Source organism: Odocoileus virginianus, chromosome 24, assembly GCF_023699985.2.
Source record: "Odocoileus virginianus isolate 20LAN1187 ecotype Illinois chromosome 24, Ovbor_1.2, whole genome shotgun sequence".
NCBI classification, from domain to species: Eukaryota; Metazoa; Chordata; class Mammalia; order Artiodactyla; family Cervidae; genus Odocoileus; species Odocoileus virginianus.
In genome coordinates, this window is record NC_069697.1 from 7,036,725 (window position 1) to 7,180,903 (window position 144,179).

At 38.5% G+C, this 144,179-nt stretch overlaps 1 long non-coding RNA gene across 1 annotated transcript; it reads left to right on the forward strand.

Annotated features, from left to right (window-relative positions):
* Positions 1–10,774: 10,774 nt before the first annotated feature.
* LOC110137281 (uncharacterized) lies at positions 10,775–118,507 on the forward strand. Its single transcript, XR_002313890.2, has 2 exons — positions 10,775–11,001; positions 118,277–118,507. It is a non-coding gene; the product is annotated as an uncharacterized lncRNA (long non-coding RNA).
* Positions 118,508–144,179: the final 25,672 nt, after the last annotated feature.

A 144,179-nucleotide genomic window follows, 5' to 3' on the forward strand; every position in this document is an offset into this window, starting at 1 on the left:
GAATGTTGAGTTTCAAGCCAGCTTTTTCATTCTCCTTTTTACCCGTATCAAGAGGCTCTTGAGTTCCTCTTCATTTTCTGCCATTAGAGTGGTATCACCTGTATTTCTGAGGTGGTTGATCTTTTCCCAGCAATCTTGAATACAGCTCGTGATTCATCCAGCCCAGCTTTTCACATGATGTACTCTGTGTATAAGTTAAATAAGCAGGGTGACAATATACAGCCTTGTCACACCCCTTTCCCAATTTGGAACCAGTCTGCTGTTCCATGTCTAGTTCTAACTGTTGCTTCTTGACCTGCATACAGGTTCTCAGGAGACAGGTAAGGTGGTCTCTTTAAAATTTTCTACAGCTTTTTGTGATCCACACAGTCAAACATTTATTGTAGTCAATGAAGCAGAAGTAGATGCTTTTCTGGAATTTGCTTGCTTTCTATATGATAAAATGAATGTTGGCAGATGGTTCTGGGAAAACTGGATAGCTACATGCAAAAGAACCAAACTGGACTAGTTTCTTATGCCATATGCAAAAATAAACTCAAATTGAATTAAGGACTTAAATGTAAGACCTGAAACCACAGAAAAGTGAAAGTGTAAGTGTCCAACTCTTTGCGACCCTATGGATTATAGCCCACCAGGCTCCTCTGTCCATGGAATTCTCCAGGCTAGAATACTGGAGTGGGTTGCCATTCCTTTCTCCAGGGAATCTTCCCAACCCAGGGATGAAACCTGGGTCTCCCACACTGCAGGCAGACTCTTTACTGCTGAGCCACCAGGGAAGAATTCTTGAAGAAAACCTGGGCAATCCTCTTTGACATTGCTCTCAGCAATATTTTTTTTTTGCTCTGTCTCCTCAGGCAAGGGAAAAACAAAAAAACAAAAATAAGCAAATGGGACTATATCAAATTTAAAAAAGCTTTTTCATAGTGAAGGGAACCATCAACAAAACAAAAAGTTCACCTTCTGAATGGGAGAAGATATTTGCAAATGACATATCCAATAAGAAAATATTAAAAATACACAAACAACATATAACTCAAAATCAGAGAAACAAAAACTTGCTTATTCCTTCAACTTCAAAATATCCTCTTCTTGTGGTTGGTTTCTTGCTATCAAAATTTGCTAAAAGCAATAAAAATTACAGTTTCTTTGTCAGCCACTCTCAAAACCATGGAAAAACCTATGTGAAGAATTTTGACTCAGTGTTTAGTTTATATTTCTTTTCAGGTAGAATTTTCCCACAAACAAGCAACCATTCCTCCTAAATTCCATCTATGAGGACAGTTTCTTCCAGTTTCTAAAACCTGATCTTAACTTACACAATAAAAATGTCAGTTTTGCGTTATCTGAGATAAGTGCATAAAAAAAGATGATCTGTTTATTTAATACTTTGATTTATATGATTCAGATTTCCTGAATATTTTATTCCCCCTTTGGGAGCCTTTGGGTTTGGAAAAGTAGTTCTAAACTTCTATTCAGTAGTTCAGTTCAGTTCAGTTCGGTCGCTCAGTCATGTCCGACTCTTTGCGACCCCATGGACTGCAGCACGCCAGGCATCCCTGTTCATCACCAACTCCCGGAGTTTACTCAAACTCATGTCCATCGAGTCAGTGATGCCATCCAACCATCTCATCCTCTGTTGTGACCTTCTCCTCCCGCCCCCAATCCTTCCCAGCATCAGAGTCTTTTCCAATGAGTCAACTCTTCACATGAGGTGGCCAAAGTATTGGAGTTTCAGCTTCAACATCAGTCCTCCCAATGAACACCCAGGACTGATCTCCTTTAGGATGGACTGGTTGGATCTCCTTGCAGTCCAAGGGACTCTCAAGAGTCTTCTCCAACACCACAGTTCAAAAGCATCAACTCTTTGGCACTCAGCTTTCTTCACAGTGCAACTGTCACATCCATACATGACCACTGGAAAATCTGTAGCCTTGACTAGACAGACCTTTGTTGGCAAAGTAATGTCTCTGCTTTTTAATATGCTGTCTAGGTTGGTCTTAACTTTCCTTCCAAGGAGTAAGCATCTTTACTGCGATTTCATGGCTGCAATCACCATCTGCAGTGATTTTGGAGCCCCAAAAAATAAAGTCTGACACTGTTTCCACTGTTTCCCCATCTATTTCCCATGAAGTGATGGGACCGCATGCCATGATCTTAGTTTTCTGAATGTTGAGCTTTAAGTCAGCTTTTTCACTCCCCTCTTTCACTTTCATCAAGAGGCTTTTTAGTTCCTCCTCACTTTCTGCCATAAGGGTGGTGTCATCTGCATATCTGAGGTTATTGATATTTCTCCCAGTAATCTTGATTCCAGCTTGTGCTTCTTCCAGCCCAGTGTTTCTCATGATGTACTCTGCATATAAGTTAAATAAGCAGGGAAACAATATACAGCCTTGACATACTCCTTTTCTTATTTGGAACTAGTCTGTTGTTCCATGTCCAGTTCTAACTATTGCTTCCAGACCTGCATATAGGTTTATCAAGAGGCAGGTCTATTCAGTAGAGACTTCTACAAATTCTCATCTGTTGTGTTTAGATTGTGAAAAGTGAAGCCTGCATCACTCTTTATATAAATGAACAGATTCTCTTACTGACATTGTACAATACATCACCAAAGATTATTGACTATATCTATGCCAGGGACTGGGAAAGGGGGGAGTGTAAATAAAATTAGGGAAGTCATAACTCTGGACTCCCAACCTCAGGACTCTGAACAGTGAATTCTTTCATCTCTGTGTTGAAAAGAGTCATGATATATTGAGGGGGAAATAGATGTGTGGTCTGAATTGCCAACTCCTCATCCAGGGAGTGACATGCATTTTGCAATTTTGACTTGGTCCAAAAGGTCAATGTTTTGTGGCTGACTTCTCCATTCATTATGTGTGCTTTAAATGGGAACCAGCAATCATTATGTGGCTTTGACCAGAGCCATGTAATTATCATATTAGAATGACATTACTAACATTTTATTGGCTACTGGAGCTGTGAATAGGAAGACACTGAGGTCCAGCACAAGCTCATTGGCAGAATGTTAAACTCCATCAGTGGTATCTGCCATCGGCAAAAACGTCCCACATTTGCCCTCTGTTGAAGTTGCCAACTGGCACTCTACATTCTGGAAAGTTGCACAAACCAGGCTTCTCTGGCTGATTTATAAGAGAAATCCTTAAGAATGAAGATACTAGTGAGAATTTTTATTTTAGGAAGAAAACAAGAGGCAATTTGCTGTGGTAAGAGAAGACTCTAACCTAGGTCTTTTTAATCTGTGACTTGAACAAGTTATTATAATTATCTGTATTATTATTTCTTCACTGGTAAATGGGGATTGTCCTTGTCTTTCCTCCAAAGGTTGTTAAAGGGCATTTTCCAAGGTTTTACTCTGAATGAAGTACTTTGCTATACATTGTATCCAGTTGAAAGTGAATAAACTGAGTCAAGTCCTAAAAGATAAATTCTAGTGGATAATCTAGTTCTAATGGATTAAAAGTTTAGTGATATAGTGGGTTTTACTGACATAGCAAGGGTGGCAAATGGTCTTTTACCATTAGGCCTGATGTGTTACTCCTTGAGGCTTGTGGTGAAAGTTACATTAATATCATCTCAGTAAACCTGGTGGCTTAGATGGTAAAGAATCTGCCTGCAATACAGGAGACCTGGGTTCAGTCCTTGGGTTGGGAAGATGCCCTGGAGGAGGAAATGGCAACCCACTCCAGTATTCTTGCCTGGAAAACCCCATGGACAGAGGAGCCTGGTGGGCTACAGTCCATGGGGTCACGAGCAGTCAGACAAGACTGGATGACTAACACTTTCACTTTCACAATAATGGGCGCACTGGTTCTAGATCTCAGTTATTAAGGATTCTTGAAGAAATGGTCAAATCTAGAACTTAGTCAGTAAACATATAAGATGAGCCTGGAGCATCTTTAATTTCAGATGCAGTACTACCACAAATACAGTGTATGGTAGAGGAGACAACTGAAGAACTCCAAGCAGCCAGGGCTGGAACAATTCAATCAGCCCGTTCTGGATTTTCATCCAAACCATATATCAATATGTATGAGCTCATACTTATGTAAATAAATGAATAAATAAGTAAATGGGGAATAGACAAATCTCTCACATAGGAAAATCTGAATAATCTCTGCAGAGAACGTGTCCTGAAAGACGTGGAGTGTAACTCCCCATTCCCTAAGTGTGAGCTGTACGCAGGGACTTCATCCCAAAGAGCTGGTGTGGAAAGAGGGGGAAAGAGTCATTCTATCGTAGAGAAGCCTGAGAACCAGCACCTCGGCTAGGTGATCAGGACTAACACCAACAGCGACCTACTGATAGTATACACCCTTGCTGAACTCTGATGACAACGGTCTTTTTAAAAAGATTACCTCTCTGGTCTTTCTCCCCCAAGCCCATAGCCAACATCAGACAAATCTCAATGGAAGCAAGTTTTATGAAAAAATCTGGCAGTACTCTTCAAAATTACCAAGGCCATCAAAAATAAGGAAAGTCCGAGAAACTGTGACAATCAGGAAGAGGTTAAGGAGACATCTTAACTACATAAAATGTGCGTCCTGGATGGAAGCCTGAAGTTACAAGAGGCCATTTGGGAACAACTAAGGAAATCCGAGTAAAGTGGAGACTTTAGTTATTGAGAAGCTATCATTATTTATTCATTAATTATAAGAAGTGTATCATACTAGTGTTCCTGAATGGGGAACTGAGGTATATGAAAATGCTTTGTACCTACCATCTTTGCAATTTTTCTGTCATCCAAAACTATCATAAAATTAAAATTTATTTTAAAATCATATTAATAGGAATATATCTCCCCATGGGGATATAACAGAGTTCTTCACAATAAAATGAGAAAACCAATGAAAGCCAGGAGTAAAGTCAACAATTCTCATCCCTAAAAGCTAGACCAGAATTCAGTCACTACGTTCTCCCTTCCTCTTATAGAACAAAGCAAGATTGAGAAACAAATGCCTGTTTCTATCTTCACATATCATTTGCTGGGGGATTTTTGCAGAAGCTAAGGCCTATTGCTGGTGATTTGTTACATAAGTGAATACTGAAACATCTCTGGTCAATATCATTTGGGTAACAAAAGATATACATCTCTGGTCAATAAGTGGTCAATAAGAGATGCAGAAATTATGTGTGGATATTTGTCTAGCAAATTGAAATAGAAAATTTTAAGGTGATAGCAAGTAGGACCTGATTAATTTTCTATAGAAATGTATCATAACACCTAAGGACAAGATGAGGGTTAGAGAGATCTTTTGAAAGTAAAGGGCAGAGACAGAATAATCAACACACCCAAATGACACTCCAGGATTAAGGAGGGAGTGAGGCAGTGGGGTCTAGCTCAGGGTGTGGAGTAATATCCTACACCCTTCCTCTTGCTAAACCTCCACAGCTTAGGTAAATTGCTTACATCCTTGAGTTAAAAAATGCATAAAACTTCATTGGAGTCCTGTGTGTGTCCAGTCAGGTAGCAGTGACACTTGAAGTGATGAACTTGCCCACCAAAAACTGTTTACATAATGGACATCATGGGCTGCTGGTGCTCCTGACTTGCCTCTGTTCAAGGTGATGCAACTTAAGGTGTTGCAAGTTTGATTGCTCATCTTCCAAGGATGCTTAGGGACACTGTGGGTCAGAAAACAACTTCTCAGACAATTTCCTCTCAGAAGAAAACAAACAAACAAACAAACAGGAACGCTTAAATAATACTTTGTCCTTTATTAATAGTTCAGTTAGGTCCTTGGTTATTTAAATGGCATCACATACTCATCACCTTGATGGTAAAAGTGAGCTGAATAGAAAGAAAGTGGGGCATACCCACAACACTTCTCCATCCCCAAGGACACAGAAACTCTTGGAGGTGCAAGCAGTCACCCTCAAAGTGGCATGGGGCTGAGTCAGCTCTCCTGCCCAGCAGCCAGGCAGCAGGACTTGGCTTGTACATGGCAGCTGGGAAGGAAATATAGACGTTCAAGTTTTACATAATGTGTTGAGTTTCCTCTCTCACTCAGAAACCTAGGTGCCCCTTTTGTCCCTTTTTTGTTTGACTCTTTTAGTTGGCAAAGAAAAGGGATACATAAAGGAGGCTTATTATACGAATATGCAGGAGGAAATAGCAGCTAGAACTTGTGAAAGGCAGCAATTGCCTTTAAAGTATGCCTTACGGAGACTGATTTGACATTTGGAAGCTGGAAGATTGTTCAGAGGAACTCACTGATTCCTCAGAAACAGGCATTATTTTTCAAAGTATACTAGTGCTCTATGATTTGGGTGACTTTCTTCTGTTCTCCCTATCTCTCTGCCTCTTATATTTTGGGGTCTATGATTACTTTTTCACTCTTCATCACACTAGCCTATGTTTTTCATAGAATCTGTTTTCTCAAGGTTTTTGAAACCATTATCTGAGTCTCTCTGCATGCCTTAGAGTTACAGGAGAATCTGGCTCATTTGGAAATTCACCTTCTAGTTCAAGGAATGCCCACTGGGCTTTTTGTCACAGTAGACCGGTGACCATTTTATACTTTGGTAAAGTCAAGGGGCATAGACAACATGCTTGTTGAAAGCTGGACAGTGAGCACTAGCTGTTCAATATAATTCAGCTGAAGAAATCCCAGATTGATTTGTGCCCCTCAGAGAATACTTAAATATGCTCAGTGCATCAGAAAATGAAGGAGCCTGTTAGGTGCAGTCAACTTTGGTAAAGAGGACAGCACCACTGTCCATGGTCCTGGATGCCACTGTTCCAGGCAGAAGGCAGCAGTGGACATGGATATTTTCCTTAGGATAGCCTGTGCACATAGCAGGCACTTGGGTTCTTTTTTCTTTCTTTCTTCTTCCATTCCTTCCCAGACTAGAAATAATTCAAGAATGCAATAATGAAATGTTTATAAAGTTTACTAAGAATAAGGACCAAACTGTGCTTAGAACAGAATTTTGTGGTACATGTAAAAGGAAGCTTCAGTTCAGTTCAGTTCACTCACTCATTCATGTCTGACTCTTTGTGACCCCATGGACTGCAGCATGCCAGGCTTCCCCATCCATCACCACCTCCCAGAGCTTACTCAAACCCATGTCCATCGAGTTGGTGATGCCATCCAATCATCTCATCCTCTGTTGTCCCCTTCTCCTCCTGCCCCCAATCCCTCCCAGCATCAGGGTCTTTTCAAATGAGTCAACTCTTCACATGAGGTGGCCAAGGTACTGGAATTTCAGTTTCAGCATCACTCCTTCCAATGAACACCCAGGACTGATCTCCTTTAGGAGGGACTGGTTGGATCTCCTTGCTGTCCAAGGAACTCTCAAGAATCTTCTCCAATACCACAGTTCAAAAGCATCAATTCTTCTACGCTCAGCTTTCTTTTAGTCCAACTTGAGAGACTATAGTCCATCTATACATGACTAATGGAAAAGCCATAGCTTTGACTAGACGGAACTTTGTTGGCAAAATGACCACATATACCATGGAAATAAAAGTTACCAGCCTCAGGAACCTCTTGACTAGTGAGGCTAGTATGGCTGGGAAGAGGCACCCAGTGAGAGGCAAGTGGTTTTCTCCTTTCTTCTTTATTTGGATTTCTTTTCTCTATAGTCAAGTTGCATTCCTTTCATTCACATTCTTTTTTTGGCACTAGCAGCTTATCAGTGGTCTCCCTCACCTCTGAGATAGTTTCCCTGCAAATTGTTAGAGATTCTAAACAGAGCACTGTGGTTTATTTCTATCATTTAATTTCAATAATTAGTATATTACTTTTTTATAATTGCAATTTAAAAATTTTATGTCCTTCTTTGAATAAGAGTTTGATTGCCCCTGTTTGCATATGTGACTAATACTGTTTGGTCTGCACTGAGAGAATTTTTCTTAATGTTTTAATTAAAAGCCATGCAAATAATTTTCATCTACTATTATATATAATAAATATTGGTATTAGATTAAACTGTGTTGTACAAACATGCCTTCAAAAGAAGTTCCCTGTAATAGAGATTGGTTTCTTGCAGAATTTATATCAATGAATACAATAGTCAAATCTAAAATTGAAAAAACTCACAAAAAGTTGAAAGTTGTAGTTTCTGACCAAATCTGTCTAAATTATACTTTGTAAAATAATGCATAAAATTTAAAGACAAATGAGAAATTATAACATTTTATAGACATATATCTTCTAAAAATACTAAGTAAAAATAAGTAAGAGCAAGATACAGAAAAAAATATTCTGTAGATATTCAAGGTATTTTGGACTACTTTTTCTTATTTTTCATAGGTAAAACTCTAATGCCAAGAATATAATTTCATGTTTTTGTAATGTAAAAAAGTTATACTTATAAATTATGCCTTATAATGATCTTACTATGGAGACATGAATCTCTTCTTTTTGTTTCTCTTTATATTCTATTTCACCACCGCTCAAAGATAATAAAGACCCCAGGCACTGCAGTACTTACTAACCTGTTTCTTTTAAGTGTGGAATTGGTAACAGTTCCAATTCCAGTTTGAGATGAATATACATACACATATTTACATATACATATAAAATCCAGCAAGTGTTTCACATATGAGTTTACTGGTGATTGTTAACTGAAAGTTGATAATAATTGCTTTCACTGTTATTGTTAAAGTTGAGCACTTGGAGCCCTATTAGCAATCTCATATCGAACATAAGGGTATTTTTCAAAGTCTTGATGGATGTGTTTCATGTTTTAGCTAGACAGAATACTTAAATGCAGATAATTTAAATGGATGAGCCATCTGAATACTTTCCTTTCTAAAACTAAATTCATTCTAAAGCTCTTTTGACTAGTATCTTTTTAATCTCTGACAGCTAATAGTTACTTTGTATCCTCAAGCACTTAACCAAGGGTAGAAACCATTCTAGGCTTAACTTCACACAAGTTCTGGTTTAGGAAATTGCTGCCAACTTGGACCAATTCCCTCTTGGTGGTTACATTTTCTGTTCTCAGTGGACCAGCCTAGTTCGAGTCTTTACAGCCTTTTTCCTTGGAGTTTCAGTAGCCTTTCTTGTCTGAACTGTGCACACAGTCTTACTCTGGCTGCCAAATTAATGTTGTTCAAAACACATTTTCTGATCTTGTCAATTTCATATAAATGAAATTAAAATGACTACTAAACAGTAGTCATTTAATTAATGTAGTCATTTAATTGAATTCAATGACTACTTAATGGTTTAAAAGATATTATAAGTATTTCCTAAGTTCAGGAATTGGGCTGAGCCCTGCTAATACAAAGATGAATAAAACAGCATTCTTGCCTATAGATATTTACAGATTTCTAGGGAACAAATATATATATTATTTACTAAGTAGAATTTAATAGAAATTAAATGCATAAATTTATAGCCTTATTGACATGTCAGTATGCATATTTAAACACATATGTGTTACAGAATCATACAGATAGGTCTCGGATATGTCAGTTCAGTCAGTTCAGTCACTCAGTTGTGTCCGACTCTTTGTGACCCCAAGGACTGCAGCATGCCAGGCCTCCCTGTCCATCACCAGCTCCTGGGTTTACTCAAACTCATGTCCATTGAGTTGGTGAGGCCATCCAACTATCTCATCCTTTGTCATCCCCTTCTCCTCCCACCTTCAATCTTTCCCAGCATCAGGGCCTTTTCAAATGAGTCAGTTCTTTGAAGCAGGTGGCCAAAGTATTGGAGTCTAAGCTTCAACATCAGTCTTTCCAATGAAAATTCAGGACTGATTTCCTTTAGGTTGGACTGGTTGGATCTCCTTGCAATTCAAGGGACTCTCAAGAGTCTTCTCCAACACCACAGCTCAAAAGCGTAGATTCTTCAGTGCTCAGCTTTCTTTATAGTCCAATGGAAAACCATAGTCTTGACTAGACGGACCTTTGTTGGCAAAGAAATGTCTCTGCTTTTTAATAAGCTGTCTAGTTTGGTCATAACTTTTCTTCCAAGAGGCAAGCATCTTTTAACTTCATGGCTGCAATCACCATCTGCAGTGATTTTGGAGCCCCCCCAAAATAAAATCTGTCACTATTTCCTCTGTCTCCTCATCTATTTTCCATGAAGTGATGGCACCTGATACCACGATCTTAGTTTTCTGAATGTTGACCTTTAAGCCAACTTTTTCACTCTCCTCTTTCACTTTAATCAAGAGGCTCTTTAGTTCTTCTTCACTTTCCACCATAGGATATGTAATGTGGGTATAAACATAAGTCCACTGATTCTAGTATGCAAAAAATAACATTGCATTTTATAGAAAAATTCAACTTCCAATCTGAGCCTTTATACTACTCACATGACAGAGATACAGTGCGTTTGGACCAGATCCCTCCTCACTAGGCAACCCTGGATAAATCCTGGAAGTTAATGTACATCTCTGCCATTGACTCTATGTGTGTCCCCAGAATTTCTATATTGAAACTTAAATCCCAGTGTGATATTTGGAGGTGGTGTCTCTGGGATGTGATTGAGACATGAGGACTGAGCTCTCATGAGTAGAATTAGTGCTTTTATAAAAGAGACTCGGGGGAGGCACTTGGGAATCATGATTGCCAGACAGGTTCTAAGACCCTTAACGACGGCGGGGCCATAAGGGGTCTGAGGATAACAGCCGTTCAAAGCTCCCTACAGGCGGAAGCGTAGAGCACGCCCTCTTGCAGGCCAGGTGGGCCTGCTCTCAGGGCGCAGTCGGGGTGCAGACTGCGCATGTGCTGCGGCTGACGGCGTCCAGGTGCTCTGAGTCCGGCCAGCTTCCGGTCGGCGTAGGAAGAGGGTCGGCCACCGGCGGGAGAGCCAGGTGGGCTCTGTAAGCCACACTTGGCTGCCAGGGTCCGTATGTCTTTTAAAAAGAGAGAGAGAAAGATTCCAAGAGAGCTCCCATGTACCTTCCACTATGTGAGGCCACGCTGAGAAGACGGCCAGTTGTTGAACCAGGAACCTGCTCTCTCCAGACACTGAATCTGCTTATTCCTTCTTCTTGGACTTCTCGGCCTTCGGAAATGTGAGGAAATCTTTTCTTTCTTTCTTTCCTTTTTTGCTTACTGGTCGCCCAGTTTATGACGTTTTTGTTACAGCAGCCGAGGTACTAAGACAGCCCCAGTGAAGGGAAGGTGTATGGCCTTGCATGTTGCCTGAGGGTGCAGGCAGTCACTGAGGTGACCTCTATCCTGTCTGGTCCACTCACGTCTCTGATAAAACATGCTTTGTTCGCATCTGCTTGGCCATTTCAAGTGTGGTTCCGCCTTCCTCCATTTTCTGTTTGTTACTTCAAGTTCTGGAACTTCTTCAAACTGTCTTTTTTAAGTGTTTTGTTTATGTTTCTTAACCCCCTAGTGAAGTGAAGTGAAGTCGCTCAGTCGTGTCCGACTCTTTGCGATCCCTTCGACTGTAGCCTACCAGGCTCCTCCCTCCATGGGATTCTCCAGGCAAGAATACTGGAGTGGGGTGCCATGCTTTCCTCCAGGGGTCTTCCCAATCCAGGGATAGGGCCAGAACTCATGCTATTTGTTTGGGGCTAATATTCTAGACAGTATTTAAAAAACGTTTTTCAGAAAACCATAATCTGATATGGAAATCTAGCATTTCACTTTAAGATCAGTATCCACTCTGGTATATTATAATAGACTTGCCAGTTAAGTATGAGCAGAACTCTTAAGATTTTGATGTTCTATGTTGCTGTCTAATCACCTATCTAAAATAGATAATGATGGTAATTGATAATTCTTTTACTTGTTGAGTGTTTATTTTGTTGAGATTATAAGTGAAATTTTTAATATGAATTATCTTACTCAGTCCTCCATAGCCATAATACGATATGCATGCTCAGTCGTGTCCAACTCTTTGCGACCCTGTGAACTGTAGCTCTCCAGGTTCCTCTGTCCGTGGCATTTCCCAGGCAAAAATACTAGAGTGGGCTGTCATTCCCTTCTCCATGGAATCTTCCTGACCAAGGGATCAAACCTGTGTCTCTTGCATTAGCAGGCAGATTCTTCACCACTGCACCACTGGGGGAGCCCTATAATATGATATACTAGATTTTAATGCATCACTTTTGTAAATGAAAAGTTAAACCTTAGAAAGGTATAAAATTTATCCAGAATTACACAGTGAATTGAGTCTTACCTGAGACTCCGGCACATATGTCAAGTTTTGGGGGGACAGAGTACAGACAATGGAAAGGAGTATTATAAATTAAGCCCTGTGTTGTATGTTTTCTTTATCCCCAAACTGGCATAATAGTGGTATGTATCTCATAGAGTTTTGCATATTGAGAATAAATAATGTACCTAAAGCATTTAACATGTTTACTACACCTACAAAAAGCAATAAATGCTCTTCTCTCCATGGGATTTCCCAGGCAAGAATACTGGAGTGGGTAGCCATTCCCTTCTCCAGGCGATCTGTCCAACTCAGGGATCAAACCTGGGTCTCCTGGTTAAAAGCAGTTGCTTTACCATCTGAGCCACCAGGCAATCCCCAACAAATGCTAATTGTTATTATTAAAATTTTCATGAAATGAGTTAGAGGTAACTGTATTTGGAATAATAGATGTATAAAGGTTTTATTTAAGTATAAGTAATGTGGTGTAAACCGCACTGAGACATTGCAAGTGGCATCTTACCAGTGGCTAGCTATGAGACAGACTGCGGTGCCACTGATGGGAATATCCGTTGACTGTCTATCTATTTTTGAATAACTTTTGTTATCTCTTTGTTTTCTTCATATTCTCTGTAATCCTCCTTACCACCTCCCTCTCATGTCTTTCTCCATACTTCTTCAAATGGTCCAGCAATTTTCCTTTATGTTTTTCTATGTCATTTACCTGTCAGGCTGTTAACAATTGGCTATAATATTGCACTTAGGAGCCTGCCTGGGAGTTGTTTTCCTCATATAGGTCCTTAGGGAATGACCTCTCCCACCAAAATGTTAATTGAGCAATACCATATATAACAGGCTAAGATGAAAATATGTAGGAACACTCTCCTGCATTCAAAATCGTGAGAATTCAGGGTGAAAATTTTAATTTACTTGTGGGGAAATTGTTTTTCACTGTGGAGTCACTTTCTCAAAATTGTATTTATGTAAAGATATGTTTCATAATGACAATGACATGTTTTGCTAATATATATATTTTATGATGTCACTCCCTGAGAGCGGGCTCCAGCTCTTGTCCTTGTGTTCCCAATGCCTGGAAGAGAGCACACAGTAGGTGCTTAAAAGTGCTGAAAGAATAGGGACGTAATTAACCATAACTCGTTGTTACATAAGTATAATTATAGTAATAATTATGGTGTGTGAACCTGTACTCCTTTTTTGGACAGTATACCCATTGACAATGTTTCAGCTCAGGTCTCATTGATTCTGGGAGACGTATGTACAGAAACACATACACACTGCACAAACATGGCCCAAATCTAATTTAATCAATAATTTAAATATTTGCTTCACTGTGGAAGCCTAACGTTGATGATGATATGCACAGATCTGTGTGATTTTCTAAAGAAGCCCAATTATGCTTTTCAGAACTGTTTTTCCCCCTAAAAATGTCCTAGGGATAAAGCCTTAGTGGACTTTTTTTTCTGTTTGCAGGCATGTTTTAACCGGCCTACTTGAAATACTGTTATGAAACTTAGGGAATCCATGGTTATTATCTGTGAATTTCATGTTTATATTTTTGGTTATAGCAGACAGACTTTAAAATTTGACTTATAAAGAAAGACTTCTGAATACCAGATGATTAATATTTTTTACAAAAACAAGGATCAAATCGAGAAGCAAAGGAATTCATTACCCTTAGTAAAATAAAATGACTAATGTGCAAATATGGGAAAGGTCATTGTATTTGATGCTTGCATTATGCATAAAAAGATGAGACTTCTTTTGAAGTGTTTATTATAGTGATTTGCCATGGGACTGAGTTATAAAATCAGTGCATGTAATTAAAATGCAAACTGTCTGAGTCCTGTGGTAACACACTAGTGGCTTAATACAACCTAGGACACACACACTTGGTTATTTGTTACCATACTTTTTGTTTAAGGAATTAGCCATCTATGGACAAGATGCGTAACCTCATAATAAAACAGAGACAGTTGACATCTCAATATGATTTGACTTTCTCCTGTCTAGTGAAAGATCATTTCATGGGCTTTATCATGGGAGTGTTAAACTAGAAATTTTTTGAAGGGAGCAGAGAGTGGTGACCTGATGATTTTAGTCAGAACATATGAATTCACATTATGGCTTGCTTCCTTTTCCTTTTGATAAGACTAAGCCAATATCAGCCTCCTTCAGCCAGTGATTCTCCATCTTTAGGGAGGACTGGGAAAGCAGTATCCACTCTCCTATCACCAAATAATTTTTTTAAAAATATAAAATTACATAAAATGCTACTTAAGCTTCAAAAGTAATAATTTTCTATATTGCAAAGGATTGATAGGAGTGAGACATTCTTAATGACCACAGTGAGCCGGGGATGGATCTTAGGATACTTGCTGACTTCTATGTGGCTTTTGCACAATCTCTCACAGTTGGGAAAGATGTTTGTACAACTATGCCTTTAGTTTCAGTTCTTCTTCTAGCACGTTCATAATTTTTTTATGTCACTTTTTGAGGACCAGGTTTCCCAAGCATTTTACAATTTAGCTTTTATGCATCTATGCAAGAGATTTATGTGTACTATTTTTGAATGTTTTTAAAGGAACTGTTTGGAATAGTTTTATTCTTTCTATTGATTATTTTTTTGGCTCAGTTAATAGGTTGCCACATTACTTAGTGAGTCTAAAATTGAATATCCTGTTTGTATATCTGAAGCAGATAATGGGTAACTATTGTCATTTTGAGGCTGGTAGTGTTCACTTGAAAGTAAAAATTACATTGATTCTCTGACTTGAGTAAAAATACTTTCTACAGAAAACGTTCATGACACTTTGTTCTAGACTTAAAAAAAAACTCTGTAACTGTCATATCTAAGACATATGCTGTCTTTGTTAAAGTTCCACCAAAAAAAATGAGTTTATAGTTGTACTAAAGGCAGTTATCTTCAAATATTATGTTTAGTCATTTAAATAATTTCTATAATTGAGAATATGTGGATTGGTTTTAGCTAATGACATAGTTTTCTAAATATTTTAGTGAAGAAAAAAAACCTCTCCATGCAGTTCAGATATAACTAGATTATTTAATGAACTACCTGGAGAAAATGGATTCAGCAGCCTTGGGTTACCAGCTATGTAACCTTGAGAGACTTAATCTCTCTAACCCTCAGTTTCTCTTCCATGAGATACTGACATAAATGATAATATCTAATCTAGTTGTACAGATTTGTGGTTGAAATCAAATGATGCTTATATATTGTACAAAGATGTACTATAAAGTATAAAATATTACATACTTTTTTAATACTAGTAAATATCTATCATAATAAAACATTATTTAAATATATTTCAGTGTTGCAGGCTCTTTTCTTCTTGGAATGCCTTTGTTAAAAGAAAGGCTACCAATTTCTATCTTTTTGGTTTCTGTCTATTGTCTCTTCCTCCTCTGTATGTCTCTTCTGGTGTAGATGTTAGTATCCTTTGGTATTTGATCTGCCTTCTTCACTCCTTATAGTCCACTGGTTGGAATTTTTCTGTAATTCACTAATCCATCTAGGGCATGACTGTCTCCTGAATCATATTTCTCATTGTGGAAAAGTGTAATAGCACTCATCAAATCACTGATCCCAGATACATTTCTTCTTTAACTTCTGTATTCAGCAGATGACCAAGGTCCGCTAAATTGACCACTCAGATATTTCCCAGATCTCTCTATAGATGCTCTCTTTGTTCAAGCCTCTCTCATTTGGATTGCTTAAAGAGCCAGTTAATTTTGCTGTCTTCAGTCTCACCTCAACCCAAATGAACCCTCCACCATTCTGTTTAGATGAGTTTTCTCGAGTATTTTGTGGACTTTGTTTTCACATGGTTTGCAGTTCCACATGGTTTTTGATGGGTTCCTGTCAGGATGAAGTACAAACTCCATGTTACGGCAAACATTGTTCATACTGTGTTCCCATACACCCCTCACTCCAGGTACACAGATCTGATAGTATTTCCCAATATTCCAACATTCTGGAATAGAGTATGAATTCCAAAATTCTGTGCCTTTGTACACATCCTTTCCTCGAAACGGCCCTTCTCATTTTCATCCCTCATTGCCTGGGAAAATGCTCACCTCAAACATGACTTTCTCCCTTGAATTTTCCTGTGCAAAATCACTACATTCCTTTGTGATTTTATGAACTCCTTCATAGTCAGGACTACAGCCTTTAAAAAGGTTCCTTTAAAATTGTTATGTTCTTCAGTAGGCTGAGCTTATTCTTCTCTGGTCTGCTTTTCCTAATGAAAATGCTCGTTGAAAATGTTCATGAGAGAATGAATGAATGGTAATGCTGTTTTAGTTTTTATTTCTTATCACTTCCAAAATAATAAGGCGAGGAGAAGGCAAGGAAACTCAGGAAATGGGAAGAAGGCAAGGCCTGGTGATAAGCTGCCATCAGCCTTGACAGGAAGAAACCTCTTTTGCTGTTTGCTGTGTGCTTCAAAAGAGATTCTTTATGACTCACGCTGTTTGTGACAAGTTAAGGCCTGTCCTCTGTTCCTGTTTTTTCTTTTAAGTATATTTGTAGACACCATTGTATAATGAATATAATAAGTTTTTCTAAGTTTTTCTGAGGCTTCAGATTAGTAAGTAGTTTTCTTTTCATGGAAACACTAAAAGCTAGTGATTCTGACAGACACTGCGTCTCATTTTTGAACAATAGATTTCCTTTCTCCCTTTAATTTAAAGATCTTGTGAGCAAATTCACAGTTACTACAAACATCAGATAGAAAGATATTCTGAAAGAAATATACATAGTATTTTTTATTTATGCTAGGTTATTTGTGACATTGTATCTATGTTTAAGAGCAAAAACAAATGTCTGAGTAGTACATTAATAAGATTTAAAAGCAGCATGTTGTTATCAGAGAAACCTGATCATACTATGGTGCGATCATATTCCTGAAGCCCACGATCCATCAAGACAGGGAGCTGGTGTATCATATTGTCATGGCAACAGGATGTCGTCTTAGGTTTAAATTTGTTTGTGTTGCAGATCCATAACTTTAAAAGCTTATCCAAAGCTTTTAAAGCTTTTAAAGAACAACTTGTATTGCTTCCATGGTTCATGCTTATGCTAAAAATTCATGGCTATTTTGCAAATGGTAATTTGAGTGTTTTTTACTTTTGTTCTCTTTGTCTCCAAAGTGTGCAGTTATCAGACTAAAATGGTTATGCCTGAGTGTTTTGTTTTGTCACTTGTGTGGCTTCAATATAGAAGTGTGGGGGTAAAGATTTTCTTCCCTATCTTTGCCATACAGAGACTCTGGATTTAGGCTTTTGGATGTAAACACGTATATGCTTTCACTGAGGCAATAATGATGAAACACAGACAGCTATTTTAACCTCCTGAATATTCCAAACTTAAAGAGCTTATTGTGTTGTTCCAAAAAGCCAAACCTTGCAACACTCTCAGTGCTTTCTGCACAGCAAAGACACGTCTCTTGCCCAGAGAGTCTCCGTAAACACTGAAGAAAAACAATGATCAATGGTCCTGTTCATTGCTTAGCAGAATGCCCTTGACACCCCTCGCGTTGCAGCACAAGGCTGACAGCTGGGTTCTCATTTGGAAGCAGGGAACAGGGAATCAGGGGAGTAGGAATCACAAAGGGTGAGAAGGAGACAGTGAGGGAGGGTGGAGGGAGGGGAAAGAGACAAACAGCAAGAGAGACAGAGAGAGAGCTGGTTGTTGTTACTGTCTTTGCAACTGTTAACCCCTTAGAGTTAGAGATGGAAATTTCCCACATCAGCATGCCCTGTATTATCGCCTCCAGTGAAGCAAGTTGTTTTTGTAAGTTAGCTTTATTTTTAAAGAGGCATACAGATGAAGGTTATGAAGGAATGTGAAATAGAAAAGGCACTCTGTGATGGTGCTAATACTGAATTGAGAGGAAAAGCATCTGTAGGAAAAAAAAAAACCTAGGAACTAAACTCAAGTGGGTTCTGTTTTTTTTTTTTTCTTTTCTGTTGCCAGTTATTTGTCTCAGTATATTCATATTTGGGTGATGAAAAAGACAAGATCAAAGACATTCTGTAGGTTTTTCAAGTGGACCTCAGATGTTTCTTTTGTTCCTATTTTTGTTGTTGTTGTTGTTGTTGTTTTTTACTTCTTCCTAGATGTAACAAAGATTATAAGAGTTAAAATCTTGCAGTTTTTATGTATCTACTTTCAGTTAAAGAGTTAAAATCTTGCAGTTTTTATGTATCTACTTTCAGTTTGCCAAGAAACATGATGACTTTTATAAAGTCAGTTCGATTATTTATAATTTGATTTTAGAAAACTCAATTTGTGGGTCTAATTGTAATTCTTTAGTATTCATAACTCCTTCTGAAGCCCTGGGTCATATGCTTTAAGGAAGAAAATGGGGAGTATTGAATAAAAAAGCAAGCCTTTGTTTGGTCAGCAAAAATTCGTCCTTCACTTCTATTGTAGGGAAATTGAGCTTCTAACATTCCTGGTGATGATAAAATATGCCTATTGCAGAAAGATAAGACAATAACATTTTAATATCCCATCAAGCCAGATGTTCAAGAACATGATCTACTCCAACTGTGTGTTGGACACTTTTCTCTTTGTTTATGCAAGCCTGGGATTATTTATGACTATCAGAGACACTCAGTTTATCTCTGGTGACTTAAAATTGTAGAGCCTTGGTATAAACTTCAACTGTCCTAAGAAAATTGCTTTTGGTAGTGGAAAATTTTTTGAAAAATATTTTTCTGTTGGGAATAAGTATCGGAAGTATCTTAATAATATTAGGTATTCATCCTTAGAATTTTTTCGCAGAGCCAGGACTGGCTGTGAGAAAAGTCACCTGGAGAAAAGGCCCATCTGGGTAAGTGCACCTGATGCCTCTCTATGCCATGCTCTACCCTTGCGCCCGGCCCACACGAAGAGAAGTCTGAGCTCACCGTCATCTGAAGGAGAGAATTATCAATAGGAAAACAGACTGTTTCAGCTCTTCAGTGACTCTGTTTGTGAAGAATCTTCATTCAAGGTGCAGTTGGTAGAAATGTATCCCCCCCCCAAAAAAAAGATGAGCATCCATGTTAAATCCTTGGAACCATTGGATGTTACCTTATTTTTAGAAAATGATTTTGGCAGATGTGATTAAGAGTCTGGAGATGAGATCATCCTTGATTATTGGGTGAACCCTAAATCCAATGACAAGTCTTCATATCGGAAAAACACAGAGGGAGGTTTGAGACCGACAGCAGGAAAGATAATGTGAGCATGTCGGTAGAGATCGGAGTGGTGCAGTCACAATTGTAGGAATGCCAGGTGCTCCCAGGAGCTGGAAGAGGCAAGGAACTGCATCTTCCCTAGGGCCTCTGGACAGAAGCTGATCCTGCTGATCCCTTGATTTTAGACTTCTGGCCTCCATAACTGAAGGAATAGGTGTCTGTCTTGTTTGATGATGCGAGTTTATGGCAATCTGTTACAGCAGCCATGGGAAACTAATGCACAGAGGGCTGTGGGGCCTGACTCATCTGTGGTGGTTGCTGCTCTGGCAGCAGCCTTCCTCTCAGCCTCACTCTGTCCCAGGCAGTGCAGAGTCCTGGAGAGAAGCAACCAGTTAGAAACTGAGGAAGCCATCATTTTGGCTTTGGCTTTGGGTTATGCCTGTTTTCTTCTGTAAACGTTCTCCTTTGGCTCTTATGCATCATCCAACTCTAAATCACCAACTTTAGCATCTTTAGTTTTTGCTTCTAATTTACATTCTCCCTTCTGGCTTGCCTTCTTTAACCTCAATACCCTAGATTTTATGTCAATAAATTATAGCTTCTTCCCAATAGAATCTTGTTTGTATGTCTAAAAATCTCTGAGGTTGCTTTCTGAATCACAGCTTTTGCAACTTCTGGCTTTTTCTCTAAAAAAAAATATTCTGGGTTTAACTAAGAGCTGATCATAGAGGAATATCAACCAAATGGAATATACAGAAAAGGGCTGGCTGCCAAAGGCAGTCTCTTCTTTTGCTTCTGATTTTAGTGATCCATGTGGTTTTTTCCCCCTTGTAATTACTAGTTTCCTTTATGGCTAGCACCTGCCATCCCTCCTAAAAATCATAGCAGTCTGAATGAACAGTAACTAGTGAGTTTGTTCCTTTCTAGCAATTTTAGGTCAAAAGCTGTTGAGAGATTCTGATCATAGAAAAATAGGAGATCTTGGCTTGTCTTAATAGCAACAAATATAATTTCTCAAATGTTACATGAAATAATTGACTTAGAGGAGATGGATTGTTTATTCACATTTCTTTTCGTTTCTTGGAGACAGAGATTTTACTCTCATGGCCATGGTTTAAAGGATGGACAAGGCTAGAAACTCTCATGGCAATATCCTTTGCACCATCTAATAAGAAGAAATCTAATGGCACGGGTTAGACTTTAATATGCAACAGCTGATAAAGCTGACTTTTTTCTAAGACATGTTTTGATTGTGTGTGTAGAGCGTAGAGCCTAATGGCTAACAATGGACAAAATTTTGATGAAAAATGTGATGTTTTCTTTGGTGGCACTGGGGAAAAAAATCCCATTTAGCAATGATGTGGTAATTGTGGAACTGCTGTCTTACATAATAGTTGAAAATTATTTTACTAATCCAGCATTATTATACATTTCAACAGGACTCTGCCTAATAATTAAACTTGTGATTTTTGGAATTAGACAGACAGCTTAAAATTCTGGCTCAAAAATTCCTAGACTTGTGTGTTATCAAGCTTAATTTATCTGTACCTCATTTTCCACATTATTATTGGGATAATTATAATAGCTACCTGAAAGAGTTATGAAAATTAAAGGAGGCCATGCATAGCAAACACTTAGAACAATGGGTATCATGTCCTGAGTGCTCACAATATGTGTTTTATTGCTACTTCTCTGTATCAAACCTTGGAAATCTTCAGTATACTTTTTAGTATAAACCCAGAGAAGATGAAGAGGAACATGTAATAAGTTGGTATGAGTTGAGCATTTCCTGTCCTGCTATCAAGGTCTTGACAGTAATCTAGAGAAACAATAAAATCTGGAAAAAAGGAATTGATTAAGATGCAAAGGAAGAGTGGATTTTTACATAAAGTGACAATTTTAACTTAAAAATCTAATCAATAAAAATAAGGACCAAATAAAAGTCAACTTGGAAAGCTAGTAACATTAAAGAATTTTCACCAGCAGAGGTCCTGAATTTACAATCATACTGTAGTTCTCCAGGATAAAAACTGTTGTTGTTTGGTCGCTCAGTCGTTCTTGACTGCTTGTGACCCTGTGGACTGCAGCACGCCAGGCTGCTCTGTCCTTCACTATACTGCGGAGTTTGCTCACATTCATGTCCATTGAGTCGGTGGTGCTGTATGATAAAACAAAACAACACTTCCCCATAATTTGTTTTTATCTTTGTTTTTATGAAGTAGTAAGATAATCAGAGATAGAGGGGAGGATTGAGAGCCATCAGCAGTATTTTGTGGCTTGGTGATGGGAAAGACTAGTGATTTAGTTCTTCTAAAAATACTGGAGACAAGTACCATTATTCTCAATTTATAAGTGAAGGTGTAGGGGAGGAAAATTTTTCCTTAACCCTTCTGAGTTCATTTGGCTGATCTAATTAAATTCACATAAGACTGATTTGGGCTTCCTTGGAGGCTCAGACTGTAGAGTCTGCCTACAGTGCAGAAGGCCTGAGTTTGATCCCTGGGTTGGGAAGATCCCCTGAAGAAGGAAATGGCAATCCACTCCAGTATCCTTGCCTATAAAATCCCATGGACAGAGGAGCCTGGTGGGCTACAGTCCATGGGGTTGCAAAGAGCCAGTCGGACAGTACTGCATGATTAAGCACACAAGACTGATTTATAGGAGAAAGCAAATTTAATTTCATATATACAGGAGTCCTGCATACCTGAGAATCTCCCAGATGGTCAGGCAAATGAGGCTTATATGCCATCCTGAGCTAAGAAGTTAGGGATCAGGGCTGCAAAGGAAAGAAAGGTAATTCACAGGAAGATGGGAAATGAGAATGTTTGCAGGACATGCAAAAAGCATAGGTTCGACTCCTGTATTGGGGAGATCCCCTGGAGGAGAAAATGGCAACCCACTCCAGTATTCTTGCCTAGGAAATCCTATGAACAAAGGAGCCTGGCAAGCTATAGTCCACAGGGGCACAAAGAATTGGACACGGCTGAGTGACTGAGCACACGATGCACACGTCTATCCCAAACTTAATTATCTCTTCTCCTCAGCAACCATAAGTTCATTCTCTATGCTTGTGAGTCTGTTCCTGTCTCCTAAGTTCGTTTGTATCATTTCTTTTTAGATTTCACATATAAGGAGTGTCATATGATATTACTTCTTCTCTGTCTAACTTACTTCACTCAGTATGTCAATCTCTAGGTCTGTCCATGTTGCTGCAGATGGCATTACTCCATTCTTTTAAATGGTTGAGTAGTGTTTCACTGTATATATGTACCACATCTTCTTTATCCGTTCCGGCTGATGGGCATTTAGGTTGCTTCCATGTCTAGGCTGTTGTAAACAGTGCTGCGTTCTAAAATCTCTTTGAGTCTGTAGATCCTAGAGTATCTTTAGCTCAAAGAAATCCATATTCCAAAGTGGAACAATCTGAAGAAGCCTGCCTAGACCCCTTCAAAGTAATGGAAGCTCAGAGAGGTTAAAAAAAGTTGTCCAGTATTTCAGACTATAAGTGGTTAAAAAAGTGCTGACCACTTTACTGGAGTTCAAGGTTGAATTGATAATAATCAATAAGAAGTCTGGTAGAAATTTCTCTCTTTTTGATCCCTGAGTTTAGTTGTCTTGATGTATTTATTTGTGTTCTGGATGGCATCATGGGGGAGAGAACAGAAAATCTGCTCTACAAGGAGAGAGAGAGGTGGCAGAGGAGCTGTTTTCTCTTCCTTGGATTAAAATTCCTAGGGAAACAATTCAGTGTGTATGGCATATCACCTCATTTAGGCTCATCTCTGATGTCAGTTCAGATATCCTGTTACTTTGGATGGTTTAGGCAAGTAAGCTAACAGGTCTGGTTTTCACTGGAAGCAGGAAATTCCAAGATTCTGAAATTTATGCTCTTAGTAAAAGTTACCGTATTTTAGACGCCATAAAACATGAAGTCATTAAAAATATACTTACAAGTGAGAAGATAATTTTAGACTTGGTTCTTGATATAAGCCATGGAATCCTTAAACGGTGATCCCCAGAACAACAGCATCAGAATCTCTTGGGAACTTGTTAGACATGCAGATCATGGGCATGTATCTAGAATCAAAATATCTGGGGGTGGGGCCCAGCAATCTGTATGTTAACAAACCTTCCAGGTGATTCATTAATGTTTCAGAACCACTGCCCTAAAGCTACAAATGAAGCTTAAATAAAGGGATTGAGAATGGGGAAGATCTACAAATGGGGTTGCAGAGAATTCTAAGGAAGAAAATGAAACAGTAATAGAAAAATTGGCTTTAATTAGAGCTGTGTCCACCAGAGCTAGCACATAGCATATATTTGTTGTCTGTATGTATGTGTCCTGTGATCAATCTTCCTTGCTATGGAAAATAAGCAGTTTTTATAATTCCCCGGAATGAAAGCATCTGCTGAAACCCTAATTAGAAAGGGGTTATCTCCTATAGAATGTGCAAAAACCCAAATGATACCCTCACTTCCCTACCTCATGTGTAACATGTATCAATAGTTAACCCCAGGCCTAAAAATTTCTTCTTCCTTCACCAATAAATCTTTGTTGGGCATTTTCCTGGTGGTACAGTGGATAAGAATGAGTCTGCCAATGCAGGAGACATGGGTTCAATTCCTGCTCCAGGAAAATCCCACATGCTGCAGAGCAACTGAGCCTGTGCATTGCAGCTACCAAAGCCCGTGTGCCTAGAACCTGTGCTCCCCATCAAGAGAAGCCGCTGCAATGAGAATCCCATGTGTTACAACAGAGAGGCGCTCCTGCCTGCTGCAGCTATTAGAGAAAGCCCACAGGAAGCAAGGAAGACCCAGTGCAGGAAAAAAACAACAGGTTGGAAGCTGCAAAGGAGACAGAGCTTCTTGTACTGCAGCCAGCACAGATGTTATGGACTAAATGGTGTGTCTGCCTCACTACCCCTAACCCTCGTATGCATATGTTGAGTGCTAGCCCTCAGTGTGACTGTTTTTGAAGGTGGGTCTTTTAAAGAGATAATTAGGGTTAAATGTTGTCATAAGGGTGGAACCCTAATCCAGTATGACTGGTGTCCTCATACAAGGAAAAAGAGACACCAAGGATGCCAGTGCAGAGACAAGGCCACATGGGGCACTGAGTGTGAGCCGTAATGGCTCCTCCATGTGGCAGGAAGTACCCAAGATGCAGCCTTTATGCTGAAAACAGAGGTTAAAGTAACTCTTATGTCGCTGAAAAGGTCATAGGTTTCCCTCTTTGCTGCTCTATTATTGCACATGAGTTAAAAGGGAAATTTAGGTCATGGTGGAGAGTTCTGACAGAATGTGGTCCACTGGAGAAGGGACTGGCAAACCACTTCAGTATTCTTGCCTTGAGAAATCCATGAACAGTATGAAAAGGCAAAATGATAGGATGCCGAAAGAGGAACTCCCCAGGTCGGTAGGTGCCCAATATGTTACTGGAGGTCAGTGGAGAAATAACTCCAGAAAGAATGAAGAGATGGAACCAAAGCAAAAACAACACCCAGTTGTGGATGTGACTGGTGATGGAAGCAAGGTCTGATGCTATAAAGAGAAATATTTCATAGGAACCTGGAATATTAGGTCCGTGAAACAAGGCAAATTGGAAGTGGTCAAACAGGAGATGGCAAGGGTGAATGTCAACATTTTAGGAATCAGCAAATTAAAATGGACTGGAATGGGTGAATTTAATTTAGATGGCCATTATATCTACTCCTGTGAACAAGAATCCCTTAGAAGAAATGGAATAGCCATCATAGTCAACAAGAGAGTCTGAAATGCAGAACTTGGATGCAATCTCAAAAATGACAGAACGATCCATTTGTTTCCAAGGCAAACCATTCAGTATCACGATAATCCAAGTCTATGCCCCACCAGTAATGATGAAGAAGCTGATGTTGAAGGGTTCTATGAGAACCTACAAGACCTTCTAGAACTAACACCCTAAAAAGATGTCCTTTTCATTATAGGGTACTGGAATGCAAAAGTAGGGAGTCAAGAAACACCTGGAGTAACAGGCAAATTTGGCCTTGGAGTACAGAATGAAGCAGGGCAAAGTCTAATTGAGTTTTGCCAAAGAACACACTGGTCACAGCAAACACCCTCTTCCAACAACACAAGAGAAGACTCTACACATAGACATCATCAGATGGTCAACACTGAAATCAGATTGATTATATTCTTTGCAGCCAAAGATGGAGAAGCTCTATACAGTCAGCAAAAACAAGACCTGGAACTGACTGTGGCTCAGATCATGAACACCTTATTGACAAATTCAAACTTAAAGTGAAGAAAGTAGGGAAAACAACTAGACCATTCAAGTATGACCTGCATCAAATTCCTAAAGATTATACAGTGGAAGTGAGAAATAGATTTAAGGAACAAGATCTGATAGAAAGAGTGCCCGATGAACTATGGACTGAGGTCCATGACATTGTATGAGAGATAGGGAATGAGATGATCCGCAAGAAAAAGAAATGCACAAAAGCAAAATGGCTGTCTGAAGAGGCCTTACAAATAGCTGTGAAAAGAAGAGAAGCAAAAAGCAAAGGAGAAAAGGAAAGATATAACCATGTGAATGCAGAGTTCCAAAGAATAGCAAAGAGAGATAAGAAAGCCTTCCTCAGTGATCAGTGCAAAGAAATAGAGGAAAACAATAGAATGGGAATCACTAGAGATCTCTTCAAGAGAATTAGAGATACCAAGGGAACATTTCATACAAAGATGGGCTCAATAAAGGACAGAAATGGTATGGACCTAACAGAAGCAGAAGATATTAAGAAAATGTGGCAAGAATACACAGAAGAACTGTACAAAAAGGATCTTCATGACCTAGACAAATAGGATGGTGTGATCACTCACCTAGAGCCAGACATCCTGGAATGTGAAGTCCCGTGGGCCTTAGGAAGCATCACTATGAACAAAGCTAGTGGGGGTGATAGAATTCCAGTTGAGCTATTTCAAATCCTGAAAGATGATGCTGTGAAAATGCTGCACTCAATATGCCAGCAAATTTGGAAAACTCAGCAGTGGCCACAGGACTGGAGAAGGTCAGTTTTCCTTCCAATCCCAAAGAAAGGCAATGCCAAAATGCTCAAACTACCACAAAATTCCACTCATCTCACACGCTAGTAAAGTAATGCTCCAAATTCTCCAAGCCAAGCTTCAACAATGTGTGAACCATGTACTTCCATATGTTCAAGCTGGATTTAGTAAAGGCAGAGGAACCAGAGATCAAATTGCCAATATCCTCTGGATCATCGAAAAAGCACTAGAGTTCCAGAGGAACATCTATTTCTGCTTCATTGACTATGCCAAAGCCTTTGACTGTGTGGATCACAAGAAATTGTGAAAAATTCTTCAAGAGATGGGAATACCAGACCACCTGACCTGCCTCTTGAGAAACCTGTATGCAGGTCAGGAAGCAACAGTTAGAACTGGACATGGAACAACAGACTAGTTCCAAATGGGTAAAGGAGTACGTCAAGCTGTATATTGTCACCCTGCTTATTTAACTTATATGCAGAGTACATCATGAGAAATGCTGGGCTGGATAAGGCACAAGATGGAATCAAGATTGCCAGGAGAAATATCAATAACCTCAGATATGCAGATGACACCACCCTTATGGCAGAACATGAAGAAAAACCAAAGAGCCTCTTGATGAAAGTGAAAGAGGAGAGTGAAAAGTTGGCTTAAAGCTCAACATTCATAAAACAAAGATCACAGCATCCAGTCCCATCACTTCATGGCAAATAGATGGGGAAGCAGTGGAAACAGTGACAGACTTTATTTTTTTGAGCTCCAAAATCACTGCAAATGGTGACAGCAGCCATGAAATTAAAAGACGCTTACTCCTCAGAAGGAAAGTTATGACCAACGTAGACAGCATATTAAAAAGCAGAGACATTACTTTGCCAACAAAGGTCCATCTAGTCAAGGCTATGGTTTTTCCAGTAGTCATGTATGGATGTGAGAACTGGACTATAAAGAAAGCTGAATGCCGAAGAATTTATGCTTTTGAACTATGGTGTTTGTAAAGACTCTTGAGAGTCCCTTGGACTGCAAGGAGATCCAACCAGTCCAACCTAAAGGAGATCAGTCCTGAATATTCACTGGGAGGACTGATGTTGAAGCTGAAATTCCAATACTTTGGCCACCTAATGTGAAGAGCTGACTCACTGGAATAGACCCCAATGCTAGGAAAGATTGAAGGTGGGAGGAAAAGGGGACGACTGAGGATGAGATGGTTGAATGACATCACTGACTCAATGGACATGAGTTTGAGTAAACTCCGGGAGTTGGTGATGGACAGGGAGGCCTGGCATGCTGCAGTCCATGGGGTTGCAAAGAGTCAGACATGACTGAGTGACTGAATAGAATGGAACTGAATTATTTAAAATGTTTTTCATTAACAAATAACTATCTAATGTGCATCCTGGGATAAGTTTCAAACTGCATATATTCCATACTACCTGAGAAAGTTTCATTTTTAATAATTGCATCACACTTTTTGTAGTACAAAGTGAATTAAAAACTCTTAAAAATAGCCCCAAGGTAGTGCATATTAAGTATACCATCTTTATAATAGAAGCCTTATACAATTTTAAAACAATCCTTTCTCTTAATGGTTAAACTTAATAAACACCCAAAGTGTACCAGCTTATGTAATAAATGCAGAGACAGTAAGAATCTGAAATATGTGCTAAACAAAGAGGCAAAATAGCATCACACCACTGAGGCAGAGAGATTCACTTGGAATGATGATGAGTAGGTGCTATGCTTGTATCTTTTTAGCTGTCAGTGTTTCGACTTTTAGTGCATTATTTTTAGCAAAACATTCAATACAAATTTCAGAATGACAAAAGCCGCTCTTCACATATAGATCTATAATTCTAGACGCTAGCAGGATGAAAAATAATAGCCCTTGGGTACCATTCCTAAAGGTTGTCAACTTTCAAAGATTTAAAGCATGCTAAAGATGTCTTTTCCTAGGTTCCTTGAAGTAAAGTTTTGCTAAAGTTGGAAATAATTGCTGTGAAATCCTACTTCTGGTGAGTCATTGTGGTAGAGTAGGCAGTTTGACAATAACAAAAAGAGACCATTTTAATTCGTATCTTGCAAGGGGATATCATGAACCCAATTCCTAGCTAAGGACACAGGGTCTGAGAGTTCAAATGACTTGATGAGGACCATCCAATGATAGGAAAGAGAGAATTCAGTCTCAAGCATATCTAATCTAAAAGTCAGGGCATTTTCCTACTCTTATCTGCCGTATGGCAAGAAAGTTCTGATGTTAGTTATTGTTTTTGTTCAGTCAGTAAGTAGTGTCTGACTCTTTGTGACCCCATTGACTGCAGCATGCCAGGCTTCCCTGTCCTTCTCCATCTCCCAGAGTCTGCTCAAACTCATGTCCATTAAGTTGGTGATGCCATCCAACCATCTCATCCTCATCCTGTCGTCCCTTTCTCCTGCTCCCTTCACTCTTTTCCAGCATCAGGGTCTTTTCCAATGAGTCAGCTCTTCTCAGATGGCCAGAGTATCAGAGCTTCAGCATCAGTCTTTCCAATGACTATTCAGGGTTGATTTCCTTTAGGATTGACTGGTTTGATCTCCTTGCTCTCCATGGGACTCTCGGGAGTCTTCTCTATCACCACAATTCGAAAGCATCAGTTCTTCAGTGCTCAGCCTTCTTTGTGGTCCAGCTCTCATATCTGTGCATGACTACTGGAAGAACCATAGGTTTGACTATATGGGTCTTCGTCAGCAAAGTGACCTCTCTGCTTTCTGACGGTACGTAGCGGGGTGTTAAATTGTCAAAGGCTCCTGAATGCAGTGCTTTCCTGGTGCTCCCCTGGTGGCTCAGATGGTAAAACGTCTGCCTGCAGTGCAGGAGACCTGGGTTTGATCCCTGGGTCAGGAAGATCCCCTGGAGGAGGAAATGGCAATCCATTCCAGTACTCTTGCCTGGAAAATTCCATGGACAGAGGAGCCTGGTGAGTCCATGGGGTCGCAAAGAATCCGACACGACTGAACAACTTCACTTTTCTTTTTTTCCCGAATGGAAAATATGCAGCAAGTATTAAAATTCATCCTTAATTCACTAGATTTGGGAACAGTAAACAGCCACACCAAAACATAGAAGATATTCACCATGAAAACTTATCTTCCTGACTTGAATGATGACTGTGTAAAGCACCTGCAGAAAAGCAAATAAAAATGAAACTCAAAAGCTTTTGCACAACAAAGGAAACTATAAGCAAGGTGAAAAGACAGCCCTCAGATTGGGAGAAAATAATAGCAAATGAAGCAACAGACAAAGGATTAATCTCAAACATATACAAGCAACTCCTCCAGCTCAACTCCAGAAAAATAAATGACCCAATCAAAAAATGGGCCAAAGATCTAAACAGACATTTCTCCAAGGAAGACATACAGATGGCTAAAAAACACATGAAAAGATGCTCAACATCACTCATTATCAGAGAAATGCAAATCAAAACCACAATGAGGTACCATTACACACCAGTCAGGATGGCTGCTATCCAAAAGTCTACAAGCAATGAATGCTGGAGAGGGTGTGGAGAAAAGGGAACCCTCTTACACTGTTGGTGGGAATGCAAACTAGTACAGCCACTATGGAGATCAGTGTGGAGATTTCTTAAAAAAACTGGAAATAGAACTGCCATATGACCCAGCAATCCCACTTCTGGGCATACACACCGAGGAAACCAGATCTGAAAGAGACACATGCACCCCAGTGTTCATTGCAGCACTGTTTATAATAGCCAGGACATGGAAGCAACCTAGATGCCCATCAGCAGACGAGTAGATAAGGAAGCTGTGGTACATATACACCATGGAATATTACTCAGCCATTAAAAAGAATTCATTTGAATCAGTTCTAATGAGATGGATGAAACTGGAGCCCATTATACAAAGTGAAGTAAGCCAGAAAGATAAAGACCATTACAGTAAACTAACACATATATATGGGATTTAGAAAGATGGTAACGATAACCTTATATGCAAAACAGAAAAAGAGACACAGATGTATAGAACAGACTTTTGGACTCTGTGGGAGAAGGCGAGGGTGGGATGTTTCAAGAGAACAGCATCGAAACATGTATATTATCTAGGGTGAAACAGATCACCAGCCCAGGTTGGATGCATGAGACAAGTGCTTGGGCCTGGTGCACTGGGAAGACCCAAAGGGATCGGGTGGAGAGGGAGGTGGGAGGGGGGGATCAGGATGGGGAATACATGTAAATCCATGGCTAATTCATGTCAATGTATGACAAAAACCACTACAATATTGTAAAGTAATTAGCCTCCAACTAATAAAAATAAATGAAAAAAAAAAAAAGAAAAGCAAATAAAAGGAACCTGTCTCTGGATTCTCGTATACTGAATGTGTCCCACATCAAAAGGAGCAGTCCTCGTCCATTTAAGTAGACACACCTATGGAAACACAGTAAATCCACCTCACTCATCTTCACATGACTTCTCTACATTGGGGAAGGAGGAGGACATTCAGAGTGAAGACTTCAGAAGTGAGGTCCTAAACAATTAAAAATTTTGATTTTAATTTTTTCTCAATGTTCCTTGACCACATGGGCCTTGTATTGCTAAAAGGCTGTTTAAAGGGGATGATTGAAGTTTTTAAGAATTAAAACCAGAAATTTCAGAAATTACAGCCTTACATAAATATCAAAGTAGTTAATCAAACATTAATTTTGCTCTAAAATGTGCTATATAGAATATGGTTACTGAGGATAGTGTTATGCTTATTAATGGGAAAGAAGGGATAATTATTGATCTAACCAATGATAAAATCTTATTCATAACCTAGAAATTATAATCTGGACTCTCACAGAATAAGATATGGCAGATATGGCAAATTCACCACCCATAGCTAATTTCTCCCTTTTCTTTATTAATATATCCCAAATTTGCTCCAGGAACAATATGCCCAGTTCATATCTTTGCCTCCTGCAATTCCCATTTAGCTGTGGGTAGCTATATGATGAAGTTCTGGCAGGCATCTACTGGATGGGGCTCATGGGAAAACCTTGTTATCCTGAATAAAAGGGGGTACACACACTCCCCTTGTCCTGTTCTGTGTGTGGCAGCTTTCTTTCAATAATTAGGGTAATGGACCCACTCAAAGAATGGCAATGCAAAGCAAAACAAAACCAAACAAAAATGAATAGAAGTCTGGCTTGTGAAACGGCTGTGCCGATCAATTTATTCCCTTATTCCCTTCCTAGGCTTATTTTTAGGTGAGAGAAATAAACCTATCTGAATAAAGGAAATTGTATTATTTGGAGTGGAATCCCTTAAGTAATTCATTTGTTAATATCCAGCAAAATCACAGTATTGATAATTACCAGTGGCTCTGGATCAACCTCAGTAACATTTAAGACAGTAATTCACAGAGCTCTTTCCAAACTTATTTGATGGTTTTATGAGAACCTGGTAAAATAAATGAAAACCTGTGGTATATGTGGATAACAAAAATGATGCAATTGCATAAAAACATAGTGGAATTCAAAAGGAGAAGACATATCATCAAGTAGGTACTAATAGTAAGGACAATGGTTTATATTAGCAAATACATAGCTTAGAAAAACAGTAGAGCTTTTTTCTGTGTCATGAAATAAATTGCTGTTATGGTTCTGAGCTGAACAACTAATCTACTTACTAAGTGCTTACTACTTCTTACTAATATACCAACATATGCCTGCATGTCACAGGGAAGATATTCCATTCTAATTTGCATTACTCAGACTCTTCCTGGATTACTTCAACCCTCTGAGGGTTTTTCCACTGGGCCTGACGTAAAACAGTTTAGCAGGCGGACAGCACACAGATTTATATTGTTTTACATGACACGGAAACCTTCATAAGGATTGAAGACCCGAAGACATTGTAGAACCTACTAACTTTTATCTTAGCTTGGACAAAGAGAGGAAATTGTGGGAAAGTCATAAACTATGTGGGGAAGCTAAAGAAATATGAGCTTGATTTTAGCAAAGTCTGTACAGAGTTCTCTCAGTCTCAACCCCTCATCCTTAGTAATACTACTGTCCTGGTGAAAAGACAGTATTGTTCATGTGGAAATGTCATCTCCAGGAAAGAAGGTCTGAGCACTGTTCTTGAATTTGCTACTTTTCAAGTGACTTTAGCTCAAAATTGTCAGTATGCCCGTGCAGGTTATTTTGCGATGACATGCTCCAGACTCTTTCACTGTGCAACTTATGTGCATATTTAATTATTACATTTTAAAGAAATTCTGAGAAACTGAACAGAATCCAGAGGAGAGTGACAGTGACATAATGATTAAAGTGCTGAAAAGTAAGTCTTTCGAAGAAAGGTTAAAAGAATTGGCATTTAGCCCGGAGGGGAGTAAGTTGATTACTGTGCTCAAACAGATGAAGTTTTTTGGTGTGACGCTGTGGTAGACGAAAAAAAACACTAGTTACTCTTAGAATTCTTCAGTGTCTATTCAGATACATTTCTTGAGTGTCAGTATGAGTCAGGCCCTGGACTGTGTAAATAAGTCATTGTTCTTTGAGAATGTCACCCTAAAGGATGAGGATAGTTGTATGTCTGAGGGTAAAAGCTAAGTTGCCTTATCAATGAGATCCTCAAATACATTTATTCAAATACTATAGAATGCAGTTATCTAGTCACAGCTGCTGTAGCTGACCTGCTTCAAGAGTTGTTAGGGAAATGGTCCTTCTCCCATGTCTCCCACCCTCAGGGGTAATATGTTTATCTATATGATTGAAGCTGAGTCATCACCCACCCATGGAAGATGATAACCCCAAATGGAGGGCATTAGTTTATTAGGAAAGTGAGGAGAAGGTTGCTGTTAAGTTCACTGCCCTTATTATGAATTTAATGATCGATCTAGTTGTCAGGTGAGCTGAGAAATACTCTGTCTAGCTGGGCAGATGTATGGTCAGCTGCAGTCATATTATTATGGAGGAAGGAGAGAAAGATGTTAGGAAACAGCTAGCAGTTTTCCACAGATAAGAAATCTTAGCATACCAGTATTTCCAGTCTTAAAAATTATGTAGCAAATAGCCTGCAATGCTGCTGGGAAGTTAAGTTATACTTTGCCTAAAGTCCAAAGGGTGAGTTGATTTCGTCTATAACATGTTTTACAGAGTTGAGATTATTTTTAGTCATTTTTGACAACTTGGTTTTTAGTCTTTTTGGTCTCTGAGGATTGCTCTCTATAGTAGTCGAGAGAATACCTAGAAGTCCTTAAATTCTGTAAGTGAAAAATAGGGTCAAAGAGTGAATTTGGTCTTGAGTTTCAGTGTTTGTCTTCTTGCTATGAGGCTTCTTGTCCTGGGGGAAACTTTTCCCCTAACCATCGCAGAATATTAGAATCCAGTTATATTCTACTCACCTGTTTATGTTGACGAAGCATTTGGGTCTTCATATTCTCTTAATGTCTACTAGACATTCTAAGCTCAAGCATAGAACTTTATTGAAGTCTCCTTACAGAGGTTGCTCTTTATTTTATGTGTATTTAAATTTTTCTTAAATTTAAGCAAAAGTTTAAATGGTTATTTTCTACAAAATCCTATCTAATAATCCTGACATCATATGCAGTACATTGGAAAGATCTCATATGATCTAATAACATTGTCAATCTCAGATTAGTTTAGTTCACTTCTTACAATTCAAATTCCATAAGCATTGTAACAAACAACTTTATAAAAGATGGCAAGACTTTTTAAATAATCAGTCCAAAAACCAGGCTCTCAAAAACCCTTCTAATAAAATTACTTGTAATTTATCCTCAAGAAGATATTATTTCAAACAGAATAAATCACATTCTGCATCATCATGTGTTGTATTTTTTTGCAGAATGACATATATGCCCTGTGACTCCATCTTACAATAATAATTGGAAATAGGCATTCTTTCAAAGAAAACACTAATTATCGATTAAATAAATATTTAATATTAGATTAAATTATTAAATCCCAGTTGAGTATTCCTAAAACACAGTAATTTTAAAAAAAAAACTATTATATCTACATAATACTCTTGAATGAAGTATTAATTTAAATGATCATTTTTCTAAAACAAAGGTTCTAGTAAACACAAAATTAATTTGATTTTTTTTCTGTACAGATTGGCTAATTGATTAGTCATTTGAGTCAAGATGTTCATGTTTACGGTGTGTACAGATAAAGCCTTTATATCTTGAAGTTCCAGTTTTACTAATTCCCATTTAGTACAGTCACAATGTATATAAAGTCTTAAGGAATTGAGATTCAAATTATGTATTACTAAGTGATTTAGTTAGTCAGCTTTCTGCAGCTAAAATATGGGCCCCTGAAACTTCATATATTCAGAAATTATAGCCTTAGCCCTTGTGAGACTATTTTAAATAACCACAGAGGAGACAAAAACTTCATGTTCTGGGTATAGCTGGAAGTACATTGAAAAATTCAACCTGCCTTTTATGCACAGTTGAAGTCGTTCTTTTCAAATGTGTTTGGTAATTTTTAATACAATTGCAAAAAAATTCTTAAAATAACTCAGATCTCTCACTACAATATGCAGAATATGATTGCTGTCCAGTTTTCCCCCCATCTTTTTGATTTTTTGACTATTGCCTAAATTAATGCCAAAATTGGAATAAGAGTGAGTGTTTCATGCTGGGCTTCACTGCTGAGAGTAAATATTGTCAGTAACTGGTTTCTTGCATTTATGGTATTGTAGATAATTGACATATGTTCCTATACTGTGTTGAGACCAGCTATAAAGATGTCTGGAAAGAACATCTGGAGAGGCCTGGCAGTCCAGTCTGGCAGCATCTCAGTGAATCTGTTTTGGCGTGGTTGAGGATAGGAAGGAGGGTTGTATTTGCTTGTTTACTTTTTTACCACCTTTTGCGTGGGATATTTCTTATCTCCCCAGGTCTCTGATATACTCCCAGTCTTTTGCTGAAGCAAAGTTTTCAGCAAAATTATCTGATATAAACTTTTCTCTAGTCTTCCTCATCATCTCAGGACCTGAATATGGTTCAAATGATTCTGTTTCTTCTCCTAATGCCATGACCTCAGTTCTCTTTTTCACTAATTACTGCCTGGACTTGGCTCGTGTTTTCTTCCCTCCCTCTGGCTTGGCAACTGTGCTATTCTGGATTCTCTCTAGAGCAGGGGGATCACATGAGTTCTGTTCTCATGCTCCATCCAGGTCTCATGTGCTCCCAGAATTCCATGTTATTACAGCCCAGTCTGTGTTAATTCTTTTCTAGGACAAGCTTGGGACATGTAAAATTATGGGGGAAAAAGTGAAAACAGGAAAAAACAAAAAACAAAAACTGCAACTGTAGGGTTGTGTTTAAGTCAATTATATGTATTACTGTATTCCCTGAAATACAAGCACTAAATATTCTTTGGAAGGACTGATGCTGAAGCTGACGCTCTAGTATTTTGGCCACTTGCTGTGATGATTGAGGGCAGGAGGAGAAGGGGGTGACAGCGGATGAGATGGGTGGAAGGCATCATTGATTCATTGGACATGAGTTTGAGTGAACTCCAGGAGACAGTGAAGGACCGGGAAGGTGGGCACGCTGCAGCCCAGGGGGTTGCAAAGCGTGAGCCATGACTGAGAGACTGAGTTAACAACGAATTCCCGCAATTGAGAGATGTTTTCTGTTCTTTTACTTTCTCAGTTTTTTGCAATTACAGAAAAGTATTGCAATGATTAGCTCTATAGATTTGTCATATTATACATATGCTTGTTAATTTGCAAAACAAATTATTGGAAATAGAGATAGATGCATCACACAGTAAATGCATTTTCATTTTAATAATCATTGTCCAGTGGCCTCCATAGACATTGCATAATTTTTTACTCTACTAGTAGTGTATAAGAGCAATTATTTTTCAAATAATCTAACAGAGCTTATTATAAATTTTATATTTTTACCATATCTAAATAGGTTAAAATTATATCATTGTATATTTTATAGTTTGCTGTTCTTTTATTCTGACAGAGATTGATTATGCTTTCATATGTTTAAGAAACTTTTCTTTCTTTTAACCTGTAAACACGAGGCTCATATTATTTGTCCATTTAAAAAATTTTTAGAGCTTCTTGTACATTCTTTCTGTGATGTTTATTAGGTTTGTTTGTAATTTGCTTTTCTTAGAGTGATTTTAATCTTGCAAAAATTGAATTTGCAGAACTTTCAATGGCTCGTGGAACTGAGGTCATAATTTGGAAGGTTTTTAGAACTCCAGGGGTACAATCAGTGTGCAGTGTTGTACTTATATAATTTGGAAGCTTTCTCTACTTCAAGACTTTAGAGAAATATGCTCATGTTTTCTTCTAGTGTTTACATGGTCTTGTTTTCCCTTCTAGACTCAGGTTACCATCTGTTCTGTTGCTCTGTAACAATGCGGCAGTTTATACTCTGACTCAGTTTGGGTTCTTATTAAGAAAGAAGTCAATTCATAGTGTAAAAAAAAACATAAAATGGACTTCAGTTAATAAATATGCTTTTAAATCCATTTAACATTGGAAAAGTAAGAAAAGGATCCAACATGCTGTAAAAAATGAAAGAAATTATTTCTTGTTGATTATTTCTGGATAACTAGTGGGAAAGTAAGTGTATCTTTGAAGTCTATTATAAAACTACACACACTGTTCTTTTCAAAGTAGCTGTTTTCTGTGAAAGAAAATGGAGTCTATTTTCAGACAAGAAAAGACTAGAACACTTTTAACCACCTCCACGTATATTCTTAGCTAGGCATAAAGAGAACGGTTGAGAGTATGGCAGGCCAGGCACACCTCTCTACTGCTTATATTACTTTGGGAAAGTCACTTACCCCTCAGCTTCAGTTTCTCAGAAGTGAGCTATAGAAAATAATGTCTTTTTCATAGCCCTGAGAGGATTAAATGAGAAGAAATAAGCACAGTGCCTGGAACATATATATATATATGTATATACATGTATATATATATATATAAATAAGCAGCTTTCATTGGATTTTGAAATTAGATTTTATTTTAGATGACTCCATATTTTTAAAAAAGATTTTGAAATATTAGTATGAATATGCACATTTATGTTAGCCAAGAGTAGAGGCAGCGTTGGAAAATATGGGAACATGCATCTTGGGACTGTCTCATTTCCTGATTGAAAGTGGCAACATTGCTCTATTGGATGAGGCCTTGGAGATATTTCCAAGGTATCTGGAGAATATCCTGGCAAGAACTCACTTGCTGGTGACAATAATTTAGTTGGTTCCATATCTTTCTAGTGGAATATCGAGTAAAATATACAAAACCAGGTGGTAAATTTTGAAAGAGGCTCTGGTATGGTGGCATCATGCATTAAGTGTACATCAGGCTTTCTGGAGGCAGCTCGAGATGGATGTTCAGTATGTTGGTGTCACGTTTGTAGACATGTTCCCAAGGTCTGATTATTTTGTCTCTTCATTCTTAAACATCAGCAGTTAGAAATGCCCTCGCTACTTCAAAATCCTGTGATATCTCTTTACTGTAAATTTAGGTTCTAAGTGCCATTGTCACTTGCTGAATGCATTTGTAAGAAATGTGAAAATCAGCAAGACTTTTTGAAGTGTATTTTGGCTAAATTATCTTTATTTAATGAATAGTTCCAAAACAAAAGGCATGGGTGCTACTCATTATCCTACTTTTGTTCTTGCTGCCTTGGCAAAACTACAGAAGACAATTGGAAGCAATCAATTGTTCTAATGCATGAATAGTAATGGGTCTTTGTTACTGTGGCTTCTGGAATTTGGCTTTGTTCAAGCTACTGTTGGAGAGCTAGAGCTATAGAAATATAAATGTTACAGTAACAGAGCAAGAATGCATTCTCACATAGACACAGATTATACCTTGTGCAGACAGTGATTCTCTGTTGCTCAAGCGTTTGCTTCAGCAGTGGTACTGAAATGTTGAATAGCAATAAGAAAACATTCTTAAAACTGCTATGTAATTATAAGAAGGTTTGTCAATTATTACTAGTAGTAAAGACACCATAGCATTCAGCTTTAACATTCGTGAGCTGAGTGAATTTGGGGGAAAAAACAACTGCTGTGAGTCTCCATGTGTTCAATGTGGTTAACAGTACCTGTCTCCTTAGATGATTATGAGAATAAAATGAGAATATGCATCTAAAGCTGTAAGCACAGTGTCTTTTCTATAGTAAGTACACAATTCTAGTTATTCGTGTAAAGAGAAAAAAGAATGCTTGCTTTTATTATGGGCATAGATTCTTACTTTATACCTCTGTGTGCCTTCACTTGGGTTTATTTCAGACATGAAGCTTATTGACATACTTTTCTACTTATAGACTAGGTGGTTGATTTAATAACCATTGTCAATATTAAAACCACATATAAATTCATATTTACAGCTAGTTTTTGGTTCTGAAAGTTTCTTTTTAAGTCTGTTCAGGGATTCAAGATTTGCAAAGGGTGATTAAAGGTTATAGTTCTCTTTGCAAGTATGAATGTTACTATATTCTCTGTAGCTTAAAAAAAAAATTCATGGTCTTTCTTGCAAATACATGTTTTACATGGCAACTTTATCTAAAGTAGGCTACCCGCTTTGTCAACATTGAAAATCTGTGGGACCAGATAATGTCCCAACATGACATTCTTTCACTTTATCCTAAGTCAGTGCTATCCAGGAAGATGGCTACTTACCACTTACAGCTGTTTAATTTATTAACATTTAATGATAATATTGATTTTTAAAATGTTATTTATTAGCTAAGTAGTATTAGAAATTTATTATAATTAGAAATGGCCTTAGTCATACTAGCTACATTTCTAATGCTGTACAGTCACATGTGGTAAGTGGTTATTTTATTCACCGCAGATGTAGAATATTGCAGGTACCGTGACCAGTGTTATAGAATCTTAGGCTGTACTCCATTGTAGATCAAGTAATAGACTCTGACCCTCTGTGGCTTGAGATGTTTTTATAATCAGACTGTTTTCCTATCTTAAATTTAAGGTTTTGAATGAATTCGCAGCCTCCTGCATTAACATTAAACAGCTGGCATCTGGCATGGATGCTGTTACCTTAATGCAGTGATCCTCAATCTTGGCTGCACATTAGACGTACTTGGAGAGACTGAAAAAAATCTAGATCTCCAGGCCACATGCTGCATCACAGACCAATTATATTAAAACCTCTGGGGAGGGGCAAGCAGACATCAGGATTTTTAATGGCCTCTCAGTGAGTCCAGCATCTGGCAAAGTCTGTGACTGTGGATCCAGCAACACAGAACTGGGTTTCCCTTTTGTAACTCGTTTTTCTTATCACTGGTGATTGTGTCATATTGCAAAGGTTCACAGCTCTTTCCACACATTGCATGGGCTTACTGTTTTACTTTAAAGTAATTCTCCCTACTATTCTTTATGTACACACATTATTTTTTCACAAATTGCTTAATTTACTATTACTATTTTCATTCCAAATCAGAAGTCTTCTTTACATGGAACTTCACATTCTCACTGCTTTTGCATTTTTGAAGTGCTGGTGAACTTAAGTTCACAAAATACATAGCATCAACTCTAAACAGGAAAAAATGGAAAAACCAAAAACAGAATGAAGAAAATAATATGACTTTATACCACCCTTCTTCCAAATGCTTGTAAAACCAGAATTAAGGTGCTTTGCCCCAGAAGGAGCTTTTGTACATGCACAAAACTTAATTTAAAAATTTAGAAATGTAGGAGCATCTGTATTGACATTCTTCCAACCAAAATGATTTTCTAGGAACAAGTTTTAAGCTACCTGGTTATTTTGGGAAGTCTCATGATGCAGAGAAAAGTTTATATTGAGAACTTTGGGCAAATGCTAACACTTTCTTAAAATAACAGGTGAGGAAAATCTGTGGATGGTGATAATTGAGAAATAAACTTGTTAAATAATGTTTTAGGCTGATGTGCCACTGAAATTGGCAACAACTTCTAGTTGTTCCCAGTATCTAGTCTTCCTTTTTTAGAGAGAGAGAGAGAGAGAGAGCGAGCATGAGCGAGGAGGGGGCAAATGCAAATTCTTTATGAGGGTGAGTGAATACATTAGTTTGAATATTGGTTCATCAAGGTAGTAGAGAGCAAAGATAATAGTGTTTTGATCAAAACGGAATTTTTTCTCTTTCATGTGAATGCCTAGGAAATTGGTCCTGGCTAGCATGGTAATTCTATAAATATCCACTATCCAGGCTCCTTCTGTTTTGTTGCCCTTTCATCTTTAACAAACAACTTCCATCTCATCGTACAATATAGGTTTTGCTAGTCAGAAGAAGGGAGAACAAAAATGGAAAACAGAGGCTACATTTTTTTCCTTTATGGATGTGATTTGGAAATTGTCCATGGTAACACCATTCATATTTCATTGGCTGGAACTTAGTCACAAGATCCTGCCTCGCTGTGAGGGAAGTCAGGGAACATTGTTTTACACTGAGTGCCTTTGTGATTAAACAAAAGTCCTATTACTGTGTAAGAAGGAAAAAGTGGTATTGAGAGGGAAATGTTAGTCTGTGCAGTAAGTCATACGAATACACAGATACTTCTCCCTCCTTAAGTAGGCTGCGCCCAGCCTCCTCCTCAAACAAGAGATCTACTTACTGAACTCAGCTCAAAATCAAGGATTTCTAAAAGCTCTACAGTCTTCCTCTTTAGATCTCAGGCCACAGTTCAAAACAAAGATTTTATCCATGGCCAGTTTCAGGGTTTGGCTTATTGTTAGCAAGAATCCATACAGAGTTAATTAGAAAGGAGAAAACATCAAGTGTTGCTGTTCAGACTTCTGGAAATAGTATTGTCCTGCTTGAGTTGCCTTTTGATATTTCTTATTAGAAAGTGAAAGTTATAAGCGTGGCAGTGAGACAGTTAAGAGTTCATTGTCAAATCACATTTACAAAATCTGGAAATCTGACCCTATGTCAAATTTCTCTAATAGTTTAGAGGAAATAGGTGAAATATGGCAAAATTAGGGACTAATAACACAGTATTCTATTAATATGTCTTCCCTTATAGCATTGATATTTACCCTAGCCCAGATTTAATATATAAAGTCTCTAAGTGATTGATGTATATGGGGCCTTGATTACACAAAGGGAGATGTGATAGTTATAAAACTCTTCATTTTATACTGTTAATTATGTAACTGAGATGGCATTTTGTATTTGGCCAAGTCTCATAAATTGATAAATTCCAGGTTTGTTTACCATTAACAGTCTGCACAATCAAGATAGAATCTGTTAAAAACATGAGGAGATAAGAATTCTCCATTACTTTTGTGCTTGTAACTACTAGTAAAATGTAGTAAAATGTTTAATGAACATGTTTACTTATAGATTTAATCAGCTCATCATTCCCAAATAAAGATAAACTATGCAAGGGAAAAATGTAATGGACCAAGTAATATAAAGTATAAATGTAGAGTGACTTCAGGCCCAGTTTAGATACTTTATTATAACATTGGGGACCCAAGTTCTTTTTTTCTGATCTGGGGTTTCAGTGTTGGCATCTGTCCATAAGTTCATTTCCTCATTGGCAGCAGAAGGCCGCCACAGCTCCAGGCAGGATGTCCTCTTTTTATGAAAAACAAAAACGTGTCCCAGGAACCTATCAGCAAACTTAACCTTGTGTCCCACTGATGAAGATTTGGTCACACGTTCATGCTCCACCTGAAAGGGATTGAGTGACTATGTGGCATTTTCTGCGTCTATAGCAGAAAGTAGAATATACTAGCAAAGAATAGGGCAGCGGAAAGAATGACTGTTGTATAAGCAACTGAAAGAGTCCTCCTCCATACCCTATACATTTCATTTTTACCAAAAAATACAAAGAGCATATTGTATAGAAGACCCAAATAATGTCTTCTATATTTTTGCACAAGGCTTCCAAGCCCAGGGCTAATTTGCTGTACTGAACTTAGATGAAATTTTATTTAAAACTGCCATTGACTGGAAACATGGAGGGCTACACCCAAGGATTCACTTAAGAATTTAACTCAGGAGATCCTTAAATAGAATGGATTTCTAAGAACAGATAAAAAGCAAGTTCAAAAGGTGGCTAGAGGGGATTTTTAGAATTGGGTATTATATTGTCCCTATTAGTATTCACTGTTGTGAAAAGGGCTATAATTTAAAAATCATGCTGATACAATGTATGTAAGCTTACACACATTATGTGAAAAATAAATTCTAGGTAGCTTTGTCATCATTGAACAAAGTAACCTGAGAATATTTTAAAATTCACAAAACTGTTGTGCTGTAGATAATGATCCATACTTTTTAAGTAGGTCATATAAAATATTTGTTCAGTTACCATTTAAAAATATTTTAATAATTTTTTTCTTCATTAGTGTTACAGTACCCCTGGCAACTAAACTAAAGTTCATTATACTCAGCAGTAATTTTGCTCATATTAAAAGAAAAACTGTGTGAATTTCTCTTCTCTGTAATTGGGGCTCTCAGCTGTATAAGGCTACCAATGAGATATACCTGCAAATCAATATATAGTATAATAGTGATTCTTAGCACACCTTTTGTAAAATAAATTTCTCATTTTGATCAAGTTATCAACCAAATAATTCTACCTGGTTGCTTTCAAGCAAATGATTGCTTAGCATTGAGGCAACACTTTTAATAAATTAATCCCTGAATTCTGCCCCAAGATTGAGGGTTTCTGACAGAGAACTAGAGAGACAGACAACTCTAGTTAAGAGGCTGTGACTGGCTCACTGGAAGTAATAAAGTGCAACCATCTTAATGCAGCAATTGTGATAGAGATGCAGGACAAGAAACTACAGTGGAGGGAAGAGTGTGCTGTAAGAAAGGGATTTACATTCTGAGCCTTTGAAATCTTTGTGGAAGCTGAAGAGATGATAGTTGTTAAGATTCAGTGAGAAAGTGGAAGAGACCAGTAGCGGATTTGGTAAAGAAAAATCAGAGGTGATTCCGAAAGTGACCTTACTTGTTACGACAAATGCTGTCTGTGGGATATAAAATTGAAAGGTGGAAGACTTACATGATGGACTAAATCAACCTTGCCTTCCCACCTTCATTTCATACGTTCGTCCTTTTTGTCTTTAAGCATTTTGCTCCTGCATATCTGATGTTCTGGCTGCTTTAAACTGCCCTGCCTATTCTTGGAGCTCATTGCATAAAAAGGGAAACCTATCTCTCACTTCTGCCTGCCTGAATTCTGAAGTGCTTTCACAATGCAGATCTGTTACATCTTTTGCATAAATGACTTCATTGGCTTTCCATTGATCTTCTGATAAAGAGCAAAATACAGAAAATGACCTACAAAGTTCTGCATGACCTAACTCACTGCCCGGCTCCATCACCCTTTTCTCCTTCCCTTTCTCTCTTCTGCTCCACTGGGCTCTTTTTGGTTTCTCCAGCACCTGCATCAAGGTCATTGTATGTGCTCTTTCTTCTGTTTTGCCTATCACCCTTCTTCCTCATGCTTCAGCTCAAATTTGCCTCCTTTTTTCACAGATCAGTATTGGTAACTATGCATTTGTGAAGTATCTGTCTCACAACCAACAATGAACCTATTTCTAGATATCATAAAAGCCTAGACATGTCCAGCAAGCAGTGAGGACAGATCTAGTAGGAACTTACTTTTATGGGGCAGAGAGTATCCTTAGAGAAAAACTCATTCTAAATAATGGATTCCCAATGGAGATGGGATAAGGCAGCATTTTTCTGAAGAGGCACCTCTGAATTACATGGTGGGGGATGATCTTTAGTTGTTGCATATTCTGGCATACCCTTCTCCAGAGATATGGTCCAGTGGCTGCAAATACGTAGATAATTACTGTTTGTCAATGGTGCAAAGATGGTGTAAACTTTAGGACTTTGAAGTGGAAAAGATTCAGTATCTCCTCCCCATTCTGCCATCTTGGCTTCTTATTACCCTGAAGAAAATAGAAAACAATCAGGAAATAAATTCCACCACATCTACCATGATATACCTATTCTTGTATCCCTGTGATCTGTGTTCTCTGCTGTTAACTATGGATAACATGCTTCTGCTCCTGTCTAAGACTAATTTCTCCTGTTTGCTCACTTGATCTTACCTGTTCTTACTCACTGAAGAACATTTCCACGCTTACTTTCCTCATTCTATTCAGTATCTTTACTTTTCCTGATTGACTGGTTTAATCCCACAGACATGAACATATACTGTGATACTAACCATGTTAAAAATAAAAGGACAACTCCTTTGACCCAGTATCTATCTCCGGCTGTCCTCCCAATTCTCTGCTCATTTATACAGCTCTTTGAAAAAGTCATGTGACCCCGTGGACTGTAGCCCGTCATGCTCTTATGTCCATGGAGTTCTCTAGGCAAGAATACTTGAGTGGGTAGCCATTCCCTTGTCCAGGGGATCTCCCTGACCTGGGGATTGAACCTGGGTCTCTGGCATTGCTGACAGATTCTTCACTGTCTGAGCCATGTATACACTGTGCTTTTGTTGTTGTTCAGTGACTAAGTTGTGTCCAACTCTTTCTGATTTTTATCTCCCTGATTTTCCTGACTCATGCCCGTTGAGTCGGTGATGCCATCCAACCATCCCGTATACACGATACTCTGTCTAAAAATTCTGTCCTCCCATTTTCTCTTGAATTCTCTCCAACTACTCTTTTGCCCACACTGCTTCACTAAAACACATTTTATCAGTGTTACCAAAGACCTCCAAGTTGCTAAATGCAGTCAACCTCCTCATATAAAAACCTTGAAGAGAATTCAGCACTCGATTACCTTTTCCTCCACAGAGGAAACTTTCACACAGCTTCCAGAGCATGAGGGTTCTCCTGTCTTACTCGTGGTTCCCTCTGAGCCTCTTCTGTTGGTCCCACCTCATTACCCTCACCTCCCGATGTTCTGCACCACGAAGCTCAGACGCTGCACCTTGCTGTCCATGCCCACTCACTGGAGGGAGCTCATGGAGTCTCATGGCCTTAAAATCATCTGAAAGACACCAAAGATTGCCCGATATATAGAAGCAGATTTATGTAACAGGCCAGTCTTTGAACAGGTGTACCTGGAGGTCTAACAGACACCTCAAACTTAGTAAGTCCAAGACCAGACCACTAATGTTCTTTTCCCTTTTCCCAGCACGTTCCCACCACAACCGCCCAGCAGCCACAGAGTTCCCTTTAACATGTAAGTCAGGGCATATCATTCCTCTGCTCAATGCTTTCACTGCTTTCTTATCTCACTAAGAATAACATGCAAAATATTTACAAGGGCTTACAGACACCTGTATCAATCATCTGCACCTTTTCTGGCCTTGTCTCCTATCACGGTATTTGAACTGTGTTTTCATAAATTTTCTATTTGTCCATTTGGCATCCATTAATCACAAGGCCAGTCTAATGATCAAACTTGCTTACATCTCCCTGTGATCCAGTTTTTGTAGGCACTTAAAAACTCTATTACTAACCATCTAATCTATACTGAGTTGATGCTTCCAACCACCTCTTTTATCTAATTCTCACACACCACTTCAGGATTTCTCCTGCTCAGACCAGGGCCAGGTACCAGATAACTAGATCCAACCCAGTGTTCCAGAGTCCACTGGAATTACTCAAACCAGCCAACCCTAAACTGTGTACCCTGCTTCCTGTGTCTTTCCCATAGAAACCCCAGTGAAGGCTGTATCCTGTGCTTCCCCTTCACTCATGCTCTGCCTCCTGACCAAAGGCAGTGCTTGCCTGTGTGGCTCTGTGTGATGTGGCAGATTGTCTTTGGAACTTCCAGCAGTAAATTCTTCTTTCAGTGACATTAGCCAACCTATGTCACTCGGTTATCTTTCTGAACCCGGACCTGGACACGTATCACACTGTTCCCCTCATTTACTCTCTGCCACCCTCACTGGTGAGTACCCTTAATGCTCCTCCAGTGAACCAGGCATGCCCCCCCGCCTCAGGGATTTTGTTTGCTCTGTCATTTGCCTGCAGTTCCCATCCCAGAGTTGTTCATGGTATTCAATACTTCCCTTGCTTCAGGACTTGCTCAAACAGGTCATCTTATCAGCAAGGCCTTCACTGAGTCCTTTTCAAAGATTGTGTTTTCCTCTCACCTTCCCTCACCCTAAATGGACACTGTTCCCCTTAATCCTCTTTATTTTTTTTTCCCAGAGAATGAATCCTCACTGAAAATATTACCTATTTGCTCTCCTAGAAACATAACTAGAGTATAATCTCCATGAAGATTCACGCCCAGGTGACATGAAGACAGTAGACTTTGACTTGAATTTTATTTGTCCCAATGTCTTGCAACAGGATATTGAATTGATTTGTGTTCAAAATGATTACATGTGATGAAAACCAAAGTCTAATGGAAGTCTTGACCCTACCCAGTTTCTTGAGGTCTTCCTCTCATCAGAGATGCTGGACTCTCTGACAAAGAGAAATATGAACTGCTCTGATACTTTCTTTCAAATATTTATACCCTGATTTGCATGTAATGTACTTTTTACTTTTTCTAGATGGTAGCAAGTTGGTTATCATATGATTTCTTCATTTTTTCACCCAGATATAAAATATAATTTCTGGATTAATTTTCCTGCCTGTTTACATGCAAAACAAACAAACCTTTTCTGCTTTTAAGAACTTATGTTAACCCCAAAGATACACATTTTCACTTATTATTTCTATCTATGTATTTTATATGTGAGCACTGAATGATTCTGTAAATGCGTATGTAGATAGGCATTTTCATGGTTGTGGTCTTCTGTTGTTCCTCAGCAGGGTCACGAAAACCTAAAACCAAGGCAAGTGAATCCCATTATCTTGTTAGTTAACACAGTGTTTGCAGCCTACAACTTTTTCCACACTTGACCTTTAAGAAAAACCCACTGAATGATTATGTTGTGCCAAGCAATGTTACATACTATTTTATGGCAGCAAGAGTGAAATCGTCAGTGTTCATCTGTGCTGTTATGTATTTTTGTCGGTTTAAAATTACATAACTCAGAAACTCACGTAGAAGTTGAAACACAAAAAACTGATCGACTGAAAAGTGGAAACAGCAAACCGATGTGGCAGGTGGTCTCCAGCATTATGTAGTCGTGGCTCAGTGGTTTCTTTCTTCAGCTCCCTTGTTCGTTGTTCCCTCTGTACTTTAATTTCCCTCTTCAGAGGTTGGTTGCTTTTCTTCCCATGCCCACTCTTTTTCCCTTTCAATTTTAATCTTTTCTACAGCTGTAGAAGGATCTCTGTGCATTATGTATGTATGTCCCTTCAAAAATCCTTTGCAGATATACTATTGTCAATGAAATGGAGCCCCAGTCCGTAGCACAGAATCCAAAGCCCTCCCAACTTCATCCCACTGAATTCTTTTTTGTTTTTTAAGATTTATTTTATTTTGGCTGTGCTGGATATTCATTGCTGGACATGGGCTTTCTCTATTTGCAGTGTATGGGTTTCCCATTGTGGTGGCTTCTCGTGTGGGGATTCTAGACACATGGGCTTTAGCAGCTGAAGTACATGGGCTTAGATGCGCTGCAGCATGCGGGATCTTCCCAGATCAGGGATCAAACCTCTGTCCCCTGCATTAACAGGCGGCTTCTTAACTACTGGACCACCAGGGAAGCCCTATCCAACTGAATTTTGATCTCTCGTCTTTATCCTTCCTCTCTGTTGCTTTTTCCTTAAACCATGATATTCATTGTCCCTCTAGAGAATGTGAGCTTTTCCTTTTTTAAAACTCTTTATTTTGCTCAAGCTGTTTTCTCTGCCTAGAAGGCCTGAATCCTATTCATCCTTTAAAATGAAGGATGAAGCAAGTCTTTCTAACTACCTCTGATTGGAACTAGCTTGCTAGAGTTTTTACATAGAACATTTTAATAGCATTTATAACATTCATTGTCTTAATTGTTTGTGTCAATTGTTTATCACATTTCACCTTGACCTGCATACAGTGAAGTTGCTCAGTCGTGTCCGACTCTTTGCGACCCCATGAACTGTAGCCTACCAGGCTCCTCCGTCCATGGGATTTTCCAGACAAGAGTACTGGCGTGAGTTGCCATTTCCTTCTCGAGGAGATCTTCCCAACCCAGGGACTGAACCCAGGCCCCCAGCACTGTAGGCAGACGCTTCACCGTCTGAGCCAGCAGGGGAGTATGAAGTTGGCCTCCATACTTGGAGTCAAAGGCTGTCCATAGCTGTGTCTTCTATAGCACCAGTAGGACCTTGCGTGTGTAAACACCTCAAATATTTATCAAACCAGGATTGATATGAAAGTGAAAGTGAAAGTCTCTCAGTCATGTCTGACTCTTTGTGACCCCATGGACTGTCCATGGAATTCTCTAGGCCAGAATACTGGAGTGGGTAGCCTTTCCATTCTCCAGGGCATCTTCCCAACCCTGGGATCAAACCCAGGTCTCCCACATTGCAGGCGGATTCCTTACCAGCTGAGCCACAAGGGAAACCCAAGAATACTGGAGTGGGTAGCCTATCCCTTCTCCAGTGGATCTTCCTGACCCAGGAGTCAAACTGGGGTCTCCTACATTGCAGGCAGATTCTTTACCAACTGAGCTATCAGGGAAGGCTAGTTATATGTAATATAATGAAGTTAAATAATTTTCCTTTTGTTCATGAGTTTCCATATGTTCGTTTTATTTTTTAGTTTTTCCTGTCTTTGGAACAGCCTTGCTAGGAATGAGTACATACATCTCCCTGACAGGCCTTCTGTCAAGATTTTCTCACAGAGATCTAATTTTGAATGTTTAAGGTCTCAGTAATACTAAATCTTAATGCACAGATCCAGGCTTTCCTTATAGCTCAGTTGGGAAAGAATCTGCCTGCAATGCAGGAGACCCAGGTTCAATTCCTGGTTTGGGAAGATCCCCTGGAGAAGGAAATGGCAACCCACTCCAGTGTTCTTGCCTGGAGAATCTCATGGACAGAGAAGCCTGGTGGGCTGCAGTCCATGGGGTCACAAGAGTCGGACATGACTTATCGACCAAACCACCATCACACCATCACCAATGCACAGATCATAAGTATCTTAATAACTAATGATGTTAATAAATAGAAACACAGTCCCCATGGGTGATGGCCTCATCTTTAAGTTTCCTGTGTTTGGTTACAGTTTCTTCTTCCATAATACATTGGGGATGATCCCTGCCATCATTTCTCATCTGTGCATCCTGTTTGCATAGCATTGTCCTTCAAGACCCAGGCCAACTTTACCACTTTGATTTTCATATTTTAAAGCTGATTATTAAAATTGAGTGGGCTGTCTCTTGTAGCAGCATTGAGTTTATTAGAGAGACAATCACATCACCAGGCATCAGTCCCCTTCTACAGGAGAACAACAGATGGCTCTCAGGTAGAAACACATCCATCCCCGGGCACCAGCCAGCTTGCCGGCATTGCTCTCATCTGTTGAGGGAACTGAATGAAATTGAGGATGTGAAACTGCTTAGTAAGGTCTAAAGCAGTAGGCACATCTAGTGGATCACTATTATTAGTTTTGTCACCAGCTTTATAGTGAGATTATAAGGCCATGACACTTTTGTTTTAAGCAAATTTACTAGGAGTTATACCTCTGGATGAGTTTTAGCCTCTTCAAATAATATTTGGGAAGTTATCCACTTATCACAATGGTGTGGCTATAGTGCTCAGATATGATTTAGAATCCATTCAAAAATAGACTCATTGATTATGGGCTTACTGTGATTTTAAAGAAGATTAGTTGTTCATGTGGCATAATTGCACACACTAAGGCTATATAATGCTAAGCAAATACATAATTTTGGACTATTAGACATTTAATAAAGAATGAGGAAGAGGTGGGGAACTTCGCGTAAGAGACACTATTCAACATTTTTTGCTTCTGGTTTGATAGAATCAGAAGAATTAAGAACTAAGTATACAGGACCACCTATGAACTATTCTTGCCAAAAAATGTGAATATAAGTCTTATCAGCATCTCAATATGAAATTAAATAATAGAGACAGAAGAGAGAGACATTTTATGGTAAGACGATATAGTTAGCAGAAAACTGTAATTTATGAATTTCTATACAATTAGTAACTCAGTTTCATTGACCAATCAAAGAGATTATGAAAAGAAAGAGGATTTTAAACATATTCGAAACATAGATCGAAACATATTTGAGTCACAGATCAACCAAGTGCTAAATGTTGAACTTGTTTGGACTCCAATTTAAACAAATCAACTATTAAAAGACATTTATGACACAAGACAGTTAAACACTGATGGCATATTTGATGACACTAATAAATTAAGTTTACTTTGAATTTACATGTGATAATGGTTTTATGATTATATTACTAAAAATAATATATCTTTTAGTGGTGTGTACAGACATATTTGCTACAGAAATGTTATAGTAAGTCCAGAATTTGCCTTAATATGTTCTAATAATGCAGAGTGCAAGAAGAAAGTAAGAGATGAAATGGGAATGACAGAATATTTTAATTGATGAAGCTAAATTATAGGTGAACTGCTGTTAGCTATCTATATCCTTTCCTCTAATTTTGTGTATCACTGAAAATTTTCATAGTAAAAAGTTTAAGATAAAAGGGTACAGTAGACATATAAAGAGAAATACGAGGAGTGAGATTATTTCCGGGCTGCACGTTACCCCAATTTACAGAAGATAGACCAGCTGCTATGCTGCCCTCGGGTTACACAAGATATCCTCAGACTTCTCTTTCTTTAAATTAAATTTGTACTAAGATTCTATTTGCAACTGAGATCCCTAATACATCAAACCAGCCAAAAAGAATGCTAATGAGCCTCCTTAGTAATCATATTAGAGAACTAAAAATATTTCAGGCTACTTTAAAAATACCCTGAAAAGATGTGCTTTATATAGATATCACTGCTTCCATTCAAGTGTCAGTCATTTTCTTAGCTAAAGATTCCTGGCCTATATATTGAGCATATTTATAGCCTAAAGTAAAATGAAATACAATTGGGACTATTGAAGTAACACTAAGAAAAAATAATAATAAAAATAAGCTAGAAATACTCAAATCAGTGCTTCTCAACCAGGAATAATCTTGCCTCATGAGAGACATTTTGCCATGTCTGTAGACAGTTTTGATTGTTGTCTTGACTTTGGGGAGGGGATGAGAGGAACCAGGGCATCCTGTGATGCACAGGACAGGCTCCCTCCTTCCTCCTGTATACAGCCGGGATTATCCTAATTTATTCAAAATAGGCTTTGTGATGAAACCGTCAGTTCACATGTGGGATGGTCAGATACTCTTAGAATTCCTCTTTTTATTTTAGCACTCTTACTTTAGTACTATTTTATCACTATTTAGCACTGTTTCCATTATGTACTTCATGCATGAAAATACAGAAAAACGTTTTTGTCTTTTGTTTAATTTGGTAAACAGATACAAAAACAATCTGAAAAAGTTGATCATTTATGGTTTCTTTCTGGCAAATCAAAAAAATGTTACTTTCTATCTTGAAAATTTTATCTTTTCACTCATTTGAAGTCACTAATTCTCTGCTAGCTCAGTGACCTATACATGGTAATGTTTGTATCTGTCACATCTGTAGTTTGTATATATCTATGGTTAATTTCTATATTGATTTTCAGGTGACCTAGAACATAATTTATCAAAAAAGTAAAAATATGGATTTTAGGTGTTCCTAGTTGAAATTTTAGATTTTGCAGTCTCTAGACAAACACTATACTAGTAACTTAATGAATATCAAAGTTGCTAGAAAAGTTATTATTGTAATGAGTATAATATTTATACATGATACAGAAAATGTACTAGTAAAGCTGTATCTTGTCTTTGTGGAGCCTCATTGTTTTATTTAAAGCCCAATATGTTTTTTAGATATTAAAACAAAAGGAAAAGAATGAATATTTTCTCCCTGATTACCTATTGTTATACAAATAATACATGCCACCTGTTAGTGACATGGGAAATGCTATTACTTAAGCTGATTTTAAAAATGATTTATAAAAATATGCTGTGGCATTTTAACAATATACCTGAAAATATTTTACTCTTAATTTTCTTACAATTCTTTTTCCAAACTACTTTTCACCTGTACTTCTAGGTGTATATTTTGTAAAAGTTATTGCTAGATTTTAGTTATTTAATCTCATCTATCTTACCTACTCAACAGTTGACTTTAGTTCATTTGATTTTTTTAAATAAATGGTATGTTAATATTTGCAATTACTTCTGTCATCTCACTTGTACTTACTGTGTTTTAGCTTCCTTTAGGTATTTCCTCATTATTTATTGCCTTTTTAAAAAATTGAGTTTTTAAATTCTGTTTTCTCCCTTCAGTTAATTTTGGAAGTACACTCCATACCCATTATTCATTCATCAGAGGTTTCACATGCATACTTAAAATCTGATGTTACTATCTCTATAATATTCTTAAACCTTGGAAAGTTTTAAAACCATCCACATCAGTCTTATGTAATTCATTACAAAACTGTGATTCTGTTGTTTTTTACCACAGCCTGGCTGGCTTAAATGACAAGTTCGTTGCCTCAGTTTTGTGTCTTGGTGTCCAGTGTCATGGAGAAGGAAATGGCCACCCACTCCGGTATTCTTGCCTGGAGAATCCCAGGGATGGAGGAGCCTGGTGGGCTGCTGTCCATAGGGTCACATAGAGCTGGACACGGCTGAAGCGACGTAGTGTGCGTGCATGCATTGGAGAAGGAAGTGGCCACCGACTCCGGTATTCTTGCCTAGAGAATCCCATGCACAGAGGAGCCTGGTGGGCTGCTGTCCATAGGGTCACATAGAGCTGGACACGGCTGAAGCGACGTAGTGTGCGTGCATGCATTGGAGAAGGAAGTGGCCACCCACTCCGGTATTCTTGCCTAGAGAATCCCATGCACAAAGAAGCCTGGTGGGCTGCTGTCCATAGGGTCACATAGAGCTGGACACGGCTGAAGCGACGTAGTGTGCGTGCATGCACTGGAGAAGAAAGTGGCCACCCACTCCAGTATTCTTGCCTGGAGAATCCCAGGGACGGAGGAGCCTGGTGGGCTGCGTCTATGGGGTCGCACAGAGTCGGACACTGGATACACCTAAAGTGACTTAGCTGTAGTTGTAGCTGTCCAGAGTCAAGGTGTCAGCAGGGTTGGTTCTGTCTGAGGGCTGGGAGACAAGAGTCTGTTTCAGGCCACTGTCCTTGTCTTGCAGATAGTCATCTTCTCTCTGTTTCTTTGCATCATCTTCCCTCTTTGCATGTCTCTGTGGCTAGTTTTCTCCTTTTCATAAAGACTCCTGTCCTGTTAGATTAGAGCCCACCCCAATTTTTTAATTTTGATTAGGGCCCACCTCATTTTAACTTGATTATCTCTGTGAAGACCCATCTCAAGATATGGTCACATTCTGAGCTACTAGGGGTTAAGGACTTCAATATATGGATGCCAAGCAGTGGGGGAGATACAATTCAACCCATAACACTACTCAAATTTGACATATTATCATGATTATTAGTTTTTACTGTCAAGATTTAATTTATCCATGTTTATAATTTTCTTTGTTCTAAAATGAAGTGTTAGATTCTGAAATATTTCTCAATATGACTCCTTATTTCCTCAAAACAAGTTATTTTAAGGAGGTTTTATTTGTAATAAACTACCTACCTTTATCTGGAAATGTCTTTATTTGGCCTTGGCTGTTGAATGGTAATTTATACATGTACCTGATTCTGGGATGACAGTTACCTTTTTCAGAAGTTTGAAGGAATTGTTCTACTGTCTTTTGGCTTCCTCTGTTGCTTTGGGAAGTCTCATGTTGGTGCCATTTTTATTTCTACATGCATATTACATCTTTTGCCTGTAATTGCTTTGAAATTCCCCCCTTTATGCATTTTTACTGTAAAATGTTTGTTTTGATTTTTATGTATCTAGGTTTGGATTTGTTAAGCTCCCTGAACCTGAAGATTTGCATCTCTTTAAATTCTAAAAGTTTTCAGACATTATTTCTTTGAAAATTTTGATTCTCTTTTCATTCCTCCTCTTTGAACTGGAAGACACTTTTCATTATGTCTCACGTATCTTTTCATCTTTCTTTTATATTTCCTATCTCTGTTCTTCTATGACTTTGGAAATACTCCTAACCTTTTTATGAAAGCATTTCTGTATTTGTAAGTGTTTGAATTATATCCGAAGTAGGAATTTTGTTTCATAAGGTTTTTAAAGAAAATTCAAGTTTCATTTCTAATCTTTCCAGGGCTTAGGACAAGTATAAAATAGAGGTCTACATGTCATATATGTACATATTTAAATATCATAAATTAAGCCATTAAATAAAATATGTGCTGTCCTCCAGTGTTGACAAGTAAATGTTTATAGTGATGTGAAAAGCCAAGTTTGAATTTAGAATCTTGGACTCATCACATATCTTTGCTGGAAAGTGGTGGTACAGAGAAAGCCATCTGCTAGCCCCAGGGCCCCTGGTCTGTAGCCTGCTGCCCACTCCCCTTCTCCATCCACCATCACATCCCTCTCATAGACAGTTCCCCAACTTGCATGTAGACATGACATCCATGGACCCAAGCTCCATTCCTGCCCCATAAATAACTCTCCTTTAGTCACCCCTCCAACGCAGGGATGTGCATACCAGTGATTCAGTCTGTTCTTAGGGTAATCAACCCAGCAAAGAGACACAAGATAAATGAGGTTTACATGGGCATGGAATTTGGTTTCCTATTTACTGGGAGCATGATGTGGGAAAGGAAAGCTAGAGACTCTGGCTGGGTAGGTCTGCTTGAATCCATATTGCTTATACTTCGGAGGTGGGCTTGGCCAGAAGAGGACCATTTCATGCTGCCAAAGTGCAGGACTTGGGCATAAGCCTCTAATGCTTAGATCTGTGGTCATTACTGCTCTAGCAATCACTGACTTTTCCTTAGCCTCCGATTCTACTCAAAGTAATCTGCTTGTGGATAAAAAAAATACACCAATGAATATAGCAGATATGTATCTAATCGTGGGCTTCCCAGGTGGCACTAGTGGTCAAGAAACCACCTGCCAGTGCAGGAGATGCAAGAGATGTGGGTTCGATCCCTGGGATGGAGAGATCCCCTGGAGTAGGGAATGGCAACCCACTCCAGTGTTCTCGCTGGAAAATTCTGTGGACAGAGAAGCCTGACAGGAATCCGTGGGGTTGCACAGAGACATGAATGAGTGAGCCCAGCACATAGCTGATCGCTTCTCTTTACCAGGCACCAAGCTAGTGCTTATATGTATTTTCTCATTAAATCCTCTTAGTTTAACCACTTCCTATCCATTCTTACTGTCACTGATTCATTCAAGTGTTTATTATCTTTCTCCTGGACTATTGGAATGGGTTTCCCTGTCATACCTATTTTTAATTTTCATGCTCTTTATTGACTTAAAGATGAGATTCAAAACTAATGTGATTTCTCAAGGCATGTGTGATATCAGCTTTAACCAGCTTTCCTACCCTAACTCCATATCATCCCTCCCTTACATCTTCCAACCATATCAACAAAATTGTAGTTTCTCAAGTTTCTCTTTCCTAAGGCCATCTCTTTCTTTTCTCTGCTGCTTTTACAGTTCTGTATATTTCATTTGTTCTATGAAGCATTTTCTTGACAAGCTGATAGAAATCTTTGTGCCCCCATTATATGCTGAGGGACTTAATTCAGTTCAGTCACTCAGTTGTGTCCGACTCTTTGCGACCCCATGGACTACAGCACGCCTGGCTTCGCTGTCCATCACCAACTCCCAGAGCTTACTGAAACTCATGTCCATTGAGTCGGTGATGCCATCCAACCATCAAATCCTCTGTCATCCCCTTTTCCTCCCGCCTTCAATCTTTCCCATCATGAGGGTCTTTTCTAATGAGTCAGCTCTTCGCATCAGGTGGCCAAAGTATTGAAGTTTCAGCTTCAACATCAGTCCTTCCAATGAATATTCAGGATTGATTTCCTTTAGGATTGACTGGTTTGATCTCCTTTCAGTCCAAGGACTTTCAAGAGCCTTCTCCAACACCACAGTCCAAAAGCATTCTTTCTTTGGTGCTCAGCTTTCTTTATGGTCCAGCTCTCACATCTGTACATGACTACTGGAAAAACCATAGCTTTGACTTTTGTCCTTTTGACCTTTTTGACCTTTGTTGGCTTTTGACCTTTGTTGGCAAAGTGTGTATCTGCTTTCTAATATGCTGTCTAGGTTTGTCATAGCTTTTCTTCCAAGGAGCGAGCGCGTTTTAATTTCATGGCTGCAGCCCCTGCAGTGATCTGGAACCCAAGCTGAGGGGCTGAGAGTTACAGAATGGGTTGTGTGTTGCCTCACCTGTTTGTCTCCGCCTAGTGGATACGAGCGGCCTGTCTCCACTGACTGGAGTTGCAGGGGCTTGGACCGTGTGGGTCATACACCACTCGGTGAATATTACTTGAGCAAGTGAATAAATCAGCCGTTGAAGTCTATCTTTCTGTCTGATTAATTCTAAGGTAGTATATTCCAGACTGTTCCTTTTCTCTCGATTTGAGTCCACCTTGTGGGATAGTCTGTAGGCTTCCTGGTGGCTCAGAGGGTAAAGCGTCTGTCTGCAATGCAGGAGACCCGGGATCAATCCCTGGGTTGGGAAGATCCCCTGGAGAAGGAAATGGCAGCCCACTCCAGTACTCTTGCCTGGAAAATCCCATGGACAGAGAAGCCTGGTAAGCTACAGTCCATGGGGTCGCAAAGAGTCAGACTCGACTGAGCGACTCCATTTCATTTTGTAGGATAGTATAGGGTAGTGCAAGATTAGGCAAAAGCAACTGGTTATGAGTGCAGTTGAATTCCTTAGGGCTTCTTGTACTATATAGAATTGGCAGTGACTTTGCAGCTGGGTTGGTTCTTGTGGACTCCTATGGAATAAGTTTAAGATTCTCTCTCTCAAATTACTGTGGTTTATTTTTTTCCCGAAATTCTCTCTGTCTAATATTAAGAAAAAATATCAGATATATTACAAAGAATGAAAGTGAAGAATGTTACCTCTTTCAAGTCTAACTTAGAAAAGCTTCCAGGCAAATCTTCCCAAGAAAAAAAGTTATAATTGCCTTTAAGCCTCCGGAGAAAATGAGACCAAAGTATGCCTTTCCATTGTTGTTCCTTTTTTTCTTGTATATAATGTATAACTGTCTGAGTGCCGTTTGCTATGTGCTATGGCCCATGTCATTTCAGTGCAAATGCTAAAAGTCATAGTTCTTATGGATTAAATCCTATCTTAGAGACATAGTACATAAATGATAGTTGTAACTGAAGAGGCTTTAGAAATCAGAAAAAATTTTTTTTCAGTTGAAAGAGTTTGAGGGGCAAAAAAGTAATTCATATATTGCTTTCTTAGATTATATATTATATCTTACTAATAAACTCAGTAGTCAACCAAATATTATATTGGTACATTTTTGTCAGAACACAAGGGACCATTCTATGACTTCTCCACACTGCTTTATATGATCAATTCTGGGCTCTTCTGAAAGGTTTTTGGATGGCTTAGAAAAAAGATGCCCATCGCCAGGAAGTCTCCACTGTGAGCTATTAGAGGTGCTCCCAGCCCATAAAAAGTCAGGATATAGAACTTGGTTTGGCATCAGCTTTGGATACTTAAGGATGCCTGTTACTTGGCTTGAGCAAAATCACAGTCTTTAAAAATTGATAGAATGAAAATGTTTGCCCAGTTAGTACTTCTGTATCTTATAGGTATGGCTGTAACTGCATCCAAGTCAACCTGAAGCATGGAAAAGGCCAATGGGCCAGAAATATAAGATCTGAATGTTTAGTGGTGACTTTCCGACAGTGCTGTGTGTGTTGAGGTCTGCCCTTCATACTCCTGACCTCTCCCCTCCTCCAGTTCAGACTTCCGTGGCACTGTGTGTTCTGGCTGTCATGAGCACACTCTTGTTCTCGTGTTTGTGAGTTCATTTAGGAAGCTTTTATTGTGGTGGTGTTATGTATGGCACTGTTCTAGATGCTGATATAATTAGGATGAACTTGGTAGAGGCAATATTCTTAAGGTACTCATGATCTAAAAGGCCAGCTATGAATGTAGACAATTACAGTGCCTGCATTAAGGACAACCTCTAGGTAAGCGTGAGATTTCAGGAACCACACAGAAGTGAGGTAGCAGTGGGATTACTAAAGGGGAAACTGATTCCAGATAAAGCTGATACCATGACCAAAATTTGGGCTAAAGTCTCATGTTTAGGTTGATTGAGCATCACTCAAAGTTCAAGTACAAGAAAAAGAGGAAGGGGACTTGGACATAGCTTCAAACCCCTCACCAACTTTCAGAGTTTGAACTCATGTGGATTATTGTGCAGATCACATGAGCCAAATAATACAGCTAAGTCAGCCCAACTCCTCTCTGTGGTGATCAGAGGGAAGCATCATGCGTGTGTGTGTGTGTGTGTGCTCAGTAGCTCAGTTATGTCCGACTCTTTGTGATGCCCTGGACTGTAGCCCAGCAGGCTCCTCTCTCCGTGGGCTTTCCCAGGCAAGAATACTGGAGTGGGTTGCCATTTCCTTCTCCAGGGGATCTTCCCAGCATAGGGATCGAACTCGTGTCTCCCGTTTCTTCTCCATTGACAGAATTCTTTACAACTGAGCCACCTGGAAAGCCCAAAGGGAAGCACAGGTAGGGTTAAAGGAGAGTGAACGTCAAAGAGAAGCTTGCCTTTAAAATATAATCATGTAAATGCCATCTGTTCGAAATAACCCTTTGTCTTTCGGCTTCCCTGGTGCCTAGGATGGTAAAGCGTCTGCCTGCAATGTGGGAGACCCAGGTTTGATCCCTGAGTTGGGAAGATTCCCTGGAGAAGGAAATGGCAACCCACTCTGGTGTTCCTGCCTGGAAAATCCCATGGACAGAGGAGCCTGGTGGGCTACAGTCCATGGGGTCGCAACAAGTTGGACATGACTGAGCGACTTCACTTCACTTCTTCACTTTGCCTTTCAGTAAATGTTAGCAGAAGAATTCCCTCGGTGGCTCAGCAGTAGAGAATTTGCCTGCAATACAAGAGCCTTAGGAGACAAGGGTTTGACCCCTGAATCGGGAAGATCCCCTGGAGGAGGGTGTGACAACCCACTTCAGTATTCTTGCCTGGAGAATCTCATGAACAGAGGAGCCTGGCAGACTGCAGGCTATGGGGTTGAGCAACTTAGCGTGCACTTTATGAGATAGCATCTTGTAATGATAATAGTGGTAAATTTGTTTCAGATATTCTGTTTTATGCCAAAATACTAGAGATATCAGACTAGTGATATCAGTTATAGAGTATGACTGAGCAGAAAGCAGAACGTGGCGATTGTGTCACAGTCCTCGTTGCAGGGTGTGATGTGGTTGGAGGAGGAGCGTGGGGTCTGTGTCAGGGTGTCACATTAGGCAGAGTAAGTCTTGGTTACTCTGAAATGAATTTACTATTTTATATTTGCTTTGGAAATGCTAATGGGAGGTTGGGTTTGTTATTTTTGTAATGAAAACTCTTAATGGCATATTGCTATTTGACAAGCAATTTTATTTAAGTAATAATAATTAATGAAAAACCCAGAAGCATCAAAGTTTAGCACCACCACCTTCTCTGAAGAGTCAGTGTATTGCCTCAAACCACATTTTTAAAGTAAAGCTTTGTCTCAGATTCATTTTTGTTTGAACACTTGCAAAACCTTGTTCACTGTTGAAATTTTTATCCGCTGAGAATCAGTGTTTATTTTCCTCCAGATTTCATGTAATTCCAAAATGGAAATTAAAAAAAAAACTTTAAAAAAGGAAAGTAATTCATTTTTTAAAGATGTACATTTATTTTTTTTTTTTTTCCTACTGCGAAGCCATATGGAGTACACCCTCAGACCTGTGCTAAGAAAAAGACAGCTGCTTTTTCCTATCTTAGTCATGTGCTGGGGATAAATGCAGTCTGAAAAGGATGTGACTGTGAGCTCTGAGAGATCCTTAGAATTTGAGGTATGGTAATGGGGTATTATTATTTATTTTGAATAGCAGAGTAGTAGACTGTAGTTAACCCTGCAGGATATGAAACCCGCTGAAAGTATTCAGAGTCATCTGTTAAGACCTGCAGGTGCTTGCATCTCTAAGGTTTTTATTTCTGATTGTGAAAGACTTATGTCTCCAGTTAAAGGCTGTTGGGAGAGTTTAATTTCCCCTTTCTTCTCCTTTGTCCTTGTTGTTTTGTCATATATCTAGGAGTCAGTTTGTTTTTTGTTCCTGACAGCATCCTATACCTGAGATTATCATCAAATGTGAGCCTCCTTTAGAAATCTAGGATGCAGAAGTAGACTGATGGATGTAGAACTTAAATTTGCCTTCTAGACCCATGGGTTTAAAACTGGTTTTGATGCATTAATGAATGGAGAAATTAATTTGTGGGCTCATATGTCACTTTTATTGGAATAAACTAGTAGGAAATATCACAAGGTATTGCAAACAGAATAGGTTTCTTGTTAAATTTTTCTTTCAGTTATACGTACCAATGAATGGAAAAGACTGCTGCATTTTCTCCAGATACCTATTCTCCTCTTCTCAAATGATAAAGCAACTGCGTTTTAACTATTTTTCACAGTTATCCCCTAGCAATGTGGTCATATAACTTTGAAGGGTACCAGAATATGCCTCCACAAAATATGCCAGTTTTATTTTGAGCTGAAGGCCACTGAAAACCAGGAGAGGCAGTAAAAGCTCTAAAAACAGGGTGCCTGTTTTTCCCTTTGTAAAGGAAATTTCCATTTGTGAAAGATGTCTCCCTCTCACATAAAGGGAGGAAGAGAACTCTTTAACAACCCGTTCACTGCGAAGGCACCCACTTAGATCTGCACAACACGGCTTCACAAACAACCCTGTTACCTCTACTTGTCCGTTGTCTTCTCTTAATCCACCTGCCCTGGCGCGAAGCAGAAGCTCCTTTTCCTTTGTTGAGCCTTTGGGCTTCTCTTGTGTCTCAGCTGGTAAAGAATCCACCTGCATTGCGGGAGACCTGGGTTCGATCCCTGGGTTGGGAAGATCCCCTGGAGAAGGGAAAGGCTACCCACTCCAGTATTCTGGCCTGCAGAATTCCATGGACTGTATAGTTTATGGGGTTGCAAAGAGCTGAACATGACTGAGTGACTTCCACTTTTTTAGCCTTAGATGGTATACATGCCAAGTTTAAACCAGTCCTTTGGGGTTGTGCCTCAATGGGAAGTCCCACCTGTATGTGCACAACACACACAGTAATAAACTTCTGGGTTGTGTTTTTTCCTCTCTTGTTAATTTGTCTTTGGCCAGTGTAATTTACATGGTCCCACTAAGGTAAACCTAAGGTATGTTGAGGATAAGATTTCTTTTCCTGCTCTACAATCTAATTATGGCTAAAGGGATAAGTACAGTGCCCTGCTTTGGGATTGAATCTTTGAGGGAGTGAAATGGGACCTCTTCCTTCCTCTGACTCCTCCCTTAGCTGGAAAACAAACATTGGTGACAGCTGGAGTAGCCAAAGCACTAAATAGAAATCACATATTGTGAATGACTAGACAAGGAAGCTAAATGAGCCTGCACCCCTAATGGTTACAGAACTTCCATATCAGCCCTGGACTTCCTCACTGTCTCCTAATTAAGAGATAAATAAGCACATCTCCTGCTTCAACTTGTATTATTTCAGATTCTTTCTGACCGTGATTGAATTGGTATTCCAACTGGTGGCTCAGATGGTAAAGGATCTGTCGAGTGCAGGAGATGCCAGTTCGATCCCTGGGTCAGGAAGATCCCCTGGAGAAGGAAATGACTACCCACTCCAGTAGTCTCGTCTGGAAAATCCATGGACAGAGGAGCCTGATGGGCTACAGTCCATGGGGTTGCAGAGTCGATCACAGCTGAGCAACTAACACACACACGGTAGGCAGGAATGGGGCTGTAGGAGCAGCACCTAAAGATAGTCCACGGCTTAGTCAGTGGGTGGGGTGCAATGAAGACACCAATATTGGACTGGAAAGCTGCTGATAATAGGTGTGTTGTGGCGAAACATTGACCACATTTCATGTGGACAGGTCTTATATATAAGACCACATGCCAGTCAAGCCTTTGATACATATTCTTGTTGCCTATTGGGTATTTTTTCTCATATTATATATATATACATATATATATATTAATTTTGCCATGTGACAAGACCTATCAGAGAGGTGAATTCAACTTAGAACAAGCAAGGAGTTAAAAAAAAAAAAGAGTGAGGCTCTGGGAAGGTAGGCTTTCTGTTTCTTTGGCCTGCAAACTAAATGGACTGAGAGTCTTAAAATACAAGGTTTTATAAATCAGTCCTGACAAGGAACAAAGGTGTTTGTGCCCAAACTGAGGCAGTGATCAAATGAGTCTCTAACTCCAGAAACAGTCTTAGCAGGAGATAAGACTGGACAAACCATTAAGGCTACCAGACAATGGGAGCCAGCCCAGGGGGAACATTAGATTAAGGACCTTGGCTTCCTACTGAAGCCAATTGTTTTATTTGGCCTTAAGGTGGCCACTATTAAATTGGGCAAGAGAGTGAATGACAGGGCACAGAGACAAGTAAACAAAAGACCAGAATTTTGGCTAAAGAACTAACATACAGATGATAATTTTGTCTTTATTTGTTTGCGGTTAGAATTAATGGAAATAGAGTCCATGGACCCTCTAAATTTTTCACTACGATATGTTACCAAAGAAATCATGGGCCAGGCTTGTAGAATTCTGTTACTTTTCACCCCTTAAAGCAAACTTTGTCTCATAAACCTGTCTGTTTTACCAGCAGGAATTAGAGTACCAACATTCTGCAGTCCCAAGCTGGGAATATTCTCTAATGCCTGCTTGGTATGTGGCCATATAAAAACCTGTCTGAAGACAAAATCAGACACCAGCAGGACAGTGACCAAGGAGGTATGCCCCACAGAGTGGAATCAAGAGCTGCCGGGTAGCATATTAACATAGGAAATTATTTCATGGCGCTAAGTCCAGTTACTATGAGCTATTCTTCTTCCTCTCTTTTCAGAGCTGAGTTTTTTTTTTTTTTTTAATATGTTCTTTTCTTATCAGCACTTTATATTAGGTTACAGATGGGTACAGATAACTCCATTTTAGCTTCTAGACTTCATGTAAACCACTGCCAGTTTTGATAGACACGCACATTACCCAGAAATGCTAGACTTGGAACAGGATGCATGACCCAGATGGGACTTTGGGGTTGTCTCTCTTGCAGAGTGGGAGGACAGGAACCTGGTCTAGCTATGAAAGTAAAGGAGATGTGACCTGAATGGGTCATGAGGACAAAGACTCAAGTAGACTTCAACATCTACTTCCTGTTACAGAGAAAACTCCCTTTCCACTGAAATTTATGTCCCACTTGGAAGTGCATGCTTACCCAGGGACTACATTTTCTAGTCCTCTTCTACCTAAATGAGGTCATTTAATGACTTGCTAATGAATGCGAGCCCCTGTGACACGTGGAGTCTGTCATTTCTTGGCCAAGTTAAGAAACAGAAATACCTTTTTCATCCTCTTTCCTCACTATCCCGTTGCTGGAAAGGAGATAGAATCCTTCCTGTACCCCCAGCAGTAGACTCTGTATATTGAAGATGGCAGAGTCGTCTTTCAACTAGTTTTTAAATATGGGCCAGACATAAATGGGAAGTAAATTTTTATTGTGTTTGACCTATTTTGCATTTGGAGAGGCATCTCTTTCTCTCCCTCTTTTTTAAATAGCAGCTAGCATTACCCTACCTAACACACCTTTTTACATCTAATACAATATTATCTTGGCACATGGCTACCCAACTAAGGCCTGCATTTCCAGTCTCTTTTGCATCTGGATGTGGCACATGGCCGAGTCCTGCCTGCAGACTATGAACTGACGTATGTGTGTAACTGCAACTTCTGTGGCATGCCGTTTAAGAACATGGGTGTGTCTTTCTCTTGCTTTTTTACACACTGAGTGTGGGCATGATGATAAGAAGTAAAGCTCCCATCTTGGACAAAAAAGTGGTCTGATCAGGAAGGAGGGACACCAAGGTAGAAGGATGCTAGGTCAACATTCCAGGCCTGGGCCTCTTATTTGGAATTTTACATGAGAGAAATGAACTTTCTTATTTAAATCATCATTATATAACACTTATCTGTTATAGCATATGAACAGATAGCCTTTCTAATGCATGTACATATGTGTGACTGACAATACAATTTATATGTGCTTTGGGTGATAGTTTTAAAATGTTTGAAGAGGCTATTGCATTGTATTAATGTTATTAATATTCTTTTACTCTGATGTCCATTCATTCCTCCTAAGCATTTGCTTCTTTATGCCACCTCAGTAGATGAATGACTCATGAACTCTGTCTCCATGGCAATTATGCTGACACCCTCCCCTAAAAATGATCTTTAGTAAATGTATGGAAGGAAAGATAATCTTCCCTTTGCCCTTCTAAGTTCTTGGCTGAATCCTCTCCCCCTGTAATAAAAGATATTAACAAGAGAAAAACAAACAGAACTTTAAGAACATATATACCTTCTTGGGAGATACGTAAGAAAACTGAGTAACTCCTTGAAGGTGAAGTTGCGGTGGCCCAAGTCACAGCCTTAAATACCATCATCTGCAGCAAAAGACAAAGGATGTTGGGTGTTGAGGGAAGGCAGTTATGGGAGGTTACCAGGGAAAGCACAGTAAGTCAGGATACGGTGATTATGCAGATTTAAGTATGTGCCTTCTTCATGATAAGAGGTTCTAGGAGTTTGGTCATCCTCGTCTTCCTGGTACAGAGAGGGAGATATCTTTGCAAATAGAGATTTCCCTTATAAATGCAAGAAAAGGGTAACTTTAGCTTGGTTTTCAAAGCTTCTCCCTTGTCTGCAGTTTATTAAAAATGGTTAGCCCAAGATAAAAACCTTATACCCAGGGGCATATTTAGGGGTGGCAAACCCTGCTTCCCTTCAACAGTTATTCCAAAGGCTTGGCTATGGAGAAAGGTTTCTATCTATTATGCGTAAAGGGTTGGACAAGTATAGTAAGCTATGGGGATATTCAGAGGACTCTCCCCAGATGTTCCCTGTATGTAAGGGTGAGACCCTTGAAAATCCCATTCACTGGTGAGTAAAATTTAGGACTTCCAAATTCTAATGCAAGTAAAGTTGACTTAATTTTAGCTTATATCAATAAATTGCCCAGCCCCTTTGAATAGGAATAAATAAATATTGATGAATAAATTAATAAATGGTGTTAGTGATGCTTAAATATATATAGCAAATAAGTTAAAAAAAACTAACAAAAAATACTGACTATGTGAAGCTATACTTCCTGCTAATTTATGATTTATTTGTACTTTCTATATAACCTATTGATTAGCTGTCTTACTAAGCAGAGATCAAACTAATGTGGCTTCATTTTGTTTTGTTTTTTTTTTAATTATAATATTCACTATGCAAGGACCAACGCTTTTTTCTTTTTTCCTTTTAAAATTCAGCAACAGCTCTGAACCTTATGGGAAATAAATACCAAAGGCTCATAAAGGATAAGTAGGCCAGTCTGTAAAATAAGCACACAAATCAATCAGTGCCCCTCACTCTTCCATCTTAATATCTTACCTGTCTTCTCCCAAAGGTATGTATGTACCTTAACATTAACACTTTTGTTGACTCATATGTACATGTGTTTTTCTCCTGGGAGACTGGCCAAGTGATTCTTTACAAGATTGGGAAGCTTCTATGGTCTGGTATTACTGGGAACAAGATCTTACAGAAATGAGGACATTTAATTTGGAGACAAGAGACTTGTGTCTTTTAGATCTGCCATTAGTAAGTTATAAGACAGGGCAATTTGTAGCAGTATTGGACCCCATTTCCTCATCCCTGCAAGGAGGGGCTTGTGCTCGGTGAGCCCCCCAACTCCTTTGGGTTCAAATTATGACTTACAGGCAGTAAAATAAAGTCAAAAAAGAAAGTGATACAGCATAAGGACTGAATCCTATTTTGAAAGAAAGGAATGTATTTAGATGTGTATGTATTTTGCTTTAGGGGAAAAACAGCAGGGGTAGGAACAGGACTTCACACTTAACTGAGAAGCACTCTCATCGCTGTCAAGTTTTTTCAGATTGTTACGGAATCTCACCTCTTCCTCTCAGCTCAGCAGCAAATGACTTAAAATTATACCCCCAGATGGCAGTGCAGTATTCCAAGTTTAGAATGGTCTGGTCCAGCGCTCTGGAAAAAGGCAGTGCAAACTTGTCCCTGGCACACTGATGTGCTATGTTTCTCCTTTTTGGAGGAAATATGCTATACCTCGGGCTTCCCAGGTGGAGCTAGTGGTAAAGAACCCACCTGCCAATATAGGAAACATTAGGGACTCAGATTTGATCCCTGGGTCAGAAAGATCCCCTGGAGGAGGGCATGGCAAGCCGCTCCAGTACTCCTGCCTGGAGAACCCCCATGGACAGAGGAGCCTGGAAGGCTTCAGTCTGGGGGGTCACACAGTTGGATGCGACTGAAGTGCCTTAGCACCCCCGCACATGCTATAATTCTGATGCAGCAAGACTTGAGTAATCAATCATTTCAAAGCGAGCACGGCAGCCGTCTACTTTGGTGCTTGTGTAGCCCCATGTCAAGTAAATAGGAAGTGAAACAGTCCCACCAAACAGTCTAATGAAATGCTAGGAGTTTAAAATGTATAAGTCAAAGAAGTTCCCTATATTTAAATTTTTATTTTACGTATTATTTTATCAGAATTAGGAAACATTTACTAAATGTAATAGGATTAAGTAACTTTTATCAGCAATTCCTTTTAAAAGCTACAGATGAAACTGGGAGCATCCACTGTAACCATCATTCGAAGGACCAGAAGCTTCTTGTTCTACTGTGGTTGCTGAGACCTGCTTACGAGACATATAAAAATAAACAAAATAGCATCACATGGAAGGCACTAAAAGAAATCAGGGAAGGAAAAGGGATACATTTCAGTTTTATAGTAAAAATCCCACAGAACCATTTGGATCAAAACTGTATCTGGTCATTTGTATGATGGTCAAAGAGATTAGAGTGAATCCTTTAAGTTTCTGCTGTTCATTGGAGAAATTAAATTTTATAGATTTATAGCACTAAGGCAGTATTCATTGGTAGTTCCATGAAACCAGTGTAAGAAAGGAAAGTAAAAAGGCTATGAAAGATAACCCTGAAAATATTTTATTTCATGGCTGTGGAATGTGGTCCCATTTTTATTTTCTAGAGATTCCTTTACCTTTAAGTTCAGTGAAGTCTTCTCTCTAGTTTTGTATTTCCTAGTAAGAAAAAGGATTCATGCCACAAAGATTATGTGATAAAAATAAGTTTTATTTTTTTTTATCCACAGAGTTGGGTTATTTTATTGGATCTACTGCTTAGGAATTGACTATCTTTACCAGAAGCATCCCAAAGGTATAATCAATCACAGTATAAACTCTTATATACTTCCATATGTAGTTTTCCAAACTACTTCTTTATTCAGTTCAATTGAGGAAAAATTCGTATATGCACTGTAATATTCTAATCACTGATGGGAATGCAGAGAAAAATATATCTCTGCCTTCAATGAGCTTGTATTCTAGTGGGATGATAAGCAAATTTCAAATAACAGTGAACAGAGCAGAAACTGTAAAAGAGGTAATGTGGTAAGAATAGCAGGCTCTGGAGCCAGCGTGCTTGGATTAAAATCTTGGCTCTTCCTCCTGATGTTCCTGTAGCTTTGGAAAGATTATTTTTCTGAATCATTATAAAGAAGATGATTGGATATTTATCTGAAGGAAATGAAAACACTGACTCAAAAAGATATCTGCACCCTCATGTTCATGCAGCATTCTTTATAATACCCATGACATGAAAGCAACCTTAACATCCATGGGTGATGGGTGAACGGATAAAGAAAAGGTTACAGAGAGACACACATGCATATACAGTGGAGTATCATTCCGACTTAAAAGAAGGAAATCTTACCATGTGTGATAACGTGGATGGACCTTGAGGGCCTTATGCTAAGTGAAATAAGTCAGACAGAAAAAGACAAATACCATATAATCTCACTTTTATGTTAAATCTAAAAAAAAAAATAAGAAGAAGGAACTCAAAGATACAGAGATTGATGGTTACCAGAGGCTATGAGTGGGGCAGGAGGTGGGCAAAATGGGTGAAGGTGGTCAAAAGGTAAAACTCCCAGTCATAAAATAAGGCATGAGAATATAATGTACAGCATGGTGACTGTAGTTAATAATACTGTATTGCACCCTTGAAAGCTGCTGCAAGAGTAGATCTAGTTCTCATGACAAGGAAAAAAAATAATTATGGTGATTGACTTAGTATGATGATTATTTTGTAATATATATAAATGTTAGATCATAATGTCGTGCACCTGAAACTAATATAAAATGTCAATTATCTCTTTGGCACCTGAAAAATTCATTAACAGTTTAAAAATAAAGTTCCATCGGGTTAAGAGGAGGGAAAGACCAGTAAAGAACTAACAGTGGAAATTAGACTTTAAAAATGCCCTGTAAGGACTGTCAGTGATTTGTTAGAGTGTGGGGAGTGGAAAGGGCCCTGTGGCCTAAGACAGCAGTGTGCCAAAAACTAGAGGAGGAGACAGGACCTTAGTCTGACTGCATGTGGAGTAGGAAGAAGGAAATGTAGGCTCTAACCTACAGGTAAAGGATGACTGCACTAGGCTAGATCCCTGGGTTGGGAAGATCCCCTGGTGTGGGACATGGCAACCTACTCCAATATTCTTGCCTGAAAAGTTCCATGGACTGAGGAACATGGTGGGTTACAGTCCCTGGGTCCACAAGAGTGGGACATGACTGAGCAACTGAGCATGCACACACCATCTGGAGATACTTCTTATTGACAAAATGGGGGGAGCATTGAAGATTTTCTACACAAGAAACGGATAGTCACATTGATGCTGTATACATGTCATTCTGACAGCACTGTGAGATATGACCCTAGGAGGAACTGGAGATGGGGGTATCAGAGAGGAGAAAGGCAACACCGTGCAGAAAAATAGGAGTGGCTATAGACCTGGCTTAAGGATGGTGACTGGATTGCCACTGACTCAAAAATGGCATTACCTACCTCAAGGCCTTTTCGGGAGTCTACACATTTTTTCTTGTCTTTCCTATCAGGATACAGAATTCTATTCTCTTCCCCATATACATAGCATTTTAGACACAGAGTTTAAAAATTCTGCTCACAAATAGCTACATTTATCCACAGGCCTTCTCCCCTGCTCCCCGAAGGCTCCAAACCCAAATACAAAAGAAACCTCATCTTTGCTTCAAACTGAAATTTGTTTTGAAGAAAATTGAACTGGTCAAGGCTTCTAAGAACAATCTTATTTTTTGGCCACTTAGTTCCTTTTTGAAGTCCCATCAGTGCAAAACTTGACCTGCCAGCAAGAAACCTGTTAAATAGAGAGATTACAGGGTTTCCCTTCCTCGTTTTCTCTTCCTCTTATTTCTTTTTGTCTGCCTAATTTTCCCTTTCTATCTGCCTCTGATACGTTCCTTACAGATGCATGGAGACACCATCCACTTCTGTTTTCCTTGCTTCCCAAATGTAATTAAAATGCTTTAGCACTTTCCTTCTTTCTCCCCACCACTGAAGCCAGAGGATCTTCATTTAGCTAATGGGTCTTGCTCTTCTGAACAAACAATGTGATCTGAAATAAAGCAACAGGCCGTCCAGATGGGACAGTGATTCTTGCTCCCTGCTGCTGTTGGGGAAGAAGTACCTGAATTACTAAATTGGAACAGTGTGATCTGAACTTTAGAGTCTTCACTAGAGAGCAAGTTCAATGATTAGTCTCTGGAGGAAGAGCGATAAATGGCCTTGATATGAGGTCTGCTGTAGGAGCTTTCCCAACTCCCAGCTGCGATCAGAAGACAGCTCAAAGAAAGGCTTAGAAGTTTCAGTTAATAAGAAAACCAGGGAATCAGAAACTGTCAGGAAGCCAAGCTGCTCCATCACATCTTACGTTACATCTCTGGGTCTCGTGGTTCTCTCTCCCGGGTACTCTGCCTTGATTACTCACTTCAGCACTTTGGTTTTACTTACTTTTACCTCCATAGGACCAAAGGAGGCTGCTCCCAGTTCATAAATTGACATGTCCCCAGTTCCAGAGGTCAGTGCAGAGAACAGAACAAGAACAAGAACCGGCCCAGCAAGAGTGAGCTACTCAATCTTGGTCCAATTAACTCAGGCTCTGGAGCCACAAGACTTGGCTTATAGGGACTGTATTGTTCATCGTGTGATGCTGCTGTAATTAAAAAAAAAAAAATCAGTGGATTTCCAGACTTTGGTTCTCCCATCTTGTCAGAGTTCTCCTTTGGATCTTCTGCAGAGGGAAGCTAAAGGGTGAAGACAGAGAGCCATAGGAGGAACTCGTGGAAGGCGTTTCAGGCCAGTCCTGGAAGAGGCATTCATCACTTCCACCCATTTTCCATGTCAGGGCTCAGTCACTGGACCCATCTGCATGCGAGGGAGGCCAGGGAATTCTACCCATGAGCTCAGCAGTAAAGGAAATGGAATATTGTCTTTGCCACAGGAACCATCCTTGCTGGCCATTAGAGTTCTTGTTGAAGAACAGTGTTGGGCCCTGGGCGAGTGCACCTAAGCGGTCTTCTATCATGAGACAACCACCTGGCTTTGCCAGCAATACCTTGGTTGGCCTGCTCAGATCCTGCAGCCTAGTTTGAATGACTTGTTTCTATGTGATGATGTTATTTTCTGACAGCGTTCAAGAGAATTAAAGAAATGACTTTACTCCCTCTCAGTGCTACTCATCTAGGTTCTCAGGCTGTTTATTGGTAATCTCTATTTCTTTTTAATGTCATCTCCAGGGGAGAAAATCCTATTTCAGCCAAGAGATTTCATTCTGTAATTACATCACAAAGAATCACTTCATAAGGAAGGCATTGACTTTGAATTTCTGTCAGCTTCAATTTAAGTGGATGGAAAACTATGGAATATATACCATACACAACAATCTTTTTTAAGCTTTACAACCAGGAAGATGTCAGCTCTCCAAGTCAGCTGGTAAGCCGAGGACCTGCTCATCAATTCTCTGCCTGAATAGTTCAACAAATAAACACTTTGTTCATAAAACACAAAGTGGATATGATATTTCAGACAGAAGAGAACAGAGCTGTCTCTCAAAATGAGATTTCATTGTTTCAGTACATCAAATTCCCAGCCTCCCTCACTCCAACTATCCTAGCGAGGCTGACTGCAATCGTTCTGTGTGCTGAACTTCCAGAAATCTATACTAATCAAACCTTTAAATTACCTCCTCTGTTTAGCAGAAATCTGCCAGGGGATGTGCTGTGGGAGTGAGGAAGGAATCCTAGCAGTTAGAAACTATGTCAGCCCATCACAGAAATGTGATTTCTACTATCATTATCATGCCCATATTAAAAATTTGGGAAATGAGCCTTTTTGGGAAATGAGCAGAAGTTACCCACTTCTGCTGCTAAAGTCAAAAGAAACCCCTCTGGTATGCTTGCCACTGAAGTTCCACGGTGCAGTGTAACAGTACAGATCTGCACGCTTGCAGGACTACGGATATGGAATGTGCATGTCACTCTGTAGGCAGGAAGCTAATCCCTAGATTGTTTGTTTGGAAAGAACCCAAATACCGTGTCAAGGCAATATGCTTAAACGTATGCATTTTCTAAACCACTTAAAACATTTGAAAATGAATACATTGGATTTCATGGACCAGAGGCAACTGACTGGAGAAAATTTCTTATATATATGAGAAGCTGAAAATAATAGACTGTTTTGTTTGGAATCGTAAATAGCGTGTTTAAAGACATCACAACCTGCCCCATCCCACTGGCTACACCAGAAATTTGAGAGGCATTCTTTCCTCTCCCACACCTAATACGGTTATGAAGACCTACTACTGAGTCTGTTTTCTGTACCCAAATCCACCTACTTCTCTTCAGTTTCACTGCTGCTGCCTCATCCAGTCTCCGTCGTTTCTTACCCCAGGTCCTTCTATTTGCTACTCAGAGTGAGGGCCTCAGTTCATTAGCTTTAGCAACACTCGGGAGCTTGTTAGAAATATGGAATCTCAGGCCCCACTCAAACCTAGAAATAAGTTCTAGAAGATCCCTGATGATTTTGAGAAATACTGATCTATCTCCCTGTCTCGAGTTTTATTCACCTCCATTCCACGCTGAACACTGAAACCAGAGCAATCATTATAGAACTCAAATCTGGTCATGTCACTATCTTGCTGAAACTCTATAATTTCTTCTTCTTGACCTTTGGCTGAAGAGCAAAAGCTTCAGAATAAATTCCCAAGGCCTCTGTGACCTGGTTCCTGATTCCCTCCCTAAGTGCAGCTCACAACACTGGCCCTTCCAACACTTACGCTGCAGCCATCTCCGTTCCAAATGTGACTTACCGTAAGTGTCAGCTTGTTAGAACCCTGCTCTGTGACCCCCTACATCTCATCGCGTCGCTTCTTGCCTTGTCATCATACTCAATGTTGTATTAACTTCTTCGATGAATGTACTTCCAAATAAACCTTAATTTGCATGAAGACTAAGACCATGTCTCTATTGGGCAAAGCAGTACCCTGTGCTTAGCACGGCAGCTGGCACAATGCAGTTGTGAAAGAGTGACCAAATGAACCAACTTCTCATGAAGACGAATGGGCAGTTTTCCACATCTTTAAGAATAACTGTCTTCCAAAATTATGATGCCCTGTCACAGGGAAGATGGATCAGACTTATTCCAGTGGGTTCCAGAGGGCAGGATGCGGGCAGGGCCCGCAGATGATTCTGCTGCTAGATCTTAGCACACTGTTGGCATTAAAGTATCTGCTGAAAAAGTGAACCAGAAACAATATATAAAAATTTCAGGGAAAGAGAGAAATTATTAGACAAACAATTTAGTATCATTTATCAGATGCTAAAAAATGGAATTGATTGTTTTGTGAGGGATCTCAGATTGAATGACCATTTAATAACAGCCTATGGGGTCGCAAAGAGTCAGACACAACTGAGCGACTGAACTGAACTGACTATGGACTAAACATTCTTACCTTAATAAAATGGTTGAAGTAGATGATTTCTTACATCCTTTGCAACTGTAAAAGTCCATTGTTTATCAGTTCCTCTGTAAGGGGAAACAGTGTTAATTATAAGTTAGCCTTATTTTAATTGTAAATGCTAACCTTAGTTTTTTAAAATGTCACATAATTGTTAATGATTGTATGACTGGTTTTATGTAGATACTGGTAGTTAGTTGCTTAATTATTTAGTATAAGCAAAAGGATACTGATACCAAATATTTGCTTCTTCTCTTGTAACTGCTCCTTACACTCCACTGTTAGAGGGTCATTCATTGGAAGATGTTCCTTCTCCAGGCACCAATGTTAGGAATGCAGATGTCACAGGAGAGGCAACATATCTGACAGTTACCAATAATCACCATGTTTATTTGATGTCCTGTCTGAGCACCTAGTGTCTAAAGTGTTAGTTGCTCAGTTGTGTCCGACTCCTTGCGACCCCATAGACTGTAGTCCACCAGGCTCCTCTTGGAATTCTCCAGGCAAGAATACAGGAGTGGGCAGCCATTTCCTTCTCCAGGGGATCTTCCCAACCTGGGGATTGAATGCAGGTCTCCTGCATCACAGGCAGATTCTTTACCGTCTGAGCCACCAAGGAAGCCCCTACTGATCACCATCTTTATTTGATGTATTTTGTGAGAACCTAGTTTTAGAATTGAGAGTAAGTGATGGAAGAGATACGGAGAAAGTAGTAGCATTTAGAACATGAGAGGGCTTCAGCTAAAATAGCTTTCCATCAGAGACTGCTTTCTGATACCTCAGTCTAAATGATATATCCCTTCATGTGATTCTTTCCCATATTCTTCATTCAGAATGTATTTATTGAGTGCTTACTATGTGCTAAGCACTGTTCTAGGTGCTTTAGATGCATTCAGTTCAGTTCAGTTCAGTCGCTCAGTTGTGTCCGACTCTTTGCGACCCCATGAATCACAGCACGCCAGGCCTCCCTGTCCATCACCAACTCCCAGAGTAGTGAACCCAAAAGACAGAAACAGACAAAAATACCTGCTGGTGTGAACCTTGCCTTGCATGATAGTGAAGTGTGGTCCAAGGACCAAGAATTCCAGCATCACCTAAAAGTTTGTAAGAAATTTGGAATGTGTCACCCAGAACTACTAACTCACCTTTGGCCTTTTAACAAGCCCCTCAGTTTAATCTTATGCATGTTTAAGTTTGAGACACACTTTTCTAGTGCACCTGTCTTTTATTTTGGAGTATTTTCATGTTTTCAAATGACTTCTCTGTCTGTTTACTTGCTTAAAACCTGTTTGCCCATGAGGTTGTAAGCTGTTTGAGGTCAAGGATTAGTGGGCAAAGATGGAAGAGACGAGAAAATGTCAGTAACAAACCTCATCTGTTGCTCAGCTCTGCCAAAGCACAGACTTCTCTTTTCAGTCTCCAAAGCTGATTCACCTACTGCTGAGCAGGCTGGGCAATGGAAACCTCTGCAGGGGAATTAGGTAACATCTGTGAATTCTCCTCCACCTTCTGTCTCAACTTCATCATCTCTAGTGTTTTTAAAAACTCCTGTAAAAAAATTTACTAGCATAAGGATATTTGTAATAAAATTTTTTGATACTCATTCCTGTGGACTTAAAAAGAAATCCCTGTGGTTTGTGATAACCCTGCCTCTACTTTTATCCTTGCAGTCCTCATTGAAGATTTTCTTTTTTATTCTAATTTTATTACATAACCTAGTCCTCTTTAACATGGACAATATGTGAGTGCTCAGTCGCGTGACCCCCATGGACTGTAGTGACCCCATGGAGTGTGGTCCACCAGGCTCTCTGCCCATGGAGTTCACCAGACAAGAATACTGGAGTGTGTTGCCATTTCCTTCTCCAGGGGAATCTTCCCAACCCGGGATCCAACCCAGGTCTCCTGAGTCTCCTGCATTGGCAAGTGGGTTCTTTACCACTGAGCTGCCTGGGAAGCCCAACATGGACAATAGGCTTTAGTGAATGATAGGATTGGCCCTACATGGTACCTTCTGTGGCCCATATGTAGCAGGAATTAGCAAATCCATGCCCCAAATCTGGCTGATCATCTCCCATCTATTTTTGAATGACTCATGAAGAAAGAATTTTTTTATGTTTTAGATGGTGAAAGAAATCAAGAGAAAAATATTTCATACCACATGAACATGATATGAAATTTGGACTTCTATATTCATAAGTAAAGTTTTATTGGAATAGAACCATGACCATTCATTTGCGGTTGTCTCTGCCTGATTTCATACTATAATGGCAGTGTTGAGAAGCTGAAACAGAAACCATATGGCAACAAAATCTAACATATTTACTCTCTGGACCTTCTCAAGTAAAGTTTGCCAACTCCTACTCTATTGTAACATTGTTCAGTAGGAATATAAGCATATGTGTAGTTTTAAATTTTATGATCGCCACATTAAAAAGTAAAAGAACAGAAACGGTTAGGTGAAATTAATTTTGAAAAGATTTTATTTAGCCTAATATATCCAAATGATTATTTCAGTATGTAATCATTCTTAAAAATTATCAATATTTTGAATTGAGCTTCAAAGTCCATCGCACAGTTTACCTTTACAGCACACCTCCATTCAGACCTGCTGCATTCCAAGTGCTGATAGGCACAAATGGCCCATGGCTCACACACGGGTGAAGTTTTACAAGATGTAGCTAAGAGGTGAATAATTTATCTTTAATTGTAAGTATGGATATAAAGTGATTTCCAAACTTCAGTAATATCCATGATAAGTATAAGGCAGAAGGAAATTATACCCCTGAAGCACCCCTTTTCTGATGTATCAAAGAGGCAAAGAATCAGGGGCACATGGGAAGTAGCACCATAAAAGCCAAATGTCTAAACTTCTTGGTCCTTAAGTTTGCATTGCAGACAAGGTTTTTTTCCCTTAGGTTTCTGGAGAGGGCAGCAGAACCTTTATAGGATGGAATTTTGTCAAGGGAAAAGGATGGACTTAATTTGTGGGTTCAATTTTTCTGAAGGTTCTATAGAAATGAATGACAGAGGAAAAAAAAAAAGACCCCAGGGAACTTCATCTAACAAAAAGCACAGTTGTCTCTAATTACTCAGGATAATCCATTTTAAACAGACCACTGGGACGACCACCCATTATTAAAAATAACTTGTTTGAATTGGACTCCTTGAAAACAGGTCACTGAGGATATTTTTAATATGGGCCACCCTTTCCAAAGAGAACTATTTTTACAACCTCATGTAAGGCGGTATGACTGGCTTTCAAAGTTTGAAATTTCTTTCTTAGTTAACATGCAGAATAGCACCTGACAGCCTTCCAAGTTACTAAAGGAAGACCTCCATCTTCGTCCTTGCCTTCACTTACCATCTGTTCTTTTTCAAAGTCACAGTGCCTCAGCTGTGCTGTGGAAATTGACAGAGTTAATGACTTCTGGCTCTGGCTCCTGCTTCTGAGCACTAGGTAGCTCTAATTATCTTCCACTCTCTCAATTTCCCCAGCTGTTAAATGGGGATAATGACGACTGAAGAATGGGTATGATGTGACCTGGAGTTAGAAGTGTTCTGTTTTGTCTGTTTGCTTAGGTTGGAGAGAACATGGTGTTGTTTTAATGCTGTAGAAAAGCCAGAAACTGCCCTTTGCTATTTAGCAACTCATATGCTTCTCCTGCTTTAAAAGATCCAACTTCCCTTAATTAAGTTTGGCAACAAATGGGCATCTCCTTCAGGTAGAACCTGCTTCATAACAAAAATAAAAGGATTTGACAGCACACTGGGACACTTCCCAGTTCAGTGCAGGGCATTAGAGGGTAATTCAATGAGAGGGATATATGGTCTGAGAAGGCAAGGGAGAACTCCTAATTTCATGAAGCGACAAAGCATGTTTGCAGCAGTCAACAGTGAGCCTCAAATGAGAGGATTTTCCCGAGGAAAACCACTCCCACCTGAAGAGGGCTCTAAGTTTTAGTGGTGGTTCGATGTGGCCCTATCCTGCGCTGACAAAACACTTCCCTTTGTGTATCATTCTTTGTGATTCTGCGCTGTTAGGGCCCTGAGCCCTGTAATGATGTGTGATTTCTACAGAGGACAAGGTGTGCCTTATGATGGATGAGAGCACCCACAGTGAGGGAGATTCGTCATCAGTTCCAGTTGAGTTAGTTGAAATGACTCTGCCTGTGGCCGGTTGCCTGAAAGTACTCTTTAAAAAAGCATCTGGATGTGGCAGGACAGGCATGTTATTTCTGGACTATGGCCGACCCTGCCATAAGAGCCTTAATAAAAACAACTAACCAAGCGGTCAACTAAAATGAGAAGCAAAACTCACATGAGAAGGTGACCTCTGTCAGTTTGGACCTTTGACTCACTTCAAGGAAAGAGTAAAATGTGAATTTAAAGAGTGCCCATTTCTTCTAACCAGGCGGCAGAGCCGCTGAACGTGTCATAAAAGCCCCATTTGGGAATTTCCGAGATTTATAGCACGGTTGTGGTTCAGTTGCTAAGTTGTGCCTGACTCTTTGCTTCCTCATGAACTGCGGCACGCCCGGCTTCCCTGTCCTTCGCTATCTCCTTGAGTTTGCTCAAACTCATATCCATTGAGTTAGTGATGCCATCCAACCATCTCATCCTCTGTCACCCACTTCTCCTCCTAACCTCAAACTTTCCCAGGATCAGGGTCTTTTCCAGTGAGTCGGCTCTTCACATCATGTTGCCAGAGTATTTGAGCTTCAGCTTCAGCATCAGTCCTTCCAATGAATATTCAGGGTTGATTTCCTTTAGGACTGACTGATTTGACCTCCTGCTGTCCAAGAGACCAGTGATTTTGTTTTCATAGATCTGAGTTATTAGATAACTCAGATAACCATTATATCTACTACCGTGGGCAAGAATCCCTTAGAAGAAATGGGGTAGCCATCATAGTCAACAAAAGAGTCTGAAATGCAGTACTTGGATGCCATCTCAAAAATGACAGAATGATCTCTGTTCGTTTCCAAGGCAAACCATTCAATATCACAGTAATCCAAGTCTATACCCAGACCAGTAATGCTGAAGAAGCTGAAGTTAAACAGTTATATGAAGACGCAAAAGACCTTCCAGAACTAACACCCAAAAAAGATGTCCTCTTCAATATAGGGGACTGGAATGCAAAAGTAGGAATTCAAGAGCTACCTGGAGTAACAGGCAAATTTGGCTTTGGAGTACAAAACAAAACAGGTCAAAGGCTAACAGAGCTTTGCCTAGAGAATGCACTGATCATAGCAAACACCCTCTTCCAACACAAGAGAAGACTGTACACATGGACATCAGCAGATGGTCAATATGAAACTCAGGTTGATATATTTTTTGCAGCCAAAGATGGAAAAGCTGCATACAATCAGCAAAAACAAGACTGGGAGCTTACTGTGGCTCAGACCCTGAACTCCTTACTGCCAAATTCAGACTTAAATTGAAGAATGTAGGGAAAACCGCTAGACCATTCAGGTATGACCTAAATCAAATCCCTTATGACTATACAGGGGAATTGAGAAATAGATTCAATGGATTAGATCTGATTGAGTGCCTAAAGAACTATGGACAGAGGTTCCTGACATTATACAGGAGGCAGTGATCAAGACCATCCCCAAGAAAAATAAATACAAAAAGGCAAAATGGTTGTCTGAGGAGGCCTTACAAATAGTTGAGAGGAGAAAAGACATGAAAGGCAAAGGAGAAAAGGAAAGATATACTCATTTGAATGCAGAGTTCCAAAGAACAGCAAGGAGAGATAAGAAAGCCTTCCTCAGGGATCAATGCAAAGAAATAGAGGAAAACAATAGAATGGGAAAGACTTGAGATGTCTTCAAGATAATTAGAGATACCAAGGGAACATTTCATGCAAAGATGGGCAGAATAAAGGAAAGAAATGCTATGGACCTAACAGAAGCAGAAGATATTAAGAAGAGGTGGCAAGAATACACAGAAGAACTATACAAAAAAGATTTTTTTCATGACCCAGATAACCACCATGGTGTGATCACTCAGCTAGAGCCAGACATCCTGGAATGTGAAGTGGGCCTTAGGAAGCATCACTACAAATAAAGCTAGTGGAGGGGATTGAATTCCACTTGAGCTATTTCACATCCTAAAAGATGATGCTATGAAAATGCTGCACTCAATATGGCAGCAAATCTGGAAAATTCAGCAGTGGCCACCAGACTGGAAATGGTCAGTTTTCATTCCAATCCTAAAGAAAGGCAGTGCCAAAGAATGTTCAAACTACCGCACAGTTACACTCATCTCACAAAGAAATGCTCAAAATTCTCCAAGCCAGGCTTCAACAGTAGGTGAACTGTGAACTTCCAGATGTTCAAGCTGGTTTTAGAAAAAGCAGGGGAACCAGAGATCAAATTGCCAAAAAATCATCGGAAAAGCAAGAGAGTTCCAGAAAAACATCTATTTCTGCTTTATTGACTATGCCAAAGCCTTTGACTGTGTGGATCACAATAAACTGTGGAAAATTCAGAAAGAGATGGGAATACCAGACCACCTGACCTGCCTCTTGAGAAACCTGTATGTAGGTCAGGAAGCAACAGTTAGAACTGGACATGGAAAAACAGACTGGTTCCAAATCAGGAAAGGAGTACATCAAGGCTGTATATTGTCACCCTGCTTATTTAATTTATATGCAGAGTACATCATGAGAAATGCCAGGCTGGATGAAGCACAAGCTGGAATCAAGATTGGTGGGAGAAGTATTGATAACCTCAGGTATGCAGATGACACCACCCTTATACAGAATGTGAAGAAGAGCTAAAGAGCCTCTTGATGAAAATGAAAGAGGAGAGTGAAAAAGTTGGCTTAAAGCTCAACATTCAGAAAACTAAGATCATGTCATCTGGTCCCATCACTTCATGGCAAATAGATGGGGAAAAAATGGAAATGGTGAGAGACTATTTCTTGGGCTCCAAAATCACCGCAGATGGTGATTGCAGCCATGAAGTTAAAAGGTGTTTGCTTCTTTGAAGAAAAACTATGACCAACCTATATACCATATTAAAAAGCAGAGACATTACTTTATCAACAAAGGTCTGTCTAGTCAAAGCTGTGGTTTTTCCAGTAGTCATGTATGGGTGTGAGATTTGTACTATAAAGAAAGCTGAGTGCTGATGAATTGCTGCTTTTGAACTGTGATGTTGGAGAAGACTCTTGAGAGTTCTTTGGATGGCAAGGAGATCCAACCAGTCCATCCTAAAGGAAATCAGTCCTGAATATTCATTAGAAGGACTGATGCTGAAGCTGAAACTCCAATACTTGGGCCACCTGATGTGAAAAACTGAATCATTTGAAAAGATCCTGTTGCTGGGAAAGATTGAAGGTCAGAGGAGAAGGGGATGACAGAGGATTAGATGTTTGGATGGCATCACCGACACAATGGAGATGAGTTTGAGCAGGCTCCGGGAGTTGGTGATGGACAGGGAAGCCTGGGGTGCTGCAGTCCATGGGTTCACAAAGAGTTGGACATGACTGAGCAACTGAACTGAACTGAACGAAGGATATCCCTCTGAGTTTCCTACTTCAGTATGTAAAATGTAAACGTACCTCATGTGAGTTCAACAAAACTAAATAGAGCAGCAATGTTGTAAGCCTAGAAAAAAAGCTTCTAATTGACATTGATTGCTCTATAGGTAGGATGCCTGGAGAAATTTATTGGCCTCATCTGGGCTTTTCTTTCCTAAATGTTTATATGAATATACATTGACCCTGATGAGTTTAAGACTGAATAGTCCAGAGCCACCAGTCATGTGTGGCTATTGAGCTCTTACAGTGTAACTTTTGCAACTGAGACTTACTTTTAAATATAATTTTAATTAACTTAAATTCAAGTTTCAAACAAATGCGGTATAAATTTGATATTGATTAGTTGCTGAAATGAAATTAGTTCAAATGCCATATCAAAATTCACTTCTCTGGAGAAGGAGGGTTACATTAGGAACTTGGGATTAAAATAAGCACCCTTTATATATTTAATAGATAACCAGCAAGGACTTACTATATTGTATAGCACAGGGAACTCTACTCAATATTCTGTGATAACCTATATGGATAAAGAATCTGAAAATGAATGAATATATGTATATGTATAACTGAATCACTTTGCTATATACCTAAAACTAACACAACATTGTAGATCAAGTATACTCTGATATAAAATTTTAAAAATGTACACACAGATATAAATATTTGTAAGAAAACACATATACAAAATTCATTTATCTTGTTTCTTTTTACTTCAACATGGCTACTAGAAAATTTACAATTGCATATGTGATTCTCATTATATTTCTTGTGGACAGTGCTGTCCTAGGGAAATAAGTTGTGTTCAGAATCCTGCTTCTATGGATGCTTATAAAAATAACTATAAATATTCAGTAGAAATGTTAATGAGTTTATATTTGTCCTCCTTTCTATAAATATAATTTATTGTTTTTCCTGTTTTAAATTTGAAAGCAGTTTATAAGAGGGAACATATATTCTAGATGAACAGGGGTCAAAATATCACTTTCCTTAGGACAGTAAGCACTTCATAGTTACTCTTTATGAGTGTCTGCTCTGCAACTCCAGGTAGAGGCATTTATCTTCAATTTCACTTTCTTCTTTTTAAGAACCTGCTTAAGATGCATCTTTTAACAATTAAAGACTGCCTTTAAGAAAGTTACTAATATAATAGTTCTCTCTTAGTTGAAGAACGAAAGTAATAAATGTTTGCCAACTTGGTGTCATTTGAGAAACATACATTTTCTAGATTTTGAAAGAATTGAGGTATTTGCTTTTTCTCCATCAGCAGGAAGGACCTTGGTGCCACTAGATCTTTAAGAGCAGTGTCTTGACCTTTCTTACACAGCCCCTGACATTTAAAGGCCAGGGCAATCAAGCCCATCTCAGAGGTCAAAACTGCCAGTTCAAGGTTGCATATGCCAGCTTCTCCCCAATGCCGTATTCGTGGCTAGGGATTTAAGATCAGCAGGTCACAACTTCCAGAAAGACAGTGCAGAGGAAAATGCACTTAGATGGTTTCAGGCGGGCTGTATCTTCCCTGAACAAGTAAGATTGATACCCAAGCTGAGATCAGGCATCCTTGCCAAATGGCTGTACTTACTAATTCAGATATTATTGTCATATGAAAATACTTCCTTGGCTATGTAGTAGTTTGCCTTAGGAAAACATCTTTATTGCAGACATCTTATATTTGATCATCCAAATGGGAAGCTTGTCCCCTTTAGCTCAGAGTAGTATGCTATGTTTTTGAGGGTTGAGATGACTTATTTTGTTTTCTCTGGTATTTTTTCCATGTTTACAAAAACTGGGACTTTAACCTTTTGTGGCTGCCCTGAACCATACCTAATCAGCATCATTCAAAGTCTCTATTTTGTCTTCTGTCTGGATTTTGAGAGAAACCTAGCTGCTTTTCTGCATACAATTTTCTTGTTTCTAATCATTGCAATTTCAACTAATTTCCTTGAAGATCAAGAAATATCCTTCACCCTAACTGCTTTTGAAGAGCTTCTAAAGGCTTATCACTCTAGAATAAAACAACATTGTTGTAAGTGAATGCTTTTATATTTTTCATTTATGTATATTTAAAATTTTTTGGAAGAAAAAAGGTAGAAATGATTCGTTGACCTGAGAGTGTTTTCAAATTTCTTTTTCTCCCATTTCTTAGAATAATAATCACTGAAAATATCTTTTTCCAGGACCAGATATTTGTTTTTTCCCTAGTGTTAGGACTTTCCAGGAAAAGCTGTTTGTGTTTACCTGGCGTTATAACTTTCTTTTGTTTGCTGTGCTGGCTGATGACTTGTGTCCAAGGGAGGTGAGACCACACTGTCTCTTCAAGGGGAAATCATTTCTCACAGGGAACTCAGAATGATTGGCCTTGCAGATAAAGATACTGTGTTGATACAGATACAAAAACCAAGCATATCCATCGTCACAGATTAGTTGCCCAGTATAGGGGGCATCTACTACTGTCTGCTTGAAGACTGATCGTCTGCCTTCTAAAGATCGGATGTGAGGATTACAGGTGGCCCAGACCACAAACCATCTTTTTAAACATAGCATGCAGTGAAGGCCTTGAAGAAGATCTTCTTGAAGATCACAATGGTAGAAGCCTGGCCCCACTGTTCAGTTACTATGTGACTGAGCAGCACAATTAGAGAAGATAGCTCAGTATTTTAATTTTCTTAACCTAATGCTCTTCTGTTGCCTGGCATTTTGGAAAACCTATTGAGCTGGGAAAAATCTCTCCATATTTTAGTGTTAAAAAAAGACTTCTCTAGTTGCAAACCATTTTCAGAAAGTGTATTCTGAAGTTCTTAGTAATATTTTTAACAGGAAATGTGATAAAATAAAACATATTAATTCCTTCTAAGGCTACCGAGAAGCTTACTGGTATGGCTGTTCTCTCTCCTTTCCCTTTCTTCCCCTTTCCCTCTCTTTTGCCCCTCCTTTCCTCTCTCTTTGTCAAGGTTTCTGATGCTAATATCATTTCTTGACCACACTGCTTGATTGGGTGAATGAAAACATTAAAATTTTTAACACCACTGATGCCATATACCTTGTCACCTCCATTTAGTTTTGATGTGACCTATCAGACATGTTATACGGCAGTGAATAGAACAAATAATTCTCATAAGTTGCAATAAAAGGCCATTAGCAACTACCAGAAATGAAGCAAATACTGAGCTGTTTACTTGTAAAATCACTGTTAGTACCAACATTTCAGGAGCAAAATGAAAAGTGAAGTGAAGTGGGAGATTTGGGCTTTGAACCAAAGAACATTTTCCCTGTGTTTGGTTTTTCTCATTGGACCAGAAAGCAGTATTTTTTTGTTGTTGTTAGAAAAAAAAAATGTACATGCTTCTTACAGAAAGGGAAACAATTATATGTGGTTTCACTAATTATATTCCTCACTCTTGCTTCTCTATGTGAAAACTTTCTAAAAGGAAAAAGCTCACATTATAAAGTCATGGATTAAACTTGTGTGTGATAATTTTGTTAATAGAGTTGAATAAAATCAAGTTATCAAAGGGAATTTTTACAGCAAAACTATTTCTATGTCCTGTTACCCAGTACTGGTGATTTGTTCGTATTAAATTAACTCTTTATGACAAATTATCCTATTGAGTACATTTTTTAAAAGGTTCTGATATGTGAATAATGATGAGTCACTCCATCAAAATAAACCACCATCTATTTTCAAAGCATATTGAAGAAGGTATATCAGACAAAATAGACTAGGTAATTCTGTGGCAACAACTATAAAATTATAGTGGCTTACTGAGAAAAAAAGATTTGTTTCTTTTTTATGCTCCGTGTCCATTCCAAGGCAGCTGTGGTTTTACTTCAGTTTATCTTATGACAAATCTAGGCAGCATATTAAAAAAGCAGAGATAACACTTTGCTGACAAAGGTCCGTATAGTCAAAGCTATGGTTTTTCCAGTAGTAATGTACAGATGTGTTGGATCATAAATAAGAGTGAATGTCAAAGAATTGATGCTTTTGAACTGTGGTGCTGACTGCAAGAAGATCAAACCAGTCCATCATAAAGGAAATTTACCCTGAATATTCATTGGAAGGACTGATACTGAAGCTGAAACCCCAATACTTTAGCCACCTGATGTGAAGAGCTGACTCACTAGAAAAGACCCTGATGCTGAGAAAGACTGAAGGCAACAGGAGAAGGGGACTACAGAGGATGAGATGGTTGGATAGCATCACCGACTCTGCACATAAGTTTGAGCAAAATTCAGAAGGTAGTGAAGGACAGGGAAGCCTGGCACGCTGCAGTTCATGGGATCACACAGTCCGACATGACTTAGCGATTGACCACCAATAACAAATCTTTATTCTTGGTTCTGTGAGCAAGTAGCCACTTTCTGGAACACAGCCAATTAATTAAACTGACAAAGGCAAAGAAGAAAATGCAGATCACGCCCTCATTGTTCAAAAGTGATACCTGTCACCCCACAACGTTGCGTTGGTCCAAACGAGTCACATGGTCAAATTTGTTAAAGAAGTGTAGCATCCTTCCATAAGGAGGTGCTGTGAGAGGAGGCACCATATATGTGTGAACAACAATAAAATCTTTTTAGAGATTATTCATTTTGCTCATATGAGATCAAAACCAAAAAAGAGTTAATGCCTTTATAGTTTTCCAAACCAATTCCTTTTCCTGTGTTTTACCTTAGATACCTAATTGCCTCACCTATACGTATAACAAAAGGAAATCACCGTATGCATGTTACTAAAACCTAAACCAGAATAAAAGAATATATTATATCCAAATGTTTAGAGTACAGAAAAAGGCAAGTTGAAGTGTGGAGGGTGGAGCAGAATCTGTCCCTCTATTAATATTAAAATTAGGATCAAATTGTTATTGGCCAATATACCAAGTAAAATCTTGGCACATTTCTGTTCCAGATCAGCTAGGCACAATTATTTATTATAACAGAATTTACTATAGTCCAGTATATTTGGGGATTAAAATAGATTATTTATTTAATAACATTCATTTTGAAGGTAAGTGTAAGTATGGAAACAATTTCACCTAAGTTTCTGATACTTTGCCATAAATATTTGGTATAGTAACTATGAAAGGGGCTATGAAGAAGTTACACACTTTTACAGACACTTCTTAATCACCAATACAATTTTATACAGCTGTGCCTAACATTTGGAAGATTTGGGAGAAATTTATTCACATTTTGAGGAACATTTTCTCATACTTCTCTGGTTCTTCATCTGGAAATCACGTCATGTAATTTGGCATTAATATTCTAGCCCCAAGTTATCTCTATGACTGCTTTCTGGAAAAACTGTCTCTCCAGTTCTGGATTCATGAGTCTTCCTTAACTTCATGGGGTTGGGCATAATGTTAAAGTTGATAAATTTAGCTCCAATTTTATGTGTGTGTGTATATATATATATATATATATATAAAGCAATTTGATGGAGTAGGGAGCTTTGTGGTATTTGAAAAATTTAATATTACCAATGGCTGCTATTTTATAATACAGTACCTGGTAAAAATTAGTGTTTGTAAGTACTAGACTTGAAAATAAGTCAGTCCTTAGGTACATGGAAAGAGCTCCCTATTGGGGAAAATCTCAGAGGTCTTAAGAGTTTGAATCAGAGCCAAAAGAAATTGAAGAGTAATTGGGAATTGAGAAGTTGAATCATTATGGACTTCATTTTATTGCTTGAATGTTTGTGTTCCTCTTATTATATATTTATGGAGCATGGCCAGACTGGTGATTTACAACAACATATATGAAACATGAATCTCTACTCTCAAGAGTTCAGAAACTAAAAATAAATAAAAAGAATGACAGACCTGCAAATAAACTATGCAGTATGAAGAAAAGTGTGCCTCTTTCTATTTACATTTAATTTTTCAAATCTCTATTAAATCATCTCTGCAAAATATTCACTGTCATGCTGTCTTTCTGGCTTATCTTAACTGTATGGTTGTGGAAACGACAAGTAACTATTTCCTTTCTCCACAGTGTCCAAGGTTATCAAGCAGGACCTTGTCTTACTATCCTCAATTTTAGAGTTAGGAGTTGACTCTCATTAAGACAGTTGTTCCTTCGGTTGCATGAACTAAAACTCTGATTTTTAAACCATGAGACCAGTTCGCAGCATATGATCTGCAGTGGCTAATTTGTCCTTAATGTAATGAGTGAACATTTTACAATCTTAAATGTTTTGGTTTAGATTATGTTATTTTATTTATAAACATAAAATCAGATGAGATATCACAGTTGACGTTTAGATTTAAATAATCAAAACAGGTTATTTAAAGAGGGAGACTTCACAGTGGAGGATGAGGTGTGGATCTCAGGTTACAAAGTCCACAAATATTGTGACTGTTTCTCTAAATAGACAAGAGTTGACTAATGAGAAATACCCTGATGCTGGCAAAGATTGAAGGCAAAAGGAGAAGGGGGTGGCATAGGATGAGATGGTTAGAGAGCATCACTGACTCAATGGACGTGAATCTGAGCAAACTATAAATACAGTGAAGGACAGGGAAGCCTGGTTTGCTACAGTCCATGGAGTCTCAAAGAGTCAGACACCACTTAGTGACTGAAGAACAATATGAGAGAGACTTACTGTCTCATGGATATTACTATGTTGCTTATCTGTTTGAAACCAAAATTTAATATCACATTCAGGAAATTAAAGTGAATATCACTGAGTAAGAATGAGAAGCATAATGTGGTATGGACCCTGTGTAATTTTTTTAAGTGCAGTTTATTTATGATATTGTATTAGTTGAGGGGTACAGCATAGTGATCTGCACATTTTTATAGATAATACTTCATTTAAAGTTAACTACATTGACTGTTTCCCAGTGCTGTATGATATATCCTTATTTACTTTATATAGCATAATCTACAACTCTCAGTCCTGTTCATTTGTCTTGCTCCTCCTTTCTTTCCTCTCCTTAATGGTAACCACTAATTTGCTTTCTGTATCTGTGATTCTGTTTCTGTTTTGTTGTATTAATAGATTGGTTTTATTTTTTAGATGCCACCTATACTATTTGTCTTTGGCTAACTTCTCTAAGGATAACATCCTCCAGGTCCATCCATGTTGTTGCAAATAGTAAAATTTCATTTTTTTTTATAGCTGAGTAATAATCTGTTGTGTATTTATAGACCATGCTTCTTCTTTATCCAATCATCTGTTAAAGGAAATTCAGTTTACTTCCATATCTTGGCTATTGTAAAGAATTGTGCTGTGAACATTAGGATGCATGTATCTTTTTCAATAAGTGTTTTATTTTCTTCAGATAAACATCCAGGAGTAGAATCACTGGATCATATGATAGTCCTGCTTTTAGTTCTTTTTTTTGCAGCACCTCCATACTGTTTTCCACAGTAATGTATGTAAATGGGCTGCCCCCATTTACATTCTCACCAACGGCGTACAAGGGTTCCCTTTTCCTCGACATCCTGAAAACATCTGTTATTTATGGTCTTTTTGATGATAGCCATTCTGACATATGTGAGTTTAGATACTCTTTTGTAGTTTTGAGTTGCATTTCTCTAACGATTAGTGGTGTTGAGCATCTTTTCATGTACCTGTTAGCCATCTGTATGTCTCCTTTGGAAAAATGTTTATTCAGTTCCCCTGTCCATTTTTTAATTGGGTTGTTTGTTTTTTTGATACTGAGTTGTATGAGCTGTATATATATTTTGCATATTAACCCCTTATCAGTCATATCACTTGCAAACATTTCTCCCACTCAGTAGGCTGTATTTTCATTTTATCCATGGTTTCCTTTGCTATGAAAAAGTTTTAAGTTTAAATAGTCCTATTTATTTATTTTAGCTTTTGTTTCCTTTGCCTTGGGAGATGTATCTAAGAAAATATTGCTAGAGTTTACATCAACTATGTTCTGCCTATGTTTTCTAATAGGAGTTTTATGGTTTCCAGGCTTAAATTTAGTTTTTTAATAAATTTTTATTAAAAATAAATATTCAGATATTTATTATTTATTTATTATGAGCTTAATTTTGGGTTCTCTATTCTGTTCTGTTGATCTGTGTGTCTCTTTTTGTACCAGGACCATTCTGTCTTGATTACTCTAGCTTTGTGGAATGGCCTGAAGCCTGGGAGGGATATGCCTCCAGCCTTGTTAAATTTTTATCAGGATTGCTTTCGGAATTCAGGGTTTTTTGTGATTCTATGTAAACTTTAGGGTTAGTTGTTCTAATTTTGTGAAAAAGATCATGGTTATTTTGATGAGAATCGCATTAAATCCATAGGTTTCTTTGGGTAAAGGTGTTAGTCATTCAGTTGTGTCCAATCCCTTGCAAACCCATGGACTGTCACCCACCAGGTGCCTCTGTCCATGTAATTCTCTGGCAAGAATACTGGAGTGGGTACCCATTCCTTTCTCCAGGGGATCTTCCCAACCCAGGGTTTGAACCAAGGTCTCCAGCATTGCAGGCAGATTCTTAACCATCTGAGCCACCAGGAAAGCCTGGCCATTTAAAAAATATGCGTTCTTCCAATCCATGAACATGAAGTATCTTTCCATTTCTTTCTATCATCTTTAATTTACTTCATCAGTGTTTTACATAGTTTTCAGTGTATAGGTCTTTCAACTCCTTGGTTAAGTTTATTCCTAGATATTTTATTCTTTTTGATTTTAAATGGGATTATTTTCTTGCTTTTTCTTTCTGATGGTTTATTATTAGATAGTCAATATATTTGTGCATATTAACCCTGTATCTGCAAACTTTATTGCATTTATTTCTTAGTTCTAGTAGTTTTTTGATGTAGAGTTTTCTGTATTTAGTATCATGTCATCCGTAAATAGTAACAATTTTACTTCTTTCCTTCCTATGTTGATTCTTTTATTTCTTTTTCTTGTCTGATTACTGTGGCTGCTGTCCATTATGGTGTTAAATAGAAGTCGTGACAATGGGCATCCTTGGCTTGTTCCTGGTTTTGGAGGAGAATTTTTCAGCTTTTTATCACTGAGTGTGATGTAAGCTGTGGGGTTGTCATAAGTGGCCTTTACTGCAGCCATGAAATTAAAAGATGCTTGCTCCTTGGAAGAAAAGCTATGACCAACCTAGACAGCATATTAAAAAGCAGAGACATTACTTTGCTGACAAAGGTCCGTCTAGTCAAAACTGTGGTTTTTCCAGTAGTCATGTACAGGTGTGTTGGACCATAAAGAAGGCTTGAGTGCTGAAGAATTGATGCTTTTGAACTGTGGTGCTGGAGAAGACTCTTGAGAGTCCTTTGGACTGCAAGATCAAATCAGTCAATCCTAAAGGAAATCAGTCTTGAATATTCACTGAAGCTCCAATACTTTGGCCACCTGATGCAAAGAACTGACTCACTGTAAAAGACCCTGATTCTGGGAAAAGATTGAAGGCAGGAGGAGAAGGGGACGAAAGAGGAAGAGATGGTTGGATGGCATTAGCAACTCCATGGACATGAGTTTGAGCAAGCTCCAGGAGTTGGTGATGGACAAGAAAGTCTGGCATACTGCAGTCCCTGGAGTTGCAAAGAGTCAGACACAACTGAGTGACTGAAATGAGCTGAACTGAACTGTGTTGAGATTTATTCCCTGTATACCAGGTTTGATGTGAGTTTTTATTATGAATGGATGTTAAATTTTGTTGGATACTTGCTCTGCATCTTTTGAGATAATCATGTTATTTTTATCTTTGTTTTGTTAATGTGGTATATAATATTGATTGGTTTGTGGATAGTTAACCATCCTTGCATCCCTGGAATAAATCCCACTTGATCAAGATGTATGATCCTTTTAATATATTGAATTTGGTTTACTAATATTTTATTGAGGGCTTTTTGCATCTATCTTTGTCAAAGTTACTGGCCTATAATTTTATTTTTTTGTAGTGTCTTTGTTAGGTTTTGATATCATGGTAATGATAGTCTCAGAATAAATTTGAGAGTCTACCCTCCTCATCAATTTTTTGGAACAGTTTGGAAGGGATAGGTACTAGTTGTTTTTTATACATGTTTAATAGAATTCCTCCTTTGAAGCTGTCCCATCCTGGACTTCTATTTGCTGGGAGATTTTTGATTACTAATTCAATTTCACTGCTAGTGATCCATCTGTTCAGATTGTCTGTTTCTTCCTGATTCAGTCTTAGGAGATTGTATGTCTCTAGACATTTATCTGTTTCTACTAGGTTGTGTAATTTTGTGGCATAGAACTATAATATTATAATATGATTTTTTTTTTTTGGTCTCTGTGATATTGGTTGTATTTTCTCCTCTTTCTTCTTTTGTTTATTTGGGTTCTCTCTGTTTTCCTTGATCAGCCTGGCCTAAAGCCTGCCCCGCAGGGCTGCAGCTCCAGCACCTTGGCACCTGACCCTGTTGCTGGCAGAATGGTGCCAGCCACTGAGCACAGAAGCCCCGGCCACTCCGGCTCTGCCCTGATCACCCCATCTGACGCCCCACCTCCAGCAGTGTGAGAGCTGCCGATGCACCTCATCTGCAGAAACTGGCAACTGTTCTGATTCGGGAAAATATAGCAAAGATGTTAGTTTATGAAGATTCAAGTGCTTTCTACTCTGTAGAAATAACAAGATGTGAGAATACATGTATTTACTTTTATATTGCCAATGGAGTATATACACATTTTCCTTAGTGTGCTAAAATAATGCAATCACTTCATGATAAGTAAAAGAGAAAATAATTGCCAAAATAATTAAAAATCCAAGAAAAGTAAGTTTTTAGTGAAAAGAAATTAATATGAGTTAATGACTGCCAAGAGCTGTTGACTATTCCCTTGTATTAGGAATAATGGAATTTTGAACTATTGAAAATTCACATTTGTTGTTTTCTAAGCATCATACTGGTTCCAAATAGGAAAAGGAGTACATCAAGGCTGTGTATTGTCACCCTGCTTATTTAACTTATATGCAGAGTACATCGTGAGAAACACTGGGCTGGATGAAGCACAAGCTGGAATCAAGATTGCCAGGAGAAATATCAATAACCTCAGATATGCAGATGACACCACCCTTATGGCAGGAAGTGAAGAGGAACTAAAAAGCCTATTGATGAAAGTGAAAGACGAGAGTGAAAAAGTTGGCTTAAAGCTCGGCATTCAGAAAACTAAGATCATGGCATCCAGTCCCATCCCTTTGTGGGAAATAGATGGAGAAACAGTGGGAAAAGTGTCAGACTATTTTTTTGGGCTCCAGAATCACTGCAGATGGTGGTTGCAGCCATGAAATTAAAAGACACTTACTCCTTGGAAGGAAAGTTATGACCAACCTAGATAGCATATTAAAAAGCAGAGACATTACTTTGCCAACAAAGGTCCGTCTAGTCAAGATTATGATTTTTCCAGTGATCATGTATGGATGTGAGAGTTGGACTGTGAAGAAAGCTGAGCGCTGAAGAATTGATGCTTTTGAACTGTGGTGTTGGAGAAGACTCTTGAGAGTCCCTTGGACTGCAAGGAGATCCAACCAGTCCATCCTGAAGGAGATCAGTCCTGGGTGTTCGTTGGAAGGACTGATGCTGAAGCTGAAACTCCAGTACTTTGGCCACCTGATGCGAAGAGTTGACTCATTGGAAAAGACCCTGATGCTGGGAGGGATTGGGGGCAGGAGGAGAAGGGGACGACAGAGGATGAGATGGCTGCATGGCATCACTGACTCAATGGGCATGAATTTGAGTAAGCTCTGGGAGTTTGTGAGGGACAGGGAGGCCTGGTGTGCTGCGGTTCATGGGGTCGCAAAAAGTTGGACACAACTGAGTGACTGAACTGAACTGAAGCATCACTTATATGGTCTATTTTTTTCTGACACCTGAATTTCAAACAAGTGCAAGTTTTCTCCATATAACTGAAAAGGTATTGTATATGTACAACCATATGTATGGACTAGCAAGCATTAATAGCATTTAAGATACAGTATTTCTATTTGTCTTACCTATATTTTTATTGTGAAGCTTAAGCACTGTGCCACGGGCTAATATGTTATATGAGAATGGGAAGTTGCTGTTTTATATTGAGAATCACTTTAATGATAAGCCTTGCTATTATTCGGAGAAGGCAATGGCACCCCACTCCAGTACATTTGCCTGAAAAATCCCATGGATGGAGGAGCCTGGTGGGCTGCAGTCCATGGGGTCGCGAAGAGTCTGACACAACTGAGTGACTTCACTTTCACTTTTCACTTTCATGCATTGGAGAAGGAAATGGCAACCCACTCCAGTGTTCTTGCCTGGAGAATCTCAGGGACGGCAGAGCCTGGTGGGCTGCCGTCTGTGGGGTCGCACAGAATCGGACACGACTGAAGCAACTTAGCAGCAGCAGCAGCTATTATTAGCTATTAATAGAAAACTCCTCCCAGAGACTCCACTCAAACATTACCTCTTTACTGGACCACTTCAGGCCTCTCAGTTGTCAATTCTTCATCTGTGTCTGTGTTCTTCTAGTATTTTATATATGTCTCTATTATATAACTTGTACTGTTTATGTGTCTTTATAACTTGTTTTAAATATATGGCATTTTATATATGTCTTTATCGAATAACTTGTACTGTTTCTCTTTCACAATACTGGGAGCTTCTTCTTATTTTTAACTCTTTCCTTCTTAAAATAATTTCTCTGCTTCCTAAACTTAATGCTGTTAAGACAATTAGGTTTTTTAAAATGATTATTAAATCATGTAGTAGATACTGTTTCTATCATTTAGAAATTTTCTAGATATAGTAACTTTTTAAGGTAGAGGGTAATTATTATCCCTATTTTAAAGAGGAATCATAGAGATTTTTATGGGCTTATTGGAGGTGTTATTTGTCCTGTTTCAGACAGTTAGTAAGTATAACTTTGGAACTCAAGATTTACGTATTTTGCCCCTAAAGCTTTGTCCTCTAAGTAGTTGAAACATGAGAATTCTCATTGATGCAAATGTTGATATTTAAATGGAAAGATATAGGAAAATGTGAAACAATAGAGCTTTAGAGAAAATATTAAGACAAATAAACAAAATTAAAATATTCAAGGGTCTGAAATGTTTGTAGGTTGGTATGGATTTAGATCAAGATATTGTTTTTATTTTATGAAAAGAACATTTCAAACTTTTGGGTGGAATTATTATATTGTTTTAGTTAATCATGTAATATACATACTCCTTTCATATTTCTGTTGTAAGAAAAAATAATGATCTTTTCAGTAACTTCCTTAGAATTCTCTGATTGCTTCTCAAATGAAACATTATTGGATCATAGAAGAAAATGCATTCTTACACTGCGTGATGTCTTTGGATAGTGCAAGAGTTTCTAACAGGGAATGAAAATGAGAATCAGTGAAGACCCTGAAAGTTTAAGAAAAAAAATTTTTTTTTAAGAAAAATTTTTTATATGTATATTTTCCATATACATTTTTCTGGGAAGAAGTTTATAGCTTTGATGAGATTTTTCAAAGTTGTTCATGACCATGTAGAGGAAAGAGCTGTGGAATAAGAATTAATTTGAATCCCATTCATAGACTCCTGTATATAAATTGCTTACCTTATGGGGCTGATAGGGAAATTTAATGATACAGCAGAAGAACAGGTTTTGGAAGTTATAAAAATTCATGCAGTATATAGTATAGTTCTCATCCTCATCTATTGCTTGAAGAGTAAAGTCCACATTTTCAGCTTGGCATTCAACAATGTGGATGAATTTTATCAAGCTGCCTCTTCTGTCTTCTTTTCCCCATATTCTGTTCTCCAGTCAGACTGTGTTATTCAGTTTCACAGGATACCCACATTCTCACTCCTCTGGGTTCTTGTTAATGCTGTTCACTCTGTCCAAAGCCCTTCCTGCCAATTCATCTCTTCTAAATTTTGCCTGAACGTCAGGGCTCATTTCTGGGGTAGGAAATGGCAACCAACTCCAGTATTCTAGCCTAGGAAATCCCATAAACAGAGGAGCCCAGTTCGCTACAGTCCATGGGGTCACAGACTTAGCGATATGGGGGGACATGACTTAGTGACTAAACAACAAGACACATTTCAAGAGCTACTGGCTCAATGGAACCTTTTCTAATTTCTCTAGAAAGAGCTTTTAAAAACACCCCTCTCAATTAATAGCACTTTGTAACCTCTAATGATTTTTAATATATTTTATTTAACAAAAAGGGATATGTGTATATCCTATAACTTCTCTCTTAGCCTGTATGCTCCTTGGATCAAAGACCACATTTTCCTCAAGTTTCTATCTGCCTAAAACCCAGATTAAGAACTTACAGTAAGCTAGCTTGCATGAATAATATGGATACTCAAATTCAAGAAATAAAATATATTCCTTTCTTTCAGAAGAAAATTCAATGGACCTTGTATGGCACCTATGTCAGTATCTGAGCCTATGTATGCATAAAAAAAGTGTTAGTCAATCAGTCGTGTCCAACTCTTTGCTACCCCATGGACTGTAGCCCACCAGGCTCCTCTGTCCAAGGCATTCTCCAGGCAAGAATACTAGAGTGGGTAGCCATTCCCTTTTCCAAGGGATCTTCCCAACCCAGGGTCAAACCTAGGTCTCCTCCATTGCAGGCAGATTGTTTACCATCTGAGCCACCATTTATATGTCATTCAGTCACTAAGTCATGTCCAACTCTTTGTGACCCCATTGACCACAGCATGCCAGACTTCCCTGTCCTTCACTCTCTCCAAGATTTTGTGAGTAGACAAAATCATGTCCATTCAGTCAGTGATGCCATCTAGCCATCTCATCCTCTGTGGTCCCCTTCTCCTCCTGCTTTCAATCTTTCCCAGCATCAGGATCTCTTCCAACGAGTTGACTCCTCTCATCTGGTGGCCAAAGGATTGGAGCTTCAGCTTCAGTCCTTCCAATGAATATTCAGGGTTGATTTCCTTAGGACTGTCTGATTTGATCTCCTTGCTGTCCAGGAGACTCTCAAGAGTCTTCTCCAGCACCACAGTTTGAGAACATCAGTTCTTCAGTGCTCAACCTTCGTTATGGTCCAACTCTCACATCTGTACATGACTCCTGGAAAAGCCATAGCTTTGACTATATGAATCCCCCAGCACATGCATAAAGGGTTTTAAAATGAATTCGTGTGTGCTTTTCTTAAAAGTCATTATGTTTTTATTTTATTTTATTTATTTTTTTTCCCCAATGCCCATCAGCAGATGAATGGATAAGAAAGCTGTGGTTACATATACACAATGGAATATTACTCAGCCATTAAAAAGAATACATATGAGTCAGTTCTAATGAGATGGATAAAACTGGAGTCCATTATACAGAGTGAAAAGTCATTATATTATGTTTTATAAAGGTAGTTAACCTTGGCTTCAAAGTAATGAAACTTTCATTAATATCAACTATAGAACCTGTAATGTTTTCCCCTTTTTTACTTTTGGTGATTCTTGTCTGAAATTACTTCTGTTTCAGAACTGGCTGTCCAGACTGCCTAATCCAATTACCACCCACTCCCTTCCTCACAACGTACAGTTCCCTGATCTGCTCTGATTCCCAGCTCTCTTTGTTTGTAGTAGTAGCTGAATATTTCAGAATAAAGTGTCCAGGGAGCACTATTGTAGAATATTAAGAAGAAATATCTTGTCAGTGGGGATTCATTGCTCTTCTACCCCCTCATAATTCCATGGAGAAAGAACTAAAGTTCAAGATTTCTTTTTCCTCAGTAATACAAAGGTCTGTGAAAGTATAGCCTGTTAATAATCAGTGTTAGCAGCATGCATTGGTTAATGATTGGATTCTCTATAGATGCAACAACTGAAGTGTTGACCTTTCTCTTATATAAAAGGTCTTTGCTCTGTGTAGCTGAAAACTCAAATTTAAGTACATGCCTACTTTCCAGAGGTCAATATTTGGCAAAGTATTACCTATCACAGTTCCTAATTACCTTTAGTGTAGTTTTTTCTCCTTTTACCTAAAATGCTTCCTGAAGGAGAGAGAGAGACAGAGATAGGGCAAAATTGTATTAGGATAGCACTCAATGAACTTAGATGGAATAAATTTCTTGCCTGTGATGAAAACAATCAATCTCAGGAACCCTGAGAAACTTACTTATTGATCATGAAGAACATTGCAAGGGAAAAGATATGAGGAGAGGCTAAAGTTATCACAAAAGAACTCTAGAAATTGGCTTCCTTATCTCAGGGAGTTGTCATACATTGTTTTTGTCTGTTTATCTAAACATGATGCTCGCAACAATAGATCAAACTACAGGAAACAGAAAAAGCAAACAGACACACACACAACACATATACACAATCCCCAACAACCTTTTAGTGGGAAATAAAATCTTCTGATGAGAGTTCCTATAAATCTTTACTTTAAAACAATGGTGTATTGAAAAGAAATGGGATTTTAATAGACCTTAATAAAGCTTGATTTCACCTTTGTTAATCACGTCGCCTCTGCCTGAGAATGTGAAGGCTGCACTAAGATATTTTTAGAACCGTTTTATCACACATTCCATGCCTTTAACAGCATGTAGTTGCTAATTTTCTTAATAAGGTCACCTTTCAGTAAATGGCATGTATTTTCAAATTCATGGTGGGGTTCTTGCCTAAAAGTTGCACCAGTTTACGTGAGCTGAGGGTTCTTATTTCATCCCTGATGTCTTTCTCATTACAGTATGCCCAAATGAGAAGAAGTGGTTTTGGCAGCACTTATTCCTGTTCATTTCTGTCTGTCTTCTTATGGTCCAATGAAAGAATGAATGATGTAGGCATTAACTTCTTACTTAGGTTCTCCACACTTGGAGATCTTCAAAGGCAGGGATAATTTCCCCCTTTCTTTTGTGCCGATACATGGTATAACAGCACAGGCTCTCCATAGAGAAGAGGCTCAATACACCTTTTTAACAGGGGACTAAAGTCCCATAAACAAGTGGGGAAAGATTAAAGAAATGTTCATACTGTCTCAACTCAAGGGGAGGCAGAGTCAGAAACCCTAGCTGATGAGGCTTAGGAATCAAAGGTTCTCTCATTTCGAGAGCTTGCCATGTTCATTCCTAGCATTTTAAGGTCAGCTCTGCCCTAGTGTATGGGCTCTGTTATTTTGCTAAAATGGCAGGAGGGACTGGTGAGCACTTTCTCTGAGCGTCTTGGCCCACGTCTTCCTCAACTTGTAATTTTCATCCCCATGTGAGTCCCCAAAATCTTAAACCTTTTGTCCCAAAACTGTCAAAAAATATATTTCAAGCTGATGAGTGTTACAGTTTCAAAGATAGTTTCTAGTGAAGATCATGAGGGTTCTAGAGTGCTAATTGAAACAGCAGGAGAGAATGATTATTTTCCAGATATCCCAGGGGAGTTCCACGTGCCAAGGTAATGGTATAAATAAGCTAGACTAATGGACTTTGATTCCTTAAACCACAGACCAAATGCAGAAATTTTAAGAAAGAAAACCTTTTTGTGCCATGAAAATTTGATCAATACCATTTATAAATTAATGTAAAAAATCTGTTTAACACAAATGAAAGAACTCTTCCATATGGTAGTACTTCATTTGTTTAGAATCTGTATGAGGTATAAATACTCTTATTTTGATGTACACATTTTCTTTGATATCAAATCATTAATTAGTGGATCATTTTTTTAATTAATTTTTTAATTGAAGGATAATTGTTTTACAGAATTTTGTTGCTTTCTGTCAAACCTCAACATGAATCAGCCACAGGTATACATACGTCCCCTCCCTCCTAAATCTCCCTCCCATCTCCCTCCCCAGCCCACCCCCTAGGCTGATACAGAGCCCCTGTTTGAGTTTCCTGAGACACACAGCAAATGCCCGTTGGCTCTCTATTTTACACATGGTCATGTAAGTTTCCATGTTACTCACTCCATAAAGCTCACCCTCTCCTCCCTCTCCCCATGTCCATAAGTCTGTTCTCCATGTCTGTTTCTCCATTGCTGCCCTGTAAATAAATTCTTCAGTACCATCCTTCTAGATTCCATATATATGTGTTAGAATACCATATTTATCTTTCTCTTTCTGACTCACTTCACTCTGTGTAATAGATTCTAGGTTCATCTAGTGGATCATTTTGATTCACATTTTTAATAACTGAGTGATACAAAGAAACAATTTTGCTTTTAATTAGTTCATTCCTGAATGAAATATTTATTGAAAACTGACAAAGATGGCAAAGTGAGATCGCAGTGGTGAATTAGACATGAATCCCAATCTAAGAACTTACAAATCAGTGGAGAGTGAAACATATATATATAAAACTATAGGGAAAGTAGAAAGTGATAAATGACATACAGCAATACAAAGTGCTATTAATTTCAATGTTTTTGGTAAAAAATTTAATGAAAACTCATATCTCTTATTTTTTTTGACTTGTAAATAAAGCTTGCAATATATAATGGGCTATTTGAAGTTAGAAAGTCTGCAATTCTCTCATCATAAATATCAATTCTTATTATACAATAATATAGAAAATAGAAATAATTGAATTGAGTCTGTTGTACCCTCATAACAATAAATGTAGTAATAATCATGCTGAGAATACCTGGATTCTGCTTAGATAACTGAGTTATTTCTGTATTGTATATGTCAGGCATTCTAAAATAATGAATAATATATTTGCCATTTGATTTTAAGACACACATAACAACCCACAAGGCTGAGTGATCTTAAGTGTTTTGAGGAACTGAACTGTCATTATAAAAACAACATTATTTATTTAAAATTATTAGAAATAAAAAAGAACTTACCCATTACACCGCAGATTGCTAGTATTTCCATTGCTTACAAGGAGCAAGGTCTTTACCAAGGTTAAAAGAGATTGAATTTCTTTCACTGAAGGCTATTAACACAAAAGAAATTCAGCCCAAATGGAACTGGCATATAGAGGTGAGACTGTGAGAGAACAGGATTTCAAGCTGGGGGGCCTGGGTTCAGATCCCAGCTGTGTGTGCCGGGCATGCCAGCCTACGTACTGAAGCCTATCGATACAGATCCACTTCACAGGGTTCGCAATACTAAACAGAAGGATGTTGGTAAAAGTAAATTGCACACATTAGTTGTTTTGTATTTATAATTATTTTTTCCTGAAATTCTTGTACATTTAATATTTTTCTTTATACCAGAATGAAGGCTTTCTCCCACAGAGGTAATGTCCTCTGATTATTGCTATCTTTGCAGGAGGAGAAATCACCTGTTTTCCATCACTTTGGTTTATCTTCATTAATTAATTCCAGAAGAGAAAGTGTTTTGGGTTCTTATGTATTTTATCATATTTTTAAGTATTTCATGCCAAAGTGTCAGACTACAGAGCTTAAAAAACCAATGTTATCTTCTTCAGTTCTGAAGGCTGTAAATCCAACATACATGCTTTCACTAATTTTTTTTTATTTTTACCAAAACATGGAAATTTTTATATGGCATTTGTTGCTTTATAATTACACTATGGTTTTGTATGTGAATGTGCTATCCTCTACTGAGGGGTAGATTCCTTAAGATCAAGAGCTTAAGGTCTGCAGAGAAATATATATGTAAAATACTGGGGAACATTTCTAACTTTAGACATTCTGTTCTATCTTTTCAAGTGTAACTATTGCCCCAAATCACAATTTCTTTCCACAAGCTAAGAAAAAAGAAGGCATCTATTCAAATAGCAAACAAATCAGCAGGCATCTAATGCCAGGCTAGTGCCCTCTGGAGATGCTCTGTATTGGCTAGCAATCTATTTTCTTCTAACCATATGGTTTTGTGCAGATGATTTAGCACGAAAATAACCTTCTTCAGTGAATAGTGGTGCCGTGTGCAGAAAGCTCTCCCTTCCTTTTTAACCACTCACAGAGGTGTAACCCGCCTCCCAGGAAAGGCACCGTCCTCTAGCACAGTCAAAACCAGAGGTTATAGATTTGACAACTCACTGAAATGTCACGAAGAATCATTTTCTAAATAAGAGTCTAGTATTCCTATGTATTGAAGTTCAGAACTTCAGCAATGAAACACAAGCTCTCTTGAGTTCTGTGGGGTTATTTCATTTCAGCATTTTTCTTAGCATTTTAATATTTGATCCTGCTGGTCCATTAGGCCAAGGTGAATGATGTAGCTTGCTATTTTTTTCTCCTTTTTCTTATCTGTTGTTTGTTTAAATAATGGAGGTTTGTGGAGAATAAATACTGAAAGTATTTATTCACTGTGTTGCCACAGAAAGTATACATTTGATGCTCTATGTCCTAAGTCTCTTTCTGGTTTTATTGCATATTCCTGTGAGACTGGGAAAAAATGCAGTATTTTTCAAACTGTAGAGTTTGTGTTTATAAAATGGAGGCAGGTAGAGTAAATTATAGTCAATAGCTAATAAAGAGATTAAATATGAGAGCCAATGCTAAAAACTAAGTCGGTTTCCCATGGGCTGATTTCTAGATAGCAGGTCAAAGATCCTGATTAACATCTGTCATAGTACCAGTCATTCATCCATTCACCAAATATGTTTTGTGAGGCATTATTCTACACTCTTGGGATACACCAATGAATAGAGCAAAGACTTTTGTCCTCATAGATCTTATACTTAAATACAAGGAAGTCTGCCGCAAATAATAATCATAAATACATAATTGATATAGTTATGTTAGAATGGCAACAAGGAAAGAGAGCAAGTTAAAGTAAATTGGGCATTAATTGGGCATTGGGCATTGAGCAAGTTAATGCACTGGGCATTCAGAGTTTATTTTTAAGTGAGTGGTCAGATAGGGCCTCAAAGGTAATTGTAGGCCAGACCATTGTAGTAATAGAATAAATAATGCCTAAAATGAATCATTTTCTTCTTAATTCTTCTTTCTTAAAAACAACATCAGTTTTTCAGAATCAAGTATGAAAACTTTAGCAAAACACATTTAGCATTTCAGCTATCTGGTTCTGTAGCACACTTGTATGTGTTTAATAAACGATGATACTTTGCTACTGTAGTTTTCCTTTGTCCCTGTCTGGGAAACATGATTTGATCTAGCTAACCAGTTTCCTCTCTCTCTCTCTCCAAACTTTAAACCTGTGCCTCACAGTTCAGTTTTCCATCTTTAGACATGAGAATGTCAGATACTTCAAAATAAAACAAGGCATTTCTTTTTCCTTCCAGGCAACTTTCTGTAGTCTGTCTAGATGCTTTGGGACATGAAAAGAAAAGAAGGCCAAACATCAAAATAAAAATTATCAGTGATGCTATGTTATCAAATAATCCCAAGGTGCATATTCATCCAGGTTAATTTGCTTTCATCAGTGTTTGTGCTACCAACTAAAGTTTTTGTGGCTGAGTGTTAAAAGAAAGCACCTAAGCCTAGGAAATGTTAGCAAAAGGGCAGAATTGTATTTTTAACAAGAAAGGCTAAGCAAGATAAAGGAGCACAAAAGCAGAGAGGGTATTTTGCAAATATGCAATGCTCTATGAAGCTGGCAAAACATTATGAGACATCTAATTTCAGATGTCAAAGGGGTTCACATTGATTTTTGTGCTCATTGTGTGTACTCTTAGGGTCCTCTAAATGGAGTCTTATTTATTTGGCTCTTCTGTAACCTATCTTTCTTAGGGAAAAGTTAATAGTACTTTCTAGGAGGAAAATAGGAAGTTAGTTTAGATTGGCATAGTTGAGAGTCCATTTGGCTTCTGTTTAGATTCAAGAAAATGAAAAGGCTTAGACTTTTTCAAGGTAAAGAAATCAACAGAAATCCTGAAACCCAAAATCACTGCTCTAAATGCACATGTCTTTGTTCTTCTGCTCCACACTTTTGTTACTATCTGATTCATCTATTTTCAGCCTCCCCAAACCCCGAATCACACAAAACTATTTCTGAGAATGAAAGGAATATCATGACTCAGTTAAAAATAGTTCTTTTGTAAGAAAGCATTTAAAAGCTGGCCAAAAATTAAACCCAGACCCTGACCAAAAGTATCTGTTTAGAAAATATAATCTGCATTTAAGGATGACTCAGCTCTGCTGTTGAAAAATAGTCTTTCCCTAAAATACCTTGGCAGTAGCTTATTAAAACAAACCATTTTACTATCTTATTTTCACAATATGACTTAGTTATTCTAATGGTTCTTATAAATAGAAAATTTAATTGTTTTCCTTCAGGCATGATGTTTTCTTTTGTCATTTTATATTATGTCTGTTTATTGCAGACTGCAGGGTTTTGTCTTTGAAGCTCCTGTAATGGGTTTAATGAATTATTTCAACTTCTGATTTAATGTACAGTGTAATCCCAAATGTTACACTTTAGAATCTAGTCATGCTTCCGCTGGTCTAATTGTCTCAAGATGAGACAGTTCATGTGATATGAATTCATGTGACATATGAAGTGATATTTTACAGTTTAACTACACTAGGAGAATAACTTTCTAAAATTCTGAAATGATGACTTTTCTGCAATCAACCAAACCATCAAACTGGTGGGCATGTCAGTAACCATTGTGTTTACTAAGTCAAAATGTCGGATCTGTGAGTACTGATGTATCTGTATGGAGCAGGGCAGTTTGGGTGTTTGCATTACGTCATTCAGATCACCAAATGTCTGTTCCATGTGTTCTATAGTGTAACCCACTTGAGTGGATGCAAAACAAATTTCAGGAGGTTAAAAAAAGCATAGACAACGCAGAGATATCTCTCAGCATGCCTTCATTGGGAATCCACAAACCTTAAAAGGCTGCTATCTTGGAGGAAAACATTCCCAATTTCACAGATACAATGAGACTCTTTTAAATGCAAAACAATTGTAGATTATGAGAAGAGACATTTTGGGGATGACATATTGGTCCTTTGAATTCAGTAACTCCTGGGACAAGGGTCATATGCAGCAGTCTTGGGAAAGGGAGATGGAGAGTGTAGAAGTATTAAGCAAAGTCCAGTAATTGATAATAGAAAAAAATAAGCCTACATTTTTACTTAAGAGGCAAACTTCTGCAGTATTTATGTTAAAAACCAACTATACCAATAGCTGGGCCTGGAAGAGCCAAAAAAATATATGTAGCATTCAGATGGTTGGACTAGTATATCTTTTTCCTTCCTAGCATTTAAATCACCATATAAAACTTTGAGTTCAGTTCAGTTGTGTCTGACTCTTTGTGGACACCATGGACTGCAGCATGAGAGGCCTCCCTGTCTATCACCAATTCCTGGAGTTCACCCAAACTCATGTGCATTGAGTTGGTGATGCCATCCAACCCTCTCATCCTCTGTCATCCCCTTCTCCTCCTGCCTTCAATCTTTCCCAGCATCAGGGTCTTTTCCAGTGAGTCAGCTCTTCGCATGAGGTGGCCAAAGTATTGGAGTTTCAGCTTCAACATCAGTCCTTCCAATGAACACCCAGGATTGATTTCCTTTAGGATGGACTGGTTGGATCTCCTTGCTGTCCAAGGGACTCTCAAGAGTCTTCTCCAGTACCACAGTTCAAAAGCATCAATTCTTCTGCACTCAGCTTTCTTTATAGTCCAACTCTCACATCCATACATGACCATTGGAAAAACTGTAGCCTTTACTAGATGGACCTTTGTTGGCAAAGTAATGTCTCTGCTTTTTAACATGCAGTCTAGATTGGTCATAACTTTTCTTCCGAGGAGTAAGCGTCTTTTTATTTCATGGCTGCAGTCACCATCTGCAGTGATTTTGAGCCCAAGAAATAAAGTCTGACACTGTTTCCACTGTTTCTCCATCTATTTGCCATGAAGTGATGGGACCGGATGCCATAATGTTAGTTTTCTGAATGTTGAGCTTTAAGCCAACTTTTTAACTCTCCTCTTTCACTTTCATCAAGAGGCTGTTTAGTTCTTCTTTACTTTCTACCATAAGGGTGGTGTCATCTGCATATCTAAGGTTATTGATATTTCTCCCAGCAATCTTGATTTCAGCTTGTGCTTCATCTAGGACAGTACTTCTCATGATGTACTCTGCATATAAGTTAAATAAGCAGGGTGACAATATACAGCCTTGACATACTCCTTTTCCTATTTGGAACCAGTCTATTCCATGTCCAGTTCTAACTGTTGCTTCCTGACCTGCATACAGATTTCTCAAGAGGCAGGTCAGGTGGTCTGGTATTCCCATCTCCTTCAGAATTTTCCACAATTTATTGTGATCCACACAGTCACAGGCTTTGGCATTAGTCAATAAAGCAGAAATAGATGTTTTTTCTGGAACTCTCTTAAACCTTAGGTTGTGATAATAAGGATATTTTACTTGTATTTTGCAGAAACATGTAAGGAACAAAGTATGGGAACTAATGCACGTATAACGCCTGATGTGCTTTTATATATGTTACCTAATTTCACCATTAGATTAATTAACTCCCTGCATTAGGAACAGTTCCCTTCAGGTTAGACATGAGGAATATGAGGATCAGAATCATGTGAGTTGACTAGTGACAGACTTAAAAGCAATGCAGCTAATCATGGCCCGTCTCAGGAAATGGGTACTCTTCTTCCTCAGAATGCTGTAGTGCGCTCAGAACTTGGTTTAGATTAAGTTATTTATGTCATAGGTTTAAAAGAGTGGTTCTCAAAACTCACCGACCTAGAGGGTTGGGATGGGGAGTGCGATGGGAGGGAGTTTCAAAACGGAGGGGATATATGTATACCTATGGCTGATTCATATTGAGGTTTGACAGAAAATGGAAAAATTTTGTAAAGCAATTTTCCTTCAATAAAAAATAAATTAATTAAAAAAACCCTCACTGACCATCAGAATCACATAAAAAGTTTTTAAAAATCTTGATTCAAGGAATCTATGCCTATTTTATTATAATCAATCTTTACCAAAGCTCAGGACTTTTGCTTTTGTTTAACTCTTCAGGTAACTTTAACCTACAATTAGAGTTCAAAAATATTGATCAGTGGACACTTTAAATAATTGGAAGAGCAGGGACTTGAACTCTCATCTATTTCCTGCCACTATGTGAAGCTGGTACCTAGGTTAGTTTTGTATGTTGCCATCAGTTTATTGACACTTTCTAATTTAATGCTTACAGCAATGCTCAACCTAGACAGCATATTAAAAAGCAGAGACATTACTTTGCCAACAAATGTCCATCTAGTCCAAGCTTTGGTTTTTCCAGTAATCATGTATGGATGTGAGAGTTGAACTGTAAAGAAAGCTGAGCGCCGAAGAATTGGTGCTTTTGAACTGTGGTGTTGGAGAGGACTCTTGAGGATCCCTTGGACTGCCAGGAGATCCAACCAGTCCATCCTAAAGGAAATCAGTCCTGAATATTCATTGATAGGACTGATGTTGAAGTTGAAACTCTAATACTTTGGCCACCTGATGCGAACAGCTGACTCATTTGAAAAGACCCTGATGCTGGGAAAGATTGAGGGTGGAGGAGGAGAAGGGGATGACAGAGGATGAGATGGTTGGATGGAGTCACTGACTCGATGGACGTGAGTTTGAATAAATTCTGGGAGCTGGTGATGGACAGGGAGGCCTGGAGTGCTGCAGTCCATGGGGTCGCAAAGAGTCGGACACGACTGAGCGACTGAACTGAACTGAATGCTCAATGGTAAATATTTATCTGCTGGTGCTTAATGGTCACAAATATATGTTGTATTATTTGTTGTCACATGACCTTTTTACTGCAAACTTATCAGCTTAAAATAGCACACATAGGAGCTTTCTACTTTCAGGAAGATAAAGTAGTTCTTTTTTCTATTCCTTCTGCCAAGTAAAAGTAAAATACCTGGACATTCACGTATGAAGCAAACATCCAGACTGAAAGGCGGAGAGAAGACAGGCCAGTTTGAGAATGCAGGCCCTAAAGAAGGACAAAGTTGTGTGTTTTCTAGGTTTCCTTCTGTTTCTTTGTATACTTTTTAAAAATATCATTATTTCCCAACATGATATTTTATAGTTTAATCATATGCACTTTTTAAAAGCAGACATATGGAGATATAATTCATTTGCCATACAATTCACCAGTTTAAAATGTGCAATTCTCTCATTTATAGTCTACTCAGATACGTGTATCTGTTACCACAGTCAATTTTAGAACGCTTTCATTGCTGCAAAGAGAAACCCCATATCATTTAGCTATTCTCCCCTATTTCATTATTTCCCTGAACCCTAGAAAACCACTATTTTGTTTTCCTTCTCCATAGATTTGCCTATTCTGGATAGTTCATATACATGAAATACTATATTAATATTTTTTTCATGACTGGCTCCTTTCACTTAGCATAATATTGTCAAGGTTCATTCATAGTGTGGCAGGCATCAGTACTTCACTCTTTTTTTAAAATGGTTGAAGTATATACCTTTGTATAAATACATAACATTTGTTTATCCATTCATTTCTTGATTAACGTTTAGTTTGAACAATGCTGCTAGGAAAATTCATATGCAAGTTATTGTTTGAACACAATTCTGATTTTAATTCTTAAGAGTGCGTATACCTAGGATTGGAATTGCTGGGTCATATGGTAATTTTATTTTTAATTTTTTGAAAGAAAGTGAAAAGAAAGTGAGTCGTTCACTCGTGTTCAACTCTTTGCAACTCCGTGGACTGTAGCCCTCAGGCTCCTCTGTCCATGGGGTTCTCCAGGCAGGAGTACTGGAGTGGGTTGCCATTTCCTTCTCCAGGGGATCTTCCCAACTCAGGGATCAAACCGAGGTCTCCGCATTGCAGGCAGACACAGGCAGACGCTTTAACCTTTGAGCTACCAGGGAAGCCCAGTTTTCTGCGGAACTACCAAATACTTTCCATGTCAACTGCGTCACTTGACATTCTTACTAGCAATATGTAATATTTTCATTTTTCCATGTCCTCATCAACACTTTTCTTCGTCTGCGCCTCCTCCTACTGTTTCTGCCACCACCACCACTACTACTGCCGCTGCTCTGCTAGTTAGTGTGAGTGGGTCTCTCACTGTGGCTCTGATTATTTCTCTTATGACTAATGATGTTGAGCATTGTTTCACGTGCTCTGTTAGCCATTTGTATGTCTTTAGAAAACTGTCTACCCAAGTCTTTTGCCCATTTTTAATTGGCTTATCTGTCTTTGGTTGTTGGCTTCTTCATGTATTTTGAATACTGACAATATCTTACAAGACACATAGCTCGGCATCATATGAGAAATTGATAACATAGAAATAAGAAACTTTCCAAATACTTGAAAAACTAAGCAGTGTATTTCTAAGTAATTTATAGATAAAGGAGAACATCTTTTGTTTTTTTAAGTTTTTTAATTGAAGGATAATTGCTTTACAGAATTTTGTGGTTTTCTGCCATACGTCAGCAAGAATCAGCCATAGGGACACCCATGTCCCCTCCCTCCCTGCCTCCCTCCATCTCCCTCCCCACCCCACCCTTCAGCCTGTCACAGAGCTGCTGCTTGTGTTCCCTGAGTCACACAGAAAATTCCCGTTGGTTATCTATTTTACGTATGGCATTGTAAATTTCTATGTCCCTTTCTCCATAAATCTCCCCTTCTCCCTCCCTTCCTCCCCCATGCCCATAGGTTTGTTCTCTATGTCTGTTTCTCCATTGCTGCCCTGAAAATAAATTCATCAGTGCCACCTTTTTAGATGCCATATGTATGTGTCAGTACATGATATTTATATTTCTCTTTCTGACTTACTTCACTGTATAATAGGCTCTAGGTTCATCCATCCCATTAGAACAGATTGAAATGTGTTCCTTTTTATGACTGAGTAATATCTATTGTATATATGTGCACCTTCTTTATCCATTCATCTGTTGATGGACATCTAGGTTGCTTCCATGTTCTAGCTATTGTAAATAGTGCTGCAGTGAACACTGGGGTACCTGTGTCTTTTTCAGTTTTGGTTTTCTCAGGGTATATGTCTAGGAGTGGGATTGCTGAGTCATATGGTGGTTTTATTCCTGGTTTTTTAAGGGATCTCCTTCCATAGTGGCTGTATCAGTCTACATTCCCACCAACAGTGCAAGAGGGTTCCCCTTTCTCCACACCCTCTCCAGCATTTACTGTTTATAGACTTTTTGATGATGACCATTCTGACTGGTGTGAGGTGGTATCTCACTGTGGTTTTGATTTGCATTTCTCTAATAATGAGTGATGTTGAGCATCTTTTCATGTGCTTGTTTGCCATCTGTGCATCCTTTTTGGAGAAATGTCCCTACAAGTCCCTTTCCCACTTTTTGATTGGGTTGTTTGCTTTTCTAATATTGAGTTATATGAGCTGCTGGTATGTTTTGGATATTAATTCTTTGTCAGTTGTTTCCTTTGCTATTATTTTCTCCCATTCTGAGGATTGTCTTTTCTCTATGTTTGTAGTTTCCTTTGTTGTGCAAAATCTTTTAAGTTTAATTAGGTCCCAGTTGTTTATTTTTGTTTTTATTTCCATTACTCTAGGAGGTAGGTCATAGAAGATCTTGCTTTGATTTGTGTAATTGAGTGTTCTACCTATGTTCTCCTCTATGAGTTTTATAATTTCTGGCCTTGCATTTAGGTTGTTAATCCATTTTGAGTTTATGTTTGTGTATGGCATTAGGTAGTGTTTTAATTTCATCCTTTTGCACGTAGCTGTCCAGTTTTCCCAGCACCACTTATTGAAGAGCCTATCTTTGCCCCATTGTATATATTCTTGACTCATTTGTCAAAAATAATGTACCCATAGGTGTGTGGGGTTTTCTCTGTGTTCTCTATCTTGTTCCGTTGGTCTATGTCTCTGTTTTTGTGCCAGTACCATACTGTCTTGATGACTGTAGCTTTGTGGTATAATCTGAAGTCAGAAGGTTGATTTCTCCAGCTCCATTCTTCTTTCTCAAGACTGCTTTGGCTATTCGGGGTCTTTTGTGTTTCCATATGAATTGTGAATTTTTTTGTTCTAGTTCTGTGAAAAATGTCATTGGTAATTTGATAGGGATCACATTGAATCTGTAGATTGCATTTGGTAGTTTAGTTATTTTCACAATATTGATTCTTCCTGCCCAGGAACATGGAATATCTCTCCCTCTGTTTATGCCATCTTTGATTTCTTTCATCAGTGTCTTACAGTTTTCCATATACAGGTCTTTTGTCTAAAGGGGAACATTTTAAGAGAAATTTTAAAATATACTTTGAGCTGAATGAAATGAAAGTATTACATACTGATTTGTACAATACAGCCAAATCAGTGAGGAGACGGAAATTTGTAGTTCTAAATATATGTGTTAGAAAAGATTCAAAGTCCCAAATCTGTAATCTAACCCCTCCACACCAAAGAACCTAGCATAAGAACAAAATAAACCTCAAAGTAAACATAAGGAAAGAAATAGAGATGAGAACAAAAATAAGTAAAATTTATTGAAAACAGAAAAAATAATAGAAATCAATGACATATAGAGCTAGTACTTTAAAAAGATCAATAAAGTTGTTAAATCTTCAGAAAAACTGACCAAAAAAAGGGCACAAATTACTGATATCAGAAATGAATAGAGAATATCACTACAGATCCCAAAGACCTTAAAAAGGTAAATGAGAAAATAGTGTAAACAACTCCACACATAAAACTTGACAGAAAGATGAATTACTTTAATATACAAGCAACCACAACTCATTAGATATAAAATAGATAACTAGAATAGACTTATTAAGATAATTGAATTAATAATTTAAATTTCTTATAAAAGCAAATCTAGTCCCAGATGATTTCACTGGAGAGTTATACCAAACTTGTAAAGAATTAATTCCAATCGAAATAGGTTTCTTCCAGGAAATAGAAAAAAAACAGTCACTTCTAATTCATTTTTTTAGCTGGTATTGCCTCTATAGCAAAAACTAGACAAAGACAGAACAAAAGAAGGAATCTGTAGACTGATATCTTTCATAGAAAAAATATATAATTCCTTAAGAAAATAACTGTTCAAATTTAGTAACAAATAATTATATGGTCAAATAAGCATTATTCCAAGGTGCAAGGCTGTTTCAGTATTTGAAAATAAATCAATATAAACCACCTAAAGGAAAAGCCACATGATGACATAATCCAGTTCAGACAAAGAATTTGACAAAATCAGGGACTCACCAGTGATAACATCTTTCAGAAAACTAGTAATATAGGGGAAGTTCCTCAACTTGATTTAGAGTCTTTACAGAAATCCTACAGCTAGAATTAGGCTTAATAAAGAAAGATAGAATGCTTCCTTCTTCATTTTAAGCACAAAGCAAGGATGTCTGTTCTTACCACTCTTATTTAGCACAGTACTAGAAATTTTAGCCAGTGCAAGAATAAAAGGAAATAATACATACAGACATTTTGTAGAAATAGGATATTCTAAAATTTATATATATAAAAAAGGGATAGGATCTCAAACAGGTGGAACAATTTTGTAGAAGATAAAGAGGAGGAATCTGCCTATCAGATATTTAAGATATTATATAGCTAGAGTAATAAAGATTATATAGTATTGGTGGATATATATCAATAGATTAAAAAGTCCCAGAGGCCCAGAAATAGGCTCACACAAATAGCCTGACTAATATTTTACAAAGTTGCAAAAGCAATTCATTGGAGAAAAGATAGCTTTTTCGACAAATCGTGCTAGAGTGGTTGAGGATCCACAAGCAAAAATGAACTTTGGTAAAATACAAAATACCTATGCTTGATTTATGTTGAGGTTTGACAGAAAACAACAAAGTTCTGTAAAGCAATTATCCTTCAATTAAAAAATAAATAAATTTCAAAAAAAAACTAATAAAAGATGACATAGAAGAAAACCTACATGACCTCGGATATGGTGACGACTTTTTAGGTACAACACTAAAGGCATGATCCATGAAAGAAATAACTGATAAGGCAAGTTCATTAAAATTATAGACTTCTGCTCTGTGAAAGTCAGTATCAAGTGAGTTAGAAGACAAGCTACAAACTGGGAGAGTCCACAGTTTGCACAGGACTCATCTGATAAAGATCTGTTACCCAATTATGCAAAGAACTCTTAAAACTCAACAATAAGAAAACAAACAATCCAATTAAAAATGAGCCAAAGACGTTGAGACAGCTGATCAAAGAAGATATACAGATTGCAAATAAGCACATAAACAGATGCCCAACATCACTTGTTATCATGGAAATATAAACAAAATGTTACTGAGATACTACCAAGTACCTATTGTGCATGCATGTGTGCTCGGCTGTTTCTGACTCTTTGGGACCCTATGTGCTGTAGCCCACCAGGTTCCTCTGTTTATGGTGTTTTCCCAGCATGAATAAAGAAGTGGGCTGACATTTCCTCCAGAGGATCTTCCTGACCCAGGGACTGAACCCGATTCTGCTGCATCTCCTGCATTGCAGGTGGGTTCTTCACTGCTGAGCCACTGTGGAAGCTTGACCGTACACCTATTAGAATGGCCAAAATTCAGAACACTGGCAATACCAAATGTTATTAATAGCAAGGATGTAAAGCAGCATGAATCTGTGCTCATTGCTGGTGGGAAAGCAAAAAGGTACAGACATTTTGAAAGATAGTTTGACAGTTTCTTACAAATCTAAACATAGTCTTCTTCTTCTTCTTGTTCAGTCACTCAGTCATGTCCAACTCTTTGCAACACCATGGACTGCAGCTCTCCAAGCTTCCCTGTCCATCAGCAACTCCCAGAGCTTGCTCAAACTCATGTCCACTGAGTCGGTGATGCCATCCAGCCATCTCATCCTCTGTTGTCCCCTTCTCCTGCTCTCAATCTTTCCCACCATCAGAGTTCTTTTCCAATGAGCTGGCTGTTCGCGTCAGGTGGCCAAAGTATCAGAACTTCAGCTTCAGCATCAGTCCTTCCAATGAATATTCAAGGTTGATTTCCTTTAGGATGGATTGCTTTGATCTCCTTGCTGTCCAAGGGACTCTTCGAGAGTCTTCTTCAGGACCACAGTTTGAAAGCATCAGTTCTTTAGTGCTCAGCCTTCTTCATGGGCCAACTCTCACATCTGTACATGGAAGAACCATATACAGCTTTTCTACTGGAAAAACCATAGCTTACCATATGATCTAGCAATTGTGTTCCTTGGTATGTATCTAAAGGAGTTGAAAATTTAAGACCACACAAAAACCTGCATATAAATGTTTATAGCAACTTTCTTTACAATTTATTTACAATTGCCAAAACATGAAAGCAACCAGGATGTCCCTGAGAAGGGGAATGAATAAATTTGGTACATCCAGACAATGGAATATTGAACACTAAAAAGAAATCAGCTATCAACTCATGACATGACCTGAAGGCACCTTAATGCGTATTACTAAGTGCAAAAAACCATTATGAAAAGGTTGTATACAGTCTAATGCCAATGATATGACATTCTGGAAAACTATGATGATAGCCAAATAGATGGGGAAATTCATGACAGATAGATGGGGAAACAGTGACAGACTTTTATTTTCTTGGGCTCCAAAAATCACTGTGGACAATGACTGCAGCAGTGAAATTAAAAGACTCTTGCTCCTTGGAAGAAAAGCAATGACAAACCTAGACAGCATATTAAAAAACAGAGACATTACTTTGCCTACAAAGGTCCATATAGTTAAAGCTATGGTTTTTCCAGTAGTCTTGTATGGATGTGAGAGCTGGACAATAAAAAAGACTGAGCGCGGAATAATGAATGCCTTCAAATTGTGGTGCTTGAGAAGACTCTTGAGAATCGCTTGAACAGCAAGGAGATCCAGCCAATCAACCCTAAAGGAAATCAACCCTGAATATACATTGGAAGGAGTGATGGTGAAGCTAGAGCTTCAATACTTTGGCCACCTTATGCGAAGAGTCAACTCATTGGAAGAGATCCTGATTCTGGGAAAGATTGAAGGCAGGAGGAGAAGGGGACGACAGAGGATGAGATGGTTGGATGGCATCACTGACTCATTGGACATGAGTTTGAGCAAGCTCTGGGAGATGGTGAAGGACAGGGAGGCCTGGCGTGCTGCAGTCCCTGGGGTCTCACGACTGAGCAACAACATGATGATAGACAGTAAAAAAATTCACTAGTTGCCAAGAGTTGTGGAGGATGAGGGGAGTTAGCAGATAGGACAGTAAAAATTTTTAGGGTAGTGAAAATACTTTGTACTATGCCATCTTGATTGAAGCATATTATTAGACATTTATTCAGACCCATAATTGCTCAGTTGGCAAAGAATTAGCCTGCAATGCTGGAGACCCTGGTTCAGTTCCTGAGTCGGGAAGATCCAATGGAGATGGGATAGGCTACCCACTCCAGTATTTTTGGGCTTCCCTTGTAGCTCAGCTGGTAAAGAATCTGCCTGCAGTGCAGGAGACCTGGGTTTCATCCCTTGGTTGGGAAGATCCTTGGAGAAGGGAAAGGTTACCCACTTCAGTATTCTGGCCTAGAGAATTTTAGGGACTGTATAGTCCATGGGGTCACAAAGAGCTGGACACGACTGAGTGACTTTCACTTTTTAAAATTTGTTTTCATAGAATGCTCAACACCAAGAAAGAATAGGATTGTAAACTATGAATTTTGAGTGATTATGGCATGTCATCATAAGTTCAGCAGTTGTAACAGCTGGTGGGGGATGTTGACAGGGGTGGAGGTCATGCATGTGTAGGGACAAGTATGATATGGGGAATCTCTGTACCTTCCCCTCAGTTTTGCTGTGAATCTCAAACTGTTCTAAGAAAGTATTAAGAGAAGAGATATGAACCTTGACCTATTCTTACACGATATAAAAGATTAACTAAAAATGGACCATGGATTTAAAACTATAACATGGAGAAAAAAATGTAGGAAGGGATCTTCATAATATAGGCTTAGGCAGATAGTTTTTAGACTAGGCACCACAAGCACAGTCTATAAAATGAAAAATAAATAATTTGCGCTTCCTCAAAATTAAAAATATTACCCTGAGTAAGGCTCTGTTAAGAGGATAACAATCCAAAACACAGACTAGGAGAAAATATTAGGAGGCTTTGTATCTGACAAAGGATTAGCATCTGAAATATTGTAAGAACAAATCAACATTCGAACAAGCAAACAATCCATAGATAATTGACAATGGGCAATTGTTAAATGGGCTTCCCTGGTGGCTCAGGTGGTAAAGAATCTGCAATGCGGGAGACACAAGTTTGATCCCTGTTTGGGATCCAGATCCCCTGGAGAAGGGAATGGCAACCCTTTCCAGTATTCTTGCCTGGGAAATCTCATGGACAGAGGAGCCAGGAGAGCTACAGCTCCTGAGGTCACAAAGAGTCAACATGATTGAGTGATAAACACTTTTACTTTCAGTTGTTAAATGGAAATAAAGAGACATTTCACTTAAATGGATAACACAAATGACAAGAAAGCACATTACAGAATGTTCAACATAATTAGACATTAGGGAAATAAAACCAAAAGGAATACCACTGCATTCAGACTTAAATGCTGATAGGAATGCAGAAAAACTGGATCGCGTATACATTGCTGGTGGGAATGTAAAACAGTTTATTCACCCTGGAAAAAGATTTGGCAGTTTCTTTTTTAAAGAAAACACTAAATATGCAACTATGATATAATCTAGCAATTGCATTTCTGGCATATATCCCAGAAAAATGAAAACTTATGTCCAGTGAAGGCTGTGCTGAATACTTATAGCCCCAAACTGGAAAAAATCTAGATGTCTTCTTTTCAAGAAGAGTGGTTAAACAAATTGTGGTACGTTCATACCATGAAGTCGAGACATGAGACAACCTGAGTGAATCTGTCAGGAGTTATGCTGAGTGGAAAAATACAGTCCAAAATGTTTACATAATGTGTGATTCCATTTATATAATGTTTTTAAATGATAAAATTATACAAATGGAAAACATACGAATGATTGTCAAGAGAATAGTAGGGAGTGAAGGTGAAAGGGAAGTGACTGTGGCTGCAATAGGCAGCATGAGGTTTCTTTGGTTTTGGACAGTTTTGGTACCTTTACCATGCCATTTCAATTTTCTGATTGAGATACTATAGTAGAGCTTTGCAGAAATGTTTCCAGGAAATATTGGGCAAAGAATACAGAGTATCTCTCAACAGACCTTCATACAACTATAAGGGAATCTATAATTATCTCAACCTAAAAAGTTTAAATATTCACATTTATTAGCTCACTTTTTTTCTTTCTGTTAAAACTTTTTTATTTTATACTGGATTAAAGCCAATTAACAATGTTGTGATAGTCTCAGGTGGACAGCAAAGGGACTCAGCCATACATGTGCGTGCATTCATTCTTGCTCAGACTCCCCTCCTATCTAGCCTACTACATGACATTGAGTAGAGTTCCATGTGCTATACATTAGGACCTTGGTGGTTATCCTTTTTATATATAGCAGTAGGCACATGTCCATTCCAGGCTCTCTGTGCTTTCCCCCCTCTGCTTCCCCCCATCCTTCCCCCTGGGAAGCATAAGTTCATTTTCTAAGTCTGTGAGTTTGTTCCTGTTTTGTAAGTTAGTTTATTTTTAGATTGTTTCTTTTTAGATTCCCCTTATAAGGAATATCACATTATTTTTCTCCTTCTCTGACTTCACTCAGTATGATAATCTCTAGGTCCATTCATGTTGCTACAAATGGCATTATTCCATCCTTTTTAATGGCTGACTAATAGTCCATTGTAAATATTTCCTGCATCTCCTTTATGCTTTCCTCCATATAGTGGACATTTAGGCAGCTTCTATGTCTTAGCTCACATTTTCTGTGGGTTAGAGGTCCAGCCATAGCTGACTTGGTCCTCAAAATGTCAGGCAGAACCGGGCTCTCATCTAAAAGCTTGGCTTGGCACACATCTGCTTCAGACTCAGGTAGTTATTGGCAGCATCTACTTTTTGTGAATTGTTAGACTAATGGCTTCAGTTTTTGCTGGCTGTCACTGAGACTACCGTTACTAACCTGACATGTGCATTTCCCCAACATGGCCATTTGCAACATCAAAACCAGCAGAGGAGAGAGACGCTTAGCTGGGCAAACATCATTATCTTATACAGTGATACAGTTGTCATGGAAGTGACATCTCATCCCATTACCATATTCTATTGGACAAGCCCATCACACACAAGGGGAGGGGCTGCACGAGGTCATGGGAACTAGAAAGCAGGAATGATCGGGCTCTCTGAGTCTCTCCTGAACATATGCTGATACACATTCCTTCCAAAGTCAGTTTTGGTTTAATTAGGAGTGTGTAAACTACCTTCTTAAATATTTGGCAGCTGTATAATATGATTTAAAATGTTATCAGTTATGTTCTACATTTATAGTAGAAATGGACCTTAGAGAGGCTGAAGCATTTTTACCATAAGAATTGAGACATATTCACACAAGCTGGGAAATATTACATCTTATTTACATCAGATATTTTTAGATTATATGTTAAATCATTTAGACTTCTAGAGAATGTGTTATATTGCTGTGTTTGAAACTTAGTAACCTAAAGAGGGTAATGTAATATAACCAAAGACAACATCATTATTTATGTTCTGGAAGAAACTTTTTCTACATCTTTGAGGCAAAAATTGTCTTTTCTAGGAGCTTCTTAGTTGACTTGAAAAGCTTAAAAGTACTTTTAAAATATTAAAAAAAAAAATACTCCCTGTGACATCTTTTGTACAGTGAATCCATTCAAGTTCCCAGTGACTTAGTATATATACTCAAAGTACAAATCCTTTGTTAAGAAGCATGTTTTAGATTTTTTTTGCAAAAATATTCATTGCTGACTTCTTTTTATATACTAGAATATTTATTAGAAATATTAAAGTATTTTCTTTTTAGAAAATTTCAATATGACATTTTCATTCTTCTTGTATTTCTTTTGTGCCTCCAAGGTTTCTTAAATATTCCTTATGGTACTTCTGAAAATAATTTGGCAATGTTTCTTAATGCCAAAATAATGTAGATCATCCGGAAATCATAATGATGACAAAATTATCATCATCATCATCACATGACTAATTCACAAATGCCTGATACCAGGGTAGCGCTAATCTCTGTAACAACAACAAAAATATGTCCAATCAGAAATGAACTCTCTCTGCTTTCCCTCTCCTCAAAAAAGAAGATAAAAAATGTTCCCCTCCCTCTAGCATATTTGGCAAGAAAGAGGTTTGTCTTATATCCCTGATGGATCATTCCCCATATGGCCCCTGCTTCCCTGTGCTGTCTGGTCTGACCTTGCGCGCTGAAATTCAAGCTGCTTTGCTCCGAGACTGAACACGGGCCCCTTTTGTATCATCCCTCGTGGCACCACTAGCCAAGACTGCTGACGGGAAGTGCCCTCTGCTAAAATTTGGGAAGTAATAGGGCCATTTATTGCATATTACTGAAGAAAGAACAACTTAAGATTGTGACAGTCAGGGTTCTTAAAAGTTTTCTTTTCTTTTTTTTTTTTTTTAGCTTTCTCTGAGTTGGAGAATGTGTCTTTGGCCAATATTCTTACCTGACCTCTGCCATTTGTGAGATGCTCAGCCTCCACTCCGACCTCTCCATCGCCTGTTCCAGTGGCCTGGAGGGAACTTCCAGATGTGTTCTTTTATTCTGCAGAGCACTCTGCCATCCTCCGAGGTCACATCCATAAGGCCGTGGCTTTCATAATTCTGAAAGCAACCGTCTAGCTGTTTTACTGAGTAAGAGTCGTTTGCTGCTTAAAAATAATTCTCGTTATCTTCCCAGGGCATCTACCTCAACCTCTTGGCAGGTTTAAAAAGAACAGCTTTTCATCCAGCTTCATCATAATAACCATTACCATTCACTAAGACATAAAACACTCATAATTATCATTTATTGAGCTCTTCCGTCATGCTATGGCCCTTGGCCATCGTATGTGTTTTACACTTTACATATTTTGAATCATTTAGCTCTCAAAATAACTCCATTATTATTCCATTTTACAATATAGTGATTGTGAGAAGAGGCTGTGTTTTTAAAATCATGTATATCCCCACAAATCTACCAGATGAAAGCTCTAATATCCCAAGATTTCAAAAGTAGGGAGACCCCATATATGGAATTTGATAACTTTCCAGCTAAATGGGAGAACCAGGTGTTTCTGGCTACAGAATCTCCCAAATTAATCACAAATTAATATACAAACATAGAGAAAATTCTTTTGAAGAAAGATGTACGCTTTTATGATATTATCTGTTGTGATAGCTAGAATAATGTCCCACCCCCTCACCCAGGTATCTACCTCCTAATTCCAGGAACCTATGAATAAGTTAGATTACATGACAAAGGGAAATTAAGATCATAGTTGGAGTTACAGTTGCTAATCAACTGACCTTAAAATACGGAGATTATCCTCAATTATTCCATAGGCCAGTGTCATTACAAGGGTCTTTTTAATGTGGTAGAGGGAGAGAGAAGAGTCAGCATCAAGGTGATTCCATGTAAACAAGACTTGACTGGCTTTGAAGGTGGGATGAGGACTTGAGCCAAGGAGTACAGGTGGCCTCAAGAAAGTAGAAAAGGTGAGAAAACGGAATCTCTCTAGAGCCTTCAGAAAGGAAGATCACCTGCTGACATCTTTATTTAGACCTATAAGACACACTTTTACACTTCTGATTTCCAGAAATGTAAGGTAATTCATTTGTATTGCTTTAAGATATTAAATTTGTGGTAATTTTTTACAACAGCAATAGGGAACTAACACATCTGTTTTCATTTTTTATTATCTTATTCCACTGTTCCCAGTTTGAAAATTATGCTTGATTGATGTATCAGTTGACACATGACATTGACACTATCTGTTTCAGTTTTCCTTCCCCTTGACACTTCCAAGTAGCAGAACTTATATTTTTGTTTCTTCTTGATAGTTACAAATTTCAACATCCATTTTGTTTATCATTTAAAGACAATAACTAGTCTTCTTTGGAATTCAAGCTTCCATAATTTATTTCAGTCAAAGATAAAGTATAGCAACAGAATGTTCGTTAGATAGCATGAAGCCTAGAGGAGGTGAAACTCAATGAAACACAAAAGCAGAGTTATTTTTAAGTAGATATTTTCTAGGTAAAGGACATGGAGTGGTAGCCACGTGCAACCATAGTGCAATCATAGTGAAGGCAGCCACATATAACACCATGGTTGAAAAAACAAATGCTCAAATTGGAAGATTACTGGAACAGACAATGTAAATAGGACAGGGAATGAGAGATGAGATTGGAAAGGATCCTAACCTAGATTAAAAGGGGTGTGAATATCCTTCTAGGAAATTTGGATTTTATCTTAGACATTATGGGGAATTTAAGGGAACATTTCATCAAAAAGTTCAACTATGAACTTGATCATAGTTTGGAAAGTAAACGGTGGAGGCAGGGCAGTGAATGGAATTATGATGCAAGTCTAGAGATAGGGAAATGAATCAAGAGGTCTTTTGGTACCCTAGGAAAAGGATAATAGTAGTTACAACATATGGTGGTGGCCCTGGGGGTAGAAAGAAGTAGAGAGATTTGAGTGATATCAGGACAGAATCAGTAGTACCTGTTGACTAAATGTGGACTGTGAGAATGCAAAAGAAATTATGTTGATGCCATAGACAACAAGATGTAAGTATGATCACCAATCTGGAGAATATAGCAGATTTGAGATAAGATGTCATGTTTGGTTTTGGTTGAATTTGAGTTGCTGTGGTTCATGGTGTTAAAAATATGAATCACTGTCATTTTCTCCTGGATTTTTACTCACTGTTCGTGTTGAGTATCCTCTTGAGTTTTTAGGACCTAATTCTTGCAAGTTGGTAAATGATCAGAGTCTTCCTTTGGCATGTGTTGTCCCAGCCTCTGCAAGAAATCTGTGATCATGTGCAGAGACATCTTTCATTATTTTAAGTCCACTTTTGTGTGACTCATTTGCAAATTCACAAAATAATTAAACTTTAGAACATCATAAATACATAGTGGGAAACCACATAGAGACTTGATATTTAATAAAGAAGTAGTGTTACAGTGAAAGCTTACGAAATAACAAACTGACACAGCTGAAGCAAGTAAATCAGACAAGGACATGACAAGACCTGTAAGAGGTCAATATGACATTTGAGACAATTGGTGAAAAGGTTTTCTTGACTGCTTCAATATTTTGCTTCAGCCATAACAAAGATCTGTGAATGACATAGTAATGCCAAATACATGACAATGGAACCTGTTAATCTGCCTACTGTTCTGTTTATTGAGCTGAATGGGACAGTTGTTTGTACCTCAGCAAGTAAAAATAAATTGCTGTTGGACTTGTTCTAGTGTTAAAGACTTGTTAATGTATATTGAAGATTATCTATTAATGTCTAGTACTATGCTGAATGTGATGGGGAAGTTAAGGAAAATATAATATGGGATCCCTATCCCCAAGGAGCTTACATCTGTCTTAGGAGACGCTAGATTAACAAGTATAAGAAACAATGAAAGTTATTTTAAAAGACTAAATAAAATCAATTATCTATGTTTCATATATAAATAATTCAATAAATGCTAGCTGAATTCACCTCTAGTATTTTGTTTTATTATTATGACAGTTCTAGAGAGCAAAATATTATTTACTCTATGGAAATGGTATAACTCCTTGAAAATATATTTCCAATATGTTGCTCGGAAATTTGTAGAGGAAAGATTATGCATTTATATTTAGCTAACCAGCCAGCATATCAAAAAGGTATATCTACTAATTACCAAATTGACATTTCTAGCATGTAACTTTAGTGTAATTCATGAATAGCCTGTATAAATGAGAGCGTATGATTAAACCAGTGTGATATGAATTGAGGTTTGGGACCTTTGAAAATCTGCCTTTAGCCACAGAAGAGTGACTTCCTACAAGGGCAAAGGATGGATATTTTAAAAGTCTAGGAGAGCCTGTCTAACATGGTAAGTCTGTGCTCTGTGGAGCAAATCCCTTGCTTGCCTTAAAAAAGATTGATTTTTGATGTAAAGGCACATTTAATCAGACCTTTGAAAGTCTGAAAAGTGTCTGTAAGGGTTTGCTTCTCGGTGGATTGGAAATCTATTAGTATATAGCCAGGAGGTCACTGAATAGCAGAAATAAGATTTTTCAAGAGTTCTGATGCAAAATTTGTTGAGACATACCAAAGTACTGCATTTCTAAAAGCACAGGGCTGAAGCTCTTCTAACAGAAATAAGACTAACAGAATACATGCTCATGAGTATATTGCTGTGGCCATGCTTCCTTCAGGTTGTAGTAAAAGTTAGCCAAACTTGCAGACACTTAAAAAAAAAAATCTGGGAACTTATAAAACATATTACCAACTAGGAAATATTTTTGTGGCATTGGCCATAATATTTAATGATTCTGGCTTCTTCCAAATCCTTTATGGAACAAAGTATATACTCTATTATCTGTCAGCTAAGTTGTATTTTGTACACGTATAAGCTGTGCTCATAATGACGCTTTACCAGCCCACAAGACAGAGGAATGCCTTTTGTATCTTCTTTCATTTGGTTTAATACTGTTAATTTCTAAAGTGTCATCCCTGTTTTTTAGTTTGACTCCCTTTCCATCAGTTTTCCACTCTGTCATCATGATAAACTCTCTAAAACCCAAACGAAATCGTGTTACCCATTGCTTCAAATCCTTCCATCATCATTGTTACCAGCAGGATAAAAGCCAACACCGGAAGCAGTGAATGACTGGGGCAAGTCACTTGGACAAACAGTCAGTGTGTGTACACCAGCTGGCCTCCACACTGGACCCCAAGCACGGGAGGAGTGCTGCAGCCGTCAAAGGGAGGTAGCAGCTGGGAGATGACAGTCTCTAAGGTGCGTTTCGTATGCCAGGAGTCCAGATGAAGCCGATTCTACCCATAAATAGTGTTTTGCTCAGTTTCTTATTTTTATATCACATATAATTGAAATATATGTTATACTCAAATTCAATAGGAGTTGTTTCCTTACTATGATACTTTACAAAGAACGGTTAACAAGGAGATAAAAAGAAAGATGAGAAATCATGTAGAAGACAGAAGATATTTCTTCAGTTACCTTTTTGTTAACATACTCTGATCCCACCATGTTTCTCCTATCTTGGTGTGGGCTTAAAAAAATGTGCACAAGGTGGAAGTTGCAAGTTACATTTTATTTGTGGCAAAAGGAGGACTATAAGTCAGGAGATAGCATTTCAGTCAGCTCTGAGAAACTGCCCCAAAGAGGTAGGGGGGGAGGTCAGTATGTATGTGACTTGAGTGGAGGGACAGCATATGCAATCAAAAACATACACACACACACACACACACACACACACACACACACATTTGCAGACAGTTTCTGCTAGTCACATGGAGTAGTCATTACCAGGATGGATTTTAGTGCTTTTCTAGATATGAGGAAATACAAGAATTGGGTTCGTAAAATTGGCTCCTGAAAATACCTAACTATGTGAAGACCTGTTCTGCCAGTTTTTCACAGAGCACAGAGTGCCTCACTTTTGCTCTCCACCCTGATATTTCAGAGTGTGTTGAAAGAGTCAGCAGTTGCGGCAACACATGGTTTAATCCTTGTAGAAGTAGACGCCAGGTGCCAATTTATACTTGACACTGGATATTAACAAAAGTGCTGCAAGTCGATATGTTTTCCTTCTCATTTTCTCAATTTTTTATCTCCAGAACTAGCATTTCTTTGTACTTAGTTTTTCCTGTTGATGTCTAATTTCCTCTGTGCTGACTCCTTCTTTCCCAAACTTGGGGTCCACATTCTTCCATGAATGTGTAATTAAGTGTCATTACTCTCCACGGATATTACTGGCTCAAGTTTCTCTCTTCTCAAAATCACTAAACTTCACATTTTCAGTAACATAGTTCAATATCCTCAAGGGAGAACCTAAAATTTATGCACTCTCTATATATATCACTTTCTTTGCTACTTTGAAGTTACTTACCTACTTCCCAGAGAGGGTTTTAATTCTTCTTTCCACACTGATTTCAATGTTTGTTTCATAGTCCTTTATTTTATCTTGTTTCTGACTTTGTATCTGAGACTGCTAATTGTCTCCCAATTATGCAGACTCCCAATATGCAGTCTTTATTTCTTCTTTTTAATAAAGAGCCTCATTAGATTTTCTGGAACAGAGTCAGCCAGTCAGAGATATATATTTCAACCGTTTTTGCATCTGGGCAGCGGGCTATGAGAATAGGAGCTGCACCACTGCCAGATCAGCTGCCTTAAGCTTCTCTTTGCCTTCTTGCAAACTGATTCATGAACCCGATGGAGAGAGTTTGGACTACTTGGAAAAGGAAAACAGCCTCAGGGATGGTAGAGAAATAAGAGAGAACCTGAATTTCTGTATTATTTTGTAGGATTAAGTTCCCACCAATACTCACCTGTAACTTTAGGGAACAGAATACTTATTCGAATGAGTGTATTTCGGGGTTTGTTGTAAAAACAGCTTAGCCAGCACCAACTTAACTGACAAAGCATCTTGATAACACTTCTGAATCCCCAAGAATATCTCCCTTCTATTCAAAGACTACCATTTCTTTTTTCTATCTCAGCCATGCCCATATATTTTAATAACCTCTGTATACCAAGAAGTGTAATATCAAAATCCCCTCTTGAGTTGTGATTTATGGTCCTTAATTGTTACATACTTTTAACTCTATTTTTAGCACCACAATTCTAGACTGACTGGTCTCCTTTATCTGCCTGGATGCCTATTTAGGAGTATAAAGAGACAGAATAGTCAGGAGAGAAAAACTAAGCATCTGTTTGAAAAAAGAGGAGAAGGTATTTACCAATATCACATGCTGCTGAGAAGTCAGATAAGATGAAACCTATCAGACAAAGGTTATAACTGGATGTAGAAAGTTAGGAATGAGGTGAGTTTAGTGGTTGGATTACTTTGAGGAATAAGTAGACACAGATGATGTTACTAATTCTAGAATTCTATAAATGTAAGGGAAAAGCAAGCAAAATTTAATAAATCTTACTCTGTATCACATTTCAAACAGAGACTTTCCTTACTCTAACTCCACTTTTGCTTCCCCTGTTCTTCCCCCAACACTTATTTTTACCCTATCCCTTGTCTCCCAGCTTATTCAGAAGATTGAAATGGTTTGACTGATCAGATTCACTTCCTTCAGTTTGAAACAGTCTCCATGTACATGTTGACTAGAAAACATGCACAACGTAGAAGTTCAGAGTTATGTTTTATTTGGTGGACATTCTTACGATGTCAAGTCTGGAAGGCAGGATCTCCAGTAACCCACAGAAAAGTGCTCCAAGGAGGTGAGGGGGCAGCTAGGATATAGTTTTGCAATAAAGGGCAGGTGGTTGGAAGGTGTAAAGACTATTGTTAACTGAAGAAAGCTAGATATCTCAAGTTAAGGAATTTAATGTTTTTCTTTGTATGGGAAGATGGAAGAGTCCGGCTCAATGAAATAACTCCTTTGATATGCACCTCAGCTACCTGGGGCCTGTGTATCCTGCGTTTTCACATTCTGAGTTTTCTCAGACTGCTCCCTTCGGGCTGGCTGCAGTCTAGTGACTGCTAGATGGCAGGTATCTTTAGGTTCCTTCCTGAGTTCCTTTTGGGCTCACCATCGGGAGGCTGCCGTTGCTGATGACTGGGGCATCTTTTGTTTCCTGGCGTGGCCGGCAGTATTTTATTTCCCATATGTATAATCTCACTGTTGTTTCCTTGCGCTTCGAACAAACCTCCCTCCCTTGTTCGTGCTATAGTCTGCAACCATGCACATGATTTGTCTTAGGCCACTTCCTTAAAACTTTCAGCAACTGCTATTCATTTCCCCATCCCCTGGCCTTCCTTCTATAATGACCACCTTCTCTTTGCCTGTAGTAACAAATTCATGTCTCTTCATCCTCAGTAAACTTCGTCCCTCAACCTCAGTTGCTTTCAAACAGCTTTCCAGTCCTTTCTTTGGTTACCAAGCTTGTTGCAAGAACTTTGGCTTGATGCTTCCTTTGTCTCTCACTATGCCAGAGTACCGTGTGATCTGACATCGTTCCTAGTGTTCTGTCTCAAAATTCACAGTGATCTCCTAATCATCTTTATGTCTTTATCTGACTTAGACATTCTACACACTTCTTTCTTTTAGCCTTTTTGTCCAAATTTTTAAAAATTTAATTTCTTTGTTGATAGATAATACCTACTTTCTATAAAAAATTTTGCAATATACATAAAGTCATTAAAGTGACATATGATGTAAAAATATATCCAGATAAGATTATTTTAAATTGTTTTGGTTTTCTTTGTAATCTCTCATCTGATCTATTTTAAAAGATGTTTCCATGGTTATAAAAATTTTTGCTGTTTTTCTTTAAGATAAAAATATATAAGCTCAATTCTACCAAGTACATGTTGACACTTTGCTCATTTTTATTTAATATTATAAATAATAATGTATATTAAATCTGCCAGTGGTGTGCTGTATCCATCAGTTACCCTTGAATTACTACAGATGCTATTTTATGCCTTGTTGCCATTTATTATGGGGAAAATATTCATCCCTACAGCCTTCATTTATATTATTGCCTTCATTTATAAAATGTGACTTTGTGCATTTGAATCTTAAATTATGCATTGTCTACTATTAATACTGGTACTCCTGGTGTTTTAAGATTCTGTTTGCTTATATACATTTGCCCACAGTTTTAATTCTGTTTGCATACTATTTTCTATTATTTCCTTCCATCCATTCATTCATTATTTCCCTCAAATAATATTTTTTGTGTCAATGTTGTATCTTACATTAATGATATAATGCTGTATAAGATAGGCCCAGTGCATGCCTTCAGAGGGTTTATAGTCTAGTGGATGACATAAATAAGATGATTATAGTACAATTGATAAGCATAGTTATGGGGAAATTCTGATGAACAAATAATTATAGTACAGTTCATAAGCTTCAGTTTAGTTCAGTCGCTCAGTCGTGTCCGACTCTTTGTGACCCCATGAACCGCAGCATGCCAGGCCTCCCTGTCCATTACCAACTCCCGGAGTTTATGCTTAGAGTGTGTGTGTGTGTGTGTGTGTGTGTGTGTGTTGTTTTTGTTATTCATTTGGTTGGAACATGACTAGTCTTTTGATCTCAAAACCCAGATTTTTAGCAGCTGGATAATTTTTTTGGAATTTGTCTCGGATTATTGTTTAGCCTACTTACCCTGCTTTCCCTTTGGAGATCTCTCTTGTAGAGGCTGCATTGCATCTGCCCTACCATTTTCCTCATTTTCTGTCTATGCACCCTCTCTGCCCTTTTACACTCAGTTCCTCAGTATATTCTTGGTCCTGCCCTGTGCATCACTAATTAAATTTTCTGCAGTGTCAGGTCTGCTAATTATTGATTCAGACTAAAGTGTTTGTTTTTTTAGTTCAATGAATGTGCTATTTATCAACAGTTTTTCCTCATCTTTGTCATCCGTTTCTATTTCACAGGGACATTGTTTCACTGGTTTGTTTTTCTTCTGTTGTTTTAAGGATAATGTGAATTTACTGAGTCAGACTCTGTTCTTATATTGAAACTCTTTCTCATATGTCTCTTACTGGTCTTTTTTTTTTGAAGTTATCTTTTAAAAAATAAATGTACATTTCATATAGTTTTGCAATTATTGTAAATTATAGTATTACAGTTATGTGTTGCTCTGGGTTTTGTCACAAATTGTCACAGTTCTCCATCCAAATCTATCATAGAGGATCCCCTCAAGTTGCCCTCAATCTTCCTCCTAAGAATCTTAATAGAGTGTCTCACTTTTCACCTTAAATTAACGTGTCCAAACTAGACTAAGTATTATCATCTTCTGAAGTCCCATAGCAATTATGTTATCATTCTGCCAGTCATCCAGGATTACTCAGAGTATCTTTCACTCTACTTTCTACCCTTTTTAAAGGCAGATTCTCTGTCCCACAGAGTTCTGTGTGGTGTTTTCTTTACCTGAGGGCCACTTGTGTCATGTTAAACCTTTAGTGCTTTAATATCTCCTTGGTCCTAGCAGGTCGTTCTTAGTGCTCAGCTCTAGTGATGTGTTTCTTTAGGAACTTTCAGGTACTGAAATAAGCGGTGAGACAGACCACCCTACAGAGCAAGCAGGAATTGGCCATAAGCCAGGTTTTCAGCTGCTAAGCTGGTCAAAACATGATCAGGAGTACACAAGGTTCGCTAAGTGGAGACTGAGAGAGGGTGGAGAGGAAAACTGTAAGCTGAGTCTCAGTTCCACCTCTCACAGGGAAAGCTGGGGATGTTTGTTTTTCCCACCTAAAGTAAAATTGGGGAGGGAGGAGTCCCAAGACCACTCCAACATTTTAATGGGCATCTTCCGCAATGTGGGGGGGCAGACAGATTGGGCAGATAGTTGACTCCTACTTTCAGAATTTTAAAAGCGGGGGAAAAAAATGACTTGATAACAAATCTAATAGCTAGAGCAAGGAAGCCCTTTTGGTTTTGGCAAAGAATGATGCATGCTTGAATATCCATGAACGGCACATAGGTTAGGCGCTAAAGGCAGTCTTTGGGAGTCATCTTGTGTGAAGTGCTGCCTGCAACTGTCAGTTTCTGCAATCTGGATGATGTGGGTTGTAGTGAGAGTCACTGAGTACCCAGAATAGAGCTTCTTTTGAATGAGTTTAGGGAACCACAGGTGAGAGATTGTCAGTGATTGAGCAAATTCCTGAAAGCCCATGAACACTCCAGTGAGGAAAAGGGTCTGCTGCAGACTGTTGCCAAACCCAGTGGGTGCAGCAGGACAGTAAGGTCTGTCTTCTCCTTCCTTCTGCTCCGCCCTTCCTGAGTTTAACTCCACTGTGATCAGAAGCTAACATACTGTCAGTTTCCACTTCCTCCCCGCCTCACCACCCCACAGTGGATCTTTTCGTGGGAGGAAAGGATACATGTCAGTATTAAATCAAGTTGGACATGATATTTTACTTATAAAGCTGAGATAGTAATTTTGATTCAAGATGATCATTTCCTTTGAATGACCAAAAGAATCATAAGATTGTCTGAGTTTTCATTCAGTAGAAAAGAAACAACTAAATACATTCCCTGAACAATGGGAGACTAAAATTGTTTCATGATCATATCTTATGAGTCATACTTATCCAGTGTACTGGTTACGTAAAAAAGTTTTAAGAACTTATCCGTATTTGAGAACTATTCCCCACAGGCTGAAAGAATAATAATCTGAAGTGGGAAAGATGAGTCAGGAAGATCATCTCTTCCTGTCTAAGTCTTCTGTATCATCAAGATACCACCCCAGATGTTAAGTCACTACTGATTTTCTTCTACTGCTTTTATTGTCCAAAGCTGATCACTCATTAACTCAGTGGTCAGTAGATACTAATCAGGTGCCTACAGTGTTTCAGATATTGATCTGATGCTTGGCATGCATCAAAGAATGAAACAGATAAAAATCTCTATCCACATGAGGTTTACATTCTAGTTGGTAGAAATGGATAAGAAATAGGACCCATGCATGACACCCTAGTAACTTCTGCAGAATACCAGAAGATGATATGTACAACAGAATAAAGAAAATGTTAGGCAAAGTCATTTGAGTAAGGCAGTTAAAAAGATGGATTGGAGATAGAATTTTAACTTTAAGTAAGGGAGTCAGTAGGCCTTCTTTTGAAGATGAGATTTAAGTCAAGTCTTGCAGAAGGTGAGAAAGTTAACCGTGATGGCATTTGGAGGAAAGAGAGTTCCGGAGCCTCAGTGTGGGATTGCATTTGGTTATCTGAAACAGCAAGCAGTCTCAGATGGCTCGTTGGGGAGGAAGAAAACTTTATTCCTCTAGATTCTTTTGGCCAGTCTAAGAATTGAATTGACATGAGACAGATTAACAAGAGAAAATAAAATGTTGTGTGTATGGGGACCCCACATACATGAAAGTATGTTAGAGAGGTTAGAGAGTATGTTAGTATGTTAGAGAGGTTAGAGACAGAAAGGTAAAATGAGGTATATATGCCATCCTGAGCTAAGGAATAGGATAGGGGTCTAGGGCTTCCAAGGGGTGTCATTCACAAGAGGACAAGAAGAGTAGATGTTTGTAATTAGAAGTTTGCCCTGCCATTTAGATAAAATTTTTCTCAGGTAATAATTCTTTCCTGGGAAAAATCCTCAATGTAAATTATTCTATGTAGTTAATGGGTAAGGCATTATTTCTTCTTGAACCCATATGGTCTCAATTGGCTTTAGCTCAAAATAATCCTCACGCAAAAGGGACTCCTTTTGGGAAGGCTTGCTCTGAACCCCGACAAGCTGAACAGGGTGAGCTAGTGTGAGCTAGGAGGAGGAGTAGTAGGAGATGAGGTCAAAGATGTAATAGCCATCAAAATGTGCAGAACCTTGAAGCTCATTGCAAGGACTCTGACGTCTCTATTGAGTGAGGTAAAAAAGAGCTAAGCAGGAGAGTGACATACTCTCTGACTCATGATCTAAGAGAGTTGTTCCTTTCATCTTCTGTAGCCTTCTCTACTGGTCATACCATATTTACCAGAGCTGATTTTTTGAAATGTGGTTATTTGTGTATGTTTCCTCTTTTGAATGACAAATGCACAGATGAAAGAGTCTAGGGCTTACTCAGCTTTGTATCATGTGTAGTGAATAGTCAGTACTTTGTGTATAAATAATGCTTGGCCTGCATTTGTCAGACTATGGCTTTATATTGGTTTAGGTGAAGGATACTGATGTTGTTTGGCATTCAGAGGATTTTTCATCAACTAGAATATCTGATTATCCTGGCCTCATTTTCTTATGCCAAATAGCATAAAATTGCATTTTTTTGTGGTTTTGACCGTCCTGCATTCTCTAGAATGGCAAGTGGTTCTTCCAGGTCTTGAATCAGAATGGGATCTTTTTAAAAAAAAAGTGTGTTTCTGTCTTAAATTTCTGATTTCCCTATAGGGCCCTAGCTTTCTAAATATCTTGTTCATTGTTGACTCCTCAGTGTCTAATTCACTGTTTGACACGTAGTTAAGTAATCCTAGACATTGTTGAATGAGTATATAAAAGAATGAAAATAGTGTCACATTATTATAACATTCTTTATGACCATAAAGGATCCTCCAATTGAAGGTGAATCATCCAAGTTTATTTCCATATGTCTTATGGTTAAAGGCAGACTTCTAGAGTAAATCAGGGCATTTTACATTGCTTTGAAAGAACATAAAGAAGAATGAATGAAAGAAAAACCTCATAAGGAAGAGGAAGGAAGGGAAGAGAAAAAGAAGGAAAGAAGGGAAGGCATGAGAAAGGAAAGAGGGATGGAAGAGAGAGAAACAACGACAGGTGAAGGGAAGCAGAATTTGCCACCTCAAAATATGCCTCTTTGGCATAAGGATTATTTTAAGCTGGGTGTTTTTTAAAGACAGTTGACTTGAGAAACACTCTGAAAAGCAAATACAAGTTACCCTTTTATATCAGACAATTACATTTATAAGGGAGATCTCCTTTTGCAGAGGTATGACCTTCTCAGTACCAGGGAGAGAAGGGCAACTAAATCTCTATGAAACCTTATCTGTAGAGAAGTCTTGGACTTCAGTTTACACAGCAATCATACCCTTGTGCTTTGCCTGATAATCTCTCATTAACAGACCTTCTCCCACCTCATAATCCCCCTCACCTCCTATGTATCTTTTGCCATTAGCTGCAGATGGTATTTAATGTGGTGGCTTGGGCTATTTCAGGAGTTAGTCAGCTTTCCTTGGTATCTCCCTTATAAACAGGAGGTATGCATGTAATTAAATCTCTATTCATTTTTCTCCTGTTAATATGATGTTTTATCATGAAGGGGCTCAGCCACAATCTAGAAGGGTAGAGAGAAAACGATTCCTCCTCCACCGAGGAAGAAAGGAGAGAAGAAAGATCATTTCTGCCGAGCCTGCTTCTCTCTCCACGTGTTTGTATGTTTCCCGCTTTGTCCTTTCCATACACTGTGCTCGAGATCACTTTGCACCCCACCACTCTTAATGGTGAGGCAGCGAAAGGTACATTAGGAAATCATATTTCTGACTTGCTTGACACTGAGTGATCAAAAAAAAAAAAATCCATTGCTCAGTGGGATTTTTATTCTGTAATAAAGAATAAAAAACTATAGCTGCCTGTCAAGCAACTGGTGAGATTTACCTTGACTTTTTTACATATTAGGCAGCAAGCATGCAGAGCAGCCAAGAACGTGGTGATTAATGCAGCTGACTGTGGAAATCAACTGCAGTGAACTCACTTCATCGAAGAACGTTTCTAGACCAGAGCTTAGTAGATGCTTTCAGTGTTGTCTCCCAGGCATTCTGCTGTGCACAGGATGAATGCAGTTGTAGATAGGTTCATCCTACCACTTGGGGTGTTCTGATCCAAAGAGGTCCAAATTTAAGATCTGAACAATTCGGGTTCCTGTGACTTTCAGAGATGGCAAGGCACTATTTCTAGGGAGATAAAAGGCATACTTCATGAAATCAAGTGTTCTAGGTCCCTGACCGTTAAATCTTCTTACATAAAGCAAGGGACCTGGGCCATTATTTTGATCGGAATAGAAAATGCAGGATTCCCAAAACATCAAAGCACTGAAAGCTTATCCTGCTGACATCTCACACAATCTTGTAAGGTGTCAAAAACATGTTATCTGCGGTTCTTTTCAGAATCTCACATGATAAATATAGCATCAGCTTTGTCCAGAAGATGAGGAAGGAATCCTGCAGCAAAGCATAAGAGAGAGGTAGAAATATAGAGGTGGGCAGAGCTGCTTTTCCTAGCAAAGTATCATTCAGCCTTCTTCAGCTAAATTATCCAGACATTCTTTATTTTCTCTATTATGTATACAGTAATATTAAAAAAATATATAACAGGAAAAAACAAGGAGCAAAATGAGCCTTTTTATCAGCAATTTTGTTGATATGAATCACAGTTTCTTTTCATAATATAATACAGTTTTGAAAGAAATGGTCTGAATGATTTTCATCTGTATTTTGCTTGAACTCTATTACTGGCAATACTTACCTGACCTTATTGGATTTATTAAGACACCAGCTTTTATGTCCTGTCATTGTATCAGATGCCAAATAGACAAGTTCTCATAGGTTAGAACATTTATCTTGGAATTAGACAACCTGGATTCCAAGGCTGAGTTAAATTCTGACATGTCCTACCACCCTCTTTTGGTTTGACTTTGATAAATCATTCATTGTTCTTATCATCAGCTTTGCCTTCTGTAAAATGAGGATAAGGATAAAACTATCTTTAATAGTTGTTATAAATGTTGAAAAGAAAGTGAATATAAAACCCTTTTAAGCCATTAAGATGACCTGCATGTGTGTAGGGGGATTACTGGTACTACCATATGGCCAAACCTTAAAGCTGTATTACTTGTGATTGTGCATTTTCTGCCTGTTTACTCTCAATAGATCATCGCTGTAGTGAGTTGACTAGGATCACCAAGACAATATGCATCCAAATCACAATCCTTAAATCGTGAATGTGACCTTCTATGAAAAAGGGTCTTAGGTGTACTTAAGGGTCTTGAGATGACGCCATCCTGGATTTGGGTTAGGCTGTCCAACAACGGCAAGTGGCCTCTTAAGAGAAAGCTAGATGCATAGCCACAAAAGGAGAAAGCAAAATATGGAGGCAGAGATTGGAGTTGCATCACCCTAAACTGAGAAGTGCCAAGGATTCCTGACAGCCACCAGAAGGGAGAAGAGAGGCACAGGATGAATTTTCCCTCAGAGCCTCTGAAGGAGCCTACTCTGCAGACACCTTGATCTCAAACTTCAGGCCTCCAGTATCATGAGAGAGTAACTTTCTGTTGTTTTAAGCCACCCAGTGAAGATTTGTTCCACAGCAACTCTAGCAAACTAATGCAATTTCCATGATGTTATTATTAGAGTAACCATCCTGGACTATTTCAAAGCTTAATGCATGTCCTCTGGATTCAAAGTTAATTTCATTTATTTTTAAAATGTATTTATTTATTTATTTTTGGCTGCATCGGGGAGGGGGTCCTTGGTTGGGGCCTGCAGAATGCAGCGCGTGGGCTCTCTGGTTGAGGCGTGTGGGCTCAGTAGTTGCAGCATGCAGGCTTAGTCGCCCTGTGGCATGGGGATTTTAGTTCCCCAGCCAGGGATTGAACCTGTGTCCCTTGCATTGGAAGCTGATTCTTAACCACTGGATCACCAGGGAAGTCCCTCAAAGTTAATTTTAATTAGAGGAAAAAGCAGACTCCAAGATACTTTTCAAAGTACAGTACATTTTACACCAAAGGATATGAATCTGTTTGGGTAGAATGATTTCACTGTGTACGCTCAGTCACTCATTGGTGTCTGACTCTTTGTGACCCAGTGGACTGTAGCCTGCCATGCTCCTCTGTCCATGGGATTCTCCAGGCAAGAGTAATGGAGAGGGTTGCATTTCCTCCTGCAGGAGATCTTCCTGACCCAGGGATAGAACCTGTTTCCTGGGTCTCCTGCATTGGCAGGCAGATTCTTTACCCCTATGCCACCTGCAAAGCCCTGATTTCACCTTGGAGATTCTGAAATTTGTTCTTTCTTTCAAACATCATGTATATTTTAAAAGCTGCATTTCATGTTTGAAATAATTCGGAGAAATTTAGGTTCCTTTTGCAACCCCTTCTAGAGTAAACAGTCTGTCATTTCATTTGTGGTATTCATAGATATTCCAGACATTATTTTATATGCTCAGTGTTATTTGCAAAAATAATTCTTAATATCACATTTTTCAGATCACATTACCTTACTAATAGATTTAATTATTAAATGTTATTTATTAGAATTAACTTTTAAGTTTTAAAATAATACATGTTAATAAAATATGTGACCTATTCACATTTCTTAATATAATAGGTGTATTTTATGATAAGATGAACGTTTCTCCATTTTTCTAGTGCTTTCTACATCATCTGTAATTAGCCATGCTCCTGATTCTGTCTTTACTCTTGGAAAAAAATGAATTAGGTGGGAAAAGTAAAATGGGATCAGCTGTTTTACTAATCACATTTATTGGACTTGTTTTCTTTTTAACTTGTGTAAACAGCCATTGCTGACCCAATCGCATTTATTTTTAGCTCTGTATGAAATTAGGAAGGAGCAAGGTGGGAGAGGTTTGTGTAAACATTCAGCAAAAATACTACCAAAGTTCCCTGCTGTTTTTCTGGATCAGAGGGGGTTTTGTGAATGAATCATTGTACAGATAAAGAAAGGTTCTCAAAGACTATTGTGAAAATCTCTCAGTTGTGTCTGACTCTTTGCAACCCTGTGGACTATACAGTCCATGGAATTCTCCAGGCCAGAATACTGGAGTGGGTAGCCTTTCCCTTCTCCAGGGGATCTTCCCAACCCAGGGATCGAACCCAGGTCTCCCACACTGCAGGCAGATTCTTTACCAGCTGAGCCACAAGGGAAGCCCAAAGATTAGCGTGCTGAGAACGGATCTGTTTGAATCTTGGCAGCTCAGAGGAGCTCCAGGGAGTATGCTCAGTCGAGTCCTTGGGCCTGCGCTCTTCTTGGGTTTAACAAGAAGGATTAGGCCTGAGGTTCTTAACGCTTTTTGGACCAGGTACCCCTTTTCAGTCTGAGAAGGCCTATTTTTATTGAAAAATAATTGTAGACTCACAGGAAGTTGCAAAAATAATACAGTCTGTTAATTTTTCATCCTGCTTTCCCTCAATGGTGAGATCGTAGGTAACTGCAGCACAAAACCAGGAAATTTACGTCAGTAGTACTACTAGCCAGAGTGCAGAGCTTACTTAATTGTCATGGGTTTTATTTGCATTTATCTGTTTGTCTGTATATGTATCTATCTGTGTATCATTTTTCTGGTCAGGCATTGCTGAGGTTGTTGACTTGGAATTATTGTCTCCTACTTCATTTCTTTTATCTGATCCAAATTTATCATCCAGTTACACCTTCTGCTCTATATTGTCATCATATCTTCAGTCAGTTCAGGCGCTCAGTCGTGTCTGACTCTTTGGGACCCCATGGATGGCAGCACACCAGGCCTTCCTGTCCATCACCAACTCCTGGAGCTTGCTCAAATCTATGTCCATCGAGTCGGTGATGCCATCTAACCATCCCATCCTCCGTTGTCCCCTTCTCCTCCCGCCTTCAATCTTTCCCAGCATCAGGGTCTTTTCCAATGAGTCAGTTCTTCCCATCACATGGCCAAAATACTGGAGTTTCAGCTTCAGCATCAGTCCTTCCAATGAATATTCAGGACTGATTTCCTTTAGGATTGACTGATTGGATCTCCTTGCAGTCCAAGGGACTCTCAAGAGTCTTCTCCAACACTACAGTTCAAAAGCATCAGTTCTTTGGTGCTCAGCTTTCTTCACCGTCCAACTCTCACATCCATACATGACTACTGGAAAAACCATAGCCTTAGTAGATGGACCTTTATTGGCAAAGTAATGTCTCTGCTTTTTAATATGCTCTCTAGGTGGGTCATACCATTTCTTCCAAGAAGCAAACATTTAATTTCATGGCTGCAATCACCATCTGCATTGCTTTTGGAGCCCCAAAACATAAAGTCTCTCACTGCTTCCATTGTTTTACCATCTGTTTGCCATGAAGTAATGGCACCGGATGCCATGATCTTAGTTTCACTCTCCTCTTTCACTTTCATCAAGAGGCTCTTTAGTTCTTCTTCACTTTTTGCCATAAGGGTGGTGTCATCTGCATATCTGAGGTTATTGATGTTTCTCCCAGCAATCTTGACTCCAGCTTGCTGCTTCATCCAGCCTGGCATTTCTCATGATGTACTCTGCATATAAGTTAAATAAGCAGGGTGACAATATATAGCCTTTACATTCTCCTTTCCCAATTTGGAACCAGTCTGTTGTTCCATAACTGCCTCTAACTATTGCTTCTTGACCTGCATACAGGTTTTTCAGGAGGCAGGTAAGGTGGCCTGGTACCCCATCTCTTGAATAATTTTTCCACAGTTCCTTGTGGTCCACACAGTTAAAAGCTTTGACATAGTCAATAAAGCAGAAATAGATGTTTTTCTGGAGCTCTCTTGTTTCCAGAAAGTAATATCTTGCTAACATCTTTATAATTGTGTCAGATCTCTAAATGCTGATGAAAGTTTAGTGATGAGAAAATGATAAGAGAAAATAAAAATGTAAAACATAGGTCAAATATTCAGCCCTCCTGTATATATGGAACACTTAGGAGGTACAAAAATTTCTTTTCTTAGAAACCAGGAGATTGTCTTCCACAGAGAAAAATTCAAAGCCCATGACAGAAGCCATAAGAAATAATTTGCCAAAATGGAGAGGAGAATATTAAGGTTATTGTAAGAATCTTTTATTATTTTCAGGCTATTTAAAAGTTTAGAATTTAAGAAATATTACTTTGATTGAACATTTACATTTAAAACCCAATTTAGGCTCTGTGGCCTGAGGTAACTCATGTAACTTCTTAGAGTCTCAGCTTACACAGCTGCAAATAGAGGAAACTGTGCTTCAAAGCCTTTGACTGTGTGGATCACAATAAACTGTAGAAAATTCTGAAAGAGATCGGAATAACCAGACCACCTGACCTGCCTCTTGAGAAATCTGTATGCAGGTCAGGAAGCCACAGTTAGAACTGGACACGGAACAACAGACTAGTTCCAAATGGGTAAAGGAGTATGTCAAGGCTGTATATTGTCACCCTGCTTATTTAACCTATATGCAGAGTACATCATGCGAAATGTCAGGCTGGATGAAGCACAAGCTGGAGTCAAGATTGCTGGGAGAAATATCAATAACCTCAGATATACAGATGATACCACCCTTAAGGCAGAAAGTGAAGAGGAACTAAAGAGCTTCTTGGTGAAAGTGAAAGAGGAGAGTGGAAAAGTTGGCTTAAAACTCAATATTAAGATCATGACATCTAGTCCCATCACTTCAAGGCAAATAGATGGGAAAACAATGGAAACAGTGAGAGACCTTATCTTTTTGGGCTCCAAAATCACTGCAGATGGTGACTGCAGCCATGAAGTTAAAAGACGCATGGTCCTTGGAAGAAAAGCTATAACCAACCTAGAGAGCATATTAAAAAGCAGAGACATTACTTTGCCAACAAAGGTCCGTCTAGTCAAAGCTATGGTTTTTCTAATAGTCATGTATGGATGTGAGAGTTGGACCATAAAGAAAGCTGAGCACCGAAAAATTGATGCTTTTGAACTGTGATGTTAGAGAAGACTCTTGAGAGTCCCTTGGACTTCAAGGAGATCCAACTAGTCCATCCTAAAGGAGATCAGTCCTGGGTGTTGATTGGTAGGGCTGATGTTGAAGCTGAAACTCCAATACTTTGGCCACCTCTTGCAAAGAGCTGACTCATTGAAAAAGACCCTGATTCTGGGAGCAATTTGGGCAGGAGGAGAAGGGGACGACAGAGGATGAGATGGCTAGATGGCATCACTGACTCGATGGACATGAGTTTGGGTAAATTCCGGGAGTTGGTGATGGACAGGGAGGCCTGGCGTGCTGTGGTCCATGGGGTCACAAAGAGTCAGACATGACTGAGCTACTGAACTGAACTGAACTGAACTGATGTGCTTTAAAAATAGTATGAACACACAAGATTTTTTTGTTGTTGTTTTCCATAAGCTACACCCGCTGTATTTCAGTAAAACCAAAAAATAAGAAAGGTTCTCTTTTTGATTCCATATCCCTTTGCATTGTGCCTCTTTGAATTGGTTCTTTTACTGAACATTTTTCTTTTTTTGGGTTTAGTGTATACAGTATTATATAAGTTTCAGATGTACAACATAGCAATTCACAGTTTTTAAAAGTTATATTCCACTTGTTGCAAAATGTTGGCTATATTCCCTTGTATTGAACAATGTATTTCTTGCTGTTTTTACATCCCTCCTTTAAATATCCTACCGTCGCATCCTATTATCTAGTTGACCTTTGTTTCTGAAGCATGATATGTCCCAAATAATACTTGACTGCAGACCTCTTTACTCCTTTAACCAAAAGTCATTACCAAGGCACTTTGGGAAACACTTCCTCGGCCTTTCTCCTCAGAACATTTCTGTTGTATGAGACTACCCCACCGGAAGACTATATCTTATAAATATATTCATTCTATTCCAATATGGGAGGTTGGGTAGTGTTTTTACATGCAGTTAACTTATTTTCTTTTTAAAAAAATCATAGAGTTCCCAGAGAAAATGTTGTAGTGAAACAGTCTTGTCTTTCGTAATTGTATTCTATAAAATATGACCTGTAGAACTTTGGCTATGAAAGAAAGTCTTATTATACAAGAGAGTCTGTTTGTAGGCCATCTACATTATTCTACCACTTTTATTTATGCATATTGATCTGATTTTTTTCCATGTAGCTATCCTCCTAGAAAACATTTCACTCTCATTTTTGACATTAAACAAGTCTGATTCCATTTAATTTTTCAGCAAACAGATATCTGTTTTCCTGCCTGGGTAGGGGATGGAAAGAGACAAATCAGACATTTTCATCATGGAAGTTCTTATACTCTTTCTTGGCTTTCCCAGGAGCTGCTGTTGTCACTGTTTGATTGGTGACACGCTTGATTTAGGATTGAGACTCTCCCACATTTTACATACCACTTCCGAGTTCTGCATCTCACAGACTGATCTGACATCTATCATAGTGGCCTCCTGTCAGCACCTCCACTGCATTATCCCTGTAAAACTCTTATACATACTTTATATCCTATCATTCTCACAACTATAATGATCTTCTGAAAATTTGACTTTCCAGCCTTTACGTAGACACTCTGGCTCCTGATATAAAACACTGTAATTGTTGTGACAACCAGAAGGCACACAAGATCATCATCAGCTCTTTAGCTATAAGACACCCCATACTGATCTGACACTTTTTCTTTCTTCCATTATCTCCCCAGTTTCACAAACCATTCTTGAGGGCGGTACATGGCAGGTGGCATTATTCTTTACAATCACTTGGAGGCATAGAGAAATTAAATGACTCACTCATTACACAGCAAACCTGGAACTAGTCAGCTCTCCTGTGTTTGAAAAAGGAGTTTGAACTGTAATATCTTCCAGCGCCCCATCTCATATGAGACAAATCATGCTTCATGTATGAGAGTAAATGTCAGCTTATAAAACACTCATGCTGTATCAACCTAACATGTCCTACAGCTCCATCAGAAGTATGCTGCTACTTACAATCTGTCAATGGGTCCTAATATTTTTCAGATTATTGTGCTAAACCCTTACATGATCTGCTCCATCCTCCCTGAATTTGCACATTGCTACTACTTTTACCCTTTGTCTGTGTACGCATACCTGTCCCTGCTTTGATATTTTTCAAACATACAAGGCACATTTCAACCTCAGGGCTATTTTATTCACTGTTCCCTCTGCCTGAATCATTCTTCTCTGGGATATAAACCCCTCAGATAATTAAATGTTTCCTTCTTAATGAGTCCTACATTGTTGTTCGCTTCTTTTAAAATTATCATCCCTTCCCTCACTTCATTTCTCACTTTCCTTTATTTTTTTCATTGCACTGATCATCTTGAATATACTATGTTATTTACTTATTTGATGTATTTATTATCTGTGATCTATTTCCCTCAACTAGAAGTTAAACTCCTCTGTGGTTGCGTTTTTTTGTTTGTTTTTGTTTGCTGATGTGTCCACAGCACCTGGGGGGTGTGTGTGTGTGTGTTCATTGCTCAGTCTTGTGCGATTGTTTGCAGTCCCATGGACTGTAGCTTGCCAGGCTCCTCTGTCCATGGAATTCTCCAGGCAAGAATACTGGAGTGGGTTGCCATTCCCTTCTTCGGGGGATCTTCCCAACCCAGAGATCGAACCTTGGTCTGCTGAAGTGTAGACAGATTCTTTACCGTGGGAGCCCACCAGATCCACAGCACCTAGCATGGCTCAGTAAATGTAGACTGAATTAAGAAATGTATTCTCTGCCAGGTTATCTGTAGGTTTGCAGATACCAGCTCACTTTAGAATGCATTTTTGGGATACAGCCTGTATTTCCTAAGGTACAGGGTTAATTACTCGGAGGCTCCCTCAGAGAAGATAGTGGAGGAACAACAGGCTCACTTTTGCAGCTTGAGGGAAATCCAATTTAAAAAGCCACCATATTCTATAATAGAATATAGCTTGATAAAAGATTTGGAAAATAATTTAAAAGCTTCCTGGTCAGCATTACTTTTATCGGCTGATACATCTTTACTGTAGCTCTTCTTTTCTGCTTGGAAATTGTAAAATTCTTCTTTATCCCTGACTCTAAATTTGAAGAAAACAGTGTCTAAATGCTATTTCCCTTAAGATGGAGTAAACTATGGAGAGACTTGCTGCATTCTACATTTAACACTTCTCACTAACTCAAAGGATTGTCTAAATTCATGGGACTAATTGCAAATTCTCCAGTTAGACGTATGTGTGTAAATGTCTTTGTCTTTGTGTGTGTGTGTGTATTTGGTGAATTTGTCATTTAGAACTCTAGTATTTGTTTCAGTGCCTGGAAGAGCATTTTAATTATTTTCATCCTACAAGAGTGCAGTCTCTTTAGAGAGGTGATCTTCACTTCTCATGCAGAATGCAATGCTGAAGTTTCACTCACCACCACAGAAGCGCTTCCAATCAGCCTAACAGTGATTACTTAAAACAAATGGGAAAATTTTTAAGGACTCCTTTTAAGAGATACATAGGAGAAAAAAGAGCCACTTAGATGTCATCCTAACAAGCCCCATCCAATAGATTCCTTTTCCTTTCATCAATTTACACCTTCTTTTCCTTAAGATGTTGCCCAGAGACAAAGGGAAATAAGGGAACTTATTTCAGCTGGATTGCCCAGAGGAGATGTTAATTGAGGGCAGTGGTGTTGTGTAGCAATTTACTGGTCCTGTCATCTGTTCAAATTTGTTGATTTACTTGGAAAATGAGAAATGGAAAGGTGCATTTGTGGATAAGCACTTGCGCTTTTTCAGATATGTGTTGGTCACTGAAAATGGAGGTGAGGAAGTCAAAGATCTCTCTGTCTCTCACACACACACACATACACACACACACACAAGCACAAAGAACAGGCATGTCTCAGGAGGACTATCTTGTCCAATAAATGACATGCTGATTTTTTTCTCTGAGTATTACATTTTTGTCCTCCCTAAAGTTTATCATCAAATAAATGATAATGGCAACTTACTCATTCCAGTGTTTCACGAAGCCTGAGAACAAATCTCTCTTTTTTTTCAGCCATGCTGAAAAGAAAATTGACTTTATTTCAAGATGCATATCAACTGGAGGAACAGGCAGTATGAGGCACAAGCATTAGATGCTCTTTCAAGCTATTTCTCAACATAGCTCGTTTTCTTGAAAAGTCAGGTTAATTAGTTAAATCACAATAAGGAGGATGTCTGCAGTTTTAAAGTCAATTGTAGTGATTCTGAAGCATTTTTAGAAGTGTGGTAAATTAGGAGAGTGTTGGATCTGGCCTTGAAAACATGACGTTATTTTGGAGCATCACACCTATGAGCTGAGCTGACATCTTCTTCCTATGTGATGTCTGGATGTGCAATACAGAGTGACCCCACCCTTGGGAGGTGGGAGTGGGGGGTGGAGCAGGTGGAGAAGTTTTGAAGAGAGCGATCCTTTCCCATAGTGCATGAAAATAAAGATGATCCTTTGTTTTTAAGGGAGGATGGGCGAACCTTTTCCCTAGAGGGCCAGATAGGAAATATTTTGGGCTTTGCTGGCCATAGGGTCTCTCACATTTATTCAACTCTATCAAACTGCACTGCAGAGGCTGAGTTCCAATAGAACATTATTTATGTACATCGAAACTTACAATTCTTCAAATCTCATAATATCCTCCCTCTGAATTTTTTTCTGTCATTCAAAAATATACAAACTATTCTTAGCTCCCTGGTTGTATAAAACCCAAGATTTAGACCAGGAGCTGATCCCTGGGTCACTGACCCCTGTTCTGAGGCAACAATCGATATGTGCAAAGACTAGTGATGGATATCTGTACATTTTTACACCCGACAGGGCATAGGCTGAGTTTTTCTTTTTTTTAAATCAAGTTCAGGATGGGCACTCTATGTTACTGCTAGTCAATCTGGCAAAAGTTAAAAATTTCAGTGGTCCAAAAATAATAGTAAAAAGAATTCTTGCCTTTTGTGGATTACTTTAAGCCCCCAGAAATCACCTCTTAATATAAAGAGGAATAGTTCTCGGAAATTTTAGTTACACATCCCTCTTATAGGAAGTAAAGAGAGTTATATAGTCTCCTGTATTCATACCCCTTGTTTCAAATATAATCTCTTTCTCCACCTCTATAACAGCAGTTTTCATTATTATTTAGTGATTACTGTGTGCTAGGCACCATAGTAAAAACTTCAGAGATGTCATCATATTTAATCCTCCCAACACTTTATGAACGTTTGTGATTCCTGCTCTAGAAGTGATGAAACTGAGTCTGTATGGGTTACATAGAGTGGTCAAAACTGCAGTCCCAGCACAGTGTGGATCTGAGTTATAAAATATGACTTTCTACTTCCAAAACCCAGTTCTATGGTGTTTTTTCCCTACAGATATCAGCACAATATTAGCATCTCTATGGGTCTCTAAGGACCCTTAAGATCCTTAGATTGTGAAAGTCTAAAGGCATATTTCATTTAAAAAATGATTAATATTTTAATTAAAAATTTTGATTTTACTATGTAATCGACAGTAGGGTTGATCAGATAAATGAATATGATCCCTGTCCCAAAGGATTGATCATTCTAAGCCAGGAGACAGAGAAGTATAGTTTTCTACTCCAGCAAAGGTAGGCATAGAAGTAAATTCATAAGTGATTAACTGAGAAGAATGGAGGGTTGTGGGTGATGCTTCATGGAGTTAATAAGTGAGCATGATCTTGTAAGAATGGAACATGAATGAATGGTTTCTGCCCACTAGGCTTGATTTGTTTCTAGCTGTAGTTTCTACTTAACCATAGTTAAGGCAGCACTTGGAACTGTAATATTTGTTTCAATTCTTCTGTAAGAATTGTTTTCTGGGTGTGGATTTTAGAGAAGAAGCTAATTTTTTTCTGCCCAAATAAGATAAAACATCAAAAGCTTTCCAAACCAAATCAGTTACTAATTCTCTTTCTGTGGTCTCTCTATTCAGTTGCTCAGTTGTGTCCAACTCTTTGTGACCCTATGGACTGTACCCGACCAGACTCCTCTGTCCATGGGAATTTCCCAGCAAGAATACTGAAATATGTTGCCATCTCCTCCTTCAGGGGATCTTCCTGACCCAGAGATCGAACCTGTGTGTCCTGGATTGCAGGTAGATGCTGTTATCAGTTAGAACGTCAAATGAGTACTTATACTTCTG